The sequence below is a fragment of the Atractosteus spatula genome, chromosome 4 (genome assembly GCF_055471065.1).
Source record: "Atractosteus spatula isolate fAtrSpa1 chromosome 4, fAtrSpa1.hap1, whole genome shotgun sequence".
NCBI classification, from domain to species: domain Eukaryota; kingdom Metazoa; phylum Chordata; class Actinopteri; order Semionotiformes; family Lepisosteidae; genus Atractosteus; species Atractosteus spatula.
Genome location: NC_142709.1, coordinates 11689269 through 11833447, shown reverse-complemented (window position 1 = coordinate 11833447; position 144179 = coordinate 11689269). Strand labels below are relative to the sequence as shown.

General features: G+C 37.2%; 1 protein-coding gene across 1 annotated transcript; it reads left to right on the top strand.

Annotated features, from left to right (window-relative positions):
- Positions 1-85964: 85964 nt before the first annotated feature.
- Positions 85965-143335, top strand: atp10a (ATPase phospholipid transporting 10A). The gene is made up of 21 exons (XM_088914695.1): positions 85965-86606; positions 109317-109521; positions 112912-112997; positions 116229-116335; positions 116599-116730; positions 117133-117263; positions 117742-117994; positions 119587-119804; positions 120611-120805; positions 121865-122429; positions 126801-126904; positions 127619-127745; positions 127985-128169; positions 128932-129259; positions 131564-131640; positions 132376-132501; positions 133996-134196; positions 135906-135986; positions 136082-136186; positions 136911-137098; positions 139466-143335. The coding sequence occupies exons 1-21, from the start codon at positions 86185-86187 to the stop codon at positions 140199-140201; spliced, it is 4572 nt and encodes a 1523-aa protein (XP_088770821.1). The 5' UTR covers positions 85965-86184; the 3' UTR covers positions 140202-143335.
- The last annotated feature ends 844 nt before the right edge of the window (positions 143336-144179 follow it).

The following is a 144179-nucleotide window of genomic DNA, read 5'->3' as shown; positions in this document are numbered from 1 at the left end:
TTGAGAGTGAAGCTGTTTCTGCCAATAATCCTGGCATTAAGCAAGTGAGTGTTATATTATGAGTCAATAAAAATACTTAGCTTGAAAATAGTAACAAAACTTGCAGTGGCATGCAATGTGTTATGTATAATTCATTTTATTCAGATCTGGATCTTGTCACATTAAAGTACCGATGTAATTTATCTTGTAATCTCATGAACAGCAGCCATATCAGCCTGGTCAGTACCTTGATGGGAGACCTCCTGGGAAAAACTAAGGTTGCTGCCGGAAGAGGTGTTAGTGGGGCCAGCAGGGGGCGCTCACCCTGCGGTCCATGTGGGTCCTAATGCCCCAGTATAGTGACGGGGACACTATACTGTAAACAGGCGCCGTCCTTCGGAAGAGATGTAAAACTGAGGTCCTGACTCTCTGTGGTCATTAAAAATCCCAGGGCGTTTCTCGAAAAGAGTAGGGGTGTAACCCCGGTGTCCTGGCCAAATTTCCCATTGGCCCTTACCAATCATGGCCTCCTAATAATCCCCATCTATGAATTGGCTTCATTACTCTGCTCTCCTCCCCACTAATAGTTGATGTGTGGTGAGCGTTCTGGCGCACTATGGCTGCCGTCGCATCATCCAGGTGGATACTGCACATTGGTGGTGGTGGAGGGGAGTCCCCATTACCTGTAAAGCGCTTTGAGTGGAGTGTCCAGAAAAGCGCTATATCAGTGTAAGCAATTATTAATTATTCTTATTATAACTTTCTTTTTTCTTCCCATTTTCTGATGCAAAAAAGCAAAGTAAAACTGGTTTGAATTTTGTAAATAACGCTGGAGTATCCAGTTAATAAATATCAAAGTTTACCAGTTACCATCATGCAGATGAGAACTATCAGCCAACCTTACCCTGAAGCACAGACAGACCTTTCTTTTTTAAGTACACTGCCTGCCAAATCTTTGGCGTAGGAGCTGTGGGGTAACTTGGCTCATAAAGACCCTTAAGTATTCACAGTGTCATGCTGTTTTTTCCTACCAAATATAGCATGATAAAATGAGTACAAATTATTTTGTTACTCAGAAAGTGTCCCTCAGCTGTAGATCTTTATGCCTAGTAATTGTGGGTCTGATTTTGAACAGCCTCAAATTGTGCCTGATACTGGTAATGTATTTTGTACTGTCCAATTTTGGGATTTGGGATCAAACAAGTCCAAATACGGGCAGCATTATTTAGAGTGCTCAGTGTTTAGTACTGGGTCCCTGGGTTCAATTCCAGACCTGGTGTCACAATCGTCATCCCTCCTCTAGAGGGCGCTCCGACCCTTTTGTATTTTAGTTTCATTATTACGTTCACCTGTCCCTTGTTCCCTGTTTATTATTTACATCCCATGCCTCCGAAGTTTAGTGCTCTGCACTGGAACACAGATGCCCAGAGGCCCACCTAGCATCAAGTCGCCCCACGTCTGCGGTTTGAGGGCATAGGCTTCAGAATGGCGTCCTGACCAGCTGAGTCCAGGGCTCGGAGTGCCAGGCTTCGTTACCTTGTTTTTAACTTCCTTGTTCCTATTCCTGTCCTTGATCCTGTTCCTGGTTTTAAATGTTTGTCTTGGATGGATCTTGCGACACCTGGACCCTGGTTTGCGTCCTAGTTTCCCGTTTGGACTTCCCTCATTTCGACTCGTTTGCCTGCATTCCCCCATGCACCTGGATCACTGTCGGCACTGCCCCCTGTTCGTCATCCCGTACTTTCCTCACCTTGTTTTCCCTATTGTCCTTCTCCAGTCTCTTCCGGGTTATACTAGGGTCCTAAACTACACACTTCACGGGAGTCAGGAGCGGCTCCCGTTATACCTAGGGTGTTATCTGCCTGGAGTTTATACAGTACAGTATGTTCTCCCTGTGTTCACCTGGGTTTCCTCCAGGTTCTGCATTTTCCTCCCACAGTTCAAAGACATGATAGTAGGTTAATTGGATTCTGTAAAAATTGGCTCTGGTGATAGTGTGTTTGAGTCAGTGTGTCTCTTGCAATGGACTGGTGTCCCATCCAGGGTGTACCCCTCCTGAGCCACTGTGACCCTGTGATCACTGTGATGGTGATGGATTCCAAATACTGTACTTTTCCTATAGTATAGGAGGGGATACACTTCAGCCAACCTTGAAATGCAACAGACCACTTTGGTGATGTGTTGGCAGCCATAAAGCACAGCATGCTCAATACACAACATTATTGTTTTTGAAATTCAAGGATTATACATATGCAATCAATTATTATTATAATTCTTTGTTAAATGGCCCTTTACTGTATGTGTTCCTTTTTGACTCTGGTTATAATTCTTCTTCCTTACCTTGTTTTTTATGGTTGTTGTTTTTCAGCAATTATTTTTACATTGACCAAGATTGAGACGTACTGTATATAATTTAACATTAATACATGTTATTGTGCACTGAACAGAACTGTAATTTATTACTGACTTGCTCAAATTAATATCTACAAAGTTGCAATTATTCATTCAGGATTTATGACTTATAATGACAGACATAAAAAGCTAGAACAGCAGCTAAAATTCTTCTCCGTCTTTGTGTTTCAGCTACTGCTCTTCTTTTGTTCTAATATTCATGAGTGTCTATTTGCACCTATTAAACAGTTTATATTTTCAGCTAAACTCAAAACCCTTTATAACACCAATACTTTATTTAAATAAAATTGTAGTTTTTGTTTTACTTATTAGCCAAATAACAAAGTATAAAAACTTTAAACCAACTTCTGATGCCGGAATATCACCTGAAGAACTTTTCTATGGCCTCCACTTACAATACATCAAATTTCTTATTATAACCTGTGAATTTAAAATGCTCTTTCTTATATTCTTGATGTAACAATACCTTAACATATCTGTAAGTAGGTATGTGCGATACAAATAACAATAAGTAATATTTTACCTTTTACAGACAATATACTGTACAACACATCACATTGTAACATTTTTAATACGTATTTACCTATATCTGTAATTAGAACACTATTATAACTGGATGCAAGGTGCAGTGAATTGCCAGACATTTTTCTAAGCACTTTTGTCAGGGTAGGAATATGGGTCCTACATTTGAACCAACGGTCACTTAAATAAATGAAGATTTCCAAACCTAAGTGTTTTGAATATACTGTAGGACCTATATTTCAAAATGTTCATAAGGGAAAGTGGGTTAGTATGACTTAATAAGCTACAATCACCTTTCAGCACCCCACCAGGTTTGATTGTAAGCTGGGAGGGGGTTATAAAGATCATCGGGGAAAAAAAATTTGAAGGGAAAGACTGCATTATCCAAGGATAACATTATAAAGGGTAGAAGAAGTGTTGCTAGTTATTTCTTTCTAGTTTCAATTTGAGCGTTTGTTTTAGTAAAGCTTGTTCTCAGTAGAGCACAAAGTCAGGGCAAAAGTGATATGCACAGAAAATGTAACAAAAGCGTGCTTTCAGGACCCTATGCAGACGACACGATCCAGGGTAGAGTGAGGTAAACACGGGGGAAAAGCATGCAGGAGTCGGGAATGAAAACAGGGGGCGTGTCCATGGTGCGCTGGTGTTCGGGGAAGGTGTGGCTGAGGCAAACAATTAAAAGCTTGACGAGACCAGGCGCTTCCAGGTCCCGGACTCGCCTGGTACAGAAACCAATGTAGAGCCCGGAAAAGAGTAGGGGTCTGGCTTTTAAGGGGAACTGAAAAGGGGGCTCGAACAGGCAGCAGGTGCGGGAGATGAGTAAAGAACAAGGAAGAGCTGGAGTGTCCTTAAGAGGAGGGGTTTACGAAGATGACAGAAAATCTTAATCATCAATAAAAATATTACAATAATTCACAGGAACCAACAGATCATAGACTAATATTCAAAGTGGCATTTTTTAAAATACTTTAAATTACACGTGCACAAAGAAAGCAAAGGCTAAAAAAGCCTAAACACAAGCAACAAATGGTCTAAACACAAGCAACAAATGGAATTTGCAGAGGAAAGGAAAATCATTAGTAATCAGTGAGAGGTAAGAAAAACATTATAAAATAAAGGAATTTTAGATGAAATCATTCTTTAAGCAATCCTCCATCATTATTTCAGCTCTCAATATTATGCAATTAAGTTATTGCAAGTTAATGTTGTCCTCTATGTTTTGGATACATTTTGTTCTGCTTTCCAGTTATACGGGGGAAATCAGTGGTTCCTGCTGCAAACACAATAGAAAGGCTGGTCCAACCATAACAGGGTTTCCACAGAGCAGGTGGATGAGAGTCTGAAGATGAGGCATTTTTGTAGGCTTATTTATTTTTCAGTCCCCTGCTACTCAAATGTTATGAAGTGTAATTAGACACTGGGTTTAGACACTGTACATTAATAAATCCATCTCAATGCAAATGGCTGATCATACACTCAGGGATTACAAATACAGTAATAAAGTCACAGTTGAAGATACTGTGCATCCATGAAAATATTTGTTGCAGTCTACCTCGTAAATCATAACAGTCTCATACAGTATAATTAATTACAGTACATTCATATTCTTGGTGACACATACTGTAAAAACTGAGTTACTGCCATGAGCTAAACTTCAAATGTGTTTGAAGCAATAGTTTAATTTAAAAGATATTTATAAAGTGAATATCGATTTTTTGCTCATCATTGAGACACACTGGCAGAGTTTTGAAAATCCTGTAGAGAGATGGAGCTGGGCTATATTTGTCATAACTACAGTATGACAAGTCTCCTGCACCTCTGGTCCAATCAAGAGAACTCATCTGTTCTGGGGTCTAGAAGTATTATCACCGAATATACTATGATACTCGGTCTGGTTGACAAAAAGTCCAATTATATTAATTCCAATGAATGAATGACCAATCGGTTCATGGATCTCACGATTCCTATTCTGAGAGTGTCTTGGGCAGAATTCTGCTTATGAACTCTTGGCCTCGAATCATAAAGTAAAGTTCAGTTTTATGACTCAAACAATGGTGGTTGCAATTACAGTACAGGGTCAATTCTTCCACCAGGTTTCAACGAGGAAGCTGATGCAGAGAAAGTGGCCAATGTTCATGGCCTTATTATACCTTTTACAGTTCAATAATCATGGTTGGAGATTGGTTACATCAAGTGTAGTGTCCTTCTCTAAAAAACAAGTGCCTCAATGGTTGGTCATGTTTTGGACAATTAACAGATGACCTGCATCTCAGGATCTTGATCCTGTTTAATCATCCAAGGAGTCAAACTGGACCCAATTTATGATGTCCTGGCTGTGCTAAAGATTTGAGACACACTGCTTGTTGAAAAGGGCCATCAAAACTGCATTCCTAAGGTCTGAAATCAGCAGAGTTAGGCTGTGTCAGAGTTGTTGTTCATTCAAGGAAACAGAAAGATTATTAGAAATGTTTCTATCACTTAATTCTTAGTGTAATAATATGCCCTGCTGCTACAATAATTATTGTTGAAACAAAACAAGGTAAATAAAACCATGAATAAAACCAAAGATCTTCAACTTGAAAAGGCACTCCAATTACAATACATTTGTCATTAAACATCCTTCCATCCATTTTTTAACATTAATCCAAGACATGTCACACAGGGCGGAGCAGTGGCACCGTGGCTAAGGATCTGCACCTGTGGCTAGAAGGTTGCTGGTTCAAATCCTCCTGCTTGCCCCAACTGCTCCAGGGGTGCTGTATAAATGGCTGACCCTGTGCTCTGACCCCAAGCTTCTCTCTCTCTGTGTGCCTGTGTGTCTCATGGAGAGCAAGCTGGGGTATGTGAAAAGACAAATTCCAAATACAAGAAATTGTATATGGCTAATAAAGTGATCTTATCTTATCAATAAAGGTCACAGGGGAGCTCATCTACTATTCTACCAATAAGATCACAAATTAAAATCTCAGAGGTACCAGAACCTCACCACACTTCCAACTGTTACAGTATTTAACATAAAATTAACATTCCCATAATAGTAGCTCAGTTAAAAAACAACCTCTACTGCACAATGGTTTTACACTGCAAAAAAAACTTGCATTATAGCAAAATTATAGCATATCTGTGTCAGTTCCTCAATAACAAAATGTAACAGAAGTGTTAACAAACTTTTTAGATTATAATTTAAAAACACAGTATATTTTTATTCAAAAGAGGCAAACAAAACTTCCTTCCTGACTTTCTAGATGGTATTTTTCTCATTTTCAAGGGCTGTAGTTTTCTGATAAACTTCCAGCCTTGCAAATCGACAATGTCATGTCCCAACAGCGCGGACTATGAAGATGCTTGCCATTAGAGTTCTGGAAGGTAAGGGAAACTCCTGTCAGCATGTACAGCACTGGAGAGGCTTTTCGACCCTCTCAATGCCATTTTATATTATGGAGCTCGTTCTTCTGCTTCTTCTGATGAACGTTTTCACACTGTAAGAAATCCGACATTAATCCCCAGGGTCACTCAACCATGTTTGTTTTGAACAGCTGAATTCACTGACTGTACAATGGAAATTCAGCTGTTTTTTTTTTTCTGCGTGGGAAGAATAACCTGCACAAGTGTTCACACACAAAGACAGACCTGCCATGTAAAAAAAAAAGTCCATATGATTTCTATTAAACACCTTTCATCAAACACTGGAAGTGCTGCTGTTCAATTTGTCTCTTTCATTAAGCAACAATCATTCCACTTTTTAATGTAAGAATTATAGATATTAAAATGAATCACAAATGTATACTAATGTACTGTATATGCACATACTGTATATATGACTTCCCTGCTATTTCTTGGGGAGCAAATGGAAAACAATGGAAACATTAAATTTACACTGTCCATCCCGTACAGTAGGTAATTAATCAGAAGGGCAATTTGCTAAAGGTTTGTAACTAGTGTATCTAGTATAAATCTTACAGTACAGTATGTCAGCCAAACAAAGGGAGAAGTGGGAAGCACAATAGGCTCTGTAATACATGACTATGGATACCTATTGTATATACCATTTGCTTCACACTTCTATATTAAACAGTCTAAACAGAAGGTCCATGCAAATACTACACAAGGCAATAGATTAGGGGTGAATATTATTTTTCAAATAATTTCTGAGTGACTAAAAACACTATTGAGGGATCTCTTTAGCAGAACTGTTGTACAGTATATCCTCTTCTGGAGAACAATGTTAGCTTGAATCTAGGCTTAGGGACAAAAAATAGCCAGAAACTGTCACGGACCTTGTCACAACATGTATGTTGTCTAATTGCCTAGTGATTTTTTTAAAATGCTATTTACTTCACAGCAACGTATGCTACTTTTTCACTGCAGGTATGTGCCCAAGGATGAGGATGCAAAGGGGAAAATCTGCTTAATGAATATATGATGCACTAATTCATCGCATTATTAATTTTTCTTCAGAATGACGGAGATTTTTTGCATGGAAATCTTCAAAACTTCAAACCTATGCTGAAGTTCAAACTTCACAGACTGAACTGATCCTCTTGTCTATTCTTATTTTAAAAGTTTACTCATATGCTTCTAGCCATAAAAACAAAGCACTTGATTTGTACTCCCAAACATACTGGTAAGTGGTATAAAAAGAACTTCAGTGAAATACTTCATTAAGTATTTTGGATGCCATTTTTTTTTGTTCAGAGCTTGCTCTATAATTTTGAGATGAATATATAAAAAATACAGTATATACCCCCAAAATATTTAATGCTACAAAAATGCAATATTTGAAGAAAAGAGAAGTGTTAGTAATGCATATTAATTGTTTAATGGCATTAGCCACTATTAAGAAAATCAGCATACTGTATGCTGATATTCTTTTATTTTTCTAAAAATTAAAAGTTTAATTTAAAAAGTGCATGCAATGCAATTTGCTAATGGTACTTAATGAGCATCAACATTTTTTTTTTATCAAAACAAGAGTTAAATGGTTTCATAGAGTATGTGGCTATCAAAACCACTGTTGTATGATATTAAGTATGAAGAAAAGTCCCAGAGCAAACAGTATAAAGCAATTTTCCCCTTGCTGCAGCAATTGAAAATATTACTGTATGTTGTTCACCAATAATGTTAAATTGGGGGAAATCAAGCTAAGCTTCAAAGTGAATCCCATTAAACAGGGACGAATGTGTTCAAAATGCGCACAGCAATAAAACTATAAAGAATATGCTGAATCATTTTTTTTAAACTTGTGCAAAATAGTAAAAGAAAAAGAAATGACGGCTATGTTCAGTAACTCTAATTTAAATGGTGAAAGAACCTGTCTTTTATTGTTTGTTTCTTTCATAGTATTTATATATGAAATTATTTGATTAGTTGCTTATGCTTTTTGTGCTCTCTGCTACCTGCTGCTTTGAAACATAACTCATTGTAAAAGGCCTTCAAATAGTACTCACCAGGATAAAGCATTCTATAATATAAAATATTGAAAAGATTGATTGCTTGATTTTATACAGTTGCAAAAGCAGTACTAATAGTTTCCTGAAGCACAAAGCAAACAGCTTAAAACCTGTATCAGCACATTTTGTTTACTGTCAATACTAAATGGAGGTTATGGGAGGGATTACATTGACAAGTCAATCTCATCTAATCACCATCATTACAAAAGTAGCTAAATATACTGAACTCAAACGTCTCCCTATGTATTTGTTTCAAGCATCCCTCCTCCATCTTCACCTATGTATCTTGTATTCACAGTATCTTCACCTTCACCTTGCAGCTCCCTCTTGAATCATTCCTTCTGAATGGGGTTCCTGCCTCCTTGTCCAGTGGCCAGAGGGCTACTGTACCCATTAACCAAGTGGGTTAAACCAACATTTTCTCACCAGGTATTCCAAGCATTCACAAAGCATTCAAATTGTTGAATATTGTCGTCCCAAGCAAAATACAATTACTGTAACTAATTTCTCAACAGCTTAATCGGTGGCAGAAACAACATTTTGTTCCCCTTGAGCAACTATGGATTTTGAATACGAACCTTTGGTACGTCTGTTACCAATTTATATCACTCATTCACTTAAAACACTGGCCCCTACAGAACATGATACCTGTAAATAATGATTTATCTAACAAATTTAAACTTCATTTATAACAAATCATACAGTACAATTTACACATGAGTTATGTACTGTAACATAAATAATAATTATGCATGAAGGATAACACTATTTCTACCTTCAATGTAGCTAATCATCATCTAAATCACATCTACTGTATAAAGATATACATTTGTCAGCTGCTGGCATTCACTTTTTTTCCTTTTGATAAAAGCCTTTTGTCAAAAATATATGGGAATATTTGTACAATCACACTGAAACACAACTAAAAATGGAAAAATAATTAACTCAAACTATTGATTTATACTGTACAAAACAATAACCTTCTCCAAAAAGAAAGGGGCCCAGTACAGTTGTCTGGAATTTTATTGCCTCGCAACAGTGTCCAAGAACCACCAGATGTGGTCAATAAGCCACATCACTTTTTTCAGGCTATGATAACTGTAAAGTAGTTTAGGATTCCCTAAGATCTAGGATCTAGGATTCCCCTCTGAGACAGAAGTTCCCCTTTAAGATCACGTGATGCGAGATCTAGTGCATCAGAAACAACAACAATAGATAACAATAGCAATAGTAGGAAGCAATTTGAGCTTAGTCTGACCAAAAAATGTGAAATACCTTTCTTGATAAAAAAATAAAAGAAACAAAAAGAACCTGTAAGCTGATGCTTTGCTGTATATCTGATATCTGGTATTTAGTATGAAAGTTTGAATATTGTTCGTGAGAAATCCTCAAGAGGATTGTTTACAATTCTTTTTCTGTCTATTTGTACCACAACTGGCTTCAGTGTATTCTGAGGATGGAGCTTCTGTTTCATGGTGATGCCTTGAGGAAAATCTAGTCTTCCCTCACAGACTGAAATATCTACTTTTCTCCGACATACCTCTGAGACCTTGGAAGTCACAATTTGGCTCCATTGTTTCTTATTTGACCACAGTATGATATCTAGTGGAAAGGCATAATAAAACTTGTTTCATATAACTATTAACACTCACCTACTGTATGTTTCAAAATGCTGCAGTTTAATCTTTCCCTCAGGGCTCTTAAGTGGAAATTCATCCCCACACAGGTGTTGTGAAACACAAGTACCTTTGTACATACCTTGTGTTATTTCTGTATATTGCTCATTAGCATTATACAGCATGAATGTAGTATACCACCACTATAGCTTAATAGATGCATGTAAATTACATGCATGTTGAAAGGTAAATTGGTAGAGCCATATACTATACTTGTTTAACTGTAAAGGCAATGTAACGAACAGTTCTTTCCGGACCCTATGCGGACGACACAGTCCGACGGAGTGGGGGAACACTAGGGAAAAGTCATGCAGGAAAACGGGGCTGAAGACAAGGGGGCGTGTCCAAGGTGCGCTGGTGCACGGGGGAGGCGTGGCGTGGCCGAGGCGAACAATCCCAAAGAGTAATCCATAGAGTATCCAAAACATGAAGGTAAGTCCAAAACCAGGAGATCCATCAGAGGAAGGAATTAAAAACCACGAAGGCCGGGTCGGAACCGGCGGACGGGGAACAGGAACGGGAACAGAGGTTAAAACCTTAACGGGACCAGGCGCTTCCAGGTCCCGGACTCGCACGATATGGAAATCAGATGCAGAGCCCGGAAGAGCGTCAGCGCCTGGCTTTTAAGGTGGGCTGGGAATGGGAAACAGGTGCAGAGAATAAAGTCTAGAGTGAAAGGGCTGGAGCACCCTTAAGGAGGGGGGACTATAATCGTGACAGTACGCCCCTCCTTTTCAGGGCGGCTCCGAAGCCCTAAGAAAAAAAAAGGGGAGAAAAAAAAACTGATGGAATCCAGGCTGCCAGGGTGCCGTCCGCGGGGTCCAGGTGTTGGCTCTGCATTCTGTAACGAACAGTTCTTTCCGGACCCTATGCGGACGACACAGTCCGACGGAGTTGGGGAACACTAGGGAAAAGTCATGCAGGAAAACGGGGCTGAAGACAAGGGGGCGTGTCCAAGGTGCGCTGGTGCACGGGGGAGGCGTGGCGTGGCCGAGGCGAACAATCCCAAAGAGTAATCCATAGAGTATCCAAAACATGAAGGTAAGTCCAAAACCAGGAGATCCATCAGAGGAAGGAATTAAAAACCACGAAGGCCGGGTCGGAACCGGCGGACGGGGAACAGGAACGGGAACAGAGGTTAAAACCTTAACGGGACCAGGCGCTTCCAGGTCCCGGACTCGCACGATATGGAAATCAGATGCAGAGCCCGGAAGAGCGTCAGCGCCTGGCTTTTAAGGTGGGCTGGGAATGGGAAACAGGTGCAGAGAATAAAGTCTAGAGTGAAAGGGCTGGAGCACCCTTAAGGAGGGGGGACTATAATCGTGACAGTACGCCCCTCCTTTTCAGGGCGGCTCCGAAGCCCTAAGAAAAAAAAAGGGGAGAAAAAAAAAACTGATGGAATCCAGGCTGCCAGGGTGCCGTCCGCGGGGTCCAGGTGTTGGCTCTGCATTCTGTAACGAACAGTTCTTTCCGGACCCTATGCGGACGACACAGTCCGACGGAGTTGGGGAACACTAGGGAAAAGTCATGCAGGAAAACGGGGCTGAAGACAAGGGGGCGTGTCCAAGGTGCGCTGGTGCACGGGGGAGGCGTGGCGTGGCCGAGGCGAACAATCCCAAAGAGTAATCCATAGAGTATCCAAAACATGAAGGTAAGTCCAAAACCAGGAGATCCATCAGAGGAAGGAATTAAAAACCACGAAGGCCGGGTCGGAACCGGCGGACGGGGAACAGGAACGGGAACAGAGGTTAAAACCTTAACGGGACCAGGCGCTTCCAGGTCCCGGACTCGCACGATATGGAAATCAGATGCAGAGCCCGGAAGAGCGTCAGCGCCTGGCTTTTAAGGTGGGCTGGGAATGGGAAACAGGTGCAGAGAATAAAGTCTAGAGTGAAAGGGCTGGAGCACCCTTAAGGAGGGGGGACTATAATCGTGACAGGCAATACAAGAATTTAATTTAGTAAAGCCAATGGTCTATCATGGGAATCACGTTAACACCATAATTATCTGCAGGCTTTTTTGTATTATCTCCCAATACGTTCAAGCTACTGTACTCCAGCTCTGTTGCTTTTAACAGGTACCTTCAAAGTCCTGCTGAGAAGCTGTAGATTAGCTATAACACTCAAGGTGATACCAAATATTAAAATTGCAAATATACTGTACTTGTGTGAAGTGGGCATTATAATGTCGAGACATGTTGCATGGAAATGGTAATTGCTAGCATTAACGAGAAAATACGATGAACCCTACAGGAAGATTTTAATTTCCCAAAGTAACACTTATTAGTAGTAAAGTGTACAGTTTAATGGGCACGGAGAAAGCAACATCCAACTGAAGTGCCATTCTGAACGAAAATTCAGAAGCTCATTTTACATTGAGGATTTTACATGACCTAAAAGTTACTTTGCCATTGTTATTAGCATTCATCGTTTATGTTATCTTTATGTTTACTACATTAACCATAAAAAGCTGTTTGTTTTTCTTTAGGATGTAATACTATTCCATTTTGAATGATGTGGTATATACAGTATGAAGGTATTATAATATACATAGTAAATGTATAACTTTAAAGGTATAATGTTTAAACACTTTACATAGCTATATGTACACATACTGTACAACGCAATTTTAGGTAAGGTAAATAATGTTGCTATTTATAGTACAGTGGCATGGTGAGCTTATTATGTGAAAACTATAGGAGAGAAGCAATGGAAGAAGAAAACAATGGAAACATCCATTTCAATAGTAAATATGGTAACTGTTGTGGGGATGTCTTTGAAAAGCATATCCTAAAGGAATATTTCCATGTTGTCAAAGCTAATGCCCTGACCACCCTGGCTTTCAGCAGGAAAAGGATCTCAGGATCAATGAGCTACTGGCAACCAAATTAGCTCAATGGACTGAATGGTTTCTGCTCCTTTTTGAACTGTATGCTCTTATGCTACAAAGAAAATAAATAGACAAAGTATCATCTCAGCCATTGTTTAAGAAAAAATACAAGAAACCAAATATTTGCAAAGCCATTCAGCTCTCATAAAATAAGAAATTAATTGTTTTTCTACTACGCAGATTTACAGGCAGAATGGGCATCAAAATTCAGATATTAAGAAGGTCCCACAAAGCATTTTACAACAGATACAGCAACATCAGGATGTATCAATTGCTCCAAATTGGAGAAAAACATTTTTTGGACATCAAAATATTGTGGTGATCATGGTCTATTTGGATTTAAGAGCAGGAAACAGCATCTTCCTTAATATTTCCCATAGTTCCCATCATTATTAAACAATTAATAGGTTTATTCCATGCTGAAAAAAAGAAAGATAACACAACGTTTCGGCCGTGGAGCCTTCTTCAGGTGTGAGAGAGACAGGGCAGTAGGCAAAGTAAAGTGTTATACTGTATGTTAGTGATGGCTGAAGCTTTGTGGAAATTTCCAGTAACATATCACACCTCAGGGTATGTATGCATCTGAAGGGAGCTAATAAACAGTAATAAAAAATCAGTGGAAACTTTAATATATTAATATATATATTAATACAGATTAGTCTGCAATGTATGCAATTATGGAAAGCAATAAAGTGCACAAAGGAGGCCAATCTATCTAAATTAACAACATAAAAATGATTATGCAATGATAAAGTAAAGTACTATAGTTAAAATGATACAAACAAAATATTTCAATCCAATACAAATAATTCAGTACAGCACATTTCTCATTAAAGCAGCCCTTCATCAGCAAAATTAAACAAAAACATTCTGTACCAAACGCTGAATCCGTTAAATATTGTTTTGTTTTCCCACTTGTTGTGTTTCTAGATTACCACGATGTGAAACTTAAATATGAAGAGCTACCAATGCATTGCACTACTACAAAGAAGGTGTGTGGCCTTTAGTTATATCAGTATCTGTGGTTCAATGTTTTTATTTTTCAGCTCAGTAATGCCATATCACACACTGCAAACCACAGCCAAGCATTCCTGGTGAAAATAATATTCAAGCAATGGACAGGCTCGCCATCAACCAGATTCTAAAATGTAGATTTATCCTTATGTAGACAGGGGTCCAGTATGTTCAGGAACTGAGGAATGACCTGTCAGGCAGTGCTGAAAAGCTCCAACAGCATGAGCCTTTTATGAATCTCATGTTTCTGTATGGGTCAATAGTATGCTACCTTAATGGTTGATAGATGAAGACACATCCATTATTCCAGAATTTGATCTTGGAGCTGTAACACTGGTAGTGGCACTACTACGATTAAAATTAGTATATACTGTGCTAATAATAAATCTACATGATGATTCAGCATCACACTATATTTTTTTAAGAATCACAAGAATGTTAAGTGGAAATTAGTTTTTCTGATTATACAGTACATACTGTACTGCATGGTATACTGCTTCTCAGAAATGTCATTTGTGTTATTCCTTCATTGCTGACTGCAGTCCATTACAAGGGCATAACAACTGCTAATCAATTTGGAATAAACTTGTGATGCATCAGTTTGTACCTGTATCTGTCTAATCTGCAGGTACTTTAGTTGCTTTCCCTGCAGTAAGAAAACCTCCACATCCCCAATGTCTGAATAGTGTTTACTGCAAGCTTGACATTTCAAGGTTCATTTCAACATTCTCATACTGATCACTGTTCTATTAATTGCGGCCAAAGTTTTGGAAATGTCCTGGTAATTAGGACCACTTTTAAAATAAACATGCACAGCCTTTACCATCATGTCATGCCACGTCCAAATAATTGAACAATACACAAAACTGTCCTACAGTACAGTATGTAGTAAGAAGTCCTAATTTGGGGGGAAAAAGTCCAATGTATGGGTTTTATTTTTTTGTATTTATTTGTATGTATTCCTTGTGGCACACAAATTCTGCCATAGTTTTCTAATTACTATTTATACACAATTACTAATAATTCTGAATACTATAATTAAAATAATATTATAATTAATAAAATTCTATCAAACTGGGGAGTGTGACGATATTAGTGTTAGTGTTATTCTGTACAGTATTATAACATACTGTACAGTACACGTATATAATTTTGAGTTGTGGTGGCAACGTGGTAAAAAACATTCTGTCTCAACATTGTATTTGATTAAATTGTTTGTCTCTAGTACAGTACACATGCAGTATGATTAGTGCAGAAAAGCATTAATGGGTAAATAAACGTTTAATCCTGTCATGATTGGTGCTCAGGTATTTTAAGGATTCATTGCGCCACCTGTCATTTTACAGAGTAGTGCGGCCCTGCATCAGATTATTTGAAAAAATAAAAATGGCTAGACGCAGTGCTTGTTGCAGAATACCTCCTGACACCTTGCACATTTTAAATGGCTGCATCTGTATGTTTCAGCAAATTCTTACATAGTGTATGGTGTGAGTTTCTTTTGAATTATTATGAATATGTACAGTATAGTACAGTTTAGTTTGCAAAATGCAAAATTACAGCTTCAGAAGAACTTCAATTAATAGTATATTGAACAGAACATGCATAAATTCTAGAATGTTCAAAATGTGGCTTGTAGTTTATGTGCATCATTTCTATAAACAAGAGGAAGTATACTTGTTACCTATTTATTTAATGCCTTTTAAAATATTTTACATGTAAAGTGAAAAATAAAAATTCCCCCTCTATACAATTATAAAAGACAGTGAAAAATGTGTAACAGGTAAGCATATTCCTTGCAACTACAGAAGAGAAGACTGACTGACCAGACTACTTTGTCAGTTACTTGCACATGATGCAAAGTCACATAAGTTCAAGTTCAAGTTTATTGTCATTATACTCATATACAGGTATATGGTATAACGAAATGCTATTTAGCTAGCTCTCAGGCAATAAGTAGTACAAAAAACAACAATACAATTGTATTATAAAAGAAAGACAGAGACAACAGGCAGTATGCAAAACAACAACAAGCAATGTGCAAAACAACAACAGATAACAGGTAATGAGCAAAACAACATCATATGTGCAAAATCATACATCAACAGAATGAAATTAAGGATAGAAAATCATGGCTAGCGAGCTTCTTGACATGTGAGGTAGAGGTAGATTTCAATGTGTGTCTGAGTTTTTGGTAAGAAAGAAGGCACTGTGAGGTTCAGATCATAGGTGAGAGAGGCTGGGAATTTAATAGTTTGATAGTGCAGGGGTAAAAACTGTCTCTGAGTCTGGTAGTCTGGGCCCGAATGCTCCAGTACCGTTTTCCAGATGGTAGAGGGTCATACAGTCTGTAGCTGGGGTGTGTGGGGTCTTTGATGATGCTTAGAGTTTTCCTCAAACACTGTCTGTCATAAATGTCCTGTATGGATGGGAGGGCAACCCCAGTGATGGACTGGGCAGTTTTCACCTCCCGCTGTAGGGCTTTGCAGTCAGCAATACTGCAGTTGCCATACCACACTGTGATGCAACCTGTCAGTGTGCTTTCTGTAGTGGATCTTTAAAAGTTAGTGAGGATCTGGGAAGATATCTTAGCCTTCTTCAACCGTCTTAGGAAGTACAGGTGCTGTTGCGCTTTCTTGATCAGACAGGTGGCGTTGAGAGACCATGTGAGCTCCTCAGTGATATGGAGGCCAAGGAATTTGAAGTTACTGACCCTTTCCACTTCAGTCCCGTTGATGTGGATAGGGGCATGTCTGTTTTGTAATTTTCTGAAATCAACGATCAGCTCCTTGGTTTTGCTGATGTTGAGGGTGAGGTTGGTGTCACCACACCATGTTGTAAGGAGATTGACCTCCTTCCTGTAGACCCTCTCATCATTGTCTGTGATCAGACCTACAACTGTGGTGTCATCGGCAAACTTGATGATGGACTTGTTGTTGTGTTTGGCCTTACAGTCATGGGTGTAGAGGGAGTAGAGCAATGGACTAAGCACACAACCCTGGGGGACCCCAGTGTTCAGAGTTAATGTGCCGGAGGTGTGGTTTCCAAGTCTGACAGCCTGAGGTCGGAAAGTTCCGAATCCAGTTGCAGAGGATGGTGTTGAGACCAGTGCACTGAGTTTCTTGACTAGTTTCTCTGGAATGATAGTGTTAAAAGCTGAGCTGAAGTCGATGAATAGTAGTCTTGCGTATGTGTTCTTTTTATCCAGATGGGATAGGGCAGTGTGTATGCCAATGGAGATTGCGTCATCTGTGGATCTCTTGGGAAGGTAGGCAAATTGGTACGGGTCCAGTGTGTTCGGAATGATGTCCTTAATGTGCTTCATAACCAGCCTCTTGAAGCACTTCGTGATGACAGGTGTTAGTGCCGACGGTCAGTAGTCATTAAGACATGTCACTGTGGTTTTCTTTGGTATTGGGATGATGGTGGTTGTCTTGAAGCAGGTGGGGACTACGGCTTGGGCCAGAGACATGTTGAAAATGTCTGTGAATATACCCGCCAGCTGATTGCTGGCTCTGAGGACGCAACTGGGTATGCCATCAGGTCCTGCAGCCTTATGGGTGTTCACTTTTAGCAGAGATCTCCTCACCTCATCTGAAGAGCACCTGGTCAGCTGCGGAGGGTGCAGCTCTGTTGACTGATTCTGTGTTGCTGGCTTCAAACTGAGCATAGAAGGTGTTGAGCTCATTAGGCAGGGAGGCATCATGGGCAGATGCACAGATATTCTTCCTCTTATAGTTTGTGAGGGCCTGAATACCTTGCCACATGCGCCTTGGGTCATAAAAGACAGATTATAGTTCATCACATTACAGTGTCCTTTCTGCTATATTTTATTCCTTAGCTATACATATTTTACTATAGTCTATTAAATCCCATTTTACAATTAAAAGCGTTTTGCTGTAATGTTAGTTTTTTGTGAATAACATCCATGAATCTGTACATGGAATCAGAACAGTTGCATTCAAGTGCAATCAGACTCTTCCTGATTCCTGAAATGGAACAATTTTTAAATTACTTCAAATAATAATTGATTTGTAGGTAGAATAATAAGGACTGATACATAGTAATACACTATAGTAATGGAAGTAAAATTTATTGAAATATTGAATGTAAAAAACATTTTCATATTTTCACATCCTACTATATTTACAGAAATTATACTCACAGGATATTAAACAATTTCAAGACCAACAGCTAAGCACAAAATGTATTCTGCAGTACTGTTGATTGACAGAAGTAGAAACTGCTGCAATTTAAGGGTTTACAGTTGTGGACACCTGTAGAATATTAAAGGCCTCAGAATTAAACGAGCAGACTGTACTCTTCTAGAGTTCTGTAATGTGACTGAATGCTGCTTTATATGTTGTACTGCTTGCAACAGTAAGACACTTTTCATTCCCAGAATGCCTAATTTAAAGTGAGGACATCACATGGAAAGTACTGTATATTTTAGAATCATAGCAAATAATTTGAATATGCTGTATGTCTGACTCCACATCAAAGAACTGAAAAAATAAATTCCTTTTCATTATCATCAACATCATCTTTTCGTTCAAATAGAATACATTTTCAAGTGCGACAACTCTAGTCATTACCAGTACATTTCTTATTTATGTTTCACAAAAATATCTTTCTTTGTTAAGCCTGAGAAAAAGAACACAGTCTCCATAAGTTTAATTATGAATGTAGTTATTCCCCAGATTGACTATTATGATCATTCTGATTTTTATTTTCCAGTAACATGGAACATCTTGGCATCTGCATTACTTTTTTAATGAATTATCACTAGATTATAAATTATCCTGATTCAAATTACTAACCTACAGGTTTGTTATTATGATAACATAATTATGATAACAAACAAAAATGATGTTATTATTATTTAACTGGGATTCACACACCTAACAGACCAGCTTACATGGTCATGGGGTACAGGTATATTAGAATCAGAATCAGAATCTGCTTTATTGTCCACATACAGTGGATATTTGCCTTTGGCCTCACTGAGACAACATAAAAAACAGTGTAATGAAGAATACTGAAAACATTCAGTGAATGTTGTATACAATCTATTAAATATAAATTAAAACACAATGCAATACAAAACTTTACAAAAAATGATATATATACTGTATATGCTCTCATAAAGGGGCTTATACATCAGAGTTTAAAAGAATAATGACACACGGAATGAATAACGTGTTAAAAATGTTTTTTTTTGTAGTTTTGTAACAGAACTATATTATTTATCCCCTTCATCCCTTGTAGATCATGCTACCTTTTTCATCTGGCATTATTATTATCACGAGAACTGAACCCCATTATGCAGTATGTTAAAGATTTGTTGATCTGTATTCCCGGCAAGCCCAGCTGACACCATTAGGAGTCATCGAAATTTGTCCTTGCTTCATTAAATTATAAGGGCCCTTGTCTTAAAACATTAACTTGGGGGTCAAGAATAATAACACTCCATGAACTCCTACTTATCCTGCTCTGTTGGTCTGTAGGTTTTGTTGGGTGGTGTAATTTATTTATCCTGTTATTCAAAGAACCAATCTCTGTGCCAAGCAGATTTGGGAAACAAAGTAAAGTGCTACTGTACAGTACATACAAGAAAATAAGAACTGTTTCAAACAAGAGGAGGGCTTTTGGCCCATTTAGCTTGTTTTTTTTTAATTGATCATAGGATCCCATATACAGTAGGCACTGAAGGACATTAAGGTATCAGCTTTGTATAAAAAAGTGCCTTCACTTCCTGAGTGCCCTCTCTGCCTCTCTGCCCCTCCTGCCTCCTCCCTTCTCCCAGCTTTTGTTCTTCTGTGCTGTTTAATCTTTGCTGTCTGCCCTGTCTTTCTCACACCTGATGAAGGCTTCACAGCCGAAATGTTTTCGCTCTTCTCTTTTCAGCATGGAATAAACCTATTACTTGTTCCTCCATAAAAAAAGTGCCTCCTACTCTCAGTTTTGAATGCACTTCCCATAATTTCCACTTGTATCTTCTGGTTCAGGTTGACTGTTGACATTGAACACATCTATATTTACTATTCAATATTTTCTGAAAATTTACACCTTCTGTCTGTACACTTACAAGTCTGTACACTTCTGTTTCCCGTCCATTAACCAGATCTTCATTAAAGTACAAGAATTACTTTCAGTATTTACCGCCTGAAATGTATATTTTTTCAAAAGCTTTCTATAAGTCTAAATACTGTATACTACATAATTTTCTTCTAATGCTTAAGACCTATTTCTGAATCTATACCTTAGAATTGAAGTAGGCTGCCTGCGAGACATGTATGTCTGATCAGGCATATTTTACTCACTTTACCTATTTCTTATCTGTTGCTTGCACAAGCTTTACTTGTAACAGAAAAAAACTGTTAAGAATGAGCTGATCATGCAAGGCAAAATCAGATGTTCTTTGAACTCTGTTGTTAAACAGCCGTATCTTGTCTTTAAGAACATTGTATCATTTAAGCAAACATATTAGTCAAGAGAGCAGAAGTCGCTGCGATTGGTAAGAACTTTCCCACCCTGAGTTTCTGTTCTGTATAAGAAATGTATATTGTAAGCAAGTCTTTGAGTCTTGCCTTTCAGATCTCTTTAGTCTGAAGGTGTGCCTCCTGTATGCATACATAATAAAGACTTTCTCTTTATCTCTCTCACATGGGTGTCCTTATTGGAGAATCTCACTGCCAAAACCAGTCTCTACTTCTAACCCTTAACCCTTATAATCAAGTTAAACTTGATGAAAGTCCAATCCAAAATAAGTGCTAATGTGAATAAAAAATCTGATAACTTAAAGCATTACAGTAATACCATTCTAATTTTCATTTTCAAACTCAGTTTCACATGAGTAATAATGAATCGCTGCTTAAAGTGCCTTTAATTGTTATACTATCTGTAACATATTCATTTAAAAACTAGACCTGGAAACTAGGGTTAGGGTTAGACTTCTTCTTCAAGTTACAGTAGCCTTCTGGTAATGTTATAGCTTAACTTCTGGAATGTTTGCACAACCATTATCATTTTCTCTTCTCCTTTGGGGTGAGTTTCATGATTTATTTGGTTGAAATTAAAATCCTTTCATCCAGTTATCTGCTCTGTCCATAAGCTGTTTTAATTTCTTCTGTAACATAATGATGTCACATTTATGCCCCTTCACATTATTTCATTTGGACTTTCTTTTACTTTCATGTCTCTTCATGTCTCTGAGTATGGTATCACTAATGGAGTGTGCATGAAATCTCAAAATGGGATGGCAGGTCAAGACTTGAGAAGAGCATAGAAAGTCCACTTGCCTGTATTTTGCATCTGCGATCCTGGATATCCCTTGATATTCAGTGGTGTCATCAATCATCCAGCAATATTATGTAGTTGATTAGGTGACAATTGGTAGCTCATCACAAAACCTCTCTTGCTGCAGAGGAAGTCTTGGCCAGAGTTCTTGTTTACCTACAGTCTCCAAGCCCAGCATTAGAACATAATGGTCATGATTTCAACCGGTGTAATTAACTCTCCAAATAGCATGTTCCTCATTGGACTCTTTTAGTATATTTATGACAGGTGACACCCAGTCTGAGATGTGTATCCCTCTTGGAGTTACAGATTAGAAGCCATCTCTTTGGGCAGTTCATTACTGGCAGTGTCATAATGGACCGGATTTATTATATCCTGGTTTGTGTCAGAAAGACTTAATGAAAGCACTTTTCAGCAGCATTCCTAAGAAGCTGACTCAAAGTATTTAAGCAGACAGCATTGTTTTCCATTTAAGAAAAATTACTACAGTATACAGTACTCTTTCTCAATACTTAATTCTAAGCATAACAATAGCCATGCTGCTATACCTGTAAACGTATAAGCAGAATAAATAATTGAGGAAGATGGTGAGCTTGCATTAAAAGAATTAGGTTCAGATTTAATATGAAATGCCATAAGTTTGGAAAAGCTACACTCACATGATTAAACATGGCAAGTGAGATTACTTGAGGAACAGAAGAATTCTATGCCAAGGATAATTATCATTTTAATCTCTCTCTGTAAATCTGGATGCTACAAAATGAGTATGAACCTATGTTCCTAATCTAAAAATGCACCCAATAACCAGGAGAGGCTGTTTTTACCTGGGGAATTCTCTATATAGGAAAAATAACAAGCTCTATTAACAAGGTTCAAATATTTAACTCTGATCTAGACTTTCTGGGTTGTCTGGACAAGGACCTCTTAGCTCTCTATGTTTCTGTCTCTTGTCGTGTCTTCCAGACCACCCACCCCATCTCTCTGTACCCGCCTGTCTTATGCTGTGTTCCTAGATTGTTCCTAGATGACATTCTTAATCATTTACCCAGAACATAATTAGCTAGGGTAAAGCAAGGTAAACTTTATGATTACTTTGATCACTGAATCTCTCACCCCTGCATCTCTGAAAACATCTCCTTTCTTTGAAGCTCCCAAGAGAACTGGAAATGTTGACAATAGCCAGGTGTTAGCCATTGTATCTAGATTCTTCAAGACGCTGCAATAGTCACTTACAATAGCCTATAACAGTATGGTCAATAATTGTGAAGCACAAAGGAAAGGCAGTGCTATGAAGCAGAGAGAGATCAATGGCCAGGCAGACCATAAGAAGAAATGTGTGATGATACCATTGTTGCAGGTGTGCAGAGATGGAACTAAGAGATGATGGAACTAAGAATCCATTGATGCAGACAAATTGGCAACCTGAGCCAAAGGTACGGGATGCTGAGCTTGAGACAGGCATAAAAGCCATTGAAGAGAGGCAGGCTTTTGACAGGAATAAGGAATCGAGTGCACTGGGAAAGAAAATCTGAGCTATGGACACCCAGACCCCCAGCTCTGGGGTATAGAGAGAAGCCAACACCAGAAGGCACAGTATATGTATCAGGGGCAGCAAGAGCTGTGGTTCAGAAGCTGAGAGCCAATGTAGAACATTCCCAATAAGAAGCAATCTAACAAGGACAGGGCAAAGATCAGATTGAGAACAGCAAGGAGAAGTCGGAAATGACAAAGATATTGTCGGAGATGAAGATGCAGTGGGTTGATATTCACTATCATGAAACAGGGGCAGGAACAAAAGAGAGAGAGTAGACAGAGCAAATATTGCACACTGAGAGAGAAAGAGAGGAGAGGAGAAAATATCTAGGTATATAGGAGGAGCTGGAAGAGAACAGAAGACATCATGGTGACTCTAGAAACTTACTTTCTTTCTATGAAGTGAGGAGAAGTGAAGAGGCGCTTCATCTCTATGGCACAGCAAAAGGCAAATCCATGTTCATACAGAGTCCTTCGCAGATGAGCAACTGTTTAGTCCGTGAATTTTATTTTTTTTCTTCCTTTCAGAATAAGTCACTCAGTGTTGCAAATTAAGGAAGAACAAATGGAGAATAGCATCATGAGCAATGAAACATTTTTTCTTCTCTCTAAAATTCAGCAGTATCATTTGAAACAACATGGCCCTGAGGACATGGCTGTACCGGTGCTCTATGGAGGAGTGATATCAACAGGACAGAAAGAGGAAGAAAAGCAGTTGGGCAACTGTGGAAACAGGTTGTTTTCAAGTTCTAAGGAGGTTGGGCTGGAAAGCTTTGTTGAGAAAGATGCACTTGGAAAAGACACAGGAATAAAGACAGATTTGGCTGCTGGAAAGTTTTAGCATGGCATAACAGACCTCTGGGTGACCTGTGAGAAAACTGAACCTGTGGGATTTGCTTTCATATTAGTTGGAGTTCCATGGCTTATTGAGCTGGTGTGTTATTAGTTCATAAGTGGTGGAAGTGGCCAACAATTAAATTTTGACTGCTTCCCAAATGTTTTTTTTTCTGTTTAGAATAGGCAACATACAGAATATTGAATGTGAATGTTTCTTTTAAGATGTACAATAGAAGCAATTTCTGTCTGTCTTTGTTTGGACCAAATCTACATGATCATTGTACTCTTCTTCTGGGAGAAGAAATGTTCATTAAATAACGTTTTCTTATACAGTATACAGTAAAACAGTATTCATGAGGGTTAGGTACTGTACCTTGAAATCTCAGTGAATGAACAAAACAAAGCATTTCATGTGCAAACAAATAAATTAGATTACCGCTATGATATATATGGCCTTGTATTAGAGTTTGTTTATATCGTTCTTGGTATGTTGCATTTTCTTTACTTTTCTTATCTTTTTATTACTATTATATACAGTGCTACTGTACTGTAATAAAGTTTATGATAATGGTAATAATAGACAAGAAAGTAAATTAAGTGTACTCAATCCCTTTTCACTCAAATAAACTGACTCTCCTACTTATGCATTTTGTCTAAATTCTATTTCTTCTAATTTCTTTTGTTTTTCTTTTCTGCCAGACATACAAGAACTGAGACTGTGATATCTTAGGGGACCAGGGAGGACTTTAGTGTTATTTAATGGTTCTTTTTTCTAAAGCACAACCCATGATACACATTACCTAAACAAACTCTTTGTTACCCAAGATACTGTATGCCTTTCCACCAGAGCCCAATGGTGGAGTGGTGGCTCTGTGGCTAAGGCTCTGCACCGGTGGCTGGAAGGTTGCTAGTTCAAATCCTGTGGCCTGTAGAGGAATCCTACTCTGTTGGGTCCTTGAGCAAGGCCCTTAACCCCTGCTGCTCTGGAGGTGCTATACAATGGCTGACCCTGCACTCTGATCCCAAGCTTCTCTCCTTGTGTGTGTCTCATGGAGAGCAAGCAGGGGTCTGTGAAAAGACAAATTCCTAATACAAGAAATTGTATATGGCCAATGAAGTGATCTTATCTAATGTAGGTTGGGTGAAGTATATTCACAAGATTAAGGTGAGAAAATGCATTTATGGTCCTACTGCAGAGCCTGTTAATAGGCAGTTTTTGTCCGTGAACGGTCATTAATAATTTTGTGCAAATTAGAGAAGTTGTGAATGTAGAATGAATATCAAGCTTTTATTATATTCATTTTCAGATTCAGTTTGATACTGGTTCAATACAATTCCAAAATTTTAAATGTAATTCTCTTCATGCAAAGTTTTTAAAGAAGGGCAGATAATGTGTTAAAGCTTTCATGGACGTACAGTAAAATAGTGTTGAAAGTGCTATTTAGATAAACTTCAGGAGAAGCGTAGTAGCAGTGACTTTGACTGTTTGTGTATTATCAAAAGACTGTCAATCCAAAGACAGTCAAAGACTTTTTATAATCGTCTAAGTCAGAGAGTGCCAGTGATTTGAGTAGAAAAGGTGGAGGTGGCAAATGTTGTACAAAGATCCTAAGGATGAAGTGTTGATTTCTCCAGAAAACACATTTCAACATTTGCATTCACTGAATAGCATTTTTTTTGCAGGTGCAGTTTTCTGTGCAATGTTTCCAAGTGCTTGCAAGACAGTCTACAACTCAATCACACAACTTAACCTGACTAATAAGAAAAATTGAAATGCATTGAGGAGATAATATAGGATAATTGAAAGCCAAGTTTAAACTAGAGAAAATAATAAAAAGTAATGAAAATTTTTAAATATGTTCCATTTTCTGGTAACATTTAAGTATACTGAAACAAGGGGGAAAAGTGTATTGGATACGTGTGCTTTCTTTTACAAAAGATTTATGGAAGGGGATAGATCTGTGTCCTGTAACATCAGCACTTTAAAACTAATACCGTTTTTTAATCTGTTTGTTTCTGTTCATTGTTCTTTTATGTCATCTGACAAATGTGGACCTGAGGTCTGCAAAAATATTTTGCATTATTGCACTTTATTCTTGACTCCTGGGCTGTTTCTGCTAACTTCATCCACAACTCAATCACACAAGGAAATTCTTAAAGGAAATGTGCTCCAGTACTTGCTGGACCACCTTACATGCATGTGGTCAAAGATTAAAAATGCACAAATAAATATGCTAACACTGTCACTTACTGTACTATAAGGCTGTGTATAACATTAATCCTTCATTAATACATTTAACTGGAAAATGAATAGGACTTTATATTTAATATTTCAGCTTGACTTCAGAGAATCTTTCTTGGCACGTTTGTTCAGATAAATCTTGAATTCAAGCCACAACTCACATAGAAAATTGACAAATCAACAGTAAAGACCAAGGAACTTTCAAAACATCTAAGGGATGAAGCAGTAAAGAGGCAGATACAGTACATGTATGGAGAAGGTGCTTTAAGCCCTTTCAGTGCTGTGAAGTTAATAATAAAGAAATGAAATGTGCAACATACTTAACAGACACTAGTTAGACCTAGAAACCCATTTAGGTTTGAAATGGCAACTGGCAAGAAAGAAGCTATTACTGAAAAAGACTCATCTGACAGTACATCTCATTCGAGATATAATGCAGATGTGCTCAGACGAGAGAAATATTTAACTTTTTTTTTCTTAAAGCAAAGTATTAGGCCTGCTGCAAGCTCAACACAGCACAACACCCAGTCATCACCACCCTGCCATGGTCAAGCATAGAGGTGGCAGCATCAGGTTATTAGAATATACTATAATGTCCTTGAGCAGCTCAAAGTCTTGACTTGAGTCCATTAAAATTTATGGTGAGACTTGAAGATTTTGGTCCATCCATGTTCCCCAGAAAACATGTCAGAACAGGACATGTTTTACTTACAGGAAAAATGAAGATAAAAGTTATATCATTCAATGATGCCAAGCTGATAGAGACCTATCCAAAAACATGTTTCCACCATGCACTAACCTACCAAGCAAAATCTGTCAATCAGTATATTTCACTTTCATCTTCTTTGCAGTTTGTCAGACTTGATAGTTGGTTGACTTTGTTAAAGTTTTAATTAAAACAGTTTGTTTTTTAATGTAAAAATAATTATGTCACTTGTACTGTACTTCTTCAAAATATGATATTATTGGTATGGATTAATGTTTGAAAGGTACTGTATATACTGATCATACCAGTGACCTCCTCACATTTAAATTGTTGAAACTTTTCATTTTAGTATCACTATTATTTGAAAAGGGTGAAACACTTGAATTACATTAAAGGAGGAGACAGATATTCTAAAGGGAAATTTGGACAATTATCAGAACGTAAATATTGGAAAATGGAGCACATACTGTATGAAGAAAGGGAATTCTGGAATATTATCAATATGAAACAAAACTGATACAATATAGGAAAGAATAATTATCATTTGGAATGTTTTTAAATTGAAGTTTTTTTTTTCAAATCCCACATTGAAAGTTTGTGACTAGAAAAAAACTATAATGCAATATAGATAAATGGATTCATCAATCAAGAAAATTAAAAATGTCTGTTAAAGATAAAATTGAAACTGGAGGGATCTGTAGGCAGACAAGGAGATATGTAGATTTTTATTATCTCAGTTCAGAGTCCAGATGGCGTATTCAGATTTTTTAAAATATCTTCACAACCTGTGTTTTCACAAATGGTGTTCCTTATGTGATGAGCCACAACAGGGATCTGATCATGACTGCTCATGTGGGTACTACATCTTCTTGCTATCTAGGGAGAAGTGTGTGGTTATAATAGCAGTGAATTCTGCTATTATAAAAAGATTGCTTACTTCTATGGGAAAGTGCAGTGTCAACTTCTCACACAGGCACTGTACAGTACCAGTGAGCCCTGTTACACTTACTTTAGGCACTTACTGTATAACGCTACTGTATGGGGTTCATATTTAATATTGAAGGTAATTTTCTGGATGATTACTATGATAAAAAGAAGTTTTCTTCTATGCATATTATATAATCAGCTACTACATTATAGGACATGCTGGAGATGGCTTGTTATCTAAATGTTTTCTTGATACTCCAGCATACAGATACAAGCATGTTTTCACGATTTCCTAAAACAGGGCAGAGGTTAACCAAGGCCTGAGGCTTAATGACCTTTGCTCAGGAGATAGGTTGTTAATATAAAACAACAGGTTAGTTATTTTGTGCAGCTGTTAGGGAGCTACAGCTGTTACAGAGCTTTGTTCACATCTCTGGGGTATTTGAGAGATTTCCTCACATCTGGGGTTTTCCTCTTTGCTAGAGATAGTATTTTCATTGAAACAGTAAATCAAATTTTGTTTATTCACAATTAATATATTTGAGTCATCAGCCACAATTTAACTGACAAAACACAGAACATTAAAGTTCCAGTGGGATTAAAAAAATAAATGCAAAACCTACGTATGTTTAAAGCAAGAATAAATGTGATTTTTGTCCTGTCACTAATTAGTGTTACTATGATAAAATTCTTATTTTATCTTATTAAAAAAGAAGCAGTAGGTGGGGATAAGATTTAGATTTTGTCTGAAGCTCATTCCCCAAAGAGCAGTGGAGAAAGATCTGCCATCCGGAGTAACCTGACGAATTGGTGGAAGATATTGGATGGATAAAACCAAGAATCAGAGGCTTCCAGTGGTCCTCAGCCTCAGCTCACTGTTTTTTTTTTCCTGATGGCTGCATCTATTTGTCTCTTTACTGAAATCCACCTATTAAAAAAGATCACTGCTGCAGCTCCCAAACAAGCCTCCCCTCACTTTGTAAAATGATTTCCTCAGAAAGCGCAAGTCTTGGCACAGAATATACTATACAAACTCAGTTTCCAGGCAATATCATACAAGTTGCACTAATCATGGCCAGCAGCCATATCACCCTGCAACTCACAACTGGCAACCCACTGAAGCTAAGCAAGTGTGAGCCAGGTCAGTACCTGGATGGGAGACCTCCTGGGAAAAACTAAGGATGCTGCTGGGAGAGGTGTTAGTGGGGCCAGCAGGGGGCACTCACCCTGTGTTCCATGTCCTGAGGTTTTTAATGACCACGAAAAGTTAGGACCTCGGTTTTACATCTCATCCGAAGGACGGCACCTTTTCTACAGTATAGTGTCCCCAGGACTGTACTAGGGCCTAAGGGCCCTCACAGACTTCAGTGTGACCAATGGGTCCCACTAATACCTCTATCAGTGGCAACCTTAGCTTTTTCCAAGAGGTCTCCCATCCAGGTACTGGCCAGGCTTACACCTGCCTAGCTTCTGTGGGTTGGTGAGTTGCAGGATGATACAGCCACTGATATTTAAATTGGTCATCTAAATACTGTATTTTTCTAATTATTGTTTTTTTAAATTCACTGCCAGATGAAATGTACAGTCAGTGAAGATAAGTTCAGTTAACTTTGAATTAGTCTTGGGATCTTCAGTGAATTGCCCATGTTTCTACAAATAGGTGTCCTAGTTCTGACCCAGCAAAATAATTTAAATATTTCATTGTCTTGTGATGTAGGACATTCCATCAGTTCCATGTTTTTTGTGAGATGTAGAACACTGTGTAGAATATCTAACATGCTACAGTTCACTAGAAAGCCTTCCTAACTTGATTGTCAGCTGTTCAAGAGTGAGTTTCCCAAAAGCATCGTATCGCTAAGAACATCGTAAACTCGATCATAAGATCAATCGTTAATTTACGAGTGTTTCCCAAAATCCATCGTAATTAAAGTAGCACGTTAAATCCTTCATAATCTACTGTACGTGCTCCCCGACCCACTTGTTAATCACTAAGCATGTCTTAAACTGACTACAGTACCTTTTGCGCCAACCTTAGCGACAAAGATCGCCAGACGGAGCACATTAAATTCACATCATGACAATTCTCTGGAAATTTAGAATACTAAGATTTTCTATTGATAATTTGTTTTACTATGTAAGAGCAAATTTGGAAAAAGAATATGTATTTATACAGTAATTAATTAATTAGTCAACCTGGGTAAATTTCAGATTCATAAGTCAAATGGTCCAATAATACACCCTCTTTTAGTACTATACTTTTGAGGTGGAGTTTAAATTTTATTTAAATTCCATAAAGAACGTGAAAAATGCTGAAGCAAGGAAAACATTTGATATATGTAAAAATATAACTTGTTTACATAAATATTTACCTCATTACCGCTGACAGTTAATTGCTTTCTTGTTCTGTTTGTTTTCTTTCTTTTATCTGTACTTTCTCCTCTACTTATTTGTATGGGAGCGGCGAGGGCACATATCCAGAGAACCCCCAAATCTGTTACAATACATTTATTTAAAAAAAAATGAAAATGCTGTGTTTTATACTTGACTAGATTATATGATTTTCATGATGAAATGCAGTAATGCATCATTTAAGTTAAATCATTGGGCCTAATATTTATTTATATTTGAAGTTCAAATACCGTTTTATGTTCTGTCGTGATTGATGACGGTAAAGCTTAGACCTACTTGTTTTCAATTTGATTATAGGTCCTGTATTTGTTGAGTGACACATGCCAAGCTTAGTAGTTAATTTTTCCAGATGTCATATTAATAAGATCAATTAAAATGGAGTTTCAATACACCCAATTATAAATAACAACAGTATTTTCTCATTAAACATTTCTCATGATTCTTAACAATGGCAGCGCGCCAAACAATTCTTGCTTTAAATCAAAGATGTTGTGAAGGACGCATACACTGTCCACGCAGTCAATCTGGGTTTTCTTTTCTCTTAGAAACAATAAGTGTCCCATTTTGTGCCTATCTATATGCTTTCGCTTAAATAGTTGTTAAATTATGATGTCATATTTACTTCATATTCCTATACACAACTTTATTTCATCCCACTGGAGGACCAAAACCGACACCATATAATGAAAGTATTGTCAATCGATTGTTTTTCAATCGACTTGTGATGCTTTTTGCTAAGCGACTTCAGGGGCGGGGTTAACAAAGACGTACTTTATACTCGTTCGTAAAATGACGTATTAAGAGGGGTTTTGGGAAACGCACGAAAAAGTAGCACGTACGTTATGTACGTACATTATAAAGTTGCTCGTTAGTCTCTAAGATTAATCGTTTTCGGGAAACTCACTCCCATATAGTTATTGTAACTGCTCAACAGAACAACGAATGCTCGCAAACCTCTAAATATTGTGAAAGGACAGGATTTCGTAAATGAATTTAAAATATAAAGAATTTCATAATAGATCTTTGATTTAGTGATTAAATTTTCAATGCTTCGTGTTTCTGTAAAGTACATACAGTACAGTACTGCACTATGGGATTTCACTGTATTAAAGAAAAAGCGGATTCACTTTAATATCTTTTTTCCCATACACTTTTGCTCACTCAAATTTGTGAAAATTCAAAAACATTCTTCATGATGAAGCCTTTTAAAATAAATTACAAATGATAAATATGAGTTAAGGGGAAGAAACGATTGAATTAATCAAACCTAAAATACTTTATTTTGCATTTGAAATATTTTTTTAATCTGTCAAAAAATGTTTTTCATACCAGGTAGAAGGTTTTTAATACATGTTTGCAGAAAGAATTTGTATTGCTATGACATTTTATCATAAAAGGCCAGCCAGATTCTCTGATGCTGTCAGCTTCTCTTATATGCAGTAGAATAGTGTTAACTATATCAAATTGATACAACTTTTCCAGTTTATTAAAAATCACATTCACTTACAATTGTTGGTAGTATTTTCTTTTTAAATGTATTTTACGAACATACATTTAATAAAATCTCGTACGGCTTACCAGCGCGGTGACGTCACCGCCCTTCCCTGTGAATAGCAGGGACCTCAGCCGCTAGGCTGACAGGAGATCTCCCTTTAGCTCAGCTGGCTGGGTTCCTGTTGGGTGACCCTGGAGACCAGGGTTTGAGTCCCCAGCTGTGAGGGGGGTGACCTGAGGTGGTAGCAGTGAGGGTGTATACCCATGTGAACCTGAAAGTGCTACACTATCTACTATCTACACAACAACATTGGCTTCAATGGAAGTGTAGACTCATGCTAGGTTATTTTACAGGCCATGCTTGGTTTAACACTGCATTACAGATGATCACTGAACTCTGCAGCAGAGATCAGCACCTCCAGGTTTATTTTGAAGGAGGTTGGCCATTTGATGTTGCCCAGAGTTACTAATTGGGAGAGGGAAAATGGGATGAGAGAAATCCATGTCTGTATTCAATATTTCCATTTTCACTACACCAAGGTCGTCACACACTCTGCTGCAGCTTTTTGAATCAAGCCATAAATCTCTTCAAAGAAGGTGGAAAAGAGTATGTTTGTATCTCTTTAGCTCCTGTACCTGAAGAAAAAATACAATATACAACATTTCTGAGGAAAAAATTGATGAGCCAGCACCTACTGTAAACACTGAAATGTAGAATTCTTTGGTAATGGTTCACATTTGTCACCTTGTGCCAGAACATCACACAAAGCTGGCTATGCTAAAGGAGCAGTAGGAAAGGGGAAAAAAACATCAACCTATCTAGAGTATATTGTTACCTCTTTGTAGCAAATCCAGATATTATTGGTTTCTTATAAAAATATCATCATTAAAGGCATTAATACTGTATATCAAGAAAATTTCAGAGCAGAACAAGTAACAGATGGTTGAAAACCACACTTACTGAATTTTAAAATATCACAGTGAGAAAGATCTTTACTTGTTAATTGCTGTCATGAGCAGAAACTTTCAGAACATAGGACGTGCAAACATTTGTCCTTTTAGCAAATCTATAATCTCGTAATGTGACATATGTGTTTCCATCATCACACGAACGGTTCTTTTCTTAGCTTATGCACACCTTATTATATTCTCTTCATTGTTATTTTATTTGGAATGTAGTTTCTTCTGCAAAGAGTGTAATATTTATAAAAATGAAATTTTCTGAGCTGATATTATCATATTAAATGGCTGATCCTAAATCCATTCTAAATAACCAGCACAGCTTTATTGCAGATATTATGGAAAAATAAATAATAAAAACAGAACTGTGGTAGTACCTTGTCTGTATCTTAATTTTATCTTTGGAGCAGTACACAACATGCAAGGGATTAAAGGCAAATCAGCCTTAAACACAAAAATGCTTTTTACATATGGTACTTTATGTGTTGTTTTATTTGTTTTGCTCATTGTTATTCAGGTTTTAAGAAAATACTCTAGTTTTACTTCCCCATCTTTTGCAACAATTTGTTTTATGTCTGAAATGGCTACGCAACACTGAATTAAAGAAAGCAAGAAATAGTCATTTGTCAGCATTGCACTGAATATGAAAGTTAAATGCTAGTTTGTCCCCTATCCACCCCCAAACTTTAAAAAAATAGTACTTTCTGCATGGTCAGTGAAAAAAAGTCTTGAGCATTAAAGTCACCAAAGGAATAAGAAAGAGTGCTGATGATGGCTTTTGACAATAAGAAAACAAGCATCAAATAAAAACAGACGTGATCCTGAGTCTGTGCCCAGATTATACATTTATTACACTCCTTTGGCCATTTAATCCAAGAACCTTTCGTGTTCAGTTTTCTGACCCTTTAAAAGAACTTAGTCAACTTAGAACTCTAATAAAAATAGAGGAATTTGCTTTGTTATGCTAAGAATGTTATTTTTTAAAAATGACAATAGAATATTTTCCTCCTCCACAGAGCAAACTGGCAGTGTATTGATTGGTATGGAGTCAATAAATAAATAACAAAATAATATACAGTATACCGATAAATATTGATATTTAAATAAAAGAGTCACTGTAAGTTATCTGCATCCTGAGTAATGCTTATAGGAGCCTTACGTTATAAGGTCAGCTGGGGAAGTCCAGAGCTGCAGGCTTTGCAGGTGCAGGCATAACAAACTTGAAATAGACACGCCTAAAGACATTCATAGCTCTTTCACAGTAAATCAATCAACTAGAGTACCCATGAGTCTGAATGTCTTATATACAGTACACTCAATGTAGTAAAACTAAGTTTTTGCATTAAAAAAAACTTTAAGGTTTTGTCTTCATACCTTTGAATTGTGTATGTGAAAACATAACTATTTTAGTGCATGCCCTTTTATTTCTCTTCCTGGGCAGATTTGGATGTGTATGTTTTATTGATCCTATCCTGAAACACCGGACAATAATGGTTAATAATTAAAGGCTGTTTCCATATACCATTCAACTGCCTTCTCTTTTTTTCAAGTGACTAAAATAGCCTGGATAAGGGCCAAAGTTTTGAAAGTGAAGTCAGTACTGAGAGAGCCAATTGCACAAATATGATGATTTACTGTACATCATTACATGAACTCGCCTTGCTAGCTAGTCAGCTGCCTTCAACACGCAGGGGCCAGGGGAAGAGACCAGTGTGAAACTGAAAAACACACCAGCTCTAAAAAACAAATAACTAGAAGAAGACATAATAAAGAGAGTACTTAAGAACATGAGATAGGTTACAAACCTTTTTAGTCACCATTTAGTCCATTCTAGCCCATTTGGTAATTAGTAGTTAATTGAGCCACGGATCTCTTCCAGCCATTTCTTGAATGGAGCCAAAATATGGAGTTACTGTAGGTATTCAGTTGTGGTTTGTTCAGTCTGAACTCCTGGCACCAGGATTTGAAGTATGTTCTTTCATGTACATGTAGCTATTGAAATTGAGTGGCTAATTTGGTAATTTGATAATGAGGCAAATGTACTAATAATGGAAATTAGCTGTTCTGGTTTGCAGTTGTTTTTGTCTGTAAGCCTCAATTTGCCTCTGTCATTTTGGAATTTTAACTTCAAGTACCTCAATGATATGTTATAATTTACAAAAATATCACTCCACTTCTTTTGTCTTTGGAAAGATAAGAGTCCGACAGTACATAATTTTGTACTGTATGTAATTTTATATGCATCTAGAACATATTGTAATCATACTGGAAAGCCACAATGATTTACAAAATAAATGCAACACTGCATTCTATTGGATTTAATCAAACACATACAGTATATATATCAAGAAAAAACACAGAAAGTGTAAAGAGTACAGATCAAACATTATTGATTTACTATTAGGCATGAGCTTCCGTTAAACCTGTGCAGATAGCATTAACCCATAGACCTGATCAGCTTTTTGATAAACTGCTTGTTTCACCACTCTTCTTGTACAGCTGGAAGATCAAAGATGTCAATTGCGCTGGAGAATTGACCTTGCAGATGTTCCACTGGACTCATAGCCCTTCCATTGTCCTGCTGGAGAGCTGACACTTCTAGATTGTCTTATTGGATACCTGTTGGAACTCAAGGATGTCACCAATGTACAGCTGAGCAGCCAAACCAAAGGCCTTCCTGTGTTAAAGAAGGTTCCTCCCCATATCATCGTAGTTCACATCTCAATCTTGGTCTGATCTTAGAGAACTGTTTTGATCAATTCGACAGTCAGCATCTACATTGCAATGTCTCCACACTCTTTATCTTCCAGGGGAGGCAAAACTGGTGAATACAAATGGTCAGACTCTGGCTCAACTTCAAATGTTTTCTGCCCAACAGGAAACAAAATGTATCTAGCTGTGGTCAATGTTGCTCCTGAATGGCCTCCAAGTATACAAATCATATTCCTGCAGGTGTCAAACTACAGTCATTTTTTTATGTTATTTCTTTTTTCTCTATATTTCTCTTTTTTTCTGTATTTATTGCAGTCTGAAAACAATGTCACAGGTGAATGAAACAAATGTAATGGACTTGAGCCATTGTAGTGATTTTCTACCTTCCAAGATGTGGCCTATACTTCACAGAGCTGATTTATCTGCATTTCTGGAGTAGTAAGCTAGACACTGAAGCAGAGCTTTTCTCACCCTATGAGATAACTCACAGACAGGCAACGTTCGATCATGCTGACAGCAACCAGGTGATCTTCATTACTAAGTAGGGGGTGTAATTGTATCTTTCGGACTTCATAAACTCATTTTGGCGATTTTTACTCAAATTACAGTAAATTCAAAACACTTACCACCTGACATTTTGCATGGAATCACATGACTTGGGCTTCATTCTATGTTATGCAAACAGCCAATACTACTCCACAATTAACTATGTAAAATATAAATAATGTTTATGTAAAACCTATTTTGTATTATGGATCAACATGTTTTAAAGTATGAACCCAAAGAGCTCATTAAACTCAAATCAGAAGTCCTTTACTTTATGATCTGTTTAATACAAAAGGGTGCCATTTACACCAATTTCTAGTAGAATGGTAATGTATATGTATGTCCTTAGAGATGTAATATTGGTGATCAATTACAGTATGTTATCCTACAGTACTTAAGCAGTTAAATTGATTATCTGTTCTTCAAAAACTATGTATCTAAACACAAATTTGTTTCGTTTGTCAAAATGTGATTTGACTAGTTTAACTGCTGATTGTGTTCTTTGGTTAGCTTGTTTGTTTTAATGAGAATATTTTTTGGTGTCATTGTGGAATAACAATATACAGTACAGATGTTAAACTAAATAAGGCCTTATTAGTGCATTATACATTTTAACATAACATCCCTTGATTTAAATTGGACACTTTTGACTTTTAAATTGTAGCCATTTTATTGGCTTTTAAGCTCTTTCTCCTCATTGTCTTTTATTTTGTCACGAACAGTTCTTTCCGGGCCCTATGCAGACAACGCAATCCGGAATTGTGAAGGGAGAAAGTCATGCAGGAAAGGGTCTGGATACAGAGGGGCGTGTCCGAGGTGAGCAGGTGTCCTGGGGAAGTGAGTCCGGGCGAACAAACCAAGCCAAAGTCCAAACGGGGAATCCAAACGGAAGAGTAGAGTCCAAGGCCAGGAGATCCATCCAATGGTTAAAAGCATGAGCCGGGTCGGGACCGCCGGGGCAGGGAATCAGGAACAGAAGGTTAAAACCATAACGGATCCAGACGCAGCAGGACCCCGGGCTCTCATGAAACGTGATTCAATGAGGAACCAGGAGTGAAGTCCACGTCTGGCGCATAAGGGGGAGCAGGAATAGGGAACAGGTGCAGACAATGGGGGAAAACAAGGAAGGGCTGGAGCGCCCTTAAGAGGAGGGGTTAGCGATCGTGACAAATTTTTTTAGATAATAATGTAATACTACACCACAAAATAATGTAGTTTGAATGGGACTCAAAATTATGTTCCACACAACTGAATGACTCACGGTCAGTCATCAGCTGCTTGAGGTTCTTTCAACATAGCAAAAAATGTTATGTACAGTAAATGTTTGAGACGCACCACCCACAATAAAGAGTGACTTCTGGTTACTTGGTCGTTGCCTTACAGATTGCAACACTATGGTGAGACCTACAGTACTAGATCAAGCCACAGGGGTTCACAAGGAAATTTGTAAAAGCAATTTAAGTAATGCCTTTATGCATTATAAATAAATATAAATCCATCAGCACAACATACATGATTGCAGAATCACAGTCCATTCATACCATAGAATTGGTATGAGGTATTATTACTGCTGCCAGTCACATCAAGATTCTCCAGGAGTAACTGCCTTAATGGGTCATGCTCATCTGCTTGAACACTGTAGAAATTGAATTACAATCACCACATGATAACTCACAGGTTGTGGACTAACCTTGACTGATTTCTGCAAATAACATTTTTCACGCCCACTTTAAAATGTTACAAACATTCATCAAATGTAGTGGAAATAAATATTGTTGCATTTCTATAACATACACAAACCTCTCTGTTGCAGGGTGTAGTCAGTCCTCTTTTTGGTAGGAAAAAAGTGGTCAAGAAGAAAGCTTGTTGTGTTAAATTTATTCTTTATATTTCATACTTCTCTGCTACTGGCAAACACAAATGTAAAATGCAGCTGTAATCATAGAATATAGAATCAAACAAAAGGAAAATGAAAATCACATTCTTCATGAGTCTTCAGCTTTCAAAACCTCATGGGTTGGAAAAGTCCCAAAATAAGAAATTAAAAATAAAGGTCTCTGACCTCCTCCTAGAACGGGGAAGGGTCTTTTTGGTTCAAACTGGCTGAGGGCACAGGAGAGGAAAACAGCGATGGCATTAACTGGACCATATCTGAAGACCCCACCCATCCAACCATCCATTTGTTTTCTAACCACTTCTACCAATTCAGGATTGGGGGGAGCCAGAGCCTATCCCAGCAAGCAATGGGTGCAAGGCAAGGTACACCCTGGATGAGACGCCAGTCCACTCCAGAACTGGAACCCTTTCAAGTCAATTCAGGTAAAGGAAAGGCAAGGGTAGAAAAATCAGACAAGAAAGGCAGTAATTCTCCACAGGTCCCAAAAACTTCCAACTGCACTCGAGTGGATAGGATGCAATTGCAGCAACCTTGTCAGATAAAGGTTTCTCCCACCTCTTTCACAAGGGGTACCAGAGATACTTTGTGTCATCCCATCCATTCTTGCACTTACCAGAATCTGTCTTCCAAAGTGATTGGAGCTTTTTTGTGATGTGCCTGCCAAAAATGACTGCTTGTCTAGATAGCCACACAGTTCTGGTGCGGTCCAAGTACTCTTTTTGAAAGATAGTCAGGGCCTCATGCATTACAAAAAGTATTGACATTATTTGGTAAAGCTCAAGAACAAAAAACTCCTCCTTTTCTCATCATGCTTTTATTAAGTAGAATTGGTAGACTTGCTTTTGTCTGCTTCTGGGCAACACACCTCATAATCTACAGTGCATTCCCCAGGTGCTGTGTGATCTCAAAAGGCCATTTCCAGTTAGCAAGCAGCTTGTGGGAAGTAGTTTAAAGCAATACCAATGTTTTGTCCCTGCATGAAAAAGTTCAAATTGTTGTAATGACCCAATTGTTCCCCCTGAGCCTGTAATATATTTAACTGTGTGATTCTCCCCAGAGTGGGTAACTGGTCTCTCTCATTCGATGTTCATTTCTAATGGTAGATTGAATGGGTTAAATCTGATGCTCATTTTCCACATGTCATTACCCCTAAGGGTATTTCAAAGGGGCAAAAGCCCCTAGGAGGATAGGGCACATCACACACAGAAAATAGTAGTAGATGGAGAAGCGGATTGAAAAAGTTAACCTTACGCAGTTTACAGAAGTTGGATATGAAGAACCTAAAGCAGTCTAAAACGTACATACTGTATCTCTTTTCAGATAACATTCATGCAAATACTTTGAACAGGATCTCAGATCTTATGGTGGCAGATACTGTATACAGCATAGGGTCACCACTCTGGGGTACCGCATTCCTAACAATAACAATGAACATGAGCAATGCCTAGAGATATTTCTCTCTAATAGCCAAACAAGGTTCACATCAATTCTTTCATTCTGCGTTTACATAAAAAGCAATGTGTTGAACAAAGTGGCACTGATCTGGTACTTGTTTTGTGACATTCTTGGGAGGCTACACACCACCTGGGTAGCACAGTATGTGTTCCAGACCAGAAATTCCAGGACTGGAATGAAACCCCATCGCACCCAAAAACTAGGATCACAGCACAGTGGCCAAGCAAAAGGTATCGCTTGTTTGGTCAGAAATCCAAACCTCTTATGGTACTTAATCATTAATAACTGTTCATAAACCTGAGCAGATACTCAGAGCAGAAGCACACCAAAAATAACAGAAAATCTCACTTTGAGATATGTGTCTATACAGTAGCTTTCCAGCTCAGAAGGATTGGAAAAGCCCCCAAATGGTATGCTAAATTAATAAACTATTGAAATAAACAGCAAGATAACAAATCTCACTTGAGGGATACGAGTACCATCAGAGACAACCAGTTATTTATTAATAGGCATACGGACTCTTGGCTCACATTCGGCTCAGATTATACTACTGGGGCCAGAGAACTCACAAATTATATAGAGCTTTGATGTTTATTAAATATGCGGGACTGTATCAAATGTATACGCTCATATCCACCCATCCACTAATCAGTCACAATTGTGCACAGCACCAATTAAGGGACTGGACGTGCCCTGCCACATTAATAATATTATTAATATGTGACTTACAGTATTTACCATATGAATATGTAGAAGTGTAACAGTTTTTACTGGTGAAGTCAGGTGGTAAAATATATCAACATGTATGTTTTTGCAGTAAATGTTGGTTGTTTTGCATGTTAAACAATCAGAATGGTTGTTGTTAACATATTTCACCCCAAAATCTAGGGGGACTTGAACTCACTTGTAGATTTTTGGGTTTAAACTCATGTCCGTTGGGCCTTTAAAATACAGAGAAGCTCAGATATGTCGGAGCTCCATACAACAGTGTATGCCTAAATTTCCTTTTAGGTTTCCAATATAAAGTGAAGATGTAATATAAATAATAACAACTGCAGAGTTCATCACTGGAATGAAGTTAAAATCAATTTTCTGAAGTGATTTGCTCATGTTTTAGACAGCTTGAGAAAGACTGCTGTGCTAAGATTATTGCACAGTTTGGGATATAAAGAGCACTTTAGGCAAGAAAAAATGTCAGTTCATATAAGTCTCAGACTTGTGAATAATAATTCTCCATCCATACAAAACCACAGTAAGCAGTTATTATGTCTACAACACATTACCATCAGGACAGAGCAAGTGACCAGCATCATGAACTTGCTGATGCTGCATATGAATTTAAAAAAAGACTTGCTTTGATTGCACTTTGTTAAAATAAAAATGGGTGACTGCAAAAAAAGACAACAAAAGGGTCAGAAATAACAATCTGATCACTTTGAGAGGTGGATCTTTTTATCTATGGGGACATCTACTTAGAAAATAAGCACGATTGTGAATATGTCACACAGGGTGGAGTTCTTCATCATTTGGAATTCTGAGTATTGACAGCAAAACCTGTTAGAAGAAATTTGTATTGTATTTCTTGATGGTACAGTAAGTAGGTGATGACCATGGTAGGGAAAACTGCCTTGGTCCTAGAGCCGAAATCCAGCAGGCTTGATGGGTCAATCTTAAATTATAATTTTTCGAATTAGAAAAATGTTGTGCAGACCGCTATAGCAGGTGTTTCACTCACTGCAGTTTAGAGATCATTCAACATGGAACTATTAACACCCGGAAGCTCTCAAGATCCGTGGTTGGTCCATTCCTGACTTACATGACCAAAATATCTTACTGAACAGATGAATATATCTTCCAAGTCTTTAGAAATTGATGACTTCATGGCCTCCTGTAAGATCTGCAGGACTAAGGCTGACCATTTGAAATACAGAAAAATAAAGAAAAGAATATATGACTTGAATCAAAGTGAACAGATATCCTGGGTCTAGAACAGGTACAGTATGTACAGTACAGCATTTTCAGCATCTCATGAATTAGGATTCCCTGTCTCCTGGATTGGTTCTTCCACAATCATATGGACAATCGTTTTCCTTTATCCTGAGCCCAGTAACCACAACAGTGGTATTTTCTTCTACAAACAATAGACCACATTACTTTATTCTGGTGCACGTACTACATGATGTGATAAAGTAAGCAACAGACATGCAATAAACCTTTGAAATAGTTCAAATTTGTATCATTTACTTTTTCATGTGGTATCAAAAGTGGATGATGTGTATATTTAGCTTTATATTTTTTAGAGAACAAGTGCAATTAATTCTGGCAATCACATTATCAAAAACTCAATTTATTCATAAATAATGTATGAGTATCAAAATCCACCAGATAGTTTCACTTTCATTGCAACTCAAACATTATGATTTCTGCATGTTTTACTGTACAAATGTACTCTTGTTATTTGAGAAGTTTTACTACAGTTAATGGTACTTGAAGTATAACCTGAGAATAAGCCATAAAACTGTCAAAACATATCTGAGCATTTTTTAATATTTTTGATAATGGTGTAAGATACCATCTTCTTACTCTATTGTATTAAATGGCTGCACATAATTCAGCTTTGAAACACTCAAAATTCATAGTCCTAAAAGAAAAGTCCTAAAGCCCTATAAAATTCCTTCCCGAACAAAAGTTATTTTTCATTTTTTTCTACTGTTTTTTCACCCTTTTCTTTCACGTGTATTGCAAAAGAGTTTCTTTTGATAATGTGATGTTTACTGTAGGTCAGACTTTTCACTTGGATAGTTAAGTATGGAAAATATATTTAAATGTTTTATTGTCTCTGTGATCAAAGGTGGATAGGGTTGTGTATATATAATATATAATATAATATATAATGCACGTATGGGAGATGAGGGGCAATAAGACTTTCTCAAGATCTCGATATCAGAGCAGAAGGTTGTTTTCAGCAGTTATTTCAGACTATGGTCAAGAAGCTGAATAAGTGGACATTTATATAAATTTATCAAACTGTTTTTAACACAGTTAAATTTATTTAACTGTCTATGTGCACCCAGCTGGATCATTTAAAAATCAGTCTGAGATGTACAGAAATTAATTTCAGTTTTGTTCATTTTCCTTTACAGGACAAAAGTCTTTGTGTTCCTTGTCTGCTCCTCTCATGCTGTAATGTTCTCATGGAGTTTACAGTGATAATTTGGGAGGGATGACAGAAGACAAGTTCATAACTCAGCCGTAGTGCTTCCCGACACCATGTCCTAAATTTTAAAAACCCCTAAATGCTACATGTAAGCCTTTTCTTCTTCACATCTAGCTGTCTTTTGTTTCCCTTCTCCACCCCATCTTCATCCTTGCAGCTGCCCCTGTGTCACTCCTCACTCTGCATGGCAGTCCCAGTCTCCTCCTCCTACGTCCAGGAGGTTCGTCTTTAGCCAGGGGTTTATGCCTAATTCACTATGACTAAAACACTCTATAAATATTCTATTTAATTCTATATAATATAATTCTAGATAATTATTATTCATCATAGAATTAATATTGTGGTAACATTATCGGGTAGCTCATAGTCACATAGTCACATAGTCAGAAAAAAATAATTGAAATGGTATTATATAAACAAATAAGAGTAAATCACACAACTCTCCATGATGCTGTCCATGATACAGCGTCCTCTAACCTCTAGCAGCAGGATAGTTAAGTATGACTACCTTTCAGTTGTTCATGTTCACTTGTGCGTCAGTGATAAGTATTCGTGGTCTTCATTTTCATTGATTAGGTGTTTTTTTGGTGCAAGATGGACATCATTATACATTCTAGACATGAAAGTTGGCAAGAATACTCTATGTGACTTCTCTGCATTCATTATAATATTTTTCAGTACTTTGCCAAGTGTTAATCATAGAATCATTATCACAATCTGGAGAACTGCACATGTTTGAGTGAGTTAATGCATTTTCAAGCAAGCATGCCTACAGTATGTGTCTGGTGACAAGCACAGACCCTGAAGTGGGAGGTGGAATTAAAGCTAGCATTTGATGATATATAGAAAAAAAACAAGAAGAGCAAAACAAAAAATTGAAATAAGTCAAGGACAAGGCAGAGAGCTGAATAATTGCTGTGAGGGCTACACTACCCACATAATGAACACATACTGATCTTATGCAATCCAACATTACTAATAACCTTTTATCAGGAAATTTACTGCCACCACAGTATAAACATAATTTCCAATGTTCAAAGGATTTTTAAATTAAACAGCATGATAAGTCATCATGTTGTCAAGCATGTTTTCATCAATTTAAAAATGTGGAATAAGACTAAAGATTAAAATGTGAAATAAACAAGTGGTAACAGAAGGAAATCAATTTCAAAGTCACCGTTACACACTGGGGCTGTAGCTCGAGAGAGACCACTCAGCTGTATAGATGGAAAGTAGCATTGCTGGTGGTAGTTTCTGTGATGGAGTCATGTTCCCTCTGATCACTTCATGTCTAGAAATCAGGATAAGATCTGGCTCAATGAATCATTGTGTGTGGCTTTAAAGGAATTGCCTACCTAGAGACCAATGTAATGAAAAATGCATTAGGTTGATAAAATTACTGAATTTGAAAATAAAGGAGAAGCGAAGAACAAAACCAATGAGATACTTTGATATTTTAAAAACACTACAGTATATACTGTAAAATACATGATAATATAACACCAAAATGTCATTATACAGTTATTTTATCAACACTATACCTTTATACAACTATCAAAACTTGTCTCAAATAATAATCTTGAAAAGGATTTATTCTAAAGTAGCATTGTTTTCTTTAAAGAAATCAGTCAAACAATTGTTATTCTTCATCAGTGATACAATAAGCCATTGTTGAAAAGTACTTTTAAAATGGGAAAAGCACAACACCTACAATAGTGCTCAAAGGCACTCTACTGAAGAGGCTTTAGCTCTTAGCAGTGAAGGAGCTCTTCCATGTTCACAACAAGTAAAATTGCCGATGATGAGCCACATACATAAAACAAAACTAACTACAGGAAAAATGCCTTAGATGTCCATTACTCTGACTGTCCTGGGGCTATCTTAACAAATCTTAAGGAGTGCAGCTACAGTAAGCTTGTCTCTCATAGCATGGAGTTGGTTTACAATAAATTTGAAAATGTTTGTGCAGAAAGGACACAACATCTAAATGGTATGTATGAAGATGGTTTGAGACAAATGTGCTTTTTCTCAGGCCTATAAAATTTAGTAGTACTGTTTATCTATGATTAACTTTAAAGATAACTTTATATTATATATTTTTTTGTTTATAAAGTTATTACATCATCATCATCACTTTCAATAATGGGTTATCCAATTCAAGATCACAGTGGCACAGATCCTAACCCAAGAAGCAGTGGGTAAAAGGCAGGATACTACAGGATACAACATGGACGGGTCCATCACAGAACACACGCTCAATCACAACAGGGCCAATTTTACAGAAGCCAATTTATCTTACATAGACTGTATCTTAAGACTGTAGAAGGAAACCAATAAATAAAAAGGAAACCCATGTGAACATGGAGAAACACACGGAGTCAATGCAGATAGCACCCAGGGCCCCCGTGCTGAGAGTCAGCAGTGCTAACCACTTTGCCACCATGCTGCCTTATATACAGTACGTCACACCCACTCCCATTCAAGCACTGGACAACGCACCAGAAATACCACGGTAACTAACGTGCCGAGTTTCTGATCTGCCATGACATTGTGATCTGGCAGAAGATCGATTTTACCTGCACATGATTAATTCATCGCTAACCTCTAGCAGCAGGATAGTTAAGAGCATCCTAGACATCACCTCTCTGCTCAGCCTTAGAGTTTTGTCTCCAGTCTCGTCATTCAGTTTCCCTTTGTTCATTGTTTGGTTCTGCTGGCTATTATACTGTGCTTGTGCTTTGACTACCCGTGTGTTCTGTCTCATTTACAGCGTTTTTTGGATTTCCCATTTGTTCATTTGCCCAATGTCTTCCACTCTCAACTATGGCTTTTGACTTTGTCTCGGTTTTTGCTCACTGCACTAGCCAGATTGCGTGTCTTTGCCTACACTTGGGTTCACTCCATTGCCTCAGACCGCAGTTGTCAGTCAGGTTAAAGCAGCAGCATTACAATAGAAAGTTATATTTAAGATAATTTAATATATGAATACAAAACAAAGGGAATATGTATCTTTCTAGTTTTCTAGTAGAAAACATAGAGAACAATTTCCTTCATGAATAGAAGTCTTCTAGAGATCTTTGCAGTGTCCCAAAATAAATTTAAAAAATTGATCTGCTTTTGAAAGCTTTGCTGCATATGCAATAGTAATAATTCCTAAGACATATACAGTACTGTATAGTGCTTTTCTGGATACTCCTCTCAAAGCACTATAACGTTAAAGGGGACTCCTTCCACCACCACCAATGTGCAGCCTCACCCGGATGATGCAACGGCAGCGATTGTGCACCAGTATGCTCACCACACATCAGTGAGGAGGAGAACAGAGTGATGAAGCCAGTTCATAGGTGAGGATTATTAGGAGGTCATGATTGGTAAAGGCCAGAGAGAAATCTGGCTCTGTATACAGGCACGGCAGACTGATGCTTGAGACAGTGAAGAAGACATGGACAGAGGTTCTGTAGTGGCAAGATAATGAAAGAATAGTTAACACCACTAGCAAGAATCATTACATTTCCAAGATGTTCCCACAGGACTTAGTAGTGCTGAAGAAACATTTAATTACAGGAGAACAGATTTTTTTCCTCCTTATTATTTTTGGAAGGAGATTGGTTTTACAAGTTTTCTTTCTAAATGTTAAATTGACCCTTTCAAAAACTGTATGTTGTAAATACTGTATTGAATAGAAAAACACGTTCTTATCTGTTTCCATTATCTTGTCATCCTGAACCTTTATGTTTTAATTAGATAGATGTACAAAACAAGATATCAACACTGATGGATACAGTTATGAACCACATCTGTCCTTTTGGTACTGTGTTACACTGCTACAGAACAGAAGAATAACAATGTCAACAAGTGTGTGATGTACTTCTGGTTACTTGATAGACAATATTTAATAAAACAAAGTAATGAACTGTAATTCTCCTATACAGCAAACATAATGCTACTGGACATAATCTCCCCTTCCTCCTCTAAACATTTTGAGGTGCTAAACTCAATCAGACATTTTTGAGATGTGCTGAAAGTACAAAAACATTTGAAAGCAGATTTGAATTGTTTTGCTTTTCACATGACCGCATGGTAAAAAGATCATCAAATTATGTGATCTTATCCTAATTGTGTTTGTGGGAGTGAAGAACTATGAACATATTCCAAGATTGTGTTTTATATGATATAGTCTCCACTCTTTAGTTGCCCTATTACGACTGGCATGATGCCTAGAAGTTATTTGCATTAATTTGATGTGGCACAATAAATACTCCCGTTCCTTTTTCAAGTACACTTGCGAACTTTAATGTTTATTTATTGCTTGTGATGGTTTCAGTACTGCAATGTTATTCCTCAAAATTCTTTCTGCCACCAGGTTAATGGAATGCCAGCACCAGTAGGAAGATTAAATCAATAGAACAGGATTCCTACATAAAAACAGAATTATGACCACTGGAGCACAAGCAGGATGTCGGTTTTATACTTTTTTTTCTACTGCAGTGGCCCACATATGCAATGACATATTCATTGGTGCATCTCAACAGCATGCTTATAGTGCTGCTGCAGACACTTCACCAACTAAAGTCCTTCCAAAATTAATTTTGCTCAGGTGAGAAAGCGGAGGGAGTTGAATCCACCAAAAGGGTTTTCATCCAGGTGCTTGTAAAAAGGAGAAGAGTTAGTGCAGTGTTATAAATTATACATTTTGCTCTCTGAGGCTGCTGATATTTTTTAAGGGGACTTGATGCATTGGTTCACTGGTTCCATGACTCATGCACTTCAGACAGAGGACTCAGAGAGCAAAGCCGCATCCCCTGAAGGGATATGAATTTGTTTCCACAATGAAGAATGTGAACACAGACTTAACTTTTGCTGGTGCCAGAAATGTTCCTCTCCAAAACCTCCTGTATCTCACAGCACAGTTTGACACACATAATCACATAAGCACCACACTTGAGCATTTGCATTGACTTTTAAACCACCTGGATAAAAACCAGCTCCTGCTGGGATTTTCTGCTGCAGCAGTACTGGTAGCATAGTTATAGTTATTTTGACGGGTCTTAGCTCTGAAAAACAAACTCAATGATTTTGGAGTGTGAGTTCAGATTATATGGGTGACACAGTGGCGCAGTGGTTAGCATTGCTACCTCACACGACTGGGGTCTTGGGGTCAATTCGGGACCTGGGGTGCCATTTTTGTGGAGTAAAATCAGCCCTGCTGTGTCTGTGTGTACCCTGCAATTGACTGGTGTCCTGATGTATCCCACTCTTTGCCAGTTTCTTCACAGGATAGGCTCCACCATGGCCATGAATTGTATGAAGCAACAACAAAAAGGATGAACAGATGGATGGTTAAGCATTTCACGGGGAGGTGTTCAGTGTGGAGGCAGGGACAAGCCGCAGCTGTGGGAACCCTTGAAGAACACACTGAACACCTCCCAGAGGGACGTGCAGACCCCTGCAAGGGGTGGAGCATTCCACCAAGAGTCCCGGAGCGGATTGTGACCGAGCGTAAGGCCGTCGTTTTTCCCTTCTTTTCTTTTTCTTTTTGCCTGTCCCACCATCCATCTCCACTGGCTCAGGCTAACCCATTTTCACAGATTGAGTTTCTATTTTGTTTTCGCCTTGCGCTCCCTGCTCTTCCAGACTGGACCCCGTTAAAAAGGGTAAGTCTGGTCTCGTTACCGCTGTGCTAAGCAGGTTCTTTTTCCCAGGCTGGACCCCGTTAGACAGGGTAGGTCCAGCCTGGATGCCATGGCGCACAGTGGCGCATTTTGTCTTAAACATTCTGTATAGTCTGGTGATAAGAAAAGCAGGTTGTCCATACAGACAGACATGTACCCAATCTGACTTTGATCACAAGTGGTGTGTGAATCAGACCGCTCATCATGAAGGATCTTTTGAGTTATATGATGAAATATCTCCTATTCTGCTGTTCTGCCAAACCCAGGTGCTGCTTTTCAATGGCCTTTGTTTTTTTTGTAGCTTTGATCTCAGACATGAAGTACCTTGCAAAGATAAATTCACATGAACCAGGAGGAAGACTTGCTTACTCACATTATTATGTAACACACTTCATGTTTCCACACTCTGATTTCTGTTGTTGTTGTTTATGTTGATAAAGAAGTATACTGTACCTTAAGACTTATAGTGAATATTTTTAACTAGAAAAGAAAACTATCTCCCACTGTAATCGAAAAGTGCAGACCAAAATAAGCCAAAATTGATGTATTATAAAACATGTCTACTACCTAGCATTTGTTCCTTCAGTGTGCCGTTCTTTTTTGAAGTCCATATCGATAAGCCATGTGATGTCGGGGTCTATTTGAATGGTTATTCATGTATTTATAATTAAAAAACCATGATTGAGACATCAAAACATTTCCAGTAGCTCTACTCATTTGTTTGCTAATTTAAAAACATGTTATGAAATAAAATGTAAAAAACTGAAGTGAAATAACATGGATTATACCACATTCTGTTCATTTATCAATCTATTCAGAGCTGTGGTGTTACAAGGAGAAGTTTATTAATTATTTATTCATTTATTTATAATGTCTTTGAAATGTGGATGTTTCATTGAGACATAGCATCCTCTATTTAATTTGATTGGGTGAATGTGCTAAATTACTGAAATGTTAATGTCTGTGATCAATAAATCTAATCCAAATCATCAGTATTTTAACACAATTACAAGATACATTTTACAGGAATTAAGTGGTTTTATTAAAATACATCATGTGTTTTTTTATTGTGAAGTAGTCTTTTTTAGAATTTGCAACAAAACACTGGAAAAGGTAATAGAAGTAATATTTACTCTACAAACTTATTTAAGTAGACCTTCAGCTACAGCAGACACAGGTAAGATTACAACTCACCAACTCAGACAACTGTGGAATGAGTAGAGAATATCGTCTTTTGGATTGTGCATAAAAGGCAAGAGCAGATTTGTTTGTGATACACATTCTGTTCAGTTGGAGCTCTGTTTGCTACACAAAGTTTAAAGAAAGCCCAAAGTGTGTTTAGGGAAAATAAGTTGGGAAGAATTGTTAATTTGCATTTCAAAGCTGAAAAGTGGACTAGTCTCATGACTTCATAACTAGTATTGTTTATGTAAATGTACTGAGGAATTCAAAGGGTGAGGTAGGGATTTTTTTTTCCTTTTCATTCACATAAATCATATACATTACTTAATGTGAATTATTTTAAGAGTTAACATTTTACTTGAACTGCCCACTGTAAATAAATTGTATTTAGACAACAATATTGAATTCCTTCAATGTGTGGAAAACCTTTCCTTCCTACTTTAGAAGGTGAGTTAAACCAGCAAACCAAAACATCTCCGCAAACCTTCTTTATGTGGGTTTTGTTTTACTGGGGGTTAATTTGTACTGATTTCACTTCCTTCACAAAATAAAAATAATTAATTTTAAAGCTAATGGAATTCAATGTTTGGATACTGAAAGCCAGAAAGCCTTCCTTAGTGCATGAAATTAAAAATACAGCCTTGTTTATTGACCCAAAAAGCCTAGCTATGAATGGCACCAATCCCAATGTAATAATAATGATCATTTTCATGCGAGTGAAATGGAGATTACTTTCAGAGATCTGTAACTTCAGAGGTCTTCTCAGAATAATTTCACTCTGATGTTTTTTTCAATATTTCAAACACACTTTATTTTAATTTGACAGCTAAATACAGGGGAAAAACTTTCTCTAATTAAGAAGGCTTTCTTTGCAAACTGTGGAACTGTTTGTGTTTTATAATGCTTTTCTGTTTTAAGAGCCACAAGATATATTAAAGAATTTACTTAGTCATTGTATCCAGTAATTATTGTTTATTATAAAATCTTATTTGTGTATCTTTAGTTTTAATAATAATATAACATAACATCACTTTATTAACCCTTTACAATTTCTTGCATTAGGAATTATCATTTTGCATACCCCAGCTTATTCTCCATGAGACATACAGACAGGGAGAGAGCCTGGGGTCAGAACACAGGGTCAGCCATTGTACAGCACCCCTGGAGGGGTTGGGGTGAAGGGCCTTGCTAAGGAGCCCAACAGAGTAGGATTCCTCTGCCAGCTGCAGGATTTGAACCAGCAACCTTCCAGCCACAGGCACAGAGCCACCACTCCACCCCATTTTCTGTACAGAAATAATGATTAATAGGAAAAAGTCAACCGGATACATATTCAAAATTAATTTATGAATATATAATAAAACATTAATAGTGTTAAAATAAATTCTCAACATCAGAAATTCCTAACTTTTTTCTTTTTATGAGATAACAATAATAACATGCCTTCTGTTAATATCTTTGTAGAAACATTCAAAATTCCTTTATCAAATTATGAGAGGTGTTGTTCCATAGTAGCAGTGAAGCATATAATTAGCAGCAGGGAGGTTTTTATATAAAATTCAACTAATCCCTGATCTTAGAGCTCCTTTCCCTTGAGATATATCACAGGCTTGAACAGGTTTCTAATTGGGATTCATCATCAAAACCAGAAATACCATGTTGTGTTAAGTAAAAGAAAAATGCCAATCACAGCAATAGTACAAGAGGGCACTGTTCAGGAAAAAAAAAATCCTTCCAGTTGCATAAATTTTGTTGAAAGTAGGTCACACTCTAAGGAACATAAATGTGAATGTTGTAACAAGTATACATTTTTTGCTGTAGGCACAGTGTTGAACTGGGTCATGTAAAGAAACCTACTATAGCAAATGCACCACTCACACAAACAAAAAAGTGATTCATTTTGCAGGATCATGAACTACTGGCAAGGTTCACTATCCATTACAGCAATAGCTCAACTTAGAGGCCTTTTACATGATAACAGCAAAGATGGACAGAGTTGTGCAGTCGCTCATTTGACAGCTTCCCAATCGTTTCAATTTTGTACACCGGGTAATCTGTCCTCCACTGGTTGCTTGTTAAACAGCTTGAATGGTCCAATGTTAGAGGACATTAGTACAAAATAAACAAGATACAGTAGGAAGAAGTATTGGCATGAATGAGCTCTGGTGGAGGTCGGCTACAGAAATGAGACCTGGTCAAGCAGATGAATTACAAGAATGAAATAATGGTGTGAAGCCAAGCCAATAACTGGTAGCAACCTTCCAGAAGAAGAAATGATCTATGCAATACTGGCAGAGATTGGAAGGTTTTCTTCTAAAAGCCTTATATCCTGAAAGAAAGAAAAGAGAAAGAAAGAAAACTGCAAGTGATAATTAACAACCATGGAAGGCAGCATTCAATTTACAAAGTTCATTGGGGAATCAATAAGTGGGTGATTGAATGCTTCACTCTCATCTATACTCCAGGGAGTCACCATCAATCATTCTAAAGTCTTGGGGTTGCAGTGACTATCCAAAGATACTGTATACCCCAAAGCCCAGAGGTTAGATGTGCTGACTGCTGAGTGAAGTGGCCTAATTACTTTTTTCACTTAGGAGCCAGTGTCTTACATCATCATGGGGGAAAAAATTTCTCTATCTCAATTTGTTACACAGACAACCTTCTCCTATCTAGGCACCCATCCGAAAACTAGATTGTTTTTTCCATGAAATGAATTAGTCTATTCATTTTTTAAACATTTTACAGCATAGTGTTTTCTGAAAGTGCAACTACTATCTGTCTGCACACTTGTCAAATACTAAATAGAAGTTTCGCCTTCTTTCAAATTCTCAAAGAATATTGTAATATCAAAAAGAGTCAAATGTTTTACATGATATAATTTTTATGCTTCTAAACTGTATGAACAAAATCAAAGTGAAAATATGGATTTTCAAAATGAATTCTGTATTTTATCCTGCATGACATCATTTTGGAATCACATCAAGCACTGTCCGGATTGCATTGCTATTGCCAGCAAAAAATGAACAAGAATTCAGCATCTTTTTCTCACATACAGATGATGAGTCCTGTGTTCAGTATCTCCCCATGGAGACTATGTAAACCACCGTGCAGCCCAACAAGTTACTCTTGATGTGATATTGCCAAGAACCTGAGAAACCCTGCCAGGCACATCCTCATGTTATATGGAAATGTTTTTGGTGTGTACAGTATGTGTGTCCAGAGAAGGTAGTGTCTGCTTAAAAGTTGAATATTACATGTTTTAATAATAATAAATGTACTTAAATTTCAGGTCAATGGCAATATAATAGCTGTAGTTTCTGAGTTTAATATTTAACTTGTCAGTAAGTAATAACAGTTATAGGAGTTATGCAAAATTCCTTACACTGGCAGAAAGATAAACACTACAGCTAACTTCAGATACAGATAAAAAACCCAAGTGATCTAAGACAGAGGCCAGAGAAGGACACAGTGCTGCTGAAGAAAACATCCCAAATGGATAAAGGTTAGGAATTATAAGAATTATAGAAGCAAAGGCCTTTTTGTATTATGCTGCATACAGTAGGTCCACTGTAATAATAAGTTATTTTAGTCGATTTCTAAATCTCTGCTCCTTGTTAATTGAAATTGCTTCTAGTCCTTATGCACCTGTATCAGCACTGTTACCATAGAGATCATTTTCCCAGTCACTTGTCAACATGACATCAGACCCAGCTGAAATATTGTTATTGTGTTCTTCTCAGCCCTCCAGTGCTTTTGATTCACTTAAACTAATGGGAGATGTTACTATTGTCTTCTTTCATAAACACTTATTGGACTTATCGACTCATTAGGTATATTTCCTGTTTCCCTTTCATCTTCAAAAAATATTCTATTATTAACTCTCAGGGCCTTTACTGTAGTTTCCCCTCTCTGCTTTTTTTCATACGACTATGTAAGGATGATATTATGGTTTGGCAGTTATATCGTCCCTTTCTTCACATACATTTTCTCCTGGTGCTCTGGTGACCTTCCAAAGATATGTTCACTAGGTTAATGTGTATACCCTGTGATGGAATATTGTCCTGTCCAGAGTTTAGCCTTGCCTTGCGTCTTGTGTTTCCAGAATTGGCTCCAGACAGATACCTGGACTAATGGGGCATAATGGGGGGAAAATTGGTATTGGTTTTAGGACCCTGATACAATTCTTTTTATAAGGCCTTCCTTATTTTTTTCTGGCATGTGGTGGCAACACTCTACACAGTTTTGTAGCATTATTTTTCCTGTACATAGTTAGTAAACATCTCTAATAATATCAAAGGATGCTGGCTAAGGGTCTTCAGTGGGTCATGCTCCGAAGGCAATACTGTATATAGAGCAGAATGAATAATTTCATTAGATATCAACACCACTATCCTTATTATGCCAGCTGAGCAGAGCTGACTTTAGAATCATGGTATCACATCAACGCACAATCCTTTGATTTTGATTGTGAGTCTTGCCCGAGTTTGTCTCGCTCACAGCAAGAGAGGGAGTCTTTCATCTCAGATGCCTTGTCCTCCAAAGGTACTAGGACAGCAAAATCAAAACTCAGGTAAAGTCAAGTAATTTGTATCTTTCAGATTAATGTAAACAAACAGTACAATATACTATGTATTATGTTTTTGGCTAATCCCATTCATACATCTGATCATATTTAAAGAAAAACATGGTACTGACTGTGTCCAATGCATTGATGTCAAATAACCATGAGTGTGGGGACAAATTAATATATTCCCCAAACCAAAAATATGAGTGGGAAACTATCAAGACAATTGATCAAAGCTCTTGCAAGTGAATGAGATTCAGTAATGCTTGGTAGAAACTTTTGATCCGACCGACTCTGTTTTGGGATAAAATTACCGCGCAGTGCACCGTGCCATCCAGGCCACAGGGAGTTTCAGAAAAAAAAAACATTTCAGATAGGAGCAAGAAACCTCTCGTCCTTAACCTGAATTGGGTCCCGAAATCCAATACTGTGCTGAACACCCCTACCTTCTTTTAAAAAGAAAATTGTATTTTGATAAATTATTCTTGAGTAAATTTCAATTTCTAGCTTTAAAAAACACACTGGACATCAAAAATATAGTTATCACTATTTATGCATATGTCTTTTTAGAAAAACAAGGTGCTGTAAGTAGATTCTAAATATTGAATAAATATCAATATCATGAATAAGTGTACTGCACTTAAGTGGCTCTGAATATTACGTAAGTACACAATATCACCATTAGTGTGAGAGTTGTCTGTACACTGTAGATGAAGGAATTTAAAATGTTGTATGTCAAACCTAAAAATCAAAAATCAAAAACACAAACAGGAAACATTATGCTTACCAAGAGAACATTGGTTCTGTGTAATCAGTAAGTGGGAACCTGTACTAAATCACCTCAGGTGAAATTGTTAACAGTGTACTCATGTCTTCTTTAACAATGAGTTACATTTTTGTGTTGACTACCCAGCTGGAAGTCAGTGAATGTGGTGGAGATATGTACAGTAGACTTATTTGCTAACTGTTGTGTACCACAAAGTAGTCAATGGGGAAGTCCAAGTGTTATGGTCAAGGTGCAACAGAAATCCATGTTTATTGATTAGTGGCAACCTTACTGCAGGGGGCTGCACTAATAACTCCTGGGACCAGACTTTCTGTGATTCCTGCGAGCTCATTATGATATGACAACATTTCAGCAGGATACCACAAGCTCACCAGACTTAAAACCCATTGAACATTTGTGAGATGAACTAGGATAACATTTGGCATCTAGGACTTTGAAAACAGTAAACAGTCACATGCTTGCCGGGACTTTACAAGTGGAATGGGACAAAATTCCCCAAGACAACATCTGCAACCTATTGCTGTCTCACACACACTACTAGGCTGTAACTTTCATAATCAACCCCCTGTTGATGACAAATGTTAATCAACATAGTAGATTTCTCTCTTTTATGTATGTTGAATAAAATATTAGTGTATCTCCTATAAAAAATATTTGTCTGATAATTTTGTGAATTTGCTGCCGATTCAATTCAATTCAACTTTATTTGTCATTATACTGTACTTACACAGGTGCTTAGTATAATGAACGGTTTCTCATTAGTCTCTCAGGTGCAGTATATATATAGAGCAGCAAACAAGACAACTGACAGTAAATACAGTAACAGTGTAAAGAACAGTATGGTACCAGCGTGACAGTACCCATATCTATTAAAAACTGTGCAAAAGTACACAAACTGAGCAAACAGTGCAAAATACTTTAAAGTGATTATTACAGTGCTTGGTATATCTGTGATACTGAGAATAAAATACAATTATTATAATATTATTAAAATACTGTCCTTTTTGTGCAAGCCTTTAATAACAACAAAAATGCACAGGAGTATAGGACTTTTCATCCCAAGGGATTAGATGTGCTTTACAGTAATGATGAACAGCCCCATTTCATCCACCACTGAAGTGCAGCATCCATCTGGGCGATGTGCTGAAGTCATTATGCCCCACAACTCTGCTACTCAGCATCATACTGGGTCAGTGGTTTGCAAATTGTGGTCAAGGTGGAAAAGAGTCACTTACTGGTTCACCAACACCACTTACTTCAACCTTACTTGGTTTTGGAGATCTGATGAGATCAGGCTACATGGTAATAATTCTAGCATGTAGGCAATAATGCACAGGGTCCTGATAAAGACAATATATTTTTATATACTTTCAATCTTAGTTGTGCTTTGTCATTTTAAAGGAATGCTGAAACCCTGTAAAAAATCACAAAAATAACACTCTGAGCCTGCACAGACTGTCTCATTGACACAGCTCTCTGCTGGGATTTCCAACAGGAACTCAATATTTGCAAATGATTTATTCATTGAGAATAAAAATGTTTTCTATTCCAACTTGGTATGATAATACTTGGATTCAAGCATGCATTTAAAATTCTCAAAGGCAACAATACCTACACAAATGATTTAGATGTGCCAAATGGCATTTGCAAATACTTTCATGTTCCTATGCATACTTTCAGATTGAGAAAAAAGGTTCATTAGCATGCAAATTTGAACAGACATGGAAAATATAATATTCACCCAAATGATCACAGGAGACATAGTAGGATTGGTATACCCTTTAATTATTCCTTATATCCCGCTGTTATCAGAAAGCTGTTTTTGTTGTAGTAAGCTACAAGGCAACCCAGAACCTTCAAGCACAGGGCACTCAAGACAGGATGCCAGTCCATCATTTGGCACATAAATAGAGCCAATTTGGAGACACCAATTAACTTAACCAGCATGTTTTTGCAAGATGAGAGGAAACCAGAGCATCTAATGAAATCCCACACCAATCACAGATAGGATGCAAAAACTCCACACAAAAAGCACTCCAGACTGGTATTGATCCCAAGAACTGTAAGGCAGCAGTGCTAATTGCTATGCTGTTGTGTCCCATCTTTTTATTTCTTTTAAAAAGTCGTGAATGATCATTCTTAAAGGCTTTCTCATATTATTTTGATTGCGAGAAATATTAGACAATACAACAATACCACTAATAATGTATGACCATTTAAGATGTTGCTTTAGTTACATGTTATTATAATGCTCCTGGCCTTATATGATTGAGAGTGGTTCAAAATCCTTGTTACGGGCAACAATTGAGACTGACATGTGCTACATACTGTACAATCCCCCTTCACATATACAAAGTTCACATCAAGGTCTAAGCCATGTGATTTGAAAAAATCTCACTGGGAATGGGGCTGGAATGGTTCAAACTGACCTTTATTCCTTGACTGGTCTCGTAGCAAGGCAGTCTGAATGACTCTCTAAAAATAACCTTGTGTCTAACTTGAATAATGTCTATGTAAAGCAATACCATGTGACAAGATAAGGTAAGACAAAAGGTTGTGCTGTCCAGTTTTAAAACAAGCCTAACCCAGGGGCTTTAACATAACAAAGATATCATTCACATAGCAGAATGTAGAAAAAAGCTACTGAGATTTGAGTTTCAATGTTTACTGGCAGAACAGTCTGGAGCATTTCAACAAGTACATTGATTAAACCAGACACAGCAAGTACTGCAATACTGTGGTACAATTAAAATAAGATACCTATCATCTGGTAACATGTTGTAAAGGAATTCATTTAGGAAGACACCTCTTAACTGTCCAAATATTTGCAAATTCTGAGAGTTTGCCAAACTAGAGAGTTCAAGGGAGGGGAAAATCAATTACAAAGTTAATTACTTCCATTTATTTTGGTTACTGTATTGAAAATGTTTAAATGCATTATACATTCAAGACACAAGTGATTTGATCCATTAATAACCAGATCATGCGCACAGCAAAGATTGATTGCTGCTTTTCAATTACTATGGATCAACAGTTATAGCAAAACATGGGGATATGAATTATTAATAAGAACACTTTTATTAATATGAACACTGGAAGCATATCCTGCATTTGCATTTGTAATGTAATTTTATTATTTAATAACTGCTTAACACTGTATTTCTCAAGCTATATAAATGAAGAAACAAGTGAAGACTAACACTTTTTAATATGATGACTTACATATCGACAGTTTCAGTGATGAAAAACTACATATATTTTTAAAAATCAATATCCCACATGATGGAGTAACGTGAAATAAAAAACAAAAATTAGAATTGTACCCTTCACTATTTCTTAAAAAACATTTAAAGGAGTGATATTTATATTTTAGCTTTTCACAAAGAGAACGTCCTCATCCATCAAAGAAAAGAAGCACTTCCACTAGACAAGTTAGACAACACAATCTATCTACCTGCTCCATGAAATAGATTGTTTGGATGCATATCTTCTTTTCTGATGCTCAAGTACAATCCATGGGGAACACCTCCATATTTAACAGTAAATGACTTCAAAATAGTACAGTAGGTCTGTAAAAAAAAGAAAATTGCCCATACTACCAATGGAAAAACATTATGCAAAAATATTGCCTTACTTTATTCGGTTGCCCATCTCTTCTTATTTTCCCCTTTTGCTTAGCTCTTTCCTCAGTAGATGCCCACCAATTCATTTTTTTCTGCAATCTCTGCTCACCTAGTTTTTTAGCCCTGAACATCTCATTCAAAGCTTTTCATTTCTCAATTCTGTCAATTTACTTCCACAAAATGTCATAAAACGATTCAACTTTCATTGAAATAAAATATGTGCAGTATCTATTAGACAGTAACCCAAGCTATTATTTATTTGTGAAGGGGCAAGGGACTGCCATATGTTAGATGAAACCCTATTTCTTGGTTAATGCATATTTTTTTACATTTAATTATATCAGCAGAACATTTCATTATTTAGCAGTTTATACAAAGTAAAGCATTCCAAACACCACCCCCAAGAAACGCATTGGCTTTTAGGACAACAACCGTCTTTTTCTTAGAATTTACTGTAGTGTGGCCAAAAGATAAACTGTCACTGAGACTAGCTTTTTGATTACTTCCCCTACATCCATTCCTGTTAAAGCTTCGCAGAACATTTGAATTTTTTGACAGAAAACAATTTAAATATTCATAAAGCCTGAACTTAGCTGTAAAGGAACATAAAGCCTGAGGTTTTTTCCAGTACTACCAGTATTACCAGAATCTGTTTGTTCCTCATTACTACCCATTACTAGGTCCAAGCCTTAATTCGATTTAGTCAGACAACCTCATTCCTATGCCGACAGCCCAGCCCGTTTCTACCATTCACTACCTACAACACATGAAAACTCCTCCATCCATCCATTTCCTAACCACTTCTTACAGTTCAGGGTCAGCACATACAAACTCTACGAAGATAACACCCCAGGGATCCAATACTATCTGCGCCACCTTGCCACTCAAAGCTCCCTTGCATTTCTCTGTGCCTTGCTCCACATATGCTACTTCTTTGTTCTTGTGTGACTGTTGCGGTCCTGCGCGGGCTCATGCCCTCGCCCCTCCACCCTGCCGGTTCATCCCTCACTGCCTGGGCACGAACCCGGGTCTCTGGCGTCGCGCAAGTGAGAACCAGTCGGCTGAGCTAAAGGAGACCTATCTGTTATGCACAGGGAGGGCGGTAATGTCACCGTGCTGCAACCAGCTCCGCTACACCTGCTCTTGTCCCAATTCCAGATCCTTGTTGTGGTTTACCAACCAATTCAATGCTCGGCTCCCTCCGACCTCCAGACACCTGTCTTTTCCCTGAACATCCCCAAATTTCTGATTTGCCCCTTCTCTGCTTGAAGACTTGCTCTGCCTTTACTGTTGCTCTTCCACACACATTCCGGCACTATCACCTTCTAACACCTCCTCGAAACTCACCTGAATAAAATGTACCTTGGAAGGAGTGCCCACCCCTGCTGCTGTCCCATTGTATAATACGTGTTGTCAGAAATGATCTGTTGCACTCCCTTTACTGTGCCTCCACAACGTTTCTTGTTACAAGGTAAACAGAAGTTGTTTGTTTACAAAGTGAAAATTATATATTATATTTCTTTGCATTTATATTGCTTGGCATTAGATAATGGGAAGAATAGTGGCGTCTCATTTCTAACCTTGTGCATTATCTTCAATAAATGCATCAGCAAATGCATGCCAAAGACAATGATGATAATTATTATTTGGGTGATGATACGTTACCATCATCATCCTCATAATTCCCCATCTCTTGATTTATTGTGAATGGAACACAACAAAATAAGATAAGGATCTGGGCTTCTAAAAAAAATTTTTTTAAATTATTTCTTGTACCATGCAGCAAAAGAATTAAAATCGAATTATATTTTTATGAGTGCTTGAAAATAGAAAGTTATATTTCCCGTGTAATTATAAAAGCAATGCTAACATCTGTGTAGCAGTCATTCTTTAAAAGCTGAAAGTGGAAAAGTCTTCAAGATCTACCTAATGTAATATTCTCAGAGGACACTGCTAATTGAGCATAACACAGAGATGGAAAAGGCATTATTCTTGCTATTCAAACTCATCAATGGGCTAAACACCACCACTGGTGTGCAATATACAGTACACTCTAAGATAATGCGTTCATCAGTGCTCCCTTCTGTTTATTAACATGCATTGTAACAGTGTACTGTATTGTCATTTTTACTTCAGTCATTTGCCCATAATTGTAATCTTTGAGATTTAGAACCTTAAAGCCTGATGTTGTAAAACCATTGATTTTTTGTTAGCAGTAGCTGTTGAAGAAAACTCTAATGTTTCAACTCATCTAAATCTAAATGAGCAGATTGTTTTTTAATTAAGCAGACCACTGACTACTTCATAAACCCAGAGGGAACTATTCATCTGAGCACATTCTCATTATACACCAGTTCCAATGTTAATCTGCATACAGTAAGTCCATGTAGGCAACGCTGATGCTGTGCCTTTCAAAACATTCTTAAAACCTGACCACACAAAACACAAGGTATAGCTTTAGCAGAATGTTAACCAAAAGCACCCACAGACAAATTCAGGATTAAGAACTGAGCATAGTTGACCATGTAAAAGCAAGTTCCTCTGCTGTTTCAGTTCATCTCCATACCATTAATCAGTGCATTCTCTGCCATCATTTTCCATAAATCAGTCATGCTGGGTTAGCAATCTCATCACCAGCTGTCTCCGTCTTAATTAATACTGCAACCCACCATCCTCCTGTGATGCTAACAAGCCACAAGCCAGGGCTTCTGCCACTTTAGAAAAAAAACGTGACAGTTTGTCTTCTTTTCAGCCTTTAACTTCCTAGTGGCCACTCCATTAGAGGTCTGTGTGTTGTACATTTTTATCTTTGAAAGTGTTTGTCTGAAATGCTTAAGCTGTCATGAAAAATAGAACATAACGTTCCTGTTTCCATTTGGCTTCATAGATTAGGAAAATATATACCAATGTAATTCAGGTTATTTAACTAGATATTAGTGTGATAAGACAATTTTTTTACAGTCTTATTTCCCTAATATTTGGACAATAATCACTCTCTGTTTTATCCATCCATTTTCTAACCATTTTATTCAATCAGGTTTGCGGCAGTCACCAGAGCCACCCTCAGTACTCAAGGAGTGCAAGGTGGGATATACCCTAGACGGGACACCAGTCCATCACAGAGCGGACACAGACACGCACCAGGGCCAGTCTTTTCCTAGAAAAGTAAGCCTTTGGACTGTGGGAGGAAACAAGAGCACCAGGAGGAAAAGCAGGAATTGAAACCAAGGTAGCAAGGTACCTCTGCAAGGTAGCAATGCTAACCATTGCTTATCCTGGTGAAAGTTGCAGCACGATAAAACCAATTCCAGAAACACAGCGCTAAAGGTGGAATTGAAAACATATGATTGCTTCCCCTTGAATAGGACAATTTAGAACCTAAGCAGCATTCCTTGAGAAGGTGGAAGGAAACTGCATCTCATGGGAAAATCACAGAAGAATGCGGGGGGGGAAGATGCAAACTAGACACAAACAGACACACTAGGTTAGAATCAAAATGAGTATCAAGGAGGCAGCAGTGCCAGTTGCCATGCCACCAAATTGCCTGTATATAAAATTCAGAAAACTTATTTTGTGAAGTCCACAAGCCTCCACAAGAATTATGAGCAACAATTCTTTGAATTTATGTACTATAGCACTTTTGATCGCAAAGGAGCTCAAAGCACTTTACATATAAAAGAGGACTAAATTTACCCACCTGGGTGAAGCCTGGTAATTTTTATGATATACATGTAGCATATAATTATTTATTTGCTTAATAAATGCCTTTACCCAGGGTGACTTACAAAAATTTAAGACATCAAGGTTAGCATCTCAACACTTTTTTAACAGTGCGATGGGACCTTTAATGACTAATTGGTTAGAACCATGGTTTAACAGTATCTTCAACCGAAGAACAAGACCTCCAGTAGCACAGTTGCTGTGCTGGGACACTGGTGTGGGAACTTGGGCTAAGAAGGAAGACTGCCAACACCACTTACAGCAGCAAGCTGGATATACATTGAGTTTTAATCTATAAATTGAAATTGATTATGGAAATATGTAGCTTTGCGTTTGGTATGAAAATACAGTGCCGTGAAAAAGTATTTGATTTCCTCTATTACTGCAAATGTTTGACACTGAACGTTTTCAGGTTTTCAACCAAAATCTAATATTAGATAAAGGGAACCTTTATCTAAAAACAATTTTATTTTTTTACTGATTTCATGTATTTAATGTAACTTATCCAACATCAGCTGGCACTGTGTGAAAAAGTAAAGTAGTTACATCAACCCAATCAAAGGGATAATTTAGAGTCAGCTGATTGAATATAGCCAGGCTTGATTACAGCCAGCCCTGCTCAATATAAACCTCACTTATTTTGACCCTTACCATCAGAGTCAAGTTGCCAGCACAAAGATTCAAGAAGCACATTATGCCACGATCAAAGGAAATTCCTGAAGAGATCAGAAAAAAGTTGTTGATATCTATCAGTGTGGGGAGGGTTACAAAGCCATTTCTAAGGCTCTAGGACTCCACTGAACCACAGTGAGAGCCAAAATCTCCAAATGGAGAACAAATAGAACAGTAGTGAATCTTCACAGGAGTGGCTGGCCTGCCAAAATTTCTCCAAAGGCGCAGAGTAAAATCATCCAGGAAGTCACATAAGATTCTAATAAACATCCAAAGAACTGCAGACTTCTCTTGCCTCGGCTAAGGTCAGTGTTCCTGACTCCACAATCAGAAGAGACTGGGCAAAAATGGGCCTCATGGGAGAGTAGCAAGGCAGAAACCACTGCTAACCAAGAAGAACATAAATGTTTGTTTCTCAGTTGCCAAGAAGTACCTGGATGATCCCCAAGCCTTCTGGGAGAATGTTCTATGTACAGATGAGTCAAAAGTGGAACTTTTTGGACAACATGGGTCCCATTATGTCTGGCGTAAAGCAAACACAGCATTCCACAGTAAAAACATCATACCCACAGCCTAAAATGGTGGTGGTAGTGTGATGGTGTGGGGATGCTTTGCTGCCTCAGGACCTGGACGACTTGCCATAATTGAAGGAACCATGAATTCTGCTCTGTATCAGAAAATTCTTAAGGAGAATGAGAACAAAGACTTAAGAAGTCCAGTCATCCGTCATCCGTCCATGAGTTGAAGCTGAAGCGTAGTTGGGTCATGCAGCAAGACAGTGATCCAAAACACAAAAGCAAGTCCATATCAGAATGGCTGAAAAGAAGCAAAATGAAAGTTTTGGAGTGGCCTAGTCAAAGTTCAGACCTAAACCCAATAGACGTGCTGTGGCAGGACCTGAAATCAGCACTTCATGCTCGAAGACCTACCAATGTTTCTGCATTAAAGCAGTTCTGTGAGGAAGAGTGGGCTAAAATGCATTTGGTTGTAGTTATGGCAGCTAAACATGGCGCAACAAGTTATTAAGTGTATTTTCTCTCAATTACCTTTTCACACAGGGGCTAGGGGTGTTGAATAACTTTGTTTATCAAATAAATGAAATAATAATAATAATAATAATAAAGTGTTATTTGTTCACTCAGGTTCCTTTATCTAATACTAGATTTTGTCTAAAGATCTGAAAACATCCAGTGTGACAAATATGTAATAACAGAGGAAATCAGGAAGGATTTTTCAAAACATGAAAAAATACTTTTTCACGGCACTGTATATTTAGACGCACCATAGAGAAAATTTTCCAAAAACATGCAATTCTATATTGTTTTTTTTTCTCATGATTTACAATGTCTTAATCCCTGTTGGCATTTTCTCCTCTACAGTATGTCCTTAGCTTCTAAATGGAAACTTTTTTTTTTTCACGAGCAGTGAAAGAGCATTGTCCTTGGTAGTGTGGCTGAGGTACTGTACTCCAAATTAAAATTCCACTCCAACACAATGAACAAATGAAACTACAACAAATGATGGGTCCCCCTGTAGGTTTACCCACACCTTGCAACACAAACAAAAGTTTTGCGAGTTACAAAGTGGTCAGTAGTTCTAGGCACCACCAAAAACCCTTGTTCCTGTTTCTCAACCATCCATACTCTGTAACATACTGTACCTATTCATACAAATAAAACTGTCACATGTGAAAATCCTCACAACATTCCTATTGAACACGTAGTACACAGATGTATCCAAAGTGAACTCTACAAACGAAATGCTCTCTATTGTCAGTGTCATGGTCATTGTATAGATTTTTTATTCCTATAGCACCATTCTTGTTTTTTTCATCTTCTTCATTTACAGTAATCCTTCCAGAGGATTTTACTTTGATGCCCCCCTTCACTCAGGATACTATATGACACCTTATATTCATTTCAGTCATCAGGGGTGTTTTACAATAGCGAAATGAGAACAGTCTGTTGGTTTATTGGTTAAAAAAAGTTCCCTTTTTATGTTTTATAAATTTTTCTAACTATGTGGGGCATTGAAAGATTGAAATGTGAACTTTGTGTATTTTGCATAGAGGGTTAACCTTTCGTGAAGAGTCAGGTTTTTGTTACAATTAATATACAGTATATTGTATATGTACTGTATTTATAAAGAATAGTAGCCCATCATATTTTGTATTGCCTGGTAATTTAACCTAGATCATATACTTAAAAGGTTTACTGATATCTGCAAAACCAGTGCAAATTTTAATTCCACTAATCCTGTTTGTTAAGCTTAGTGTGTGAACCTTAGGTAGAAATTGTGTGACCCTGCATTTTAATTCGGAAAGTAGCACGATGTATGAAATTGGGACAGCTCAGAGTTATGTCACTCAGTTCTTGAATGTGTCCCAGGATACAGTTTTAAAATGTAAGTGTAAATTAGAATTGCAGTGCATACAAATTATCATTGCTGCTGTCAGACCCCTTTGGATCTTAGGACTGCCTTCCATTATTATTCCTGTTGATCTATCTTATGTCTGCATAAATACAGCCTGACATCTACACAAGTACTGTAAAACTATTCATACCAAACACTGCTATGCTGTACCCGTTTAAAAACAAACATGCTGCTGTTTGCTTATGATGCAGCTGATTCACTAATTCCATGACATATTGGTACACTACAATGATAAATGTTTATGAGGCCGGGTTGCTTTGATCTTTTTGAATTACATCAAAATAAAGTATCCATTTTGATAATTTTGTAAAACTGAAGCTGAATTTTAGACAAACAGCCAGATGATGGGTACTTTTGATTATGGTGATTAACTAGGACCTCACTTGTACAATGTAGTATTCCACTTGCTAAATAATTATAGTTTCTTGCCTGTGCCTGGGTACCAGGTAGAAACTTTAATTAACATCAAAACTGCAATGCTTTCCAGTGAGCAGGTGCAGAATAGACATAAGTACTGCACTTTGATACAACATTACATTTCAATGGGTTTTGTAATGGTGAAAAATAAAGCTGCACCTTCAGTCATTTAGTGATTCAAACACCCACACAGCCAGACATCTGATGTCTATCAGCATTCATTAATCTGTTCTTGTTTTTATTAACCAATAGTGACTATAGGTTAGGTAACCAGACATTTTCCATTAGGAGCAAACTCTGTATGTCACATCTTAATTTACAGTACTTTAAATTATACATTTGCAATAAACTGAATGTATTTTTATACACATAAGGAAATACATTTTATCACTCTATTAACCCTTTATTTAAGACATGTTTTGTTTTAAACATGCTGAGAGGAGAAAATGTTAAGTGATCCATCAGTCAAAAACAGATGAATAATTATGTGGTTCAGTAAAGGGTTGAATTCTTTATACTGTATATGATTTCAATGTTGATAGATGCAGTATGATGCAGGTGGCAGAGCAGGATTCTTGGCTCACAGGGTTTGAATCCTTGGTTCCATACCAGCTTGGGACCTTCTATGTGAAATTTCCTTAAGATCTCCATGTGATTGTTTTTGCCAGGGGCTCTGGCTGTCACGCTCTCACATAATCAATCACCTGATTTCTTTGAGCTTAGGGATCTCTTGCTTCTCCTTAACTCCCACAACAGCCGGCGCAATCCCACGACCACAGATAATCAGACGCCAGCCCAATCCAATTCCCGGAAACGACAGGCCACAAACTAATCATCCTATCACGTCTCTCACTTTTTACTGCACCTTCTATGTACATGTATACCTTCCTCAACCCGCACTTCACTGCTTGGTATTAAACAGCCTGCGGTTTTCCTGAGCTCTTCTCCCGTTCGAGACCTCTGTAAAAAGAAACCTTCTCTTCAGCTTTGGATTCCGACTCTGCCTGCCTCACCGACTCTGACCTTGCCTGGCCCTATTGGAGTTTTTCACTACCTGCACAGGGTTCTTCTCAACGTACCCGTTACACTGGCATCCTCTCATTGCCCAAAGACACATTGTCCAGGTTAATCGGCATCTCTGAGTTGTTAACCTCATGGTTGTGTGACCTGTAATGCACTGCAACCCCACCCAGCCTTGATCACACCTGGCATCCACTGTCTGCGAAAATATGAAAATAATAAGTCCTAACAATAATCAGCAGAGTCCACTTGTCCTCTTACTAACTTCAGGTAAAAACTCAAGATCTCTTTTGAAAAAATGCCAGTCCGCTACTACTTATACCTATTTATTGACTTAATATACTGTACATACTAATGTTGTTTCATCTGTATATGCCAAAATTTCCAGTTAGCTTTATTCTTTCAATATTTATGTATGACATGATATATATTAGAAAAAGCATGTTAGCTACATTTAGTTATGGGTATGAATAGTAATTAACTATCAGCACATCACAGTTTTACAGGAAACTGAACTGTGTATGTGTAACAATGATTTGTTTGTTTCAGGTACATTTAGTGTTTTGTGATCTTTTGCTAATTATTTCCTTACTTTGCTGCTATACAATAAGCGTACTTCTTACTGAAATCCTTCTACCAGCTATTAAAAAGAATAGGTTTGTAGGAATAGGTTTTTTTCTCTATGCTATTTGAATTTTAACACTTCTGCTTAAAAATATTGTGTAGGTTCCATAACCAAGCATTTTCCCTTTGCTACAAATTTAATATATACTAATATATTATTATACCTTTGTGTGAGCTACTGCATGCCTTCAGACATCATTACAGTAGATTGATCAGCGTCTTCAACAGAATCAATGCATTTACACCAAGCACTTCAGGTGAACTCTGTACTTCATACTCATCCATTATCCATATGACAGAGGCAATATCTATACGGTGGGCTCATTATCAGCAGACAGGGAATAAACATCAGCCAGTGTTACCATGGGTGATTTAATATTCTTTTTTGTATGTCGCTTTTGAAGGTTAAACATCTACTAAAGTACATTTTCTACAATGTGTGGAATCTAAACATTCACTTGGTGAATGCACATTTTATCAACAGAAATGTAATGTTTGATTGCCTTTTTACCTTTTCAACCCATTTACCCTATTTCATGAACTTTGCAACCTACCTTTTTATCACCATTTAGTCTCAACTGTTCTGAGAAGCGTACATGAAAACTTCCAATGTGCAATTTAAAAAAGGTTCCTTCTGTTGGGAGATTAAGTGAAGAATTCCAGTTATATTATTGCACCAAAAAGACAAAGGTTCCACATTGGAAAGAGAAACTAATCTCACTGAGTTCTTTTTTGACGTGGAAATAATGTCCTTCTTCTAAAAAAAGGATAATAAAATATAATTAATATATTATTCTATTAAAATTGTAAATTACAGTGTTATCTTATATTTTAGTTAACAATAAGTGAGACAGGAAACATTTTACATTGTGGAATTTCTGATGCTACATCCAGGTCTGTGACTCGATAAATAATAGTATATATTTTTGCTGTAAATATTAAAGGTGGCACATTGATGCAGTGGTTAACATTGCATTCCTCCAGGTGCCCCTTTTTCATCACACAGTCCGAAAACATGATAGTAGGTTAATTGATTTCTGGGAAAACTGGCCCTAGTGTGAGTGTATACATATCTGGGCTCATTCTTCCCTGCAACCTGTGGTTAGATGGATTTACGCCTCACTAACTTGATCCTGGTGTGGGATGTGGCAAATCGGAGCCTATACCTGAAGCAAGGCAAGATGGAGAGCACAAAACAGATACAAAAAATTGGATGGAATAGATACAGAATCATTAGAGAATGGACAGCAGCAGCTTTAACCACAATTGCTTTAACCACAGAACAAATTTGCCACACAAGTAAAGAATTCATGAAAGCAATGGAATTAATGGTTAAAATGATTAGTGATTAATGGTTTAACAAATTAGATATGAAAAATATGAGAAGAAAGCAAGCAAGAAAGCAAAAAGTGACAGGATAAAGGTACACAAATGGAGTACAGTATACTGAATCGCAAGCCAAGTAAAAAAGGATACAAACAAAAAAACAAGAGTTAGAAATGAAAATTGCAAAGAGGTTTAAAATAACTAATAAAATATTTATTGTGGCTTTTAATATTACAACGACCAAAGAACCATAAAGGATGAAGTAAAATGTATAAAGTATGATGATGGAAAACATCTAGAAAATGAAAGGGAAAAGGCTGATGTATTAAGAATATTGCACCTAGTTGTTTACTAAGAAGATATTAACAACAGGCTGAGGAAAGACAAACGTATGCTTTAAAATAATGTCAGCATAGAAGAGGAATAAGAGTTACAGAGTTACAAGATTGCAGGGTATATACTTCAACAACACTGCTGTGTAGCTTGTTCCATATTCTCACTAACCTTTGTGTACAGAAATGCGTCTATCGCATTTCCATGCCATGGTTTTAAATACATTTCCAGATATTTTCCACTTTTGGCCTCTGATGCATGTTTCCCTATTTTGTATTATCAGTGCCTTTGAGTATTCTGAATATTTGGATCAGGTTCTCTAAATGTGCTCTCTGTTCCAGACTAAAAAGTTTTGGATTCTTCAGCCTGTCAGTGTAGGAGATTACCTCAAGCTCTGGAATGTTTCTGGCTGCTCTGCTCTGGGCTGTTTCCAGAGCAGCAATATCTGTTCTACAAGATAACATAATATTGTTATATGTAAATGTTGTACTTTTAACTACAGTATATATTATGTTTATGTTATTATTGCTACCCCATATTCTCAAAGGATTAGCACTTTGACTAAATTGTGTGAATAAGTCATTGTTAATTTTGCCACATTGTAGAAGATGTTAAGTAAGTCTGAAGATAAGAGTGACTAATTAGAGAAATTATTTAAAAGGTCCAAGAAACTAGCTCTGTGACAGCTGCTGACAAAAATATAGCTAGTGGGAGTGTTGTGGTACTGTATAGTTTTCATGAGCCATTAATGCCTTTTATCCAGGGCACTTTCAAGCACCCTCAAATTGCATTAGCCTTGTTTTAACCAACCTCAGAGTGTAGCACTTTCACATTCACATCAGTATTCTACAGACCATGGTTTCCAGGCAACAAGAGCTGATTTAAGAGTATGCTATTTAAATGTTCAATACCACTATCAAGTCTCAAAGACTCTACAGAACCATCGAGTCTTCTATTCTTATACTTTAATTTGGAACACCTATATTTGTTACAACTGCTGCCTAAAATTAATTTGCAGTTACCATAAATCATACATTTTAATCATTTTATCTAAGAAAAGATTTGTTTTATTTCGTAGATCTAAAGGCTTAGTACTATATGTTGATCAAAGTGCTATCTACATGGAGACCAAAGATTATGCTGTTTAAAATTATTCCTTATTTTCCAGTTAAGATAACACCTTCTTCAGTGTGAAAATATGCTCCTTGCATATTAAAGCTACTGACAATTGCAAGTTTTGATTGTTTTTCACACTTATGTATTGCAGGTGAACATTTGTCTGGAAGACAAATCCTGACTTTTATGGTATTTGAGACAATCACCTATAGTTCGTGGAACAGAGTGCTAAAAAACTGTTTCACGTGGCATTCTGGAGTCTAGCTCCCTCTACTGGAGACTAGTGTGCATTGTTTGGGGGAATCTCGAAATCAAAGATATTTTCATTTCTCATTTCTCAGCACTCTAACAAGCATGAAAGAGCAGTTCTGCATTTGTTTAAGACTGCTAAAATGTGCCGAAGGCTTTTCAAGTTTTAAGCAGTACTGAGTTACTTAAAAATTATTCCTCTAATAAAATCATATCAATTATCTGTGCAATAGCTAAACAAATGTTGCTAAATTCTGCATATAATATCAGTAGAGTTTAATTGTTATTCTAGTGTCCATAACCTGCGGTGTGCTATAACATTGAGAAAAGGGGAGCTGGGTTTATCATTCAAAAGGGATAAAACAATGTAACCTTTTGTATCCCTCAAGGGGCTCTGTCTTGAATGTAAAGCTGTGATTAATTTACGACCCGTCTTTCACCACAAACAGTTTTGCTTGAGGGTCAAGACTGAAGACAGTCAAATGGATTCACCCAGGGACAGTGGTGCTCACAAGAGTATACACTTGCAACACTTAGAGGTATTATTTTTTTAACAAATGACCACCCTCAGCTGAAGCCCTTGTTCTTTCCTGGTACACTGCAGATTCTTTCGCACTGATCAGAGAAATGCCCTCCTGCCCTCAGTTTGTTGTTTCAAGTCATGTAGCAGATTAAAGCGTGTGTTTTATGCTCAAAGTGCTGATATTCCAGAAAATGGATTAAAGTCTATGATGAACAGACTCAAATTAAAAAAAAAAGTTCTTACAGTAGAATGATTCCTGGCAGAGACAGAGGCACCTGAGGACTTTTATAGTGCTGAACATTACAAATGTGACAAAATCACTGCACTGCTTGTATACACAAAAAAAGACTAATTAAGCCCTAAAGGGCTGATGCTTACATTTCTTTTTTTTAATTTATTTTTGGGTAAAGAGAATTACAGAGAGGGTATCATACTGACATAGTGGCCACAGCCTCAATGAAACCACAGCCTTGGCTCCTGGGTTGAATTACATTCTGTGTGGAATTTGCATATTATTCCCATAGATGAGTGAGTTTTCACTGCTGGGACGGACTTCCTTCCATGTTCTATAGACATACTGGCTGGGTTACTTGGTATCTTGTGTGTCAGGGTATATTGTCTGTGTGTGCAGGTACCGTATGTGCCCTGTAGTGTGCTGACATGCTTTCCAGGGTGTAGTCCTGCTCTGTGCCTTATAAGTCCAGGGTCCTACAACCAAGAAATCCTATGTGGTCTTTTGAATAAAAGCCCCCAAGAAAGCTAAGACAAGTTTTTTTTTTTAAATACATACTGTACAACAAAGCATTGGCACTATGATTAAGGACATGCTGATTACCTCTTCTTAAGAGATTAGCCATGAGTTTTTAGAATTCTGAATTTGTCATGTAAAGCAAAATGTTTCTGATTTGTATCAGTTTACCCCATTATTTAGTTACCCCATTATCACTTACATACTGTACACACATCATACAATTCTTGACCTGTTCCAAATTCTAAAATGTAGAGCATTTTAATTCTCTCTAAATTATTTTTGTACTGGTTACTCATATTTCTGGTTTACCAAGTCAAGAGCCTGGTGAAATTATTTATGTTAATTTATTGTATTTTGATTTGCAAGTTAATGGTTAAACTGTAAAAAAATAACAGTATTTAAGTCTGTTTATGCTTCCTTTTTTGGTTGTTAATATATTTTAAAATGTATCTAAATATTTTCCCCAGCCAGCAATACGTGACTGCTGAAGATTATGCATCTAATTTTCAAGAGTCTTGGGACCATTTACTGGCTCCGACACATTTTCCTAAATGATTTTAAGTGCTGCTGTCATTTTTCACCCATATGTGTAGTGCATTGTAATGAATTATGTATAGGATGGTTTTGTACGTCCTGTACAGTTGAATGTATTTTAAAATATCTATTTATCGTACTTCAAAACCACTATGTAATAGAATTTATGATTTTAAAATTCAATCATAAAGTGTATGTTAATGTACTGGTATTTATAATGCTGTCATTATGCTGCCAGTGTTTTTAAGAGGTCTCAGAGGTTCTTCTGTTAATCTATTATAATTATCTAATCTATTATAATTCTTCTTTTAATTTTTTTTGTCAGATACTACAGGTACTCCTAAATTTCTTTCTCCACTGCCCTATCAAAGTACTGTATTATAGAATTATGTCTACTCAAACAAAAAAATCATGGTCCAAGTACAAAGCATGACCCAGCATGTGATACTGTATGTCTCATGATTTCTGAGGTCTACAAACCAGTAGCAGACAAGTAATTTTCCTCACAGCTAAGGGAAAGAAGCCTAATGTAAGTAACTTCATAAGTGTTGTGGTTATTGGTAAATGTGCCTCTAGTGAATGTAATTAAATACTTATACCAAAGTATTAACAAAATACAAGAGAAAAGAAATGACCACATTACCAGGAAATTATGATATAATTGGGATCACAGAAACATTTTTAGCTGATAACAATCGAGGTGAATGCATCATTATTTGGATACACTCTGAGCTGTAGCACTATACATCAAATAGAGATTATAATTTAACACTGTATAATCAAATTAAGAATTTACGTTCAAAAGAAGTTATTGTTTATGGCAGACTTCAATTTTCCTCACAGAAACTGGGAAAAACCTATATGAATAACTGCAGCCGAAACAGAAATGGTGGACAAGGCTATTGCCTTCTTTCTTATCCAGTTCCTCTGAGCATCTACATGAGGAAATAATTGTATTGAACGTCTCTTTTCAAGAAATCAAGATGGAGAAAGGTCTGTGATGGACTCATGTCCTATCCATCATCTCATTCAGGAAATATCCAGCACCCATTGCTGGCCAGGAGCCAGGGTCTGGCTCCACCGTGACCCTGGAAAACAGAAGTGAGGGAACCATTAGGGAACTGAAACAATACTATGGTTTGCTTTGTATTACAGTTTGGAAATGTACAGATTGGGTCAAAATCAAAAGTATTGTAACGCATACGGCCACCATTGGTTGTGAGAGCCGGCTTACCAGCGCGGTGACGTCACCGCCCTTCCCTGTGAATAGCAGGGACCGCAGCCGCCGGGCTGAGGGGAGATTTCCCTTTAGCTCAAGTGGCTGGGTTCCTGTTGAGTGATGCCGGAGGCCCGGGTTCGAGTCCCCGACGGTGGGGGGCCGACCTGAGGCGGCAGCGGAGAGGTTGCATACCCACGTGAACCCCGGAGCGTTACAGTATACAGTACCAGGTAAACAGACTTTAAAAGAATGAAACACAGCTAAAGAGAAGTAAACGGGAAGTAAAGTAAATTGGTGGCCACAGTTTAAACAGATTCGGCTTGAAACACTGTAATAACCATGTCAACGTAGGCTCGCATTCCCAGGTCGCTACGCTAACAAGCCACATTCCCACACTGCCATAATCACCAAGCGATGCCATACAAACTTGTTATGGAAGATTATCGGTACCCCCTGCCCATATTAACGGGTAGTCACCTTGTCACTCCAAGTAATTAAGTCCTGCCTGTATTCTTCACCAGCGCTCAGTCATTGAGTTTGCTTCCTTGGAGTCAAACACGTTCCCCAGCTGTGCTTCGCTGTGATATTGTTTTAGGTTTAATAATCCTTGTTTTGCTTCCTTGTACTCTCACCCTTACTCGTGTCCTTGACTTATCTCTCGGATTCCCCTCAGTTTCTTTGCCTCCTTGTGTCTGCCCGGCTTTGGACCTGGGGTGCAACTTTGACTTTGACTCCTGGATTTGCCCTTCGTTACAGACTTTCATCTATATTTAGCGTAGTGCGTACGGTTGCACTCCCGCCTGTTTGCTCAGAGCTTAGCGAGTGGATTCACCCTTCAGCTCTGCATCTGCTGCCCTCTCCAGGCCACTGTCTGTCATTACAATCACAAAAACAAATCAATCCCAATAACAACTGAAACAAGAGCAGCTAAAAAGCAGTATTGTAAATTATTCAAAAACTCAATTAGAATGAATATAAGGGGGAAAAAATGCTTTAAAAATCACATATAAAATAACACCATCCACTCAAAGGAGGAAATCAGAAAGTCCGAGGGAGAGATGGAAAGGAATACTGAAAGTAAAAAAATAAAAAGGTTCTTTCATTTCTACAACAGCTAAAGAACAATTAAGGATGGTTATTAGTACTGCTGTAGGACCTTTAATTTGTTTCCCTCTTGGTTTTCCTCTTATATGTGCTCCCAGTGTAACTTTTAACTTTTTTGTAACTCCCAGTGTGAAATTTTTTTTTCTAATTTCCAATATCCATTCTATCACACTGTGTAGTGCTGTTTTACAAAGCAAAACAACACAAAATACTGCAGATTACCAGATTTAAATTAATGTTACTTAAATGTATGAGTCTATAAAGAAAATGTGTATATATTACAGGAAATGGTTCTCAGCAATGACCATAGTGTTATACTAGTAATATGAGTTTAGATCATCATGAGAGCTGATTTGTTTCAAGTACTGTATGATTAGGTCACTGGTTTTCATGGTATTTAATGCACTTTCAGTATGAGAAACTGTTGATTCTTCTCTTTAAGATACGCTGTCTAAACTCTATGTATCTCCTTTAGCAGGAGAGACATGTGCATCTACTTTCCTAATGGAAGAGGTGATTTCCAAGTGCATGTAAATCCCAGAATGAGGGCTAGTATTTTGATATCTGGATACTTGCAGCACTAATCCTCATGTCATTGCACTTTCTGACAATGTAGAAAACCACATAAAAACCAAGGACAGGAGAGCCGCTTAACTTGATTACATAAAGTATCATTATAGGGAGTCCCATATCACCAAATTCTGTAGATGTAAACCAAGTCATACTGTATTTGCCATATAAATACCTATATCTTATATGTTAATACCTAACATATGGTTAACACTCACATTTTTCATGAGAATCCTTTTGAACTTTTTTAAGCTGTTGACCCTTTTGATCATTTCGAGATGCTTTAAAATTTTGCATATTGTATTAAAGTCAAATTCAAACTTTATAAAACGATATAGTCTCTCATATAGTAGCACTTATAAGCTTAGAGTTTCCTTTGCAATTTGCTAAAATTTGCTCATTAGTTGGCTGGACAAGATATTTTGTACACACTGAAGTAGATCTGCTTTTTTCATCCATTTCATTTAAGAGCGGAAAAAAAATATTACACTTTAAACTAAAACTTTAAACCAGCAGTGTAACCATTTTCATTACTGCCACTGAGAACTGAATTTAAAAGCAAAGAGTTATGTGTATGTTTGCTTTGGTGTACAATGGACTTACAAACAACTTCACTGTCAAAGACAGAAAAAAGATTGTTCACCTGTCAGTTAGCAGGCACGTCGAAACCTTCCGAAAAGCAGAGAACCCTTTATCTACAGTTTACATAATGATTTTTGGAGCTTTGCCAGATAAAATATTTCATTATTGGTCATACAGTTAGGAAGGTCTCATTTTGCAGCGGAGATAAACAAAACCTGCTTGACTGCAATTAATGATTGCTGATTTATATTCTCATATTTTATAAATAGGTCTATATTCCTATGTGAGCCTGCATGTGTTGGAGAGGGATCTTGAAATCTCTTATCAATATGACAAACCCCCACACAGAACCTTCATTCAGCACAGTATGGATGCTTTGTGCAGCACTAACGCAAGAGCATAATTATCTTGGAAGGCTGAGAACATTAATCTTAGAAACAAAAAATAAAATTTTAATATAATGCCTAGTAATTGAAAGGACGCTTTTTGTTCCTGTTATTCAATGAATTGGTACAATCCAAAATGTACTGTAGCTTCAGCAAGTTAAATTGTAAATATCTGTGCATTTACTTTGTAATCCTCATGGGGATTTTTTTTAATTTAAGTATGAAAACTAAACTACGCAGTAATCAAATAAATGTTAAAGAGTCATGTCTAGTAAAAGACTAGATTTGTTAGGAGGATTTATGAAAGCACAAATTACAGGGGTGAGAATAAAAATGAGCCTCATGTATCCTGGTATCCAATTAATTATTTCTAACAAATATGACTTTGTTGTTGTGATTACAGTACAATAAGCAGGCATTTGAATCAATGGTGTGAATAAATTTAGGGGCCAGTATGATGTACCTATACACTCAGAGACACTGAAAAAACATTAAAAAACAAAATACATATGTACTATATATAATAGCAGTAATTAATTTTTATAATAAGAAGTTCATGTTGTTTTATTGCACAAAATATGTAGGCATTTTTCTAAGGCTGGTTTTGAAAAAAAAGTGCTACTTGTTCTTGTATTGCTCTAAATTATCCTCAAAATGTTTGTGACCTGTGAAATTGGTAGGGAGGAGAAGATACAAGTCTGCAATCAATATGCAAATCCAACATAAAAGTACCTAAATAATATAAGAGAAAATGGTATAGGTATTTCCATAATTTCTCTTACACAATACACTGAATAATAAACCAAATCATTTGAAGCTGGCTTTCTGGAAATCTTTTTTAATACGAGATGAGGAAGCAATGACCTCTGCAATTCCTACAAATGTTTTGCAAGCAATCTTGCCTGTTCAGTATACAAAATTGATTTGTATGCATTATGCATTTATAAAGCTTGCTGACAAAAGAAAAAATTAGTCACCAACTAATTTATTTTTAATACGAAACTACCTAAGTTTCTGAATGTAATGTATTTATGTTCCTATCTTCTGACATACTGAACTATTGCATATTATACTCAAAGAGTAATAACTGTTATATGATTTAATTAAAACAACAAATCATTCAGTCACTTTTAATGAAAACTTAAATCATTTGTCTTTTCATGAATTTGTGCAAGGCAAGCTAAATCCACATCGCTTCTACTTGATGGCTAGAGACTTTTTTAAAGACTTATTGTATTTTACTGTCGCTGACTCTCCCATAAATAACCACTGAGTGCTAAATCCCGTCTGTCCTACTCATCTTAAGAGCGAGTCTTTTTTAGTGGAAATAAATTTGGAAATAAATTAATGAACGGTTGAAAGTGTACGCTTTAAAATTATGCTTTAAAGTGATCTGCTTCAACCATTTTTTCACAGACAACCTGATAGCACATTTTTACAGGTTAATTTATTATTTATGTGTAGTATTGTATGCAACATATGTTATGCCACAGTGCAGTAAACAAGTTATTATGTCTGTAATTAAATATGGACATTCATTTCACTGGTCTCATTTCTTGAAAATCTCTGTTATCCATAACGTTTAATAAAAACCCTATGACTGCCTTACATGTGAGTTAATTTGACAATATAATAATATTTATAACTAATATAAATGGTTTCTTTTCCAAACCACTGCATTTTTCCTGTAGAATCTTCCTCATCATTTTTAATACAGTACAACAGAACTTTCTGGACCTAGTAACGCCTGAACTTCTGTTTATTTCACATTATAGTTAGGTATTTTCATTTAACAATATGATGAATGATGTTTTTGATCTATCTTCTTTATTAAAATACCAGGGTTAAAAATGGTAATAATGAATGTGCAGCTTTTTGTTTTTGACAATGCTTGGTGGTCAATAAACACTAATCCTTCTTATAACACTTTCCTCACAAATAAACCCAGTACTTGTGTGATTTGATTGTACGTTAATTAATTGCGCAATTAAAAAACATGTCACTGTTTATTAACCCGAGTTAAATTACCATTTTGCTGGTTGAATCATTGGTGGTTAATCACAGTAACAAATTAAGTGATCTTATAAAAATGACATTTGAGCTCTATATTTGAAATACATTGCTAATTAATTTAAAGGAGTCAGTATTTTTAATTAGGTGTGAGCTGATGGAAAGATTATGTATCTTCTCTGAAAAGTGCCTGAAAAAGGAAGTGAGAGGTGTGTATAAGGCACTTTCAATTGACAGCTTAAAGCCTATAATAAGTAAAACTGAGGTTGAAAATATTTTTAAAGAACTTGAAAGTTAAACTAGGGCTTAAGAAATCTGGTTCCTTAAATTAATCATAAACAGATAGAAATCACAAAAAAAAATCCAGGAACTCAAAATAAATAAATGCTGAATTCTCAGTAATTGGTACTGTATATACTGTATTCCATTATATACTTCCACTGTATTATTATCAATATTGTTCCATTATATTGCATTCATTATATTCCAGTTTGAAAACTACATTGGGAATCTTATGATTAGCAGCCAAGTGGACTTTATGTGTCTGTCACACGTTTCATAAAATGATTAATCATTTTTGTTTTTTAAAGTATTGCTATGAGGGGTATGAATATATTGATTCCTTTAATGATTTAAGCAAACAAATATCATATATGTTATTTATAAAAATTAATAATTAATGTAATTGTATAACAATAATAATTATTTATATATAATCAGTGCGATAGAATGATTTCATAATCATTTTTTAAAAATATTATCAATTCATTTAATTCCAGTTATCACTTTAAATGAGAAATATAAATTAATATAGTTACTGTATGTCAGCATGAATGTCCTGTGGCTATACCTGTTCCAAAATGTTTCATTGTTTCTGCAGAGCAGTGGCCAGTATTTTACAAAGTACTTGTACTATATTTTTACCACTAGATGGCGCATACTACAGGTTATCAAAATAAAGCAACGTTTGGGACATTTACTGTATAAGGGGAATTGAAATTAATTTAGGATATAACAGGTTATACAGCATATAAACTGATCACATTAAAATGTACTGTAAATGAGTGTTCTGCTTTATGGGTATGTAAGGTTCCTTTGCTATGTTACACAGAAATAAAAATAAACATTTAACTTGTTCCTTTGCAGAAATAAAAATGCCCGTTTCTTCAATAATTCCTTTTTAAGTACCCCAAAGAAAATAGAGGTAACTAGAAAATTATATACATTCTAAAAAATGCCATTACATGCCATCGTGTATGTGTTTGGAAAGGTGATGCAGGCTAAAATGTCACTAAATCAGCACTTTGAGAAAGCTTTGCTATGTAGGCAACAGCGGTTTTAGAAGACATAAATCACAAGGTGATATAAGCCCCGTCTCCCATTATTTGCAATATTACCTTCCAGCTGTTGCAGTAAAAATAATCGTTCATAGAACACCATGGCATCCTGGCATTGCAAGCAAACCAATTTTCTTTTGATGGATTGCAAGTGGGAGAAAAGTGGACCTGAGTTACAGGCCTGATCTTGGTCATTGTAGGATTTGTGATGTTATTGAGTCTACTGCATAAAGGGAGGGCAGGTGAAAGTGAAATATGGGCATTATTCAACTTAGGCGATTTATAAACAGCAGAGTTCTATCTGCAAACAATTAGTCAGCACCGTTTTCTTCTTTTTCATGAAAGAGCAGTGACATTGCATTGTATGCACGTGTGCAATACTTTTCAGCTGTTTTACATTCATATATTTTACAGATGATCGGAGAAAGTATGTGTATGAGTAATCTTGCAAAAGATTCCTCAGACAATCATACAATCAAACATGTTTCAAAGCATGTTTAAATTTAACGTAACCTGGTTTTCATAACCTCTAAGAATGTTTTTGTTTTATTTTGATTTTACGTCTTTACATTCAATATAATAAAAAAAACAAGAACCATTTGCATTAAATTCTTTAGGAGATTTAAGTCATAATAACAAGCGTTGCCTTTGATTTCTAAAACTGAGACCTTGATGGAAGTGAAGAACGCTAGGTGAACACATCATTTAAAACATTACATGCTGGCTTTCTTCTAGGAATGTTTTGTTTGATTGCTTAGGTATTAACAACAAAAAAACATACCCTTAAATATGTCTGTATGAATATCATCATCTAATTCACTAGTTTATTTAAATATTGTGTGTACATTTTTCTACAAAATGTTCTTAAACTCCCTGCATCCAACAGCTCTTCTGTTGTCTTCACTGCCTTTGTGCAGGAAAAAATCAAAGTGTAGCAAATTCTTTGGTTATGCACTTTGTTTTAGTCTATGTATTTCATACCGGTATCTACTGATAGTAGATAGTAACTATTGCTATTACTAAGACAAACAACAGCAACAATAATAATAAACATGTACCTAATGCATGTAATCTATTCATCCATTTTCTACCTATGACCTAAAAAAGATTATCCACTTTGGCCTGAGTCTCCAGAGGAGGTGGGACATCTCTCTTCTGAAGACAAATTTGGGGTGGAAGGACACTGAGTGAATGGCATTGTCACCTTAGTCTGAATATCCACATGCGGTGGAGATGACAGTCGACAGTTGATGAAATGCCTGACAGGCCTTAAAGATGTTGAGAGAGAAGGTGGTGTGGAAATAGGCCGGTGAATCCATAACCATTTCCTTCCAAGCCGAGGTGTGAGAGCGTATTGCTTGGACACTAGATTACAAATGTTTCACATTAAAGAGGACAGCACGGTAGTAGTATGGTTAGCTTTGATGCCTCTCGAAACTTTGATTCCAGATTCATATTCTGACTGGATGCCACTCCATGCGATTTTCATGTTCTCCCTTTTTGTATGACTATTTATCAAGTGCTAAGATTTCCTTCCATTTTCCAAAAGCTGATTAGGTTAAAAGGTGTCTGTACAGTATGTATCCAGCTGTGGCCGTGTCATGTGTGCAATACCTTGCACCTAGTGCTTCTTGGGTAGGTTTTGGTTTGCAATAACTCTTGCCAGGAAAAGTGGCTTTCTGATGATGATTAAATTGATGAGGGGAATGCAAATGATTGTGACTATTTTTTTAATTAATAATCACTCTGTTGATATTACATTATCATGCAGTTTCCTTCACAACATTGCCATCCCATGCTCTTTTAAAGCAACGTGATATAGCCTGGTCCGAAGAACTTGTCAAGTCTTCTGATGTGCATAATGCCTTCATATGTTGACAGATCAACAGGTGCTCCTTGGTCTGTACTTCATTTCCCTGTGTCAGGATTGTTTGGGTTAGCATCTGAAAATGCTAACCTGACTGACAAGTCAGATGTGTAAAATACTTTTCATCCTTTGTTTGTTATGAAGAATATTAGGAAACATGCACATAAGCTTTTGGGGTGTCCTTCTTCAATTCTACAATTCCACAATTATAATCCTTACTGATTTCATATTTTGCAGTGTATTTCATTTCAATCTAAAAACAGTTTTTGGCACTTTTTCCACCATCGAAGGCAAAGATTACTTTGCAAATAAACACTCTAATATCATTGGTCTCTAAAAGCTTGGCATGCATCCATCTTTATAAAAGTCCCATTGTTTGCACTGCAGATTAAAAGCTTCATGCTAAAATCTGTTTAAAATGCACTAATAAGATGTTTAAATTATCACAAAGTTGGATTATAACTAATAACAATAGGGAACATTCTTTTGTGGATAGAAATTGGAGAGCTGTGAGCTTAAATTGCAAATAGCACAGTGGAGAACATGTTTGTGTGTTACTATTGCATGGTTTTGAGAAATATCACAAAAGTAAAACATCTTCTTGATTGTACAGTAGATAAAATATTGGATGCACTTGTTCTAAAGATCCTGTGGTCTTATCATTATTATGCTCTCTTATTTTGGATTCACTTTTATCTTAGTGATGTAGATGTTAAAAAAAATAATGGAAATCAAAGTTAATGGATTTCCAGTTTTCATGTGCACATAGTTTCTAGAAAGGAAAACAAAGTAAATCTTTTTTCAGTATGTGCATATACAGTATACACTGTAGTACACATGCAGATGTGCACATATATTGTATGTCATAATACACATCAAAATGTACAGATCAGCTAGTGGACCGCCTGAAAACTTTAGGTTCATTCTATCAAATAGCCCATGGGTATCAGATGTTTTTATGCATGACATTCACTATATACCACATGCATGAGAAAAATGTGATGAACTGTTTAGGATACCTAAAGAATCAAGGGGTTTCAAATAACACTTTCTCTTTCTGGAGTCTCCCGACATGGATAATAGCCATCAGGTCTTGGTGATGGAAGCTGCCTGTTTGTGCTCAAGGAGATTATACAGTATGAACATCACAGGCACCAAACCATCTCAATGCAAACCCAATAATGGGGGCGCAGATGTCTTGCAGATGGGGCTTGAGTTGCACTTTTGTGCTGCTATCCAGGGTTTAGATGGATGTAGAGTCAGCAGTAGGAACATGCACCAGTGAAGCAGGACTTGGAACTTCTCCTGTTGTTGTCTGTGGCAATTGGTTGAGATTAAAGTAGAACCTTACCCTGACTACATTATTGGGAGAAATGGGATATATGCCTTTCATGACAGGGAAGCATTGATTCTGATCATCAGCCTTTCATCTGGGGAGCATTGCAGCAATCCTGTTTCAAACATTGAGGCAGAATAGCTGAATGCAGGGGACTTCCCTATCTAGAAGACCTATACTCCTTTAGTTTTCCTACCCTGTAGAGCTGGGTTTGACTGAGAATAGAGATAAAGATATTTTGCTACCCCTCCCCCACCCCCCAACCAACATAGCTACAATGGCAGTTCATCTTTATGTGTGCATTATTTTAGAATAATTCGGGGGTTCACTTTAGAAAACAGTTAAGGCTGCAGATCAAAACACAGTTGTACGGTATGTCATAGGGCTTGCTGGGATTTGTTTTTTTTTTTGGTCATTCTCAAGCAAAGTCTACCAAAGTCAGGCTCTTGCCTTTCCATTTTCTCCAGGTGACAGACTTATCTAGTCAAAGAAAGAGAATGGCTCCTGTGAAAATTGAGATTCACGACTGTCATTAGGAACACAAGTCTGAAGCTTACTTGAACAAAATCTAAAACGTTGCTCTGCAACATTGTAATTATAACGTCTCCACAATTAACATTTTAATTATTGTGATGGTTCAAGGAACTTTTAAATTTTAGCAATAATGGAAAGATCTCAGATGCATTCAGCCAAAATGTACTATAAGAATGGGTTCTATTAAAGCAGGAGGATAAAGCCTTGGCAAAGCCCTGTATTTGTTTTGGAGCCTCTGCAAAGCTATTAGTCAGTTTAACGTTTCATTATATTGTAAGCCTGGTCTTTGATTCTGAAGGTTGAAGGTTTCCCAAGGGTGATTTATTTTTTTATTAGTACTTCAAGAGTTAGAATATTTTCCTATTCCATGGGTACGTGCTTACCATCAGGTTTATAAATTCAAACATTTTTGTTGAAGGAATATGCATAACAGGTGCAATTTTGCTGACGCTCTGGCTTGGAAATAAACTACTGTATGGAAATCAACATACTCAGTCAAACATGAAATTCCTACAGTACATGGGGACGACTAGTTGTTGTCAAAATCTGTGCATGATTTTCTTTTCTTGTCTCATAAAACCTTCAGGCCATGAAAATTTAATGAAGCGGTATAATCTCAGCAATGTGAGAATCCCTATAAAGTTCTGTGATTGTTTCCTCTTCCTTTCTAAAACATCAGGAAGATGTAAGAAAAATGACCAACACCAGGATAAATAAGTATTAAAATGGTTAAATTTGCTTAAAATCTGAACAAAAGGCAAGTAGCAAGCACCTATGAAATTCGACCTAGGTGATGATTACACATATCTAGACTGATGCATGTTAAGTGAGACAATACAATTACATTATCTATCAGCACTTTTTGTGAACAATATCCACCTGGGAACTGGGCAATTTGTCATCTCTCAATTCACCTTGTGTTACATTTTATGATGCAATTATATATTCTATAACTGAAGGTGTCCACATTTGACAAATTCAGTAAACAAATCGAAAGTGCTTTATATTTGGACTATAAAGCCTTTTTAAAACATTTTGAATCTTTGTATTAATTAAAAAAATATCTAGCAAAACAAAAGCTCAAAGGAGATTTGCCTAAAATCTTTAGACTTAGAAGTAGGTTGTACAGTGTCCTGTTAGACTACTGTGGTATTCAGATTTGGGAAACATGCCCTGGAGGAGACTTTGATTCCTTGGAAAGAGTTGAAAGAAAAGGCAAGTTGACTGTCAGGGCTCTCATGATGAAATATCAAAAGAAAGAAATATTTTAAGCCTTAGAAGTTGATGCTTTGGAGTGATTTGACAATAGGACAGACAGGCCAATTGGCCTTCCCTCATTTTTAGCAATTTGTATGTTGTTGTGGTTTTCAAAACCTGAAAGAAATACACAAGGTTGTTTTCAGTAGTCACTCCAAATTTCAGTAATATGGGGAACATGGGACCAATGATAGAAAATGTGAAGAAGCACTTTCAGAAATGAATCCCAAAACAGGAGCTAAATGTGCTCTTTTTAGCTGAGTAAATGTCCTAGCAGCTGCATTCTGCACAAGCTTTATACATGACAAGACAAGGCATGCAAGCCCAGCAAATAATCCATTACAGTAGGTCAATCTACTGAAGGTAAAATAAAAAATGATCTGCTTCCTCAGCATCTATTATAGAAAGACAATATATTGTATCAAAAATGATAAGCCCAGTCAGTATTTTTCATATGCAAGTCAAAACCACACAAATATGTGGGAAATCTACATTTGTCTCCTCAGATTCGAAAATAGTAATTATGTTGTCCATGTCTATTTTTTTAACTCTAGCTATTGCTGAGAAGATTGTGGAAACCCCTGTCTTGTCTGAATCAGTTGCAGGAAATTGCATAGGTGTTTATATGTAGCATATTATAGCTAGTGCCATTATTGACACTTTTTTCTTTACAATACATTCTAGTAAAAACATCTTTCTACAGGTACTAAATTAGTTTTTTTTAAGAAAAAATTCTTATATTGCTTATTTTATAAATGTATATGTTAATCTCCCATTACAGTTTTGGGTTATTTAAATGATAAAACTCACTTTTCCTGTGACAGAGAAAAATGAGTTTGCAATGCAATCAACTGGTGTCAGCTGAAATGGTTGCTGTTTTTCTTAATTTAAGAACAGGCTGACCACAAGAGTTTTGGTGCAAGAGCACTTGCTTTACTTAAGTTTTCCATCCTTTCTATTTGTCATTATTCCATCCATCAATTCTTTAACTGCTCGATCCAGTACAGGGTCAAGGGGAAGCCAGAGGCCAGCCTGGCAAACAATGGGCACGAGGCAAGATACACCCTGGAATGGACGCCAGTCCGTCACAGGGCACACACGGACATAAACACACATAGACTTACACCAGAGCCAATTTTACAGAAGCCAATGAACCTGCCAGTATGTCTTTGGACTGTGGGAGGAAACTGGAGCATACAGAGGAAACCTACACAACACAGGGAGAAACATACAACCTCCACACTGATAGCAGCCTACTGTAGGTCTAGAATTGAACCTGGGGCTCCAGCACTGCAAGGCAAGCATGCTAACCACTGTACCACCATACCACCCTCATCATTAGTCATCTATCATATTCTCCCAGCTTCGAAAATCGAAGAGCTCAAGTTTTCACCATGATCTGATCCAAAGTAACTTAGCCACCCTCTCCCTGAAACCAGACACCCCAGTCCTCTTTTACCATAGTAAATCATTTGTAAACTTCGAATTATGTAAGTATTAAAATAATTTTACATTTTTTCAACCATAATGGCTTAGAAAAATGTCAATAGTAGAACTTAATGTTAGGAGCCATTACTTCACGTTGCCCAGCTCTGAAATGCAGGCTCCTGGTTTTTAGGTACTGATTAGCCAACACGTTGTAACTTGAATTGATGACAAAAATGACACAGGATTCCACGGTTTTAAATTATAATTTGAAAATTCAAAATTCAAAAACGAGAAGACATTCATATTTATAGTTCTGAGCTGCAGTAATAACAGCAGACAACTATCTTTGACGTATTTTTTGCACACAGGGTTATTTACCTACGCTTGGATCAAAAGTACGTAGTCTTACAAGTTGGCAAGGCGTGTAAAGTATACTTAATTGTGTTTTAAGAAAATAATACACGGTATAAACTAATACTGTTACAGCAAAGATGAAAACCTCTAACTGCCACGAAAATACTTTTGTTTTCGGTGGGGGAGGAGCGTCTACGGGAAAATTTCGTCAGAAGTGACGAGGGATGTGTGGTTTCAAGGCATCTCCAGCTGCAAATGAACAGAACGGGACGCAGCACAAAACTTTCCAAAGTCTCATCATGTAGATGGGTAAAAAAACGAAAATAATAAGAATGGCTGAAAAAGTAATTTTACCCTTTGAAAACAATTCCTTTTTTCTTCGCAAGTGAAGCCAAACAGCATGATAACCTAGGGTTTTTTTCCCCACTGTTTCAAACGGCGAGGCAGAAAAAGAAAAGTTTCGTAAAGTTTGTGGGACGGCATGGCGCGACAGTGTGGGGAAACCGAGGGAGAGAAGGGTTCCAAGCTAAAGAAGAAAAAGAAAAACAAGAAAGACAACAAAACTAGAACGGTCTATTCTAACCTTTTATACAGTTCTGCCAAAGGAAATGAGAATCCGAACAGACATTATGCAAACAACAAGATTAAAACAACGAAATATACATTGCTTTCTTTTTTACCGAAGAACCTCTTCGAGCAGTTCCACAGATTTGCCAACGTGTATTTTGTGTTCATCGCTTTGCTGAATTTTGTGCCTGTTGTCAATGCTTTCCAACCAGAGCTGGCGCTGGCTCCAGTGGTTTTTATTTTATCTGTTACCGCTATCAAGGACCTGTGGGAAGACTACAGAAGACACAGATCGGATAAAGAGATCAATCATTTGGATTGTCTTGTGTATTGCAGGTATTCTTTTATTTATGTTTCAGGGCTCACGTCACCGTTTAAAAAAAGTTTTTTTTTTGTTGTTCGTGTTCAGGTTTTAATATTTAATTATTTCCTGTATTGTTATCGCTGGGGTGGATGTAACATGATTCCTGCTGTTTAAAGTGTCGTCTACCTGTTGCTCTCAAGGAGTAACACGATGCGCGAAAGACTTGTTTCAGTCTATGTGAATCGGGCATATTCTAGTTTTAGGCTTTGTCTCTCTACCCGTTAGCTGCATGTTTTACATACAAATAAGCTATTTTTAGAAACAGGAGTAAAAGTACAGGCTATATGCCAACTGATTAATAGCATACATGCTTGATTGCTCGATTTCGGAGACGGGGGAGATTTCGCTGTTGCAATTGTATGCAGTGACACGGTTACTATCGGTGCTGTACTGCGTGCCAGGCCTGGCTTCAGGTTGGTCAAATCTGGAGCTGTAGCTCCTTGCGGAGCTCTAGGTTACAGCACCTTGGATTCTGCGAGGGCTCCGAAGGCGCATTTGTGTCCTACATCCAGGTCCCTTCGTTATTGTTCATGCCTCGTCTGCTTACCGATTTGTACAGCCAGGGAGTTAAGGCAGGTGGCCTTTTCTGGGTAGGTGATTCATGCATACGTGTCAGGCTGTGCTGAAACGTGCTGTTACAACAAAACAGCTAAGCAGTGAACCGACAGTGCAAGTCCATGCCAGTTGAATAAAATAGTTTTCTAGGCTTTCTTTTTCTTGTTTCGTGGGAAGGTCATATTTGGAATATAGTTAAAAATTGGAACTTGAGAGGCAAAAGTAATCGACTAAGCAAGCACTTTTTAACGTTTTTCTAGCGTGTGTGTGGCTTGTTCTGTTTTTGTGATTTTGTCTCAATAAAACCGCCTGGAATAGCATACACAGCTAAAGCTAAAAGCACTACATGCATAATGTAATGTTTGTTAGAACAGTTAACGGCTGGCATGAAACAGCGGGAGTTTCACTCTGCGGTGACTTTGTTTCAATTTGTTTATTACCCTCGCTCATTGCTAGGAAACGCACATGGCTGTGCTTATCCTTAGAAAGGAGAAGTAGCCTTTTCAGCGGTAGGACTGAAAAGTTTCACATCAAGTAAAGTTCATCATCTGTATGCAGCATTGAAAGGATGCCTGGTGCTCGGTAGTGTTGAAGGCTGAGTCCAGGGACTACGTATTTATTTAATAATGTTGAAGGCCGAGTCCACGGTCAAGCTAATACAGACATTCAGACTGTCGAGATGCACAACAAACTCATCCTTTAACATCGGGTGTTATTGTATATTGACATTGTATATTGGCCGTTTTGCATTTCTTTGGATAAATAAATCCTTAACGATGATCATTCAGACATGCAGGGCAATAGGAAAGTTGCATGTGCAGTATTGATTTTTTTTAAAAAAAACCTTGTGATAGGATATAAAGCTTATTGTTCAAGGAAAACCGTGAAGAAAATATTAATTAGAAAAAAAAGGTGACTTACATTAGGAAGCCACAGAAGGTTTATTTTGGTTCATTTGCAAGGTTTGGCTGAGGATAGGCTATACTGTATGTGCACTTTTGAGTTCATATCCAGAGCTGCGCTCAGTCATAGGCAGGACATCACTTTCACGTCTCTGTTTTTTACATCCTTGCATTGAGGCAAGGATTTTCTGTTTGGGCTGGGGAGCTATTGTTGCTGCTGCTCAAATGTTAAAGTGTAAAAACAATGTCTTCTTTGGGTAGATGACCATTGGAATAGACCAGTAAAGCTTTTGTGGAGGATCTCAATGGCCAGAGCAAAAGTTACAGCTCTTATCACTACCTGCCATTTGTAACTGTTCAGTAGCCCAGAATTGCACAACAGATTATGGCTGAAAGACCAACGTGTTTTATTGTGCTGCCCTGGTTTGCTGAAGTCTACTGTGCTGGACACTGATATACTTACACCTAAGGTCCGTGTTTGGATAACTGTACAATCCTTGACTGATCTGGGAAAACAAGTCCCACATCTGTAACACATCAATTTCCCTACGGGATTAATAAAATATTATCTATCTATCTAAGTCTTGCAAAACAAATATCTTCGTGCCTGTTGCAGTAAATAACTGACACTTCTGGGTGAAAACTGGCTTGTGTCTGGCTGCTCTGCTGCTTAATTTTACCCCAGGTTGCTTCGATTATATTTGATGGTTCTGGAGGTTTGCACAGTGGCCAGGCAGTGGGCACTGCTGCCTCACCACTCTTCAGTCCTGGGTGCGATTCCATTTTGGGCCACCATCGATGCCAAGTTTGTATTCTCCTCCAGAGTTTGTGTTGTTGCTTTTCTCCATTGGCATGTACGGATTCTCTTTTTTTTTATTTATCCAAAAGAAATGTAAAACATCCAGCTGTCAACATAACATGCTGTGTTCCATTTTCCTCCCACCATGCAAAGACCTGCTGGCTAGATTAATCGGTGGGTTCAAATTTTCCCTGTGTGTATTTGAGTGCCTTGTGATTGACTTTGCTGAGCCTGTGTTTGCTGGGTAAGGGTCCATCTCTGTGACACACTAGGATCAAGACTCTATGCATAATGAATGGATGAGGTTGTGGTTAGCACCACATATTCGTTCTTTTGGCACTAAGCATTATGGAAATCCAGAACAGATCTGTTTTCTCTGGCACATCCCTGATCCCTGACTGTTGAGTGATTTCTGTCAGTGTCCCACTGGCCATCTCCATACCCCCATTTTGAAATCCAGCAGTTTTTATAAACTGCCTTTTTTGGGCATTCTTCTGCTAATCTCTTCTGCTGTGCCTCTGTAGTGTCTTTCTCAAGTACTATTGTGAAACGTGCCTTGAGCGCATGGTATTCACCATAAAAAGGCCCTGTGCAAAATACAGAAATGAAAGGACTGGTGATTAATCCCACTTTATTTGCAACGGGTAAACTTCATTTGCTGAAATGCGACAGTACCATTTCAAAACAGCATCAAGCAGAATTAGAGGGTCCCGAATGTGGCAATGGATTCAGTTTACATGTTCATGCTTTGTATAGAGACATTTGTGAATGAAGTGGATTTTAATCCTGTTTTCTGAGATGAACTAGATCACAGTGTTTTTTTTTCCAACTCTTGAATTCTCCTCTATGTTTTAACCTGGCTGCCATTTAAGTTAACTGGAATACTTCTTGCTGTATTGTCTTCCATCATTCATTCATGCTGTATTTTTGGCAGACCAAAAAAAGTTCCAGGTTTGTTTTGTCAAAAGGGGTCCTGCTAATCTAAAATCTTTAGCGATCAAATAGTGTTCAGTAAAAGGGTCGGATTTTGGTGTCCGTAGGCCGTAGGCACTTTCTCTCCGCAGTGTGCAAAAAGAGGGGTAAATGCCAATTGAATGACGTCGATTGACATGATGCACTTTAAACTATTCCAATGCTAAACCACGTGATTGATGGAGCAAGTCGAGCGCCCATCAATCTTCTAGTTTCTAGAAGATGCTAGATAGCGTATGAGTATTGATTTGGAGCACCTAGAGTCGATTGCAAGCATGTTGTTTCAGCTCGTTTTTCGTTAGTCACTAGTGTTTCCCTCCTTCGTAGGCCCTAGGCACTGTACCTACAGTGCCTAATGGGAAATCCGGCACTGACAGAGGGTTTAAGTCAAATAGTTCTTGAAGTTTGAAGACCACACATTCTTAAATTGGTACTTAATTAATGTGCTACAGATTTACCATTTTGTATTTTGTGACTTTTTATATTCATATATTTTAATATTGATTTTAAATTTATCCTTCTAAAACATAATGTTCACATCAACTGCTGCACAGGTATAGAATACTGTACTACTTTTTATGTTATGGTCTTCTGGTAACATTCTGTAGTGAGAGGTTTTCTTTGTGCAAGGAGTCGCCATTAGTTCTTACTATTAATTTAAACTATTAGTGTATAGAGGACACCTACAATATGAGGTATGACTGACGAGTGAGAACCACTAGTCTAGTATGCAAGTTAAAGTTTTCAAGAATAAAACAAGGTTCCAACAAATATAGGTTTATGGCCAAGAGATTCTAAAATCATGTTTTCGTAGTGAAAAACCCCCAACACTGTTAATAGCTTGAGGTTTAAGGCTGTTCTCATTGTTTTTGTTTAACTTTTTGTTACAAAGAAAATAATTTACAGAAAATGCCCCTCCCTTTGAGAAGTGTCTCTGGAAGGAAACCTTTACTCCCCAGAGACTTTATTTTCCTGGAGAACCAGGACCTCTTCCATCTAATGACTGTATTGCGTTAGTGAAAAGCTGCACTGTTGACCATGCATAGTACATTAATTCATGGTAATCAAAGGGCTCACTGTTTTGTGGCTTTTCACAATTTAGCCTTAAACGGTACTAAGAATTAGCTCGGAAGGCTGTAGGTGAATTCAGTTTCCCTAGCTTTTATAAGTATCACTATTTAAAAAAATATTCTTGCATAACAGATGAGGCTCTACATGACAAGAAACATATTTTTAACTTTCTACATGTTATTTAATGATTTTGACTGCTTGTTTTATTATGGATCAGCAGTTACAAGTTGCACTTGTTTTAGTATTTACAGTCCAAAATAGAGAAGTAGCAAGTGTTTCCTGACTTGGATGTTTGTAGAAATGTGAGACTTGCAATTTTGTAGTCAAATCAAGGGAGCTGAGATCATAGACTACTTTTGTTTGTTTTGACACCTTGTGAATCTTTTTAAGAAATCTTAAAGATTTTATGATCTTTAGTAAAATACTACAGGCAAATGCTGTTTTTTCAGTTGGTAATACTGTTGATTTTATTGCGTTGTTGTTTATTATAATTGAATTTAGTTGCAGCAGTGTATGCCATTTATAAGAATATTATTTAAAATAATTTAAAATAGTTTATAACAGTGACTACTGCAGAAAGTTTCAACAGTTAATGTAATAGATGAACTGATTGAGAGGTGTGTTTCTTTAATGTTGTTACTAGAACATCTAGGTTTTAAATATCAATAATAATAATTAATTAAAAAAATGTAAATAAGATGTATTAGACTGAAGTCCTTTCATCAGTTTCCTGTTGCATTGCCACTTCCTGTATACACCTTAATCAAAACGTCATTGATTACTTGGAGCTCCACTCCACGGTTCATTGTACTGTACATCCCTAATTTCAGCATCTCTTGCACAGTTTATATCTGCCAGTTCTTGATGTGATTTGATTTCAGTACTGATAATTGTTCAAATAAGGAATCAGTTTTTGGCTGCTACAGGTAAGGAATAAAATCTTATCAGTTGCTTCACAAATGTTGCATGCATTGTTTTCTTGGTAAATCATTTATAATACCAACTGTTGTAGTATAAAACAATACAGCATGCAAGTAATAGGCTGCTTAGGTTAATAGGGTTTCTGTCCATTCCTTGCTTTTCTTCTGTTTTGATAAATTAATGCCAGCTTGTGTACGTGGGTAGATTGGCAGGCATCGTTTTTGTAGCTGAAATCCGTTCGAAACTTGTATAGCAATCACATTTGTCAGAAAACTTTGTAGACTTGAAACTGTTTCAGAGTTCTGAATTAGGTAATCTGCAGTTTAGTCCAGTTACTCATGGTGCTAAATGGTGTTATGATCTCATTCTGGCAATCTTAGGTGACACCACACAATGTGGGTAAGTATAAGAATTCATAAGGAATTAGTTTCACACTCCATATGTTTGGTAAAGCTTCTGTTTATTTGATATTTCAGGATACTGTTAATCACTGAACTTGTACTCAGTGTTTTAGGAAATAATTTACATTGCGAGAGTAAGTTTTTGGCCTCCTCCATTTCATACCTCAACACTTGTAGAGTTCTTTTATGTGACAGTGAATTTTGATATATTGAGCTATTGATCTTTTCCGATATCTCCGTCGATTTCACCACCTACACTAAGTATATCATAAATGTGAAGCTCCACTCACATTTTCCATTTTACTTTAAGTCTTTAAGCCACATCCTGTGTGATAATTCTAAGAATGACTTGTTTTTTATTTTGTGCTGCTTGGTTTTCTGAAGTCCAATACCTTAAGAAATATAAATGTCATGTGTGCCATTCCTTGCTTTTTTTAATTAGCTGTCTGAGATGTAAGTGTACCTTTTCAAAAGGAAACTTACCTGTGCATGGCTTAATAATAATGAACTGTTGCAGGCTGGCAAATAGCTATAATAGCAGTGGTTACAGTCTATGATGATGCATGGCTGGCCAACTGATATTAGTTCTGGGCAGATGGGTGAGCTCAAGGTGGCTGGAATGGCCTCTTAAGAGTTACCACTTTGACCTCTCAGGTGTCTGTGAGTGTGCTGTCCTGTCAGTGACAGTGGTATATCTGCTGTTTGGTACTGACCAAGTGTGAAACTAGTGGGTGGCTCTGATCGGAAAGTCTCTTCATACTGCCTCAAAGAGGAAACATGCTGGCATCTAGATAAGCCTACTGGTAGCTGTTCCAAACTTGGTCAACCAAAGTTGTGCTTTTTTGCTTTTAATTACAGTAACAATGCCTTGTGTGGTATCGATCGTTAGTGAGTACACAGTATGATTGCTTTTTTTTCTAGCACTGTACTTTTTCTTACAAATTTAATCCTGCAGCACTTACAAAATGAGGGACTGTACTGTAAAGGGGCATTTTGTTCTAACTTATTCCAAAGAGAATCTCTCAGGGTATGAGATGCTATTGAGATGATCTTCCAAAGCAGAAATATTAAGAATGATTTGCCTTCTGCATATGATGCAGTCAGCATTGGAAACCTACTGGCATTTCAGTGGTCAGTCCATTACAAGTGAAATTCATTTAATTTTCTGAGATATGGAGGAAATTGGATAGGACATTATTATCAACAATTTATTGCATTTCCCTAAGCCTTCTCCATGCGTGGTGATGAAATCAAGATTCAGTTTTACCATAGATAACGGATTTAGTAACAGACTGACAAAATTGGTCACAATCATCGGTCAGTTTTATTCTTATATAGAGATGTTCAATCCAGAGCATACGTAAGGCACATTGCATAAAGCCATATAAGAAAGTACACAGTAAGCAGAAAAAGAGTAACAAAAGATGTGTAAGTATGAATTAAAAAAAGAAGTAGGATGTATGAACATTTCCTTTTGGAATGCATGGGGGTAAGAAACAGACATCAAGCCTGTGCATAATGAGAAAGGTCAAAGCTAAATGATAGCCATCATTTATGGAGGGGAGATGGATCTATATCAATAAGATCATCCATCTGTTTTCCAACTGCTTCTTGCAGTTTGGGGTTGCAGTGGAGCCAGAACCTGTTCTGGCAAGCAACGTGCACAAGGCAGGGTACACCCTGGACAGCATGCCAGTCCATTGCAGGGCAGACAGACACAAACACACACGCACACACTCACCCCTAGGACCAATTTTGCCCTAAGCCAATTAACCTACCAGTCTGTTTTTGGACTGTAGAGGATACTGGAGCACCCAGTGGAAACCCAAGTGAACACAGGGAGAACATACAAATGCCATGCTGAGAGCAACCCCAGGAAGTTGACCCAGGGCCCCAGCGCTGAGAGGCAGCAATGCTAACCACTGCGCCACTGTGCTGCCCTAGTAAGATCATGTTTGTCACATATAGAGTGTGTAAGATGGGGATACCATGTCTTCTGCGTCAAACCTAAAGCTCATCTGTGAGGAAAATAAAGTTTTGAGCAACGTCATCTCATAATATTGATGTAATGTAGCGTGGCTCATAGTACAATGAGGGAGTTCTGCCATCAACCAAGAAGGGACTGTACTTTAATACAGAAACTTAAACATAATCAAAAGCTAGGATGTAAGAGTGAGGTTTAAGACAAGAAGGGCGTACTGACATTCAGGATCTGTGTTGGGCTGCTAGAGTATTGTGATTATAAATAACAGAAAGCATGACATGCCACTGTTCAGTGTTGGGACCTAAAGGAACGCCAGGGTCCAAAGAAAACAAATCAACATGGAGGTTAACAGTTCACTAATGTAGTCAGGAGTAATATTGTTTCAGCTCTTATAGGTGAGCACTAGTATTTTCAGTATTTTTTAATTTTGAAATCCACACAAAGCCAGTACAAGGAAGCTAAACGGCTTCAAGCGACAGGTGCTTCCATCAACAGGTGATATAGTATGCATTTTAGTTTTGTTTAAAGTTTGAGCATCTACATTCTGAACAGGTCACAGCTTGTTTAAAACGTGTCGGGTACACCTGCATGTGCTGTGTTACAATCAGGCTTGGAAAACACTGTAGCATGGATTAGCTTCTTTGCATCACACGGAGATGTGTATGGATATGTACGATGTTGTTAAAAATACATTAAACCACAGCTGAACAAACTAATAGTTGGGTTGAAGTGTCCATTATTACTAAAAGTCTATTAAATCAGAAGTCATTTTTTAATCTCAAAAACAGCTAGGTGAATTGTACAGTGTATATATATACAGTATATGCTTCCTGTATATATAAATACATAACTTCACTGTGTATTAATACATTACTGCATTGTACTGTTAATATAAGTATGCTTTATTTTATTATAGTACAGTACGTTGTTATTTTACCAGGCTAATAGGTGGGAATGGATGTCTGGTTTTTCTGGCTATCCATTAAATTGCCAATGAGGTAGCTAAAAAAAACACACTCGGATATGTCAGGAATACACAAATCATTTTAGGAATGGTAATAGACTACTGGAAGCTTGCTCATTACATCCTTGAGGACTCTCTGTCTCTGTCTACCAGTATCAGTTTAAAAGTGTAAGCTGGTAGGTTTTGTGCACCATAATGCAGAGGTCCTTTCTGTGCTGACTATACACTTTGGGGTAGAATCAGCCCTGGGGTAGATGTCTAGTGTTTGGATGCTTTGGAATTTTTCAGGAGCAAACGCTAGATGAGACCAGTCTCGTTGCCATTTTACAGTTGGGATAATATTATGCCTTCAGTCTGGTTTCATTTTTTTCTTATTGTACATTTCCGCCTCTTTGGTGGGTGCACTCAAAGCTTCGCCATAGATTATTTTATTCACTAGTTCATAGTGATGTTTACAAAATCGTCAAAGCCACTGCATTTAAAATTCTATATCATGGTTAGTGTGTTGGCTGTAGATTGCAATCCACTTCCCTTTTGTGGACAAACCCCCTTTTTACCAGAGTTTGTCAGTTAAAGTGAGGGTTTACTGTAATATTTTCACAGTACTGGGAATTGGAGTCTTAAATACAACACTTCTGTTCCTGACTAAGTATTTCTGACTGATTGATTCCAGGGCTGTTAAATTTAAAACCATCAGCAGCACAGTGGCGTAGTGGTTAGCTTTGCTACATCGTAGTGCTGGGGCACCGGCTTCAATTCCAAATCTGGGTGCTATCTGCAGGGAGTTTGTTTTTCATGTTCTCTGTTTTCCTCCCAGAGACATACCGGTAGGTTAAATGGTTTCTGGGAAAACATGCCTTGGTATGAGTGTGTGTGTCTGTGTCTTATCTGTGTGCCCTGTAATGGACTGGCATCCCATCCAGGGTGTGTCCTGCCTCACGCCTGTTGCTTGTCAGGATAGGCTCCGGCTTTCCCGAAACCCTGTGGGGATGGAATTTAAAACCTTGTTCTGTGCTGTGCTTGATTGTCCGAACAAATCAAACTTCTGAAACTCATCTGGGGCAACTTTTTTTTCGGTCAGTGTGCCTTGAAATTTTGGGAAAGTCGCATCTGAAAAACAAAAAAAGTATTGTTTACATAATCATTTTTGTGAAATAATCATAAAAACAAAATTCCATTTAAGGAGAATGTTTCTCTTAGACACTTTCTAGTCTCAGTCTCTTGTCTCTATTAGAGTAAACATGGAATGGCGACGGAGGATGAGAAGGAAGTAATGCTTGTAAATACAGAGGTGTTCAGAAGGGAAAGCCTTGATGACATGGCTCAGGTTAATGAAAGGCTGTGCTTAGTTTTGAATAATCTCAGTACATGAGAGGTCTGCATGTGATTGGGTGCATTTCTAATACTGCAATATTTATAATAGTGTGCCTGAAGTGCAATGGACAATTATGGAAATTCCAGTTAATCTAAAGCTAGATTCTTAACATCATAACAGCATTCACAGGAATGCTTTACATGGGAATAGAAAAAGCAGATCTTGTTCATCTCAAACTTCAGAACAGATGGGTGCTTCTGTGTTTGTTGACTTGTCATCCATCTACGCAGTGAAGAAATGTAATTAAAAAGGGCAAACACCTTGGGGCATTTAATGGAAAGCTCATAATGTGAATTTAAGGATGTAATATTAAAATGACAAAAAAGTTGTAAGATCACATTGAATGTTGTGCTTTTGTTTTTTGGGATATTATTTTCCCAACATGTTTGGAAAGAATACTGGAGATTTTGAGGGACTTTGTTTCAAGTTCATAACCTTGAAAGATTTTAACTGAGTCTGACAAATTGAAGTACACTATTGGGCTGGCTTTGTTTATAGTCTTACAGGGTTTTGAGCCAGGAACAGATATGCTTACAATCTCCTCTTTTTAGTATTTCAAGGCCGCAAGTGTAGTTTAGGAGCTGGCTTGTATAGGAAAGAAAACGGGAGGCAGCTCTTTACACAAACAGTTGTGTGTGTCTGGCATATACTTCCGAACCGCCTTTTGAAAGTTCACTCTGGGATCCTTCAAGGAATGGCTGGATGAGAGTCTGTGTTTAATCTAGCTGCAAACAAACATGATTGGGTTGTTTTCTGCTGCCTTGTTTAGACATGCATAAAGATACCTTCACCAATGCAAACAAAATGGAAATGGAAAATCTGATTTTAACTGTGACCTGGAGAGATATTGTAGTATATATGGTTTAAGCAAATCAACTCTCAGTGGTACTGAAATAAAAAACATGAAATATTTAGGCAAGAGTAATATTCTCTTAAGGGTGGCACTGTGATACAGCTCTGGGGTCCTTGCTTCGATTCCAGACCTCAGGTGAACCTGCGTGGAGTTTTTATGTTCTCCCTGGTTTTGCATAGGTACCCTTCGGGTGCTCCAGTGTCCTCCCACAGTCCAAAAACATACTGGTTAATTGGCGCCTGGGAAAAGTGGCCTTAGGTATGAGTGTGTGCATGTTTGTGTCTATGTGTCTGCCCTGCGCAGATGGAGTGGCATCCCATCCAGGGTGTATCCTGCCTCGAGCCCTTTGCTTGCTGAGATCGGCTCTGGCTCTCCCACTACCACAAAGTGGACGAAGCGGTTAGACAATGGATGGATTGGATTGGTGGACTAGTCTCTTGATTAGTTCAGGTGGGTAGAGGAAAGGAAACACAATGTTTTGGCTGTGGAGCTTTCTTCGGGTCTTCAGGCCTATTCTCTTGATTGTCATACAGCGCTTCATCTTATGAACTAGTTCTCTTTATTTAGCACTTTAGTGACTGGCTAAATATGTGTATCCATTAAGAAACCTACTGTACCTCCAAGAAAAACATGAAAAGTAACATAGAATTTAGAAAACAAAAAGGCATACAATTTCCTATCTTTTCATAAACATGGGAAGTTCAGCCTGTGAAGTACATAAGTCTGTGAATTTTTAGTTGTGCTCTTTTAAAACATTTGAGTAGAATTTAAAATTTAGTTTGGATACTCCTGTCTTGTATGTGAGAAAAAAATCAGGTACTAGTAAAACAGAAAATAATCCCTTTTGACACATGAGATAGGAAAAGGGTGGGCAGGTTTATATGGTGTTCTACAAATGTTGAAGGTTACGCAAATAGATTCTATGTTTGAAAAAGAAAGGGCATACTGTTTTATGACTTTTTCCCTCTTGTAAAATTTTTTGAAAGTATCCCTTGAAAGGAGCTCTTTAATATTTGTCAGGGGCAGGATCCACTGAAAACAAACCACGGTTTAGTGAAGCGTTTCTAAATGTTGTTAAATGTGTTTGAGCTTATAAATTAAAGAGCACAAGTGGAATGTAATCAGTCCGGAGAGGCATTATTCATTGTAGAATTCTTGAGCTGTCTTTGTTAGGATTGAGTGTGTTGTTTGGTAATGTCTAATTTACTTAAATACATTTGTGCTGCTGTAACAGTTATTTACTGAGTAGAGAGTCTTATTCCAAATTTTAGTCAGATTTGAATATAAACTAAGCTTCTGGTCCTTGTTATATCATTTTTTAATTGTGTAGAAAACTATTCAAGTTTGTTTTATATGAGCACAGAAAATTGATTTTAATTTTTATCTGTTAAATATCATTTACTCTGTGATAGAGGAAGGTAGTTCTTCTCCATATTATTATTCATCAAAGCTCTTGAGATCGTAATGTCATGTGATTTGCCAAACTGCTTTATACCATATGGTGTCTCGGGAAGCTGGAGCCTACCCGGCAAGCAATGAGCGCAAGGCAGGGTACACCCTGGACAGTACGCCAGTCCATCGCAGGGCAAGTGCAAGCCAATCATACATGGGGACAATTTGGAGGCCACGGTAAAGGTAGGATAACTCCCTACTCTTGCCTGGGGATCTTTAATGACCATTGAGAGTCAGGACCTCGGTTTAACGTTAAAAGACAGCGCCCACTACAGTATAGTGTCCCCACCACTATACTGGGGCATTAGGACCCACACAGACCGCAGGGTGGGCGCCCCCCGCTGGCCCCACTAACACCACTTCCAGCAGTAACTTCCTTAGTTTTTCCCAGAAGGTCTCTCATCCAGGTACTGACCAGGCTCAACCCTGCAGAGCTTCAGTGGGTAACCAGTTGAGAGCTGCAGGGTGATATGGCTACTGGCTTTGAGGTAGTAATGCAACACATCAAATATTTTTAAATATGAAACTTATTTTAATTAAAATAGTGGAACAGAGTGATGGAATTTCTTAAGCTATGAAAATAGATCTTGTGGGAAAAAATAGCTCTGTAAACTAGAAGGAAATCATATGATGAATTTCAAATGGGGAGTGTAAAGTAAATTTTGTTTCCAGATTATTTTTTGTGTCAGGAAAACATGCTTTAATCCTCTAATCATGCTCTGTGTTTAAATGTATGTACGTAGAGGTAAGGATAAGGTCTGTATGAACGGTGCCCTGCTATTAGAATTCATGCATTGTCGTTTCCTTTTAAAGATCAGGACTGTGTGTGACTAATAAGCATAGAAAAAGCATGACAATATCAAATCTTCTAAAACATTGATTTTAATGCACCATTTCATTTCCTTTAAAATTCATCTAAATACGGGATGCAGAATTTAATTGCAGAGAACACATAGAAATGAAGAAAGCAAACCTGTTATTGTGAGAAGGATAAATTGCTACCTCTAACTTGCTCTAACACACTAAGTGTATAATTTCAAAGTCATTTTTGAGCAAATGAAGGGGTAGATCGCTACGCCTGGTGTGAATTTGTATTAGCATGATGAATGGCTACAGAAGTGTGTCAAATTGAGGGAAGGTATCTTTTGTGCTTTCACACTTCAAAGGTAAAACCATTTCTTAGGGCAGTCCTACTATTAAAATGTAATCTGTCTCACTGGTTTTCATACGGAGTGATCTTCTTAATTCCCAGAGACAAATGCAAGTCCAGCCCAGTCTTACGAGTGACAACTTAACCTAAGTTGTGTTTCTCATATACAGTACAGAAAGAAACACAAGCCTCCTTCTCTGGGCTCTTGGAAAGGTTCTCTCTGCTCTTTTTGTTCCATGCAAGCATGCTGCCTGATTTTAGGTAGGTTCCGTGTGATATTGTATTGCAAGAAAGCACTCAGAACAGTGAAGGAGACTTGTGTTCAGAAACATTCAAAGACAAGAAGCACCTGTGGTAGTGTTAAAAAAACAAAATGAGACTTAAGAGTTCCTTTCATTGTTTATTTTTGAGATGGAGCTTTGAGTAACATTGTTCAAAAATCTAAAAAAAAAAAAGTATTTCAAGCTCCTCCTGCAGTGCTTGATGTTATTTCATTTGGCAGGAGTTAAGCAAAAGACTGGTGCTGAAAGTAAAAGGGCATTAGTCAGTCCTAATGTACTTGACATCTTGAAAGTATTGCAATAGGCTGTTCCACAGCAAATGCTGTTTATTTTTTTCTGCTTTTAGTTTTTTACAAAGACGAAAATTCTGGTAAAGCAACATATGTTTTGGGAAGCTTTCACCAGACCAGTGAGGCAACCAATCATGGAAAAACCCTCTGGGGTGTGTCACTGTGTGCGTCTGTTATAGCTGGAGGTGGCACATTGTAAAATTCCCAGAGAGATTCTCTCTTTGGTCACACTGAATTCCAGACAATCATTAAAGTCTCGAATGCTACAAACCACTTTGGTAAGGGGTGGATACTACACTGAATAACGATCTAAACAGAATGTTCTATTGAAAAAAGTTTTTCCAGTAGTCTGATGAGTCATTTTCCTCTCTCCCAGAGACCATATTAACTAGAACACAAAAGATTATCGCCAAAAAATACATGAAAGGGAGAGCTTATGACAAACGCCCTAATCAGTTTCTATAAATGGACAGAAGAAATTTCATTTCTGCTTAAGTGACACCTTGATTTGAGTGATTTCTTGCCAATACTGTCTGAAGATAGATAGACCACAAATAGGACAAGTAGTGGGGGTGTGGACTGGAAGTACCTCTGATCAAAATGCCAGTTACACCCACATATACTTTTGCTTAGGTCACTTAAGCGCTCAGTTTCAGATTTGTCTAACTGCATATTAACTACAAATGGCTATGTTTTTTTTATTAATGTTTCAAGGCAAGAGCACATTGCTTATGTAGCTGACATTACAGGTGGTAAAACTTGGCCTGTTTATAAATGGTTGTGTTTATATATTTGTGTGTTTGGGAGATGTTCTGTTTTTGGTTAAATGCATTTTTGATATAACATAAAGTATTACATTATTACAGTATAACAAGTTCAGCTTTCTGTCACTGCAGCTTCTGTTCTTATTTTGAAGTGTTTGCTACAACTTTCAGGGAAGTTCTATGGTCATATTTGGTTTCTTTGAGGCCAAAACTCAGGTTAGATGATTTTTTATTTTAAAATGTAAAAGCTTGTGCTGCACTACTTTAAACACCACAAAAAGTACATGTAAGAGTAGGTATTTGCACCTCCTTGAATACGCTTAATAGTTGATGTGTCACAATTATTTTATCAGTAAAAGCCTCCTGATAAGTGAATCATAATTCCCTTCTAAAGATACAAAATAAAATGTTCATGACTTGGCCTAGCTGTGTTTTGGTACACCACAATCCCCTTTACATTTTTTAAAAACATTGTATGGTGGATGTGGTCCTTGTATAACACTATGTGGAAGATGCAAGAAGTCAAAGCAAAAGGTTAATGAGTTTTGATTTGTTAAAAAAGGCCATTTTCCAGAGAACACCCAAGAGGAGTCACAGAGATTGTATTTCCCATGGTGCTCTGAAGTCAAGTGTGATCTGGAAGGTTTTATAGTCATGACTCAAGACTCTTGAGCTGTGGGCACTCTAGTGTTGCCATGAATAGGCATTTAGAAGTGCTCATTGAATATGCATTAGAACCTATATAAAAAGTTTCAACACAAGGCACAATAGCTATTTTTGACAAGGCCATTCCTGTCTTTCAGTTATTACTGAAATGTCACATACAACAGATGTCTGTTTTTTCTGCAGAGTGAATTTAGAATGACAAACATGGTAGATTAGATCAAATCCTACATATATTATCTAGACATCTGTGCCACAGAGGCAGGAACTGCTGCCTTCACATCTATTAACTTTTGAGTGCTTAAACAAACGACACTGTGTATTTATCTACGTGTATTTGGTTTTCTGTGCCATTGCATATCTTACCTTATTTGGACCAAGGCTTAGGCACCATTATTAAAATGACAGTATGTGAATGAAAGTAAATCTCTACTAAAAATAAATAAAAGCAACCAGGTTTCCATCTTCCGAAACATGGCTGGGTAACTTGTTCCATTCTCCCACAGCCATTTGTGTAACAAAAGCCTATCTTTCTCAGATTTAAATGTACTTCTCCATACTTTCTACTTGTTCTGGTTTCACTGTTGATATTGGGTTAAATCTGGACTGGACTGACTTATCAATACGCTTGAGGATTTTGAATACTTGGATAAGATCCCCTTGTAGTGTTCAGCTCTTTTAGCCTGTCGGTGTTGGAAATTCCTTTAAGCTCTGGAATGTGTCTGGTTGCTCTTCACTGGATCGCTTCCAGAGAACACCCAATATATTAATGCAGTCTTGTTTTTCACACCAGAGTGTTATATAAAACATTAAACATTTCTAATATAAACACATAAGATCCCGTTAACACTGCACATCTTTATTTCTGAAAAAAGTCCTGTACTTAAAACTTTTGACTGTTTTAATATAGCCAGCTAAAGCAACATCCGAAACATGCAGTACCTATATCATAGTGGGGGGGGGGAAACGAAGCAGTGTTTATTCAGTGGAAAGTTGTAACGTTTTAATAATGTATATGGTAAATTCAGAAACAGTAATAGTTTGATCAATGCCTCTGCTTTTTTCTCATAACTTTTTAAACTTTGGATGACACTGTTATTTTATAAAGGAGATTTAGGAGGCAAAAGAAGGATGATATACATGGAGTGACTTTTTAACTCCTTCTAGAACTTCATTTTACTTTAATTCTTGCGGATTGATTAGAATAAACCTATATTGTGACATGCTGGTTTGTTAACAAAAGCCTTTATGGTTTTCTGTCTTCTCTAGTAGCACATCAATCTATTTCATAACTTTCTATCTGTCAGGTCTATTTCAGGCTGTCACCTTGTTCTGCTCTCTCCTTGTGCTTGATTTGTGGATTGATGAAGATGTTTTCAACTGCACTGTATCACTTGCCGTGGCAGTATATGGCAGATTTATGAGTGTACAGTATGTATCAGCAGAGAGGTACTCTGACAGTGTTCTATTTAATTTCTCAGCACTAATCAGTCCAACTAACTAAGCATAGATTTTTAAGTTTCCCTCATTTTCACAGGAACAATGTTTCTTTTCTAATGCAGTGTAGCAAATGTCAGACATTGTGTAGAGCAGAACTACTCTGAAGACCATAAAGGTAGTGGGGAATTGGTCTAGGTTAGCACCTGTAGGAACAGATTACAACATGCTCACAGACTGCAGTGATCATTTGGATTCACTGTTTTCTTTGTACGCCTGTTACTAACAATCTGTCATCAGGTGTGTTCAAGTCCTTCTTGTCTGGAGAAACATCTAAAGATGTTTTTAACTGCTTTGTTTTCCTGCATTACCTTGTAAACCTAACACAGTGTTCATTATTCTGGAACAGTATTAATCAGGTCAAATTAATAAACTAAAGATCTGTTACGTATTTGTTTAAGAGGTGTAATAATATACATTTTGCCAGTAAGAGATTCCACTGTACAGTATATCTCAAGGCCTCAGCATGAGGGATGTGTGTCAAAAGCAGGTTTGTTTTTTTTATTTTCAGACTTCCTGGAAAACCAACTACCTCAAGGCTTTTAGGACTGTATTTGTGCAAATCTAAATAATTTACAATAAGGAAAATATTTCTAGCTGCAATTGGCATTTCATTTAATGTTCAAAGTTTTGCCTTGAGACTGTTCCCTCCAGAACATACATTTAAATATGAAATTTTCATCTCCCAGGAAATTTAACAAAACATAAATTTCTAGTTGTAATATCTGAATGAGATGTTGGGAAGCTGTGTAGAAAAAGTGTAAAAAATATATAGTAAAGTATATAGTAAGGCAACTGGCAAGTAAGCAATATACATGATTACTCTTTAAAATATGTCTGCACATTGTTTGGTTTGCTGAAATAACATGAGCCTTTGCTACATTAAAAAAACATTTGCAGTTTTATTAATAGCTTGTAGTTATTTGATTAAGATTCTATAGAACTTAAACAAAGCAACATGAGTTTAATTTTGGGTGATTCCATATGAAAGCAGTTTCCTGTTGTCTTCATACCTTTTGATTTTAATGAAAAAATAAACTGTTGGGAACAACAGAAATATTTCAGAAGATGTAAACAAGGGTTTAAACTAACTTTATAGAAGGGTGTGTTAGATCCAATATGGCTCAACTTTGAGCTCTCCTGTTTCCTGAGTGGTTGATCATTCAGGTCCACAAATCATGTGCAAACATTTATGGATTTTTTAAATAAAAAGCGGAGGCCAAAAACTGACATTTTTTGATTGAATGACTTTACTTCTAGTCACCTTTTGCGTTTTTAAAGTTTTTTTACTTTTGACTTGTTTTTTCACTTCTTTGAATACTGCAACAAAGCATTTCAGCCTTCGCCTATGGAAGTTATAAATAGATAAGTGCTGTTTTTTAAAGTGTTCTTGTTTCACAGTGGACAGCTTGTCAGTTCATAAGATATCCTAGAATCTGCCACTCACTCACACTGAGCCTGTACTCATGTTTGTCTTGGTTGAATAAAAAGAAAGCTCTCTCTGGCTTCTTCTTGCATAAATACACTAATGCTACTTCAATGAGTTAAATCTAAGGAAATATTTTACAAACAACCCAGTGTCCGAATATCTCTAAATACATGGTTAATGAATAACCACAGAAACCACAAAATGTAATTTCTTATGGTGTTGTAGATGCTCTGTTTTTTTTCCTGTATACTGTACATTCCATACACTCTACTGATATAACTCTAGGTTCATATCGGCTTTATGATTTTAAATCCTGTACTCTCTTCTTTCTGAAATTAGAGCAGATAATTAAATATCCATGCTTTACTATTTTTGGTTTCGCTTTAGTGGAAAAGGTAATGCAGAATTGCATTAAAGTTCCCCACCTACATTTATTGGTTTTAGTGTGCTACCTGTACGATTTCAAGATTTTCTGACTAAGGCTTCTCTACCTGTTGCTCTTCGATTGGCGCATCTGATAGTTGAGTGAATGCTACAACAAACTGTAGAATTTTTGTAGAAATCTTTGGCATAGAGTAAACAGTGATTGGGGTTTAGTCACCCAAAAAGTACTGACTTTCAACACAAATTAGCTGTGAATAGCAGTGGTTTCCTTTAAGGATTTAATCACCAAGAATGAAGTCCAAGCATGATAAACAACAGAAGGCTTCTTTGAAATAACTTGGCCTGGTTTCATGTGCCCAGGTTGTTGGTTTTTTCCATATAAATAACACTGATGGTCTTTATTGAAGCTTACTCTTACTGTAAGCACAACTTTTGTTTTTTTTGTGAATTCCCAAAAGTTAAGATATATTGGGGGATGGGGAGGATTGGTGTTAATCTCACACAACATTGCTTGTTATTTTTAAAAAAAAACAACAAAAGGCTCCTTTTACTGCAGTGGAATCAAGTATTAATCAAGTATTAGAAACCTTAATCATGGAGGCCTCCCCAGTAAATGAACCAGTGAAAGGAATCATTGCGACTGCAGGCTAAGCCTTAGAATCTTATCACAGATACATGTCTGGACTGGGATATTAGCCAGCTGTGACTGAGTGTCCCCTGACTGCTGTGCGCCATTGGCTGAGTATTGTCATGGTTATAGGAGATGAGCTTGAGTCGACCATGAGAGCCTCCAGTTGGCCACTCAGCAACAAGACTCCTTGTTTGTTAGAAGCCTTGTTTGTTATGACCTTGTCACTTAGCTATATGGCTCTTCCATTTGATACGAACTGTTATGGTGGGGTTCAGGAGTGTCAGAAAATTATTTTATCTCAATTGTATGTTCTAGAAAAACAAGCACATGTTCTTCCTCCCTGTGCTGATGTTTACAAAGGAGTTTTCAGTAAGCCAAAATGAGAATTCACCATACTGGCCTGGGGAGATATCAAAAGAAAATGTAATAATTTACTTTAAAAAAAACTCAACTTGTTAATAATGTGGATGGTATGACTCATTTAGCCTTGTTGTGATAGACTAACTTTTCCTGCAAATTTTTATATGCTGTTTTTGGAAAAGTCAACCACACGTAGTGGCTACGCATCTTTGTTTTTTTTATATGGTTTCCTGCAGTCATCGTGTTTGCAGAAAAAAAATGCACTGGAAGTATCATACTGTCATATTTTGTGTAATCTAATTCAGTATTTTTTTTTGACAGGCTGAGAATCTAAGCCCATCTTCTGTTCATCTGCAGGTTACTTCACTGATTTGTTCTGTTGATAATTTGCATTTTTTCTTGCACAGACTGGTGTCACCTGAAATGCCCTCCCATCTTTCAAAAGCACAAAACTGCTTTCTATTGCAGAAAGTATGACATTCCTACCATCTTGTAATAGAATTTTCTTCAGAGAGTAGAGAAGGATATGAAATATTTTATGAAGTAATTCCTAGCAGGCAACAGCAGGAGCAAAAAGAATCTTTAGAGGTTCTGTTCCACACGTTCACTTATGAATGAATGAAATATTTTTAATGACATATGTCACTCCGTACGGATGTAGGCAGCATAGTGGCACAGTGGTTAGCGTTGCTGTGTCGCAGTGCCTGGGGCCCAGAGTTCAGTTCTGGCCCTGGGGTGTTATCGGCACAGAGTTTGTATGTTCTCCCTTCATTCATGTGGGTTTCCTCTGGGTGCTCTGGGTTCTTTCCACAGTGTAAAGACAGACATACTAGTAGGATAATTGGGAAAACCGTCCCTCTTGTGAATGTGTGTGTGCGCCCTTCGATAGACTGGGTGGATCACACTTTATGCACATTTGTTGCCGGGATTGGCTCTTGCTCCCTGTATCGGATAAAGCGGTTAGAAAAAGATAAATGAATAAAATGTATTTAACATACTTTATTTTAACTGTGCACATTGAGCCAACAGATGATGCAACATTCATCTCTTAAATGGTTTTGATCGTCTTCTAGCAAGGTTCCTGAGTACACTGCACAGTGTTTAGATACAGTAACACATTTCATAGAGATTTACTAGATGCATTTTGTGGGGAGTGCCACTGTCTACTTTGGTTACATCAGACGTATTAATGGTCATAAGAAAGTTAATTTAGCAAAGAGAAGGCCATTGTGACAGCAGTGCGAAGACATTAATCTCTGGAACTGCAGTGAAGTGGAACGGACAGATCTTTATCCACTCAGTACGTTATACATGTTTTCAACACTATAAAATACCTCTTTTGTTTGTATTGTTACAATGTTGCAACATTCAGATTGCTTAGATTTAAGGAACCTATTTTTTGGTTTTGGGGAAATTCTAGAGTCAAAAGAAAGTGTCACAAATAAATATTTTGAGAATTGGAGAGAGGGGCTAGAATTGTGCTCTAACACAATGTTGTAAAAGATAATGGTCTTAAACCTACTGTTGTTTGGTATGGAGAGTGCCCATTTAGGACCCCCTTATGCTGATTTTTGCAGATGCTGCTCAAGTAGATTTGACTGAACCTTAAAATTCATTCCCAGGTAGGGAACTCCTTCCCTGGGAAAATACATTCCCAGATGGGCATGATATGCATGTGACTGAAGACGTTGTGAAGTTCCTTTTGATGCAGTTATACATGGGGAAATCCTGCTTGTTAGCCTTTCAGTTACTGCTTAGTGTGTCATGGTAGTGAAGCAAATTGTACCTTAATAAGAAATAACTTAATACTGTAGGTGATGTTATACTGGGCGGTGTTATTTTTTTAAGTATTCACACAGGGTGACTTGTTTTGATGTAAACAGTTGGACAGATTACTGAATTTCATCAGTATCTTAATTTTATCAGTTTTTACGAAATGTGAAACGGAGCATTGGGATATATCGTAGTGTAGCATGTCCAAAGCACTTCCTTTTAATTGATTCTCAGTCTGTTCTTCGGTAATAAAAGCTTTTGTGTTGCAGTAGTCCCATGCTATGGCATAGGAACATACAGTACAAAAGGTTATGAACAAGAGGAGTCTATATTCAGCATATTATTGGCTAGTTAGTAGATCACCTAATTGATCTGGAGACCTTGCCCAGCCATGGTAATCACAGCATTATGGAAGCTTCTTAATATTTAAGTTATAATTGAAATTATTTTTACATGGGTTATAGTGTACTGTTTTCCTAATCTGGTTTATTTTGACCAGAGGGAGGGTTAACATTAACATGCAGAGTGTGTGTTTCTGTATACCTCTTCAGATGTACTGTATGTTTTAAAAGAGCAAGTGTTCCGTGAATTATACAGGATGCAGAACAAAGTCTGTTAGTGGTCTGAAATGTATGAATGCAAAAGCCAGGGAGGTTTCAGCTTCATGGCACAAACAGCAGGAAGGTAAAGCTGTACACGAAGTTGAAGAATAATAAGAAGTGCTTCAGTGAATGTGTTCCTGTGCTGTTATAGGACGAATGAAGTCATTCAAGTCCCTGCAGGCCATTAAGAGTTAAAAAGTGTAATAATCCTCTCCCACACCCACCTCCCCAAATAGTTGTGAATGTTCATGCATTTTTTTTCTTTAAAAATTTTATGTAATATTGTTTTTTTCCAAGTGCTTGACAATCAGCGTTGTAAACGCAAGTCTCTTAGCAAATAAAAGGTCCGTTTGTGCAACACAGACACTTAAAATGTCAGGATGCCCTTTCCTCAGTTCTTCCCTGGAGGTCACACCCCTCTCTGTTCTTGTTTTGAGTACATCTGGAGGTTCTTGGGGCTGGTTGTAGGCAAGGCATGATTTCAAGTTCTTTGGCACACTGCTGTTTGTAATGTATTTGTGGTATAAACATATTTACTGATGCAGAACATTCATTATTAAAAACAGGTCATGATAAAGGAAAAAAAAATGTTTGCTTCTTTCTCCTTAGAAACGAAAGAAAATATGTGGAGAAGTACTGGAAAGAAATCCAAGTTGGAGATTTCATCCGTCTACGGTGCAATGAGATCATTCCTGCAGACGTCTTGCTGTTGTCCTCCAGCGACCCTGACCGGCTGTGTCACATTGAGACAGCCACTCTGGATGGAGAGACCAACCTCAAACAGAGGCAGGTGGTCAGGAGTTTCATAGACCTGGTAAGATGTGGTTTACTAGCTTGAACTCTTTAGCATCTACCTTCCTCACCAGCCTGTGACTTTCACCATAATTGTACCATTATAGAAACAGCATTATTCCTCAATATTTAAGTCCCGGTATGACATACATTATATTTTCAGACAAACATCCCTATAACTACATTAAGTTGTATTTCATGGTTTAAAAATGTTTGTTTTGCCTTTTTTATGCATTTCTAGCAATAGTATGTATAGTGTAATCATTCATTCAGGTCTAGTTACGGAACAGAGTTAGTGTGGTTATTAAGTGTGTTATAGCTCTATGAAACATCTCCTTCATTATGAATCTGAAAACAAGTTGTTGATTTCGGCTTCGTTATGGTCTTGGCTAAGAGCTATCTGTTGTATATAGGCTGTACTGTAGTTGATTTTCTCACCCATTGCTGATTGAGCCAAACCTCAGTTCAAAAACGTGTTGCTGGAAAAAATGATCAGTTTATGAACAACATTTCAGCACAGTTTTGCTTTCCACATGTAGTCTCACTTTTGTGCCATTCTTTCTTACTTCCTTTTCCTGGACAAAATTCAGTTTAAGTCATCAGTGGCATTCCAAAACATGTATCTCTATTTTTCTGGAAGTTTACAAGGGAAAAAATTACTATAAGAAAGTTTGTCGCTTTGCATTATTTAAGTGTGATCATAATGTATTGTAAACGAAGGATTCCTGATGTATTAGGAAGCACTGTTTCCTAAGCTCTATATAGTCATTTTCTGGAAAAGAAAAAAATTGGAAGGGTTTGGGAGCCCACTTAAAAAGTATCCACTCATTCTTAAAAATGACTCGTATTAATTAGCAATTGGAGACCTAATTTTACCAGAAATTCACTTCTGGTTTTGTGGTTCATTCTTTCCTCACGGAGACCTCTTCGATGGTTATATTCATAATGATTTGCAGTTAATGATGCATAATTACCATTCAAAATAATTAAAATGCTTCTTTAAATGTCTTCTCACCCTGTGGTTCAGTGCCTTAGGACATCAGCTTTGCCTTGTTGTACCATACTGCAGGAAAGTGTATTTGAAACTGAGAACTGGAGGCATTTTTCACACAAAGGGTTGTGGGGATCGGGAGCAAGCAAGAGCCATGTTGAAGCTGATACCCTGGCGTCTGTCAAGAGTTGTACGAGAGAGATCATTGGGTCCCTTGGTCACTGGCAACCAATCACACTAGTTGTACCAAATGACCTTCTCCTGCTTATGATCTTATGGGGGAATATTTCTGAAGTGTAAAAGTCTAAGCTTCCTGTTGAGTTCAGGCATAAGTTTATGATGCTATTTATTTTCTTCGTTATGTGCTCAGCTAGCTCAGCTTTACTTAGTGCAAGATACTGGGTAGCTCCAAGACAGATCACCCAAGTGTTACTTCAGGCTGGCACGGTCTGAAATTTAGAACAAGCCTGCTACAGTGGGGTTTATTAGTGAGGCTGTGTGCTCTGTAGGGTGTTATGTACTATATAAGATAGAAGAGGAGGAAGGCTTTAAGGGACCCTTTGAACTTTGGTGAATTTGATCTTTCACTTTCCAGAACCACCTCTTCTTTTAAGCTTGTGAAGAGCACAAGAAATAAGAGATACCAGTGACTGTGCTGATTTAGCTTAACTCTAATTGTACTGTAAGTAACCATGTTCAGCCCAAATTAGGTCTTTAAATATTTTCTTCTAAAGTTGAGAAGTGTAAACTTTAGATAAATGAAAATGAATTTCACAATGAAAGGTGTGAAGTTACATCTGCCTGGAGCTGACTCTATGCTATGCAGTTTCTGTAGCCTTTTCTGAGTCACTCTAGACTACATGCCAGTTCCACAGGGCAGGGCTGAAGTCTTCATCTACTCTTAAAATCACATATAACAGATTAGGCTTGGGAAGGCACTTGAGGCTTATTGTTCATCCATAAAATTAGATTTATTAAATGAACAAAATAAAAAGTGAAGTGTGCTTTTGTGACTTTTGTCTTCTTAAAACAGCTTTAACATAAAACTATAACAGGTTGCAACAATAGTGGCTTTTCATATACATGGGGAATATGTTATGTATGACAAAGTACCAAAAGTACTGGTATTGTAATGCATCAGCTCTGTTGACCACTACGTATACTGTAGCTGCATTACTGGAAGAACATGGCACACAGCTTCATGTAACTGCTCAATATTTACTATTGTTGTCCAAGAAAAAGTGTTCCTTTATGGTCTCTTTCATAAACCAGATTAAATGCTTCACAGTACATTGTTCAAATATAATGACTCTTTATACATTTATATATATCTACTGTACATTTAAAAGTTAAAAACATAAAGGAAGCATGAGTATATTATATCATGAAGAATCGTCCAGAGTTTCACTGATTAGATCAGTTTTAGAGTCCAAGCATAAATTGCCACGCAAATGTCAGCTTGTATGCGGAGCACCTCACAGCCAGTCCCTTGGGTTGAATTATTAGGAGAGGCAGCTACAGACCTCAGATAAAAATTTCAGTGCACCTGCAAATCATAAATTCTACCAAGTGCTTAATAAAATAAAATGTGCCATTTTATTGGTTTCAACCCATCTTAACAGCTCATGCATGGCTTCCTCTCATTTGTAACATTTCAGTCCATATTTGTGCATTTGCTAGCTAGAAGCTTATTGATCCAAGGGTGTTATCCTTGGATCAGTAAGCTGCATATTCTCAGGATCCCAGGGAATGTAACATGATAGGGCAGCTTGTTGCAGAACTTATTTTTTTGCTTTGAGGATTTCATGCAGGTATTGGAGAGTTAGCAATCCAGAGCTCTCTGTGTAAAGATGTGCCTTTTATTTTCAGTTCACGTCCACTTCTTCTGATGTTCACATTTCCTGTTTGAAGATTTTGCTGTGTACAAAAGCAATCTATTTGGATTACCTTTCGATTTTTGGTTCTGTCAAGATCCTTTATAATGTCCTCTCTTTAAAACTAAGAACGTCCATTTCTCCATTTGTGATTTATACAAAGTTTATTTTCCAAATAATGTCAGAACCACATTTTGAGGTCTCTGTGCTGCATTTTGTACTGTAAATATGGTCTAACTTTCTTTAGTTTTCACTATTCAAACCTTGTTTTCCTTTTTTGTTTCTTTGTCCTAAATTCCTTTGAACATTCTGTTGTCCTTTTTCATTTGCATCCCCATACTAGATGAATAATTACTGTATCTTGTTTGTAGTCTGTTTCTTCATCGAGATCTAGAGCACTCAATCGTGTGTTCATTTGCATCGATTAAATAAATCCTTAGCAAAAAGAAATGGGTGTCAAGTCCAGGAGTTTTCCTATGGGTCTCTGTCACGAATGAATTTTACTCAAGCAACTTCTCGTAAAACATTGTTAATATTTTGGTTGCAGGATTGTGAATTTGACCCTATGAAGTACAACAGTATCATTGAATGTGAGAAACCTAACAACGACCTGAACAGGTTCCGTGGATATATGTAAGTTTTTTATGTTTATTTCTTATTGACATCGATTGTGTCAGAGAGGTAACTGAACTTCATTGTAATATTATAAAAACTTGGCAGTTGTGTTCTTAAAAATTCATTATTTTTGTAGTGGTTATGAATATTACTACATGAAATTAAGCAGAATTTGAGCCTAGATTCCCAGATATCCCCTTATGTTACATTAGGTGGCATGCTGTTATTTGAGATTTAAACGAAAAGGTTAAGCCCAGTAATGTCATTTGCATCATGTATGCCATCATGCTCCTAAAAAGTAATTTATTTGATCCAGTATAGTACACCTAGATAGTTCTGTATCCTGAGCAGGTGCATTGAGGATAGATCAACTGCAAGAGAAATCCCCTCTGTGTATTATATAAAAAGCATTAATAATTTGTACTGCATGATAGTACCATCAGGCTTGACCCATCCAACACAATCAGCTCCTTATTAACACCCGTAGGTAAGGGAACTACTGCTGCTGTAATACTGCTACTCCTGTTCTGGGAGAGAGGAGCTTTGTATAATTAGACTCCTAATACAAAAAATGGCTTCTGGGAATCCTATTAGTAAGTCATATCAATGCTGCTTGGTGGAGCTCAAAATCAGCTGATACAGGCCAAATGATTATGACATTTATATTGTGGTTTGATGGAACCCAGATGTCTGCCACCTTGTTTTAGCCTTCTGTTGCCAAGTTACAGAGGAGTACAGAGCTGGGTTCGTGCAGAATGTATTGTCACAGGCATGTTTAATTACATTATGGGCAGTGGCACCAAAGCTAATCAGGCCTTAAAAATCACTTTGTATCTGTAAGTGTGCTTCATGTGATGGTTAGGCAGGCTGTGAACCATGTGCACATGCGGATGAATCTCTAATAGCTGAAATTTTACAGTCTGTGGTTCTTTGAAGTGAATAGCTCAGCCCAGATTAGTAAACATGGTTTAACAGTCTTGTGTCAAAATGATGAAATAAGGGATAGCTAAAAGTGATGCACAATGAATCGTCTCGGTTACTGGTACTACACTGTCTAACAAGCAGATAAAGGTATAATGCTTGGCAGAGGGATGGGATTACAGCAGACTGTTCAAAGATTAATGCTCTTCCATTCAGTATATTTAGCACTTGGTGTTTAGTTTTCCTTTGCACTGGCCTTGAAAAGTTAGGTTTTTGCCTAGCAGCTCTTAATTCTAAATACCAAAGTTGATTTACGAGTGCATAAGAGTTTGCTAAAGATCAGGTTTCATCATTTCTGTTTTCTTAAACATTCTGATCATATGGTTCCTTTCCAACCAAAGCATCCGGTCTTCAAATGGTCTTTTTAATTTATTGTTTATTTATCAGCTATTTAGAAGCAAGTCACTTAGGCAAATCTGACAGAATTCAACAGCATTATTATAAAATAGACTGAAAACCACGTTTTCTAAAATGACACAACCTTTAGCTTGTGAAGATCAGCTCTTACGGGCACTTTTGAATCTATTGAGGTGAAAAGTGAGTTTTTTTTAAATGGTGATACTAAAATGGAAGCCACCTAATTTGATAGATTAAGCTTGCTTTTGACAAGAAAGGTCTTCGTTTAAGATTCCATATACTGTATATATGGCACTACGTAGTTTGCAATATGATAGAAATTGCTGATCCTGCAGTATTAGGCTTATAACTGACCGTTTTCACAATTGAATTATGGGGATTACATGTACTGTATCTGTATCATCTCAATTGATTTTCAAATACATAATATGAAAAAAATCTGAAGAAATACCCTTTTGCTAACAGACTATTAACATTATCCATCTATCCGTTTTCTAACTGCTTAACCCAGTTCAGTCGCAGGAGAAACAAATTATGCCGACAAGCAAAGGTGGAAGTTGGAGTGCTCCCAGGGCAGGATGTTAGTCTTTCGAGGGCACAGACATACTGTACATAGCCACACACTCACTAACACCATGGCCAGTTTTCACAGAAAAACTACCAGTATCTCTTTGGACTGTGGGAGGACACCAGAGTGCCTGGTGAGAGCCTGCACGGACATGAGGAGAACATACAAACTCCTCACAGACAGCACCCCAGGTCCAGAACTGAACCCCAGGCCCCAGTGCTGCGAGACAGCAGTACTAACCATTACACCACTTTGTTGCCCCTTGCATTATAAAACACCTTTCATACCAAAAGGTCTCAAAGTGCATTACATATAAAAGAGGAAACCCACTTCACACCCCCTGGAGAACCACCACACCCACCTGGGTCTGCAGCACCAATACCCTCTACAAGGCAGGCTGGGGGAGCCATGAGGAATGACTTCAGTCTTTGAATGAAAGGGGAGCTTTAGGTAGGTACACCCAGAGTGCAGTTTAGCTAGGACACTGGCGTTCACTCCCCTACTGTTTCAAGAAGTGTTGTGACATATTGAATGACCAGTTCAAAAGGCAACACCTCCTACAGCTCAGTGTGCCCAGTCACTATACTGGGGCATTGTTTTGGAACTTCTGGTCCAGAGGGAAGTGAACCACACAGTGGTCCACTAACACCTCTTACAGCAGTATCCTGGTTTCCTTAAACCCCCATAAACTGGAGCACATGGAGAAAATCCATAGGTAGAACAGTTTTTTTTTACTGTCTCTGTGATAAAGGTGCTTGGGGTTTGCTAGCAGCTCCATCATATCATATCAACTCATATCTGGCAACTGACTGAGGTTAAGCAGGTGTGAGCCTGGCTAGTACCTGAATGGGAGACCCCCTGGGAAAGCTAAGGTTGCTGCTGGAAGGGTTGTTAGTGGGACCAGTAGGGAGCACTCGCCCTGTGGTCTGTGTGGATCCTTATGCTCCAGTGTAGTGATGGGGACACTAAACTGTAAAAGGTTCCTTCCTGCAGATGACATGCAAAATCAAGGTCCTGGCTCACTGTGGTCATTAAAAATTCCAGGGCTTTTCTTGGAAATTTTAGGGGTGTTACCCCAGTGTCCTGGCATAAATTTACCAATCATGGCCTCCTAATAATCTCCATCTATGAATTGGCTTCATTACTTCTGTTCTTCCCACGGATAACTCCTGTGTGGTGAGCATACTGGAGGACTATGGCTACCGTCACAACCATCAGGTGGGGCTACACATTGGTGGTGGTGGAGGGAAGTCCCCTTTACCTGTGAAGTGCTTTGAGTGGAGTGTCCAAAACAGTGCTATATAAGGAATTATTATTTTTTTATGTTAATGACTGTTTTACAGCATTCATAGGAGTGGACAAAGACATGGGCTTTACAAAGATAACCTCTTACTTCGAGGATGCACTATTAGAAACACAGAGGAGGCAGTAGGAATTGTCATTTATGCTGGTAAGCATTCTCTTTTATGTTTTATACACTTGACACATCGGCTGATGTGCAAGGTAAAAAAACAGCAATTCTGTAGTTCTTGATTTATTACAATATATTTTTTCTTGTTTTTGTTTTTGGATACTGTTCAGAATGCTGATCAAAATTGGTAGTAAGATGATAGTGTTTAAATTTGTGGTTTTGTGTTTTGGTAATGGTCTCATTTTGTAAAAAAAAAACTGTGTGTTCCATATAATATTTTTACAAATGTCTTAACATTGCAGGTCATGAAACTAAAGCTATGTTGAATAACAATGGACCACGCTATAAACGCAGCAAACTGGAAAGACAGATGAATATAGATGTATTTTGGTGTGTTATCATACTGGTAGTTATGTGTCTGTTTTCTGCCATTGGTAAGTCTCTAATTTTTAAGATATGGTTAAAAGTTAAATTTAAAAATTATCCAAAAACCTTTGACACAGATGCATTTTAGTTTAAATCTGTTTTCTAAGAAATTTGACCTCTCACCTCTGCTAGAAATGTTAGTGAAATAAAAGTTGCAATTATAGTCTAGCACAAACACCTTTGGGACTAGGATCTGGGATTTACTGCTTCATCATCAGTATTTTTAGCCACAAAGTTATAGCATAACATGATGTCAATTATAAAAAGTCTTTGGTCTGCAACTTTGAGTACTGTTGAATTGAAGATGGTATATTTTTGTACTTTTTATTCTATAATGTTTGACTAGATTATAGACTGTACAGATTAATCTAAAATGTTGAGTTTAAGCATTTCTATTCTTCTTCTTTTAGGTCACGGCCTGTGGTTGTTTCAGTATGGGGATAAGCGGCCAGTTTTTGATGTCTTGAGTCCTGACGGAACAAACCTATCTCCTGTTTTGTCTGCCATCTATTTATTCTTAACCATGATCATTGTTTTACAGGTACGGCAACTATACAGTGTGTGGATCCATAGTGTTAAAACAGAAGTGCTCTCATCTGTTTGTTTAAAATGTATCTCATGATTTAGGCAGATACAGATGGTCTCCCAGACACAAACACAAAGTATGTAGATTTTACAGTATGAAGTTGTGACATAAATGTAATAATTCTGGCCATTTGGTTTTCATGCTAAGCTCCTTGGTGCTCTTAGAGAGTAACAGCACAATATTTCGTGTTGGCAGTGTTTTAAATTTAATGATGAAAGAAACTTGTAACAAAAACAGTGTTTACGGCAAAGTTGTGGGTGGGCTAAGAAACCGATGACACATGGTGATAACTTATTAGGGTTACAATTTATGTCTTTGACCTGCACAATATGTACTCTAGCACAGAATCTGTAAGTGCATTTAGTGCAGTTGTCTTCCTACATTGAATAAGGGTGAAGCATGGAACTGAAGTGCGGTGCTTTTGTCGTTCTAGGTCTTGATTCCCATCTCACTCTTTGTGTCCATTGAAATTGTTAAAATATGTCAAGTGTACTTTATTCATCAAGACTTGGACTTGTATGATGAGGAAACAGACTCACACCTCCAGTGCCGGGCCCTTAACATCACTGAGGACTTAGGGCAAATGCAGTACATCTTCTCAGACAAAACTGGCACTCTTACAGAGAACAAGATGGTGTTCCGGAGGTGCACAGTAGTGGGAGATGAGTATTCTCATGATGCTAATGGTGAGCTTCCTATCATGTTTTGGTCTCTCTTCTACTTTCTACGTGTGGTACGTAGAACTATTCAGGTGGTACAGTAGAATTGGACTTGGACAGTGTGCTACAAAGACACAGGCAATGCACATAGTAATAGGGAGGAGCGAAAGACACAATCTTTGAGGCCATATGTCTACCATCCTGCTCCTTTGCAATTTCTTTGGAATTTGCTTGTGTTCAGTGGTCATCACAAGCAGTTGCATTAGCAATGAGAAAAATTGTATTATTTTTATCAGTTGCCTCGCGTTTAGAGAAATGTTTTCATTACTTGTTTGTTTACTTTCCTTGCATAACGTTTGGCAAACTTCCCTGAAGAAAAATTTGATTTCACTTTTTACAGGAAGTTAAATTGCTTTTCTTAATGCTTCATGTGTTTTTTTTCCCCTGAGGAGCAATTTGCACCTAATGTCTTACCATCTACTTAAGATTTTATGCAAGCCCTATCTTTAATTCAGCCCTTTTCTAACGATTGTACCCTTGTTTTTTTTTTTCAATCTTAAGCACTACCATGTTTGACGAGGATTTTTGTCTGTCATCTTGTACTAGTGCCATTTTCGTAGGTCATACATTTCAAACAGTCTTGAATTTTATTGTGCAAGAATGGCATAATGTATTGAATTTTAAGTAGGGGAACACATGGATCTCCCATCTGTTAGAAAAGCTAATCTTTCTGTTTCTTAAGAGAAGCTTGTAGTTTAATCAACCATGAATATCCTGAATAAACTATGACCATATTTAGAGTTTGCTATAAATATTTGTTTTAAAACTAGAAGCTCTACATATTTCTATCAATATTATTGGCTTCTTAGAAAAACCTGCCCCAGTACTTTTTACAGTACCTGCCTTGTATGAGCTTTTTAACACATGCTACCAATCTAGATGGGAAAATAGATACTTGCATTCCACCGTAAATAGTATTTCTTTTTTTTAAATACATTGTCAGTTACTACCTCTTAAAGGCTAATGAATAATTAAAAAGTATTTTATCTACTTTTTTATCTTTTCTTCTGAATATACAGTTTAAACAGCACATCAAAACGAGCACGTGCTCTATATTTTCAGAAAAATAAAGTTTACAGATTTGGATATTGATTATATGTTTTTGGTGTTATTTTGATCAATTAACCATTCTTCACTGACCGTGATGCACACAGATCACCTCAGTGGTGAGAGTGTTGTTTGGGCACATGGTGTCATGCCTGGCAAATACATACCTGTTTTCCAATAACTTTGTGAATTTGTTGGTGTTATAGGTTTATTTTTAACCCTCAGTCTGATGTGTGATTGTCAATTATTTTTTTTTTAGCCAAACATTAACATTTTCTTTGTTCTTTTCCTGCAGTAGTGTAACCTCATTAAAATGTATTGGTTGTTTTTTCCCTTTGACTTTCTTCAAATCTTAAGCATGGCATTTTGTTTTTCGCTTTTGAGTAAGCAGCTACTTTAAAAGCTCATGTTGAACAAAACACATTCAACTGTTTTTTTAGGACTGCTGTTTACTCTTTCTGGAATAACCGCGGAATACCTCCTTCTGTATCTTTGGCTTGTTTATCCCTTAGCCAGGAGATTAGCTATGTACCAGGAGGTAGACTCTGAGGAAGAGGAGTGCACGTCCAAAGCTGGGACGCTTCCCAGACGGGACAGCGTGACAAGTCACCAGAGCGCCAAGGTTGTCCACAGGTCACAGAGCACCAAATCTCACCGGAGGACAGGCAGCCGGGCAGAAGCCAAGAGAGCCAGCATTCTCTCCAAACACACTGCCTTCAGCAGTCCTATGGTTAGCATCTCTGTGCTAGTTTTTTGTTGGGTTACAGGTGTCTATATGTATTCCTTTTTATGCAAAATATTTTATACCCTTCTCTAATCTTCTAATCTAATCTTGGGATCTGGAGGCTTTCCTTTTGTTGTCCATTCATCTTTCATACACTTATTCAGAACTGATGTTTTAAAATGAGCAACTTTCACACACAGGTTCCGAATGGAAATGACATACCCTTGGTCCTAGTGTGCCATGTAAGCTAATTCAAGAAAGTATTATATACACTTATGTATTTTGAAGTACTTTCGGAATATAGGATAATTCCACCATTCGTGTCGTCATAAATTTCAGTAGGGGTGGGCCCTATTTGAATTTACTTCAGATGATCTTATGCTTTATGTAGTGTTAAAGTAGTTAAAATCTTGGTCAGTAAAGACTCAGTTTGCAGCAGAAAATAGTTCTATAAGAATGAATATGTGAAACAGAACAGATAGAAGAATGTAATGATGAAGTGGTTTGTAGTTTTCTTGTTTCAGTGCCAATCATTTCAAATACAGATTCTTAATGTCTATTGAAGAATTAAAAAGTAGTTTATTTTTGTTCTTTTACCGTCTCAATATGCTTCAATACTGAGCATCAAACATAACATGAATCTTTGTTGAGTGTGGAAAAGTTTACTGATAGTTAACACACAGAGAGTACTGTATGTTAATCTCCTTAATTTGTTTCTAATGGTAACTTACTGAACCTGCATTAATCAGGTAAAAAATGATCTGTATGTCTGATTTGTGTACCACTGAAGACAAAATGTTTTAATATTGTAGGAAAAGGACATCACTCCTGACCCACAGCTGTTAGACAAGGTGAACGAGTGTGCCAGCCAGATGGACTTCATGCGAATTCATGGCCAACCCTTGACCCAGCTGACCCCAGAGCTTTCCGATATAATTGACTTCTTCATAGCTTTAACAATCTGCAATACTGTTGTAGTCTCGTCTCCGAATCAGCCGCGACAAAAGGTGATCTTTTTTATGCCTTTCTGTTTTTTGTTAAAAAAATGTATTTTCATATCAAGCTCAGTGATGCAAAACCCATGTCTAAAGCCTGTAAACAGTGTTTCTCAAAGCTTTATTTTATCGAAGGAAATGGTTTTCCATCAGTACTAAAAACATAATAAAAAAATGTATCCTCTCTTCAGCAGTTTAGAAACAATGAACGTTTATAGTTTTCTTAGAAGCAGGGGTGTGAGTCTCTTGGGAACATACAACTGTGAATTGAGATATCCTGTGCAGTTTCAGCAAGGCTATTGCATTGACTTAGGAGCAGGTAGTGTCATGTAGAAATCACATCTGCTTCAGCTCAGCCTCTTCCCAGAAGTTTCTATCTGGCACATTAACGAACATCACAGGGTAATTGCTGCTTGTAGGTCTATTCCACATGAATGCATATGGTTTAGAGTCTCTTATTAAGTTGTTGATTTGAACACCTTTCATCTTATGCTGCTAATGCAATTTTTTCTGCATAAATACTATGCAGTTTATTTTATTATTTTATTATGAATGTGTCGTAGGGGACACGGTCAAGGAAATAACTTTTCTTTCTGCCTATACAGCACATTAGCATCTTAATCAGCAAATATTTTGCATTGACCAGCTATTTTAATGCCCTTGTTTGCCTGGCACTTCGCTGTTTCAAATCCATTATTCCCTACTTATTTCTCTTCAGTGATGCACTCTTTTTCAGCTTTCTTTTCCACTTAATGTAGGGCATTTGTACCATCCAAACTCCTTTTCACAAAGGATTTTGTAGTCTTAACAGTTTTGACACCTAATACCTAGGCAGTGATTAAATCATTGTGAGTGTTATCAGTCATTTGTAAATATACTTGCAGTGTGATAATAACAAACTGGAATGACAAGTCATGTCTCACTTTTTTTCTAGTAAAGCTGAGTGGGTACAACTTAACGCAAGTGAGGATGGTTAGTTTTATGTGAAAAATAATTTTAGACAAATTTTTAAAGTTATTTGCGCTAATTTGTAAGACTAAACATTTTCAAACTTTACGTAATTTCTAATAGGTGCGAATGAGGTTTGAAATGAAATCTCCAGTGAAGACCATTGAAGACTTCATTAAACGTTTCACCCCAAGCCGTCTGACATCTGGTTCCAACAGTAGCAGCTCTTCCAGCCTGGCTGCCAATAGGTCGACCAACAGGACCACTTCCAGTATCTTCTCTTCGCCTTCTGCAGAAAGCACTTTAATTAAACTGGATGAGGAGAAGCCCCACTCACCCAGGGGACTAGAAAATGTGCTCAGTGCTGTCCAGAAGGGGCTTGAGAAGAAGTGGGGGCCATTGGAGGAAGGCGAGCTGCGCTACGAGGCAGAGTCGCCAGATGAGGCAGCCCTCGTTTATGCGGCCAGGGCTTACAAATGTTCACTCGTGGGTCGGCTGCCTGACCAGGTCACCGTGGAGCTTCCACACCTGGGCAAGCTGAATTTCGAGCTTCTGCATACTCTCGGGTTTGACTCCACCAGGAAGAGGATGTCCGTTGTGGTCAGGCACCCACTGACAGACCAGATTGTCGTTTACACCAAAGGAGCTGATTCCGTCATCATGGATCTTGTGAAGCCATGTTCTACAGGTAGGCTTCCCGTGACACATTACAGCTAAAAAGATATTTATGGTAAAGGAGAGAGGGAGAGAGGTAGTTCGCTATTACTAAAATGAAAAGCCAGTCATAATTCTTTTCCAACACCTAAGGGTAGCAAAAGGAACTGGGCATGCTACGATTTTGTGTAGTAATTTGCATGTGAGTTATTTCTCATTGGAAATTTTTTTTGTGATCTTCAAAACATTTTGCATGGCCATAGTAGTCCTTGAGATGTATGGGTGCTTCTTGTTCCTTGTATGATATGGTACTGATTAGGATGTTATGAAACATCCCGTAATGGTGAGTTATGTAAGAGTTCTTTAATAAAGAACATTACATAATATTTTGAACTGATATGTGAATATAACATCTATAGAGGAATTATTTGAAGTCATTGTGAAAGTAAGCTTTTAGGTACTCTTGATAAACGAGAAGAATGTGGAGTTTGACAAATTGTCAAACTTGTCATATATTTTAAATACATAGCTAGAGCAATTACACAAAAATTACTAGCTTTATTAGATTAACATGATTAGACAAATTTGAACATGATTGTCATTTGTGTGAGTCTTTAATCTGGTAAATTGTGAATTTTCTCATTTTAAAAAAGTGATTATTCAGAGCTCTTGACAGTCAAGCTTAGATCTGCTTTTTCGTTTTTCATTTTATTATAAATCTTATCTAACTTAAAAACTGATTTGAAATAGTAGAACTGGAGTGGCCTGCAGCTACTACATGTCACTGTGGGCATCCATCCACACACTAAGATTATCTAAATATCTAAGCATCATAATACACTATAATCATGATACTGAGTATTTTGACTCTTGGCCAACCTCTTAGTTTGTTCCTACATATGGATATAACTAGATGATAAAGTCAATTTCATCTTAACACAGCACTTGATTTCTTACCTACACTATTTACATAAAACCACTTATGGAGTTATGTAACAGGTTTTCACTTGCAGATTTTTGGCAAAATTCAGATGTAAAATATCAGGGCAAAACTATTCACCCTTATACAAAATTCCCACATTTTGTTGTTGCCTGAGCTTTCAGTCATGACACTTTTAAACAGGGTTTTATATTTAAAATCTTCACAATCTGAGCTGATAAAGCTAAAAATACAGAAAGTATGCAAATTAGATTTTTTTCCAAAAAGAGAAGATACTCAGTTGCATGAATTGCATTCAGTACCTTTGCTGCAACAATGCTAAAACAGTTCAGGTGAAAAAGAATAGTATAAAAGGTCACATAAATTGTGTAATGCTCTCTGTGTTTGATTGAAATGGTTTAACTTGAGTTCAGAGTAAATGCACCTGTTTCTGCAAGTTTCCTCACATGTGGAATTTCAAGCTACAACTCGCACAGCAGTCTGACAAATTGACTATGACAACAAAGCAAGTCGAGGATGAAGTGGCAGAGAGGCACAGATTAGGAGAAGTTTATTTATCCCATTGTGTACAGTGAATTCAATCATTAAGAATCCTCCCCACTGATAGCTGGTGTGTGGTGAGCGTTCTGGCGCACTATGGCCGCCATTGCATCATTCAAGTGGGGCTGCACATTGGTGGTGGTGGAGGGGAGTCCCCATTACCTGTAAAGCGCTTTGAGTGGAGTGTCCAGAAAAGCGCTATATAAGTGTAAGCAATTATTATTATAAGGGGAATGTGTATCATACCACCCAGATACTACCTAGATTAAGCCATCCTTGTACACTGACCAGCCAGACAAGCCAGTGAGGTTTTCACAGTTCTATTTCTGTGATTGGAGTTCCTGTTCATACATCAACAATATCTCGGTCTCGACACAAAGTTGGTTTGTATGGGTGAGTGGTATTAAAGAAGCTATTACTTCAAACTTAAATCTTGTATGAGATGTACTGCTGACATGTTGCAGAAGATTTTGTGGCCAGATGAGACAGAAAGTGAACCTTTTTGTCTCAATGTAGAGTTACATCTGGAGGAAGACTAACAATGAAGGGTGTTGGCGATAGAGAAATGTTATCGGGGATGCTTTTGATTAGCAGAGTCTGAGTGATGAGAAGCATGTCGATGTGAGTGATGACCGAGGAAAGTACAGGCAAAACCTGCCACTCAAGCACCCAAAAATCTCACACTGGTTTCAAAAACATTTAGCAAGACCATAATCTAAAGTGCAAGACCAAAGCCATATGAGAGCTACTTGCTTATGCAATCAGTATATATTACTTGTCATCTTTGCTGGTTATGACCAGCAAAAAAACAGTCATCTGGGTATACTCTACGCATTCAGTTTATTCATTGGTTTTATATAAAAATCCAGTTGATTTGAAAAAAAATATGTATGCATTCATTGAATTGTAATATATTGGAAGGAGATAAATACAATACAAGGGACTACATAAAAGAATTATAGAACAACCAATAGCCTAAATCCTGTGACCTTGTGACTCCTGCTATAATAACACGAGTTTGTCAGGTAATCATGACTGATTGTTGTATTTCTCTTTAGAAGACGTAATCAGAAGTTAACTAAATAAGGGAAGACATGTTTACGATTAATGTTTTAAATTACATCTGCACACAACCACTGATACATCATGCATAATGGCATACAATATACACATCTGCAAAATATCTTCCTGCTGGCCTGGAACACATTCAACCTGGAACCTTATTTGAGTGATTAGATTTGAGCATTTTTAAGGGAAAGCTGAATTTGTCAGGATTAATAAGAATCTCCATCATTTGTAATGAACAGAAAATATTAAAAAGATGAGTGTTTTGCTCTATGTCATTGCTCTTTTGCGTATTTTCAGGTTAAGGTGAAAAGTCATTTTCTTCTTCAGATGCATCTTCTATATATTGTATCTTTTCTCCAGCTCTTAAAACAGAATCCCTTGGATAGGAAGACTTAGATTAATCAAATAACACTGAGTCACGAACAACTCATCATGTCTCAAATATTAGTCATTAGTTGTGGTATGACCAGGGAAAGGAAAGTGAATAATAAAACTCCAGGAAACCTTTGCAGTGGCAAAGTATTGCATTAATTAATGCAGTGCTGTTGTCAGTAGGATCATACAGTGCTACACTAGATACCACCTGCCCTTTCTGCAGTGCTTTGCTTTCATTAGGGCATTGTTTTGCTTTCACAGAAAAGTAAAGGAGGCTCAAGACAAATCTACAGGAGACCTCACTTCAACAGAAAGTAGAAAAAATTCCTTCAAATTATACAGCCCCTACAAAACTTCTATTCGCTTTATGGCAAGTATTTCATATAATGGCAATGTGGAACACATGTATTTAGTGAGCCTTAATCACTCACCAGCCTGCCCGTTCCTTTAAAACAGGTGTCTGCGAAACGTGATGTAACACGTGTCATTTCCACTCTGGGTGGACCCTGGCAAAGAGCAAAGGAACATTCTGTAGTTTTACAGTCCAAACTGCGTTTCCTGTTCTCCTAGACACTGTTCGCAGTGTGTTGGTTTAAATGTTCCCATAAGTTCTCTTAGCTCAGCCAGTGTTGAAAGATTCCAGTGTTTTGCTAAAAATATATCCATTTCCCGCTGTAGCGTAATGTGGTGCTGCAATGATTTGAAACATTTCTAAGGAGGCAATTAAAAGAATACAGGAGAAGTGCTTTTTGCTTTCACTCAAAACAGTATTTCTTAATGTGATGTTTTCTTTGCTCTGAAACTTTTTTTTTTATTGTTAATGAAATCACATTATAGACCTATGGTCCATTTAATAAAGGAGGAGCAAAGATTTTAAGCACGATTCTTGTTTGCTTCAAGTTCTGTCTGGAAAGGTTTTTAACTGTGGTATTTTTTTAAGAATCCTGTGTTTCTTTTTAAATCTGTAGCTTACACCACACATAGACCAATTCTCTAGCCCTGCTACCATCATTCATCATTTCATTAACAATAAAAGCGGTATTTCATTTGAGAAGAGGGTAGCCACCAGAAAAGGATCCATGACCACTGTATTTCTTTAAGCCTGAAAGAATGAATGTTAGGCTTAACACCTGTTAATGTGCCTGTGGGTTGACTAAACCTAAGAAGTGAAAATATGAGACTTAAACAAGTTCCAAAGAAAATCAAAGAGGCAGCCAAGCTGTATAGGACAGACAGCCACATGAAGATGTGATTCCCCCCCCCCCCTTGAAGTTTCTTTAATTACTTGGCTCGATAATGTCTATGGGCATTTTACAGCCAGCAAAAACCTTCGGCAATATCTGCACTCTACACTAAGGAGTGCTTGTTGGAAAGATTCAAAACCTACTTCTGTTTATTCATCTTCACAGTACCATTACTTCCAAACTATTCCAACCTTTAGGTTTCTTACTTACACTTCATTTTTAATTGTGTTCCTCCTAGATGATGCCAAAGGAAAATGGAGAAGAAAAATCTTAAATAAAACTCAGCATTACCTTAACTTGTATGCTGCTGATGGACTTCGGACACTTTGCATTGCTAAAAAGGTAACTCTGTTTAATATTTGTTTATTATCATTTGAATTTTCTTCAAGAAAATGGCTTCATTCTTACCCAAATTACCCAAATTTTGCTTGAGTAATGTGAATCTATGCAGGTATATACAAACTCTTTTTGCATTATATGCACTATTTAAACATACAAAGAATTAAGGCTATCATTGTGAGGCATTCATTATTGCTTGTAAGAGTATGTTATTTTCCTATTTTCCACTGTGATCTAGGTCTAGCCATGCCTGTTTTTTCCAGTGTTAATTCATGCCCTGTTTATCATCTTTTGCAGCTAAAACTTACTGTTTATAAATTTGTTTCTTCCTGTCATATGTGGTAAAAGAATCATTTTTCGAAGATTTAAGATTGTGGTGGTTTTACTCGTTGCACTTTTTATCAGTTCAAATTATTTTGCAGTTTTATTTTTGTTTTTAAAATGACAGCTGCTATACATTATTGTATCTCCTAATTTTATTTCACTGTAAAAGTTGTGAAATAAGCACATATTCCTTTAGTCATTAAACGCTGAAGTCTTCAATAATGGAATGTTATTGGATCTTCTTTTTATGCTGTATTATTTAGGAAAGTTGCTGTACATAATTTGTTTTAATTTCCTTGCTTCTGTTAAAATAGACAAAAAGTTTAAATAGACAAAAAGTAGAATTACAACTATATTGATCATGGCAGTGATTCCACTCTTTGCGCTTCTTAGGTTCTTAGTAAGGAAGAATATGCTGGTTGGCTAAAAAGCCATTTAGAAGCAGAAACTGCCATTCAGGGGCGTGAAGAATTACTGTTTCAATCAGCTCTGCGCTTGGAAACAAATCTTCATCTTTTAGGTAAGCAAATTTGCAAAATCTTGATTACCCATTCCCTTAATGCTGAATTAATAACTTTGCAGCTCTAGAAAATGTTACATTATTATTGTAGCACTTTTTGTCCCGAAATGCTTTAAACCCTTACATAGTATTTATCCCTCACATTGTGATATCTGAAAATTATTGATTGGTATGCTGTACGTTATGGTCGGTGTAATGAGTTTCACTCAAATTATATCATATGTGTGATGTGAGTTTAGGTGCAACTGGTATTGAAGACCGCTTACAAGAGGGGGTACCAGAAACTATTGCTTCACTCCGGAAAGCTGGGCTCCAAATCTGGGTCTTAACTGGTGACAAGCAAGAAACAGCCATAAACATTGCATATTCCTGCAGACTTCTGGACCCAGAGGAAGAGATCATTACTCTGAATGCAGAAACGCAGGTGAGTTAGTAGAAACATCAGCTTTTAAAGCAGTGTAGAGCAGTGCTTAGTGTTCTAGGCTCGTAACTAGAGTCCCAGGTGGGACACTGCTGTTGTACTCTTCAGCAAGGTACTTCAGCTGAAGGGCTTCAGTAAAATGCCCAGCTGAATAAATGGATTCAAATGAGTAATGCTTGTGGATCAGAGTATCGGCTAAATCAATCTATAATAAATTCAACATGACTGCATATTTAAAGCATTAAGCTTCAGCATCTTCACTAATGTTTGCTTTTTTATGCTATTGAAAAGTGTATACAAGTATAAAAAATGTATCTCTTTAATTTACTGTAAGTTTCTGTGAACAACACTCACTTTTCTTGCACAGATTACTCCGCGTACTGTATATACTATATATATATAGCTGTCTATCTGTTTTTCCTGTGGTAGTGTATGTGTATGGTTACATGCATTACTAATTGAAGACTCAAAAGCAGAATTTAGTCTTTGCATGAATGTTTCCCTTACGATGGATTATTGGCCAACTCCCTGAAATGACAGCTGGGCATTCCTTTTGGACCCTGTCTGGTCCATCTGGTATACATTAATGCTGAAGAAGTTATAAAAGAATGACAGAACTTGGTGTCTCGCCACATTTCTTCAGAGTCATTGAATGATTTGTTTCACGGACAGTTTTGTTTGCTGGGGCATTGATCTGGAAACCAGATGTGATGTGAAAATTCCTGATCCCTCAAGATGGTGATTGTCGTTTTCTTTTTGATCCAGGAAGCATGCGCTGTGCTGCTGGAGGAGAGTTTACATTACATTCGGTCCAAGTTTCTCAGTAACATCCCAGACAGCGCTTCTCCGGCCTTTGAGGAGGACTTTCCAGCTTTTGAAATGCCTCCCTCTTCCTCCTTTTTGGTTCACCGCCTGGGCTTGGTTATTGATGGAAAAACCTTGGCCTATGCACTGGATAAAAGCCTAGAGGATAAATTCCTTGCTGTGGCCAGGAGCTGCAGATCAGTGCTGTGCTGTCGGTCCACCCCATTGCAGAAAAGCATGGTGGTCAAACTGGTTCGAAACAAGCTGAAAGTAATGACCCTGGCCATAGGCAAGTATCTGGGTAGCCTTTTATGGCTGATAAACAGTTTAGAAAGTGATCCTTTGACCCAGTAGGTGAATGCTACACATTATTTTTACTTTTTAGTTTTGGGTTTATAACTTATGCCTTTTAAAACTAAAATGTCGACTCCTACACGGTTCAGCTGCAAAGCTGTCTATAGTGTACAGTTACAACTAGATGAAAAAATGTGCGTTTATAATAAAAAAATATCTTTGGTTCATCATGAGACTTTTAAAATGTAAATCATATTCACTGCCTTTAAGGTCTCTTTTTCATCTGATGAATACTTGTGGTTTTTCAGTGTGCAGAAAGAAGTCAAAAACAGATTGCCAAAATGACTTGCATAACTGTCACTGCTTAAATGGAAGCATGACCAAGCTCTAACCTCATGTGTCAGTTTTAACAAGGCTACAAAGTTATCCTACTTCTCAGAGCCACATTGCAAGGCTGGGGATACCCTCCTTCTTACTCTAAAGAATGTTGAAGGTTCACTTAGGACACACAGAAGCATTTTTTTCTGCCTGTAGAATCTGTGGTCTGTTGTTGGCTTAGTGATTGAGATGATTTTAGATGATTTTAAAAATAACATGGAAAATTAAAAAATATTAGCCACATCAGATGTTTTTTTTTTTACTGAAGCTCCTTCGTGGCTCACATGTTAAGTCTCTGGTTGAATTCCAAAACAAGTTCAGTCATACGGAGTGTACCAGTACACACCCAAGCTATGTCTTAAACTGACTGTGGTCTAGAGTCAGAGTCTAATTCATCAGATTGGTATCAGAAGACACAGAAAGGCAAATTAAATCCATCTTGTGATCTGAAGCTAAGCTAAAAAAACTTCATCAAACTCAGAAATATCGTAAGTCATCTCTTCCGACAGTGATCCACGTTGTTCCATCTAACAAATCCAGAGATACAGCAGGGACTGGTAAACGTGAGGAAAACAAAACTGTTTGCCAGTTTTATTTTCCTGTAAAAATAGCAAAAGATTTTAGCAGCCGCAAACCAACTGTGGTCTAGAGCTCATACAGGTCATACTGCACAACTGGCTTAGGGACTATCAAGGTTGAATAGGTACCACATCAGCAGGAAGATCCCTGGTCTTCTGTGCACTAGTAATCTTAGATTGGGCTGTCAGGTAGGCTTGTCTCCACTCCAGATGTCATTAAAACCTTGCTCCTTGTGACCTAGTTCGCAGTGTGAAAAGAACAGAATGTCATGATGATACACAGATCGTGAAGGATTTGTTTATCACCCTCTGGTTCAAGGTGGCAGCAGTACTTTGTGGAGGGAAAAAAAGAAGAAAGGTCATAAGTTAAATTAGTTAAATTACTGATAATAAAATAGAACTTAAACATTGTCAGTGCTAAGCTATTTTTTAACTATTCTTCCTGCCATACAATTTTACATTTAAAAAAATCTGACATTTAAATAGTTTTAAAAGACATACAGTAGTTGCAAAAATATGTTGTTTGGGACATTTTGTTGTAGGTAATGTTTGTGCTCCTAATATACTGTAGGCTTCATATGCAATTGCAGATGTTTATAAGTGTTACATTGTCTTTCTCTAATAATGGCATGAAATGACAGAATTAAAATATGTTATATGATACTAGCCTAAAGAACTGCATCAAACCCCACAACCTTCTGAATATGACAAATCTAGAGACCTTACCTCAGCAGGGATTGGAAATTGAATAATGACAAAATCTAGTTTAGAATGTCACAAGCTGCAAAACCGTATACTGTACATACATACACATTTGTAATGTTTACAGCTAAATATCCTTCATCCATCTGCAATATCTTGTTAAAATAGAATAGGAAGCTAAATAGTACAGAAGAGATTCCTTGCTCAAGAGCACTGTATCTCAGAATGACAAATTATTCCTTTGAAAGTGCTGGAGATGTTAAGAAAGGGGCATCACATTGACTTCTTCCATAAGGGAGGTTTTTCTTGTAGTCAAAAGAGCCGGTAAATGCAAATCCAGCGATTTGCGTATCTTGGAATATTTGCATTCTTCACAACTTAGCTTAATTCAGTTATTTAATATAAAAAAAATAACCACATACAAATACATAACCTGGCAGGGTGTGGGGTATGTGAGGTGATTTAAAAAGCAGATCTGCACAATTTACTTTTTGCTTTCTTTGGCTTTGTTTGTACAGCACTGCTCGCATTTTGCTTGCTCTGCATTCTGCCGCCATTGCTGTGTTTGCATTAATCACACCTGACTTTTTGAAGGGACAAAAGGTAAATGCATTTTTCCTTGGGTCCCAAATGAATCCTAGGTGATGGAGCGAATGATGTCAGCATGATCCAGGTTGCTGATGTCGGAGTTGGGATTTCAGGACAGGAGGGCATGCAGGTAAGTCTCTGCTTGTAAAAAAAAAATATATATATAAGCAGGACATACAGTATAGCAAGCTGGCTCAGGGGTGGTTTTGAACAAAAGAAAATAAATGTGCCAGAGACAAGAGAGGTAATAGTTTCCATATGGCTGCATCTTACATATGCAGTCAACCAAAGCAGCTGACTTTCTTGTCAGGCTGTGCTGTTAAAATTATGAAGCTGCAAGTTGCCCTCGGGAGTACCAGTGGGTCTCACTCAAAATTGTTCTTGCTTGAAATGCACCATATGCTCCCCCCAGAATAAGTCTTTGGGAGTGTTAAATCACTTCTGTCTTGAGCCCTTGTTAAAAAATGAAGTTGTCCTATCACCTTTGCGAGTGAGAGGAACAGGAATAAAAGCTAATCACACTCCAGTGAGCAGAGTATTTATAGTCCTGCAGTCCAAAAGGTGATCATGCATATAAATTTAGAACTGAAGTTCCAAATAATCTGGAAGCAAGGTACCTCAGCAGACAAACCAGAACGCATCTGTTAGAATAGTGGGGGTGTGGTAAATAGGATAAGATCCCATACTCCCGCAGCTATGTGTAAAAAAAGTGTCTAGTGTTACATTTTCTGTGTACTTGCAAACTGGTGATTTTCAAATCCAAAGAGTGTAATTTTGAATTGAAATGTAAATGTTAGTGGAACTCATTGTATACCAGTTTCATTATAGTCTTTTAATAAAATTGCCAAATCTTTTTCTCCTGAAGGCAGTAATGGCTAGCGACTTTGCCCTGCCACGATTCCAGTATCTGCAGAAGCTTCTCTTGGTCCATGGGCACTGGTGTTACTCTCGTCTTGCCAACATGATCCTTTATTTCTTCTACAAAAATGCTGTAAGCCATTTCTTTTTACTGTAATGTATCCATATAAGATTGTAGGTTTTGTGGTAGTTTGTAATAACCTTGTCAGTTTAAAAAATGACCTTCTGAAGTACAATTCAGAATGTTTTTTAGGAATAGGAACAGAAGTTTAAACTGTAAGCTAAACAAATTCGCCTGAGCATATAAATCAACTTTAAAATATGTAGTTCCAACCATTCTGTTGTGAATTGTATAATACTGTATATTAGGTGTTGGAATTAAATGTGTCCTTCTTTTCTTTCTTGGGTTTCTTGCACCACTCTTATTGGCATCACTTTAATATCCATTTAATAGGACATTCATATCATTTCATGGGTTTGATTACAAAATATACTAATGCAAACATATTGTATCATGTAAAGAGCATTATTTTTAAAACAATTATATTTGATTACCAGTGCTCTGTGATTTTTGAAACAGTTCATCTATTTAGCAATACACCCCATGGTGAAAGTTTATTACAATGCATGTCAGCCGTCCTAATGCAAAATCACAACTCTGCCAAGCCCTGCAAAAGATTGCCTTCTCTACGTTTCTCACATCGTTTTGTGGTACAACTGTATGGGTCTGTCAGAAATGGAAAGGGGAGAGCACAGACAAAAAGTACAACAAAAACCATAATGGTATTAGTCATAGGTTGTCAGTGTTAGCGTGAGTCAAGCACCATCTTGCTAAGTTTATTTTTGAGTAAGCAGCCCTCATTTATGGTTTACTTTCCCAGTATGTTATTGTTAATAATCAGAGCAACATAAATGAGGGTTATTTTTAAGTTGGAACTTCTTCTCTCTCCCGTAAAAATGCTCTATTATGGTATCTATATAATTGTATAATATAATATCTATAGATACTATTTGTCTGTTTCACAGAAAGGGAGCAGTAAAAAACAGTAATAGAAAACAGACTATTAAATGCATAAATGCATTTATGTGCTGCAAGGCACTGCTTATGCTAGTCTTAAAACGTTCAATAAGATCTAATAGGTTTTCAATCTAATTAATATATGATGATTATTTGAAAGTATCCATTAATTAAATAAACTGCTTAGAAGCTTTAAGATATTTGTGGATAGAAAGAGTGCAAGTTTATGTAGCTTTCTAGGGTTCCTCATTTCAGATCCTGCAAGCTGCTACTCTTTTAATTAAACCATCTTGATTATCATTAAAAATGTTTTCACAACACTGCAGAGGGCACTATAAAATGGAAAGTGGAAGGTCTTACTTAACATTTTCATTACAACACTATTGTTCACCAAATAAGCTCAAGAGAAAAAGATCAACATGCATATTACATAAACTTTACCTGAAGATTTAGTACTTGCACTTTTTATATCAAATTGGTGATTTATACAATATATCCCAGCCTCATCTTTATGGAAGAAATTAGCTATATTAAATGAAGAAAAGATTCTCGTGTGTCTTTACATGAAGTCCCAAATGTGTTTTTTTCCCTCTTTTTTTTCCTTTTCAGATGTTTGTAGCCCTTATTTTCTGGTACCAGTTTTACTGTGGGTTCTCGGGATCGGCCATGATCGATCAGTGGTACCTCATATTCTTCAACCTGATGTTCTCTGCCTTCCCTCAACTGATTACTGGGACCCTTGACAAGGACGTTTCTTCAGAGACACTCTTAGCCCTACCTCAGCTCTATAAAAATGGGCAGAGCTCAGAGGTAAAGCTGACAATGGGAGAACTGCGGCGTTCCTCTCCCTTATGCAGTCTTTTCAGTATGTTTGGACATTTTATCATGCCATGAAATTAGGTTGTGTTTACTGCACTTCCTTCAAATGCTAATTGACTTGAAGTCTCAAATGGAACTACATCCACTACAATCATAAGAGATGCTCCATCTTGTCATATTATTAAGAAAAGGAACACTGATGCTTAAAGCACTGGTTACTCCATTTTCTAGACTTCTACTTTGGATAAGGAATGAGATTCTCCTATCCTTGAGGGCAGAAAGGCCCCCTGGTTAATTACTGGACTAAACCCATTTTAATTAAGTCTTCAAATCACCTGATTTTAGATTGTATTTTTTTTGTTCATCGAAAGATGCACAAATGAAATCTGAAAGACTGCCATTCAGCGACTACAGTGGCTCATCTTTTAGAAGTTTTTAAAAAATAACTGATTCTGTGATACAGCTTCTAAAAACCCTTAAGAGCTGTATGTTTTCTGATAATTCTTACAGTACTTTGCTGTTACTCTTGCTCACTATATATCTCCACTACAGTCACCTTGCGATCTCTGTTGAAAGATTATCTGAGGAAAACCTACCCAGTATTATTTTATCACAGAAAAGGCTACTCAAAGACTTATTACTTCCATAAAGAATCACTTTATATGTGTTGCTCTCTGTTAAAGTTCGAAAAAGTTAATGGAATCCATGAATTACACAACTTTGGTCAACTTCAGGTCCACAGCCCATGACCAGGAAATAAGTAATTACCTCCAACTTCAAGCAATTATCAAACAATTCTGTTTTTGAAAAGGGACTGTTAAGATCAGTATAAACCCAAAGAAAATTATAAAACAGTAGGAGGTGTTTGAATTTGAAACTTGCCTCTCAGTGTTGTCTGGCCACAGATTTCTGTTGGAACAAAGCTCACAAAGATGGACTACACTATAAATCATTATTGATTTAAAATATCGCCCCTTTTCTGACCCAAACTTCTGCATTCTAAAACTGTTGTCTGAATCATAATGCTTCCTTGGTCTTTTTCCAAAAAATCTTTAATAATTGTCAAATGCGAATATGCAGTATGTACAAGTCAGAGAGATGATTGATTTAATTTTTTTTTCTTTGGCTTCTAACTTTGTAAAATTTCCCAAAAAAAAGGTTTTGGAAAAGTTAAGCATTCCTTTCTTAAGACATGAAGCAATGTATACTCGTTTAAACTAAACAAATCTTTCTCGAAATTGTTTACAAAGGGGAAAAAAGAGTTCATTGTCTGGTCAGCTGCCATTAGTAGAGTAGGAAATATCTGTGGGTACAGGTCATCAAAGGTTTATCACGGTTCTGGATGACTACAATTGAGAGTTCTAAAAATAGGCAAGTGAAAGGTTAGCTTAGGACAGTGATAGGAGAGTGTACCAAAGAAAGGAATATATATTGTAGACAATTCAGTTACTACGCTGCAAACAAATAATGTGACTACCATTGTAATTAAATTGCAGGAGCACTCTGACTTGGCAGATTTCTATATTCTATTTATTCACTTTTTATTTTATTGGTATAGTTATAATTTGGTATGTCACATCATATGAATAAATGATTTTGTCACAAGATCAGTGTTGATTGAAAATTCTGTTTTTTATTAAAAACGCTATATATATCTTGATTTATCAGTATGTGTTTTTAACAATTCTTATATTTTGTAGGAATATAAGCCATACATGTTCTGGATGAATATGATCGATGCTTTCTACCAAAGCCTTGTCTGCTTTTTCATTCCATACTTTGTAAGTCCCGTTAAACTCCATGAGCTCCCTATTAAGGCTGTTTATTCCTGACTCTCATTCATATTCCCAACTCCCTGAATATTTCTTTCTTACAGGCCTATGCTGACTCAGATGTTGACTTGTTTACATGGGGAACACCCATCACCACATTGTCCCTCTTCACAATTTTGTTACATTTGGGTATTGAAACCAAAACTTGGGTAAGCACACAACTTTTCTACAAATAAAAGACTTTAGGCATATATGGAGTTAGAAGTCTGTGTGTACTGCTTGTAGAGTGATTAAACAGTAAATATTATTACTGTTTTAAAATAAAAACTATTTATTTGGTTCATTCCAAATCTTTAATTGGTTAATGTGGTCTTTTTTGCAATTTCCCACACTAACATGATTAAATTACATTTTGAAAGTATGTGTTTGTGTACAGTATCAATGCTGTATTTACATACCTTTGCTTTCATTTTATTGAAGTGAAATGGATAAGTAACCACTCCATTTGAATTGTGTATTGTTCCCTGACACCTTGCTCAAAAAACACAAGGGATCTGTTTGGTGCTCTTCAAGACATCCCATGTTCTTATACTGAACAGCCTTGCTCACAGCAAATACCTCACCGATGAGAAACATTTTCAGACTTTGAATTGGCAGGTTTAGTATTCTTCCAAGGAAAATTCAAGCATCCCCTGGCTGGCAGATGTGAAAGCCATCTGTAGCAAAGCAGAAAATGAGAATTCAAATGAAGTCCTAAAATCATGCTTTTTTTTTAACATGGACAAACATTTTTTTACCTTGTTCTCTGTACTGTTTGCAATAGCTCCATGGTAGACTTTACATAATATTCCTGTTTTATTCGATAAGCTAGAAATCAATATGTAGTTGATTTGTGTTTGATATTAATTTGATCTATTTTTATTTTTGTTTTAGACGTGGCTCAATTGGGCCTCCATTATTTTCAGCATCACTTTGTTCTTCATGGTTGCTTTTTGCTACAATGCTTCCTGTCCCACATGCTACTCTCCATCCAACCCATACTGGACCATACAGACGCTAATGGCAGACCCGCTGTTCTATTTGTTTTGCATTGTCACACCAGTTGTTGCTTTGCTACCAAGGTTAGTGGTGTGTATAGTCTTTACTGCCTGAGGTATTGTAATTTAATTTAGTCCATAGCATCTTTAATCCTTCTTTTAAATATTAGACAATTGGAGACTAACAGCTACTCTGTGATACAAGTATTTTATTTATTCTTTAGCATATCCAGAAATGCATTTACTGATGTAAAGTCTTGTTTTATAGTTTTAATCCTTATCTAGTAAGCTTCATAATAGACTCTCGGATTGCAGCATGTTGTTGAAGGAATTGTTTTGTGCTAAAACAACGATAGTTGGCATATATAGAGAGTTTGCCCTACTTAGATAAGGACCCAAAAGAAACTTTTTAAAATGGCTACCATTTTCGTGACCACTGTCATGAGTACAGAAAATTCAGACTTTTTTCTCCAAATCGCATATCATGATCATGGTTGTTCACTTGCAGGTATATAGAGGTATTAAACATGCTGTTTATTGCTCTGATACATGATTCCCAAATGCTGTGATCATCATAAATGCTTCACTCCAAAAGCCTTTTGGACCTAAATAATTTTACGGTGAGAGTTTAAGCTAGAGCTGGGCGATATGGCCAAAAACATTATCACGATAAAAAGTTTCATATCAGTCGATATCGATAATTATCACGATAAATGTCAAATCATTATTTCTTTCAAGTTTAAAGGCAGATTTGTTCTCCTGAGTGAAAGTTGAAGAAACCAGACAGTTAATTGGTAAATTAAACAACTCTTTATTTTAAGAACACAACAAACACTTGCCAAACAGCAGAAACATTAAACAAATCTGTTAGCTGCCCGGTCTGCAACACGCACGCACGCGCACTCGCGCAGTATTTTGTGCGCAAAGCATAAACATATATATCGAACATTTATCGAAATTTTGTTAAAATTATATCGAGGAAAATTATATCGCGATAATTATCGTTATCGAATTATCGCCCAGCTCTAGTTTAAGCTACAGACAAACATCTTGTGTAAATATAATTACTGTCATGTTTATCAGGTCTGGATAGTGTTCTGTAAAGCTCATTTGTCCGGACTTTGACTGGGCCACACAAGGACATGCCCTTGACTAATTCAGAGAGGCTTTGGCCCGGTCCTGCTGAAATGTAAATGTTCAGTTCAGTTTGGAATCTGGGCTGACTGAAGTGAAAATTCCTCTGGGATTTGCCTGTTCTGCTCATTCCATTTTTTCCCTCCATCCTGGCAACCTCCCCAGTCCCTGCTGATCTCCTTAACATGACACTGCAACCACCATGCTTGGGTTGGGATAGAACTGGTTGGCTCTTGTCTCGCTCCTGACACCACTCTTTGCATTTAGAACATGTGTTTTTGTCGCTTCTGTCCATAAATCCCTCTGTCGCACGTCTGCAGTATATCTCATATGAGATTTAGGATGCCTTTTTCAATAAAGTCACCCATCTAGCCTCTCACCCATACGCCCCGGGGACTGGATTATCAGCTATTGTCAGCTTGGAATGTCAGATACAGGACTTTGCAGATCCTTCGAAGTCTCTGTTATCTTCACAGTGACATCCCTAACTAGTTCCCAGCTTGCCTCGCCACTCAGTTTGGAGCCCATCCTGATCTAGGTAGTGTCTGGGTGGTGTGATACATATTCTATTTTTTAGTACTGAACTTAACTGTACTATAAGGAATAAGAAGCCTTTTTTCTAATCTGTGCCTCTCTATCACTTCATCCTACACTGGTCCTGATGGTTGATTTGTCATAGCACTATGGGTTTCATGGTTTGAAATTCAGTAACTTACTCTGAAGTCAAGTCTGAAGTTTAGCCACTTATCACACAGAGACAATTACACTAATTATATGACCTTTTAAACTATTTTTTGCTCCTGACTTATTTAAGATTGTCATAGTAGACAAGTAATGGTTTGAATACCTAAGCAATTACACTAGAAGTATTGTAATTTTCTTTAACAAATCTTAATTTATAGTATTTACATACAGTACTATCAGCATCTCAGCTTTATCACATTGGGGCAGATTGTGTAGATTAGAAAGTAGTATTTAAATGTGTTATGATTGCAAGCCCAGACATCTGCGAAGCATGCAGTCTTTCCTTCAAAGGGGGTCAAAACTTTGCAAGGGACTGTGTATGAATAGAAGCAACCCTGTTTTTTGGTATGTAAAATTACTGGCTTTTTCTGTTTGCAATCCATAAAGGTCTTCACAAGTTTCAGAAGTGACAGCTGCTTTCATTGTGGTGTCTGTTTTGAACAGTTTCACTCCATATTTAATAATAATGAGTAAATCAAACTCTGTATAAGTGTACAATTTAGTGCTTTTAGCACAAACTCATAGTTTCTCACAGTTCTGCTGGACTTTAACATTCTGTTCTTTGTATTTTAGATATTTCTACCGGGCTTTTCAGGGCACTTTGTTCCCAAGCCCTGTCCAAATAGGACGCCAACTGGATAAGCTCTCGCCAGACACCCGCAGTAATATTCTAGGTCAAATGAAAATAAAGGTGGGATCGCGATTTGATCCTAGGACTACTTTTTACCCATTGTCGGGGCCTTTTCCAAAGAACTACAGCCAAAGAACTGAAGAATCGCATTTTTGCAAGCAATGGAATAGTCCCAAAGGCTCTGGAGGAACAGGACACTCTACAGTTGCTGCTCAGAGTGTGCAGGACAAAGAAAAGGGCTCCTATAGACATTCTCCAGATGTTGCTCCAAAAGTGGACGATCCAACACCAGAGAGCTTCACCGCTTCAGAAACGGATACCCTTCCTTATTCCAGAGAATCTACTCAACACCCTGGTGACATTGAGTCTCCATTTTTTGAGGACAGTTTACAACTTGACACCATTATAGATCCATCAGACTTAAGTTTAGTAAAATGGATAGCAACAACTCCATTGTTTGCCAAGACGGAGGGTATGTTCGAGTCATTATCATCTCAAGGTAGTTTGCAGGCTACTGAAGAAAAAGAGAACTCCTCTCCCTCTAGCACTCAGTACAGAGCGGACTCCAGAGACGAAAACTGGCAAACCCAGCAACTTCTAAAAGCTATGAGTGGTGAATTGAAGCCTGTTGCCTCCGACAGTTTAAACGAGGATTCATTTCAAACAACATTACTATGACATTAAATATTTAAACATTATTTAAATTCCGTTTGCAAGTCAGTTGTAAAAATATTCTATTATCGTAACTAGAGAGCTATTTTATAAAGATATATAAATAGGTACTATATATAGTATTTAATTACTAACGTTGGTGATTTTAGGTTTAAAATTGGAGAGGTTCTTTTTTGGAGTGGAATGCTTGGACAACTGGACAATTCTCCTTTGAAACTGATAAGTTTACACTATATTTTACTACAGAGAAGAGATTTTTACTTAGCAATATTTTGATGTTTTGACTGGACACACTGCATTACTGATAAGTTCAGAATTGTTAGTAGTAAACTATGCAAAATATTGGTATCATACGAGGTATATGTAGTATTTCTTTATTATTTGCTATGGCAATACACACAAAATGGTCATGCAAATTAAATATTTCTAGTTCTATTCACATAACGTTTCCAGCTTTTTGTTTATACACAGTTAAATCCCTAACTGCCACAGTTATATTTGATATCCCAGACCTCTCTTCCTGAATAGTAAAATCCTGCAAAACAAAATTACTCTTTTGTAGGGAGAAATTAGGTTCACAATCCTGCTAGTTACACAATGTAGTGAGATAGTTTCAGATACAATTTTTCACTCAAACTTAAAATGAGGGAATTCTTTACGATTAATTATATAAAGTTTAACTACAATATTCAAGCCTATCTGTGATGGGGCTTTTTATATGTGTAAATGCTGTTTGATTAGAATGTGATTCCATCCCAAAGGAACCAAGTCTGAATTTGATCAAGCATTTATGTTTCTTTTTGTTTTTAAGAAAATGCAACTTTAAAAAATGCTGCTGTTTTATTGGTTGAATAGTTTGTGAAAGTTCTTTATTAGTCTAGTGTTCATATTGGCTTTGCTGGCCTTTCTGTCACATATACGATGTGTAACTTGTTCAGTCCCGTCTAGTGGCATGCCAGTTGTGAACATCACTCTGATTCTGTCTACCTCTCCTATTAGAGGATAATTTTACATAAATATTGACAACCCGTATCAGGTACATCCGAGCCATACAACCATAGTTGACGAGGGTTGCTAACAAGCACATTCTGTATTTTGTCCTGGTCTGAAATTTATACTGCTCGTTAACAATTGGTGATGTGTAAGAAGAAGATGCATGCAGACTACACATGTTACACATTAAACGTTATAAAGCCTTACCAGTTCTGTAAGCACAGAGACGCAAAAGACATCCACACACTTCTGAGTGGGGTTCCCAACCTGCTGGTTTCCTTACGGTTGGGCGCTGTTAAATAATTTGAACCTTTAAGTGATCTGAAAGTAGGATTGTGAACCCTTTAGTTTCAGTTCCTAAACATGTTAGTGGTTTCCTTATAGTTACTGTGTTTAAAATCTGCAGCCTTTGAGCAGGAAAAAAATCTGCTAATGTCAAAAGAAGTTGAGCAACTTTCTATTTTGGTTAAGGATTCCAAATTTCCGGGTTGCATAAAGAGCTAGCAAGTGTGTGGGTCCCAAGGAGCAGGGTTGTGAACCCCTGTATCTGTTGGTAGGAAGGCATTGCCTGGAATGTACCAGTTGTCTTTCTGGCAGTGTCCAGTGGAATTAAAGGCACTAAAATGTAAAGGTAAAGGCAGCACGTAGAAAAAAAGGTCCTTATCAACGTATTCTTCTCTCGGATCCTTTGGCAGATTCTGACTCTAATTTGACAGACTACAGTTGGCTGTGGCCTTTTCATTTTGTTGGTGAAAAGAATAAGGACTGACCTTTTGCTGTTGTTTTAAAAGTATCCTTTCGGCTGTAACAAAGAAAACCACCTGAATTAATAGATTTCTGATTAGATGTTGATGTCACTGCAAGTTGCAACATTAATGCGTGGTAGAGAAAACCCTGAAAGTACTTGTATACCAAAAAACAAAAGTTTCCCAGAATTTTGAGCTGGGCCTGGCTGCAGGGTGTCTCTGTTTTCTGTACGTGGGGTGTTGGCCAGAGCTGTGTGACCTTTAATATTTCTGGATTAAAGTTAAAAAAAGGAATGTTAAGTAAAATTAAGTCGCACTCTTAAATCCACTCCGATACTAATGGCACCTTAACTGTTATGAAAGATCTCTGTTCCAAAAGTAATTGTTACGAAGAAAAGTCTAATATTAAAATTAAAGGAATTCATTGAAGAGGAAAGACTCATTTGTGTGGAATACTGGGCATGTATAACGAAAACTCTGTAATACATTGAATTTGTGTTTCTTGATACAGCATCACACTTGAAGTGCAGTGAAACATACAGTATGTACAGGAATGTGCCTTAACTAGCTTTATTAGTTGCATTTACCTGTGGTGCCTTCAAGAGGACAGGGACCACACCATTATCTTTAAAATCACTAGTCTTCAGTGTTACAACGTTTTCACATTACGTGGAACATTAAGTCAAGACTTTTTAAAAATCTGAAACCAAAATGTTCTTGCATAGATCAGGTATATGGTATGGTTTGATTTCTTGTTTTGTTTTTGTTGAATTTTAAAATGCAATACTTAGGCCTTCAATATACAGTACTTCTCTAACTACTTGAATGGAAAAATGCACTACTTGAGGTTATGTTAACTGTAATCAATAAAAAGGTATGGTGATGTGGAAGGGAGTTCAATAAACAGAACAGGGCACAGTGTAGCTACCCAGTTTTTGCTCTGCCTTTTGACAGAGGTCGAGTTGTTTTCCAAAAGACTTTTAAAACCCCAAGGGTCAGAAAGGTTCTTTTTAAATGTGCTTTAGCAAATGATTTGGAGTCTTAAGTGTAGCCAGAAGTCCTGCAAAGGATTTTCTTGATCTATAATTATTAAAGAAATTGATATCTTAATGCTTTTTAACTGTTGGACCTATTATGCTGCCAGCTTTGCCTTCTGTCTTTCTTACAGAATTTCTATATTAGGAATTACAGAATTTATCTGATAGTTTACTGATTTATATGCAAATTTCTATTAACGTATGTTGGAAAATATTGTTCTGCAGACATCATATTTTATAAGATATATAAACCGTACCTAATGTGTTCTGTAAATCGATGGGGTAATTGAATCACTCTTATCTTTACAGAACAATGTCATGTGCCTTAACACTGGATGAGGAATTAAAACAATACTGCCTTACATTTCGACTGAGTTTCTGTGGTTATTTTGGATCCTTAGGCTAACACTTTGAATGTTATTAATGTTCTAATTATTTGAGGATACACAATTACAGTATGTACAGTGCACACATGTGATTCCGTAATTATATATAGGGTAAATGTTTTATAAAGGAACATTTTTGTCAGGCAGATTATTTCCAGAATTAAGTGATGTACGCCTGTTGTTTGTTTCCAGGAAGCCAGAACCATACTGTTTCTTGGCACCCTATTAGAAAGCCCTAGCAAAAATGTGGCTGTGTTTAGCCAGATACAGCATTCCAAAATTTGAGGTAAAAATCCATGTGAAGTAAAAGTTCCATGCAGGCCCGTTTTCATTTTTTGCATTTTTTGCATTTGTTTAGCATTGCAAAGAAGTAATGTTGTGTACTATTCAGTATATGTATTCTAAACAAGTTTTGTTTTCACAAAAATTGATGTACATTGCCTTTCAAAAGTATTTACCTTCTTGCAATGATGTCCTATTTTGTTGAATTATGATATTTACTCTTTTTTTCTTAGTGATTATTTTTAATCAAAACTTGAAAAGTCAAACTAAGCACTTCTGGGGAGTGAAAGGTTTAATGTAAACAAAAACAGCAAAAAAATGCTGATTGCTTAAGTACAGTATGAGCCAACTTTGCTGAGGCCCACTTAAATTGGTTCAAGTGCACAAATTTACTGTGATAAGTAAAACCGTTTGTTAAATGACCTCTGTCTGTGTGCAGTAATAGTGGTTCATATGAATTCAAAATACAACTGTGCTATGTTTCAAGCAAAGATTAAATTTTGGAGATCAAGGAGCTTTCAAAACAACTGGGCGATAAGT

Excerpts from the sequence above, each read along its gene's own strand:
- atp10a (XM_088914695.1), top strand. The coding sequence starts at position 86,185 with ATGGCGCGACAGTGTGGGGAAACCGAGGGAGAGAAGGGTTCCAAGCTA. Across the intron at positions 132,502-133,995 it reads ATTTCTTCTACAAAAATGCT|ATGTTTGTAGCCCTTATTTT; the intron begins GTAAGCCATTTC and ends TTTCCTTTTCAG. Across the intron at positions 134,197-135,905 it reads AAAATGGGCAGAGCTCAGAG|GAATATAAGCCATACATGTT; the intron begins GTAAAGCTGACA and ends TATATTTTGTAG.